Source organism: Aphis gossypii, chromosome X (assembly GCF_020184175.1).
Source record: "Aphis gossypii isolate Hap1 chromosome X, ASM2018417v2, whole genome shotgun sequence".
NCBI classification, from domain to species: domain Eukaryota; kingdom Metazoa; phylum Arthropoda; class Insecta; order Hemiptera; family Aphididae; genus Aphis; species Aphis gossypii.
The window spans coordinates 36510103-36618192 of record NC_065533.1 but is presented as its reverse complement, the minus strand read 5'-3'; the positions used below and the strand labels follow the sequence as shown (position 1 = coordinate 36618192).

Sequence of the window (108090 nt, the reverse complement as noted above, 5' to 3'; positions counted from 1 at the left end):
AAATTTTTAAAAAAAAAAATTTCAGTTATTATAAACCACTGAAATTTTCCATTTTTATGAGAATTTGTAAGTGTCGATAAAAAAGTTTTAGATGACCAAAAAATTTTAAAAGTTTATACAAGGTTCCTTATGAAATGTGCTTATTGTAGTTAAAAAAAAAATAAAAATCACAATTTTTTTTTATAAGCGTTTATAGTTCAAATTTTTACGAAATTTTTCGAAAATGAAAAAATTTGGAAGTAATTTTGAAGTTGAAAAATCATGAAATTTGATGTGTTTATAACTAAGAATTAAAAATACAACACTAAGTTTTCCATAAGTTTTCCTTCAAATATCTATAGAGAAAACTTGAAGTATCATTATAGTTTGTTATTATTCAAAAAGTATAAATCGTAGATACTTGAACATTTTACCAGTTATTTGGATTGGCATTTTCTTTACATGGTTTAATTTCCAATTTTTCGAAAACTTTTTTTAGTGTCGATAAATTTTTTTTGGCCCAATCAAAATGAAAATTTAATACAAAATTCCTCATAAGTTATTCTTAAAGTGATTAAAATATTATAACAATACATAGGAACAATTTTTTTTTATTAGCATTTGAAGATCAAATACTGACAAAAATTCGTCAAAATCTTGAATATTTGTAAATTATTTTGTAAGTATAATTCATAAAATTTTTTGTATAAGTAGCATAGAGTTGAAAATTCAATACGAGATTTTCCATAAGTTTAGCTTATAATAATTATAAAAAAAACTTAAATTCTGGTGTACCTATTCAGGCATTAAAACATAAACCACCATTTTCACTAACCATTCGAAATGATATCCTAAGCTGACAAATCATCTTAGTTCAGAATCGTTTTTCGTATACAATGATAATTATCATTGGATTCAAATTTAACAGCCCTATAATATATAATAGTGATCCATACAGTACCTAGTGTACAGCAAAGGGGTACCCATTTACCGGCTTTTTTTATTTGTAGATAAAAATTGTAACTTCCATTTTGTTGGTATGTTAAGATTATTTATAAGTATGGTCATGGCAACTGATTTTGAAAATATAAAAAAAATATTACAATATTTAAACAGTAATTATTTGATCAGAATAATGTTTAATTTAAATAAGGTACAACTTAACTCTGTATCAGTGATAGATTAATGCCTAACAGAAGAATATATAAAGGTTTAAATGTTAATAATTAGAAATTAGATGAGACAACAAGTTATCAATTTATAGATATACAATTCTTCTAGTTAAATGACTTAATTCCTTGGTATAAAAAGGCTAGGTTAGTGTCTCTAGTATTCAAAATAAGTTGGTTCATAAATACTAATTTCGTTTCATCTCTCTTTAGTTTCTAAAAAATGAAAAACCTATTAGTTCTCATAGGTACATTGTTTTAATAATTTTTATCACTAAAATTTTAAATTTCTAATAACTTTATACTAATAATAGCATTTTTCACCATACGTTATGTTATTATTAGCTTTAGTATTATATATATATAGTATATACACATATACTTATTTTTATTCTCTTACTAGAGATTGGTTGAAATAATATAATTAAAAATACACTTTGTGAAAACTAAATAATTAAAAATCATTTTTTATTTTTTTATTATTTTAGTATTTTCATTTTATTCAATGAGTTATATAATATTTTATCTAAATTAAATATTGAATCTTATTGGCATAATTTCATGTGTTAGTCATGAAATCTTAAGGCTTAAATTAGCATATTATTATTAAAATAGGCATATTTACACATATATTAATGATTAAAAATAATTTTTTATATTTTTATTAATTTAGTATTTTCATTATCTTCAATGAATTGTATTATATTTTTTTCTAAATTTAATATTGAATCTTGTCGGCATATTTACACATATATTAATAATCAAAAATCATTTGTTTTTTTTTTATTAATTAAATATTTTCATTTTATTCAATGAGATATATTATATTTTCAATAAATTTATAAAGAAAAGTAATAGTCATAGTATCATGTGTTAGGAATGAAATCTAATATCTCAAAATATCATATTATTAATGAAATAGGATATTTTTACGTATATATAAATAATTAAAAATAATTTTTTATTTTTTTAATAATTTAGTATTTTCATTTTATTCAATGAGTTATATTATATTTTATCTAAATTAAATATTGAATCTTATTGACATAAATCCATGTGTTAGTCATGAAATCTTAAGTCTTAAATTAGCATATTATTAATAAAATAGGCATATTCACACATCTATTAATATATTAATAATTAAAAATCATTTTTTTTTTTTTATTAATTAAATATTTTCATTTTATTCAATGAGTTATACCATATTTTTTCATAATTTAAAAATGTATGTTATGGTTATGCTTTCGTGTGTTAGAAATGAAATCTTATGTCTTAAATTAGCAAATTATTAACAAAATAGTCATATTTAAATACGTATTAAAAATTAAGAATGTTGAAAGCTTACCGTTTTCAAGGGGTTGGATATAGGCAATATTGAATAATTCTAGTGATTAGCTGGATGAGTGGGTGCATAGTGTATGTGTGTTCCTTGAACACATATTAATAATTATAAACTAAAAATTAGTTATTATTTTATAAATTAAATATTATCATTTAATTCAATGAGTTATATTATATTTTTTCTAAATTTTAAATTGAATCTAACGGTTATACTTTCATGTGTTAGAAATGAAATCTTATGCCTTAAATAAGCAAATATTTAATAAAATAGTCATACTTACACACATGTAAATAATTTAAAATTAATAAATTAGTTTTTATTTTTTTATTAATTAAATATTATCATTATATTCAATAAGTTATATTATATTTTATCAAAATTAAATATTGAATCTAATTGGCATAATTTCATGTGTTAGTCATGAAATCTTAAGGCTTAAATTAGCATATTATTAATAAAATAGGCATATTTAAAAATACATTAATAATTAAAAATCATTTTTTATTTTTTTATTAAATTAATTTAGTATTTTCATTTTCTTCAATGAGTTGTATTATATTTTTACTAATCTTTAAAATGAATCTAATGGGTATAATTTTATGTATTAGAAATGATATCTTATGTCTTAAATTAGCAAATTATAAATAAAATAGTCATATTTACCCACATGTAAATAATTAAATATTAAAAATAAAAATTATTTTTTTTTTTTGATTAAATTAAAAATTATAATTTTTTTTACTGAGTTATATCATATTTTTTCTAAATTTTAAAATAATTCTAATGGGAAAAATTTTATGTGTAAAGAATGAAATCTTTTATCTTAAATTAGCAAATTATTAATAAAATAATCATATTTACACACTTACTAAAAATTAATAATCAGATTTTATTTTTTTATAAATTAAATATTTTCATTTTATTCAATGAGTTATACCATATTTTTTTTCATAATTTAAAAATGTATGTTATGGTTATGCTTTTGTGTGTTAGAAATGAAATCTTATGTCTTAAATTAGCAAATATTTAATAAAATAGTCATATTTACACACGTTATAAAAAATTAAAAATTAGTTTTAAAAAAAACATTGTGTTTTATACGATTATGCAACTCATAAGTTTGATGTCTATGTTATTACTAGGTCTGGAATTTTGATGCAAAGGCATCTTTTTTTCTGGTGTTTCGAAACGTTGCTTTATAAAATGCATAAAATGCGTTTTGGGTGATACTGATATAGGTAGGTACCTATTTGAAAGTTATTTATTTTTTTTATTTTTTGTTGCATTTTTAACGCATTTTTTGAGATTTTTTAGGGCATCAAGCCCTAGTTATTACCGAATAATACTGCAAATCAAAGCAGTTGTCCACGCAGTAGTGTGTTGTACCTCATAGTGCGATATAGCCATACAGGACTACAATATACGGTGCTAATAATTCCATACTGCAATGAAGTACAATATATTTGGTATAATATTGAACTACAATAATTTTGAAAAAAAAACGACCACGATCCCTGCTAACCTCCAACCATTATTACGTTAATGATACGGTCGTGAATCGTGATCGTTCGGCCTTTTTTCTATTTTTTTTTCTCTTTTACTCGGCTGGAAAACGGCGAGGTTATAACTCCGCAAGAATGCGGTTCAAATTTCAATCACGGTCGTCGTGTATTGTACACGGAATGCAATAACATTAGCAACAACAATAAGTACAACAACAATTAATACTATTATTGTTGCCACGATCTGTTATTGTTGGTGTTGCTGTTGCGGTTGTGTCGTCGCGTAAGTTGTCGTTCTGAAATGAGACTCAAAATTTACTAGGAACCTATGCGGCCGAATACGTCATCATCGCGGCCCGAAGAGCCCGGTGTTCGGCGGCGGTGCACTCGCCGTCCAAAAATTACGGCGGCGCTCGTCGTTCCGGCTAGACTCCTGGTCGTAAATCCATCGGTTACCCCATGAAATGTTGATCGACTTCGACAATATCAGTAAGTATTGAAATATATTTTATAATGTTATTGAAATATTGTTACTGTGATATCACGCCAATTGCTGTTTAGTTCTTAGGGGTCGATCGACCGATTTCATGTACTAGGAGCGGCTAGTCGGAGGCGATGAGTGCCACTGCGATTTTCATGCGGCGAGCGGCAGCGCCGCCAAACACCGGACTGTTCGGATACCGAAGATGACATATTTGGCCGCATAGGTTCCTAGTAAATATTTGAACTCATTTCAGAACGACAACTTACGCGATGACACAACTGAAACAGCAACAGTAATATCTACAACAAATAGTTTTAAGTCTAAGGCCGAGATTTTAACGCCCTAAAAATCTCTATAAAAATACAGTATAAAATATATGAAAATATTATGGTTTATTAGCAAATTTAAATTGAAGTAGGTATGTTTACACACATACTAAAAATTTAAAAGATAATTGTTTTTTATTTTTAAATTGCACATTGCCAGTATATTCAATAACTTATATTATCAAATTATAAACATAATAGTCATATTTACACACATATTAATAACTAAGAATGTTGAAAGCATACTGTTTTCAAGGGGTTGGATATAGGCATTATTGAATAAATCTAGTGATTAGCTGTGTGAGTGTGTGCATAGTGTCTGACCATTAGTGTCTATGTGTTCCCCGAACACAAATTATATATTATAAATTAGTTTTTATTCCTTTATAAATTTAATATTAACATTTTATTCAATGAGTTATATCATATTTTTTCTGAATTTTAAAATGATTCTAATGGGCATAATTTTATGTGTTAGAAATGAAATCTTATATCTTCAATTAGCAAATTATTAATAAAATAATCATATTTACACACTTACTAAAAATAAATAATCAGATTTTATTTTTTTATAAATTCTTATGGTTATACTTTCATGTGATAGAAATGAAATCTTATGTCCTAAATTAGCAAATTATTAACAAAATAGTCATATATACACACATGTAAATAAATATTAATAAATTAGTTTTTATTTTTTTAAAAATTATATATTATCATTTTTTCAATGAGTTATATTATATTTTTTCTGAATTTTAAAATGAATCTAATGGCATAATTTTTTGTGAATAATTAAAAATCATTTTTTATTTTTTTATTAATTTAGTATTTTTATTTTATTCAATGAGATGTATTATATTTTCTATAAATTTATAAATAAGTGTAATAGTCATAGTATCATGTGTTAGGAATGAAATCTTATGTCTCAATTACCATATTCTTAATGATATAGGCATATTTACACGTATATTAATAATTAAAAAAAAATTTTTTATTTTATTATTTAGTATTTTCATATTTTTCAATGTGTTTTATTATATTTTCTATAATTTATAATTAAGTGTAATAGTCATAGTATCATGTGTTAGGAATGAAATCTAATGTCTCAAATCAGCACATTATAATGATATAGCCATATTTACACATGTATTAATAATTAAAAATCATTTTTTATTTTTTTATTAATTTCGTATTTTCATTTTATTCAATGGGTTATATTATATTTTATCTAAATTAAATATTGAATCTTATTAGCATAGTGTCATGTGTTATGAATGAAATCTATGTCTCAAATTAGCATATTATTAATGAAATAGGCATATTAACATATATTAATAATTAAAAATATTTTTTATTTTTTTATTAATTTAGTATTTCATTTTATATTAGACAACTGTTCAGACCAGAATTCAAGATATGTGTTATCGAAATCGAATACCACAGTCCTCAATGTTGACAAAACAAACCATTACATTTTTTAGGTAATAATGTGACCATAATATAAAAAGATGGGACTTATTGGTGGCGCTTCTGACAAACAGTTTTGAGAGCGCTCTCCTAAAAAAAATTTCGAACTTGGTAGGGGGGAGGGGGGCGTGTTACTAATCTTAGTAAGTGGAATACACGGACCAAGATATACAAATTATCTATAGATATATAAATTAGTGTTTTTAATATGAATTCCTAAATAAAAAATGTTTAATTTAAGATTTTGTAGAAACATATTAATCATTAATTAAGCAATTAGAAATATATGTAGGTACCAGAAAAATTGATGACACTTGGACCACCTTGACAAATTTGTTTCTGTTCAAACAATTTAATAGTTTCATTAATTTTCATAAAATCTAATGGGTACGTCAATTGTGATAGACCTAATACTTTAGGATCTCTACATTTTTGATTTACATAATAGCTTATTTTTAAAATATTAGATTGAAAAACAATTTGTTTCTGAATGACCACTTTCATTTCACTACCACATTCAGATTTAATTGGTTTGTACAATGACACTATACATTCATCACAGTACAACATCCAACCAACTGGCATTAATAATTCCTCATAACTGGTAAATGTTTCCTAAATAAATAACAATAGTTAATTATTGCTTATGAGTATTAAAATTCATACAGTAGTCTATAGTTCTAGACAGACTATTTTTGGGTGAAATAATTATAAGTCATTAACAAACTTGTATTGGGATCTGTAACTAAGACATATTCGTTTAGCAATAGGTTCATTAAACAACTGTTTTCTAAATGGTTCAGTAGTTAATGTACTTTTTGTGGATGGGTCTGGTAAATCAGGAGTTACAGTATTATAGTTTTCAGTGATATCAATTGATGTATCAAATATTGATGGAATAGCTCCCTTTCTTAACCCAACCAAATTTCTTTTAATCTATAAGTAGTTAATAATGTTACAGAAATACAAAATATTACAATTTAAACATATTCAAATATTATGTAAAATTCTTAATTTTACTTTTTCCAAATCATTAGGTCCATTATAATGAGTTATCAAATCATCATTAGAAAAGTGCTCAGCGCAGACATAAACCACTTTACGATTTGAATTACCATTTACTTTTCGAATATTTCGTTCCAAGCATAAAAATCTGAGTCTCGAACTTTAAACAACTGAACAGCTTGTTTGCTTTTAATACTCGAGCACGAAATCACCGAACATTGACGAGGCATTTTAAAATCAGATCAACCACAAACCAACGTTACGACAGTCACTTAAGTCTGATGATACATCTACACTCTACAGAATATAATAGCCAGTAACCACTAAGATTAGGTTTCATAAATACAATTTCAATAATTATATTAATATAAATAACAATCCATCAAACACATGGTGGAGGAATGTGCCCAAACTAGATATAAGGGAGGAATTGAGGGACTTCACAAGTGCGATGACGGAGCAATGGATTGGTTGTCTAAGACCAATGTTCGCCTTTAACTATATTATGAGCTCTTATTATTAACTTAACTATTGCTAAATTTATTAGATTATTGTAAATCTATCTACTCTAGTCCTCGTTACTTTGCTAATTTAATGTTTATTTAGTTTTGTTTTATGTTTATTTAATTTTGTTTTCACCAATAAACCTACGCCATATGCAAGAAAAAAAAAATTATTTCAAAAATAATTATTTTATTACTTTGCATATATACGCTACTAGAATGCGCTAGTAACCACACCTGTATACCATTAGAAACATTTGAGGACCGGCCTTCTACTACCCCCCGGCCATGTCGATTCCAGTCCTGTATATCTTAGTCCGTGGTGGAATACTATGCAGTCGTCTTTTTTTTTTAAAAATTGGCGGACTAGTCTGGCAACCCGTTTCGATGATAAAAGTGTTCGTAACATAATGCCATACCGCCAAGCTTACAACATCATACTTGTCGCGCCGAAATGAAGAAAATAACGTAACGTGTTTTCAGCATTTAGGAAATTCTGATTTCCAGTTTCCACGATCATTTTATTCCGATTGCTAATAACGAATTTGTGTACCCGAATCAATTTTATTATTCTATTGTATTTAATCAGTTTGAACAATGGTGCCTTTGTGTATTGCTAAAAGCTGTGTTAACTCCTAAAGGAAGACAAAACAAAGTGACTGTCATTTGCATAGGTACCCAAATGATATATAACGGTAAGTGTACATAATATTTTTGATGTAATTAAAATGTAAGTCAAAGGTAATTATAATTTACGATTTCAGTAGTAATCAATGGTTAACAAATTGCAAATTATTTGATCTTCGAGGCAAGTTAGAAGATTTTATTTACAAAAATTATCGAATATGTAGTAAACATTTTAATGCTAATTCATTAAGTAATAATGAAAAGACAAGATTATTACCAACAGCAACACTTACAGAGTTTGGTAAGTTAATTTATAATGTTAGATTGCATTTATCGTATTTCATCAATTTATTAAATTGTTTTATTATATTATATTTTACTGAAGCAGAGATTGAGTTGCCTATGGTTGATACTGTTTAAGTGTCCATTCAAAATGATACTTTTCTTGTCGAACCAAGATATTCGTGTACACCTTCAAAATCAGATGTTTCAGAAAGTTCAAAATCTACTCAAAATACCCAGCTGCTATCTGTCAACGCGCCTAGAAAATGTCTATTAATTATAAGAATTTAAATCCTTTAACAAAATTTAACTGTTATAATATATATCCTAGGTATATTTACAAAGATGTAAATAATTAAAAATTGATAATAAATTTTCTTTTTTTAAAAAATTTAGTATTATCATTTTATTCAATGAGTTATATTATATTTTCTATAATTTAATATTTAATGTTATGGGTATAGTTTCATGTGTTATAAATGAAATCTAATGTCTTAAATTATTTATTTATAAATAACCAAGGTACATTTACATACATGTTAATAATTAAAAATTACAATAAGAATCCATTTTTTTTTTTTTGATTGTGTATTATCACTTTATTCAATTTGCTATATTATATGATTTCTAAATTCAAAAATGGAGCATATAGGTATAATTTCATGTGTGAAAATGAAATCTTATGTCTTAAATTAGGAAATTTAAGATAAAAAAGGCATCATTACACATATTTTAGGAATTAAAAAACAGTTTCATTGTTATATAAATTAGTTAGTATCATTTTTTCAATGAGTTGTATTCTATTTTCTATCATTTTAAAAACGAATCTAATGAGTTTAGTTTCATGTGTTAGTCTTGAAATCTTATGGCTCAAATAAACATATTATTAATAAAATAGGCATATTTACACATATATTAATAATTAAAAATCATTTTTATTTTTTTATTAATTTAGTATTTTCATATTATTCAATGTTGTTTTTATTATATTTTCTATACATTTATAAATAAGTGTTATAGTCATAGTAACATGAGTTAGTAATGAAATCTAATATCTCAAATTAGCATATTATTAATGATATAGGTAGGCATATTTACACATAGGTATATTAAAAATTAAATACCATTTTTTATTTTTTTTGTAATTTAGTATTTTCATTTTATTCAATGAGTTGTATTATATTTTATCTAAATTAAATATTGAAACTTATTAGCATATTTTAATGTGTTAGTTATGAAATCTAATGTCTCAAATTACCATATTATTTATGATATAGGAATATTTACACATTTATTAATAATTAAAAATCATTTCTTATTTTTTTAATAATTTAGGATTATCATTAACTTCAGTGAGTTGTATTATATTTTTTCTAAATTTAATATTGAATCTTAAGGTCAGAGTTTCATGTGTTAGTCTTGAAAACTTATGACTCAAATTACCATATTATTATAAAATAGGCATATTTACACATTTATTAATGATTAAAAATCATTTTTTATTTTTTTATTAATTAAATATTTTCATTTTATTCAATGTGTTATATTATATTTTCAATAAATTTATAAAGAAGTGTAATAGTTATAGTTTCATGTGTTATTAATAAAATCTAATGTCTCAAATTTGCATATTCTTAATGATATAGGCATATTTACACATTTATTAATAATTAAAAATCATTTTTTAAATTTTTTTTAATTTAGTATTTTCATTTTATTCAATGAGTTGTATTATATTTTATCTAAATTAAATATTGAAACTTATTAGCATATTTTAATGTGTTAGTTATGAAATCTAATGTCTCAAATTACCATATTACTTATAATATAAGCATATTTACACATATAATAATAATTTAAAATCATTTTTTATTTTTTTATTAATTTAGTATTTTTATTTTATTCAATGAGTTGTATTATATTTTATCTAAATTAAATATTGAAACTTATTAGCATATTTTAATGTGTTAGTTATGAAATCTAATGTCTCAAATTACCATATTACTTATAATATAGGCATATTTACACATATAATAATAATTTAAAATCATTTTTTATTTTTTTATTAATTTAGTATTTTTATTTTATTCAATGAGATGTATAATACTTTCAATAAATTTATAAAGAAGTGTAATAGTTATAGTTTCATGTGTTAGGAATAAAATCTAATGTCTCAAATTAGCATATAATTAATGAAATAGGCATATTTTCACTTATATTAATAATTAAAAATCATTTTTTATTTTTTTATTAATTTAGTTTTTTTATTTTATTCAATGAAATGTATTATACTTTCAATAAATTTATAACAAAGTGTAATAGTTATAGTTTCAGGGGTTAGTCTTGAAATCTTATTGCTCAAATTACCATATTATTAATGAAATAGGCATATTTTCACATTTATTAAAAATTAAAAATCATTTTTTATTTTTTTACTAATTTATTTTTTATTTTATTCAATGAGTTATATTATATTTTATCTAAATTAAATATTGAATCTTAATAGCATATTTTAATGTGTTAGTTATGAAATCTAATGTCTCAAATTACCATATTATTTATGATATAGGCATATTTACACATATATTAATGATTGAAAATCATTTTTTATTTTTTTAATAATTTAGATTTTCCATTAACTTCAAGGAGTTGTATTATATTTTCTATAAATTTATAACAAAGTGTAATAGTTATAGTTTCAGGGGTTAGTCTTGAAATCTTATAGCTCAAATTACCATATCATTAATGAAATAGGCATATTTACATATTGATTAATAATTAAAAATCATTATTTTTTTTTTAATAATTTAGGATTTTCATTAACTTCAAGGAGTTTTATTATATTTTTTATAAATTTATAACAAAGTGTAATAATTATAGTTTCAGGGGTTACTCTTGAAATCTTATATCTCAAATTAGCATATAATTAATGAAATAAGTATATTTACACATATAATAATAATTAAAAATCATTTCTTATTTTTTTAATAATTTAGGATTTTCATTAACTTCAGTGAGTTGTATTATATTTTCTATAAATTTATAACAAAGTGTAATAGTTATAGTTTCAGGGGTTAGTCTTGAAATCTTATAGCTCAAATTACTATATCATTAATGAAATAGGCATATTTACACATTTATTAATAATTAAAAATCATTTTTTATTTTTTTATTAATTTAGTATTTTTATTTTATACAATGAGATGTATTATACTTTCAATAAATTTATAAAGAAGTGTAATAGTTATAGTTTCATGTGTTAGGAATAAAATCTAATGTCTCAAATTAGCATATAATTAATGAAATAGGCATATTTTCACATTTATTAAAAATTAAAAATCATTTTTTATTTTTTTATTAATTTAGTATTTTTATTTTATTCAATGAGATGTATTATACTTTCAATAAATTTATAAAGAAGTGTAATAGTTATAGTTTCATGTGTTAAGAATAAAATCTAATGTCTCAAATTAGCATATAATTAATGAAATAGGCATATTTTCAATTATATTAATAATTAAAAATCATTTTTTATTTTTTTATTAATTTAGTATTTTTATTTTATTCAATGAGTTGTATTATATTTTTTCTAAATTTAATATTGAATCTTAAGATCAGAGTTTCATGTGTTAGTCTTGAAATCTTATGACTCAAGGTAGCATATTATTAATGATATAGGCATATTTACACATATATTAATGATTACAAAACATTTTTTAATTTTCTTTTAATTTAGAATTTTCATTAAATTCAATGAGTTGAATTATATTTTTTCTAAATTTAATATAGATTCTTAAGGTCATAGTTTTATATGTTAGTCTTGAAATCTTAAGGCTCAAATTACCATATTATTAATGAAATATTCATATTTACACATTTATTAATAATTAAAAATCATTATTTTTATTTTAATAATTTAGGATTTTCATTAACTTCAAGGAGTTGTATTATATTTTCTATAAATTTATAAAGAAGTGTAATAGTTATTGTTTCATGTGTTAGGAATAAAATCTAATGTCTCAAATTAGCATATAATTAATGAAATAGGCATATTTTCACATTTATTAAAATTAAAAATCATTTTTTATTTTTTATTAATTTAGTATTTTATTTATTAAATGAGTTGTATTATATTTTTCTAAATTTAATATTGAATCTTAATAGCATATTTTAATGTGTTAGTTATGAAATCTAATGTCTCAAATTCATATTATTTATGATATAGGCATATTTACACATATATTAATGATTGAAAATCATTTTTTATTTTTTTAATAATTTAGATTTTCCATTAACTTCAAGGAGTTGTATTATATTTTCTATAAATTTATAACAAAGTGTAATAGTTATAGTTTCAGGGGTTAGTCTTGAAATCTTATAGCTCAAATTACCATATCCTTAATGAAATAGGCATATTTACACATTTATTAAAAATTAAAAATCATTTTTTTATTTTTTATTAATTTAGTATTTTTATTTTATTCAATGAGATGTATTATACTTCAATAAATATAAAGAAGAGAGTGTAATAGTTATAGTTTCATGTGTTAGGAATAAAATCTAATGTCTCAAATTAGCATATAATTAATGAAATAGGCATATTTTCACTTATATTAATGATTACAAAACATTTTTTAATTTTTTTATAATTTAGAATTTTCATAAAATTCAATGAGTTGAATTATACTTTCAATAAATTTATAAAGAAGTGTAATAGTTATAGTTTCATGTGTTAGGAATAAAATCAAATGTCTCAAATTAGCATATAATTAATGAAATAGGCATATTTTCACATTTATTAAAAATTAAAAATCATTTTTTATTTTTTTATTAATTTAGTATTTTTATTTTATTCAATGAGATGTATTATACTTTCAATAAATTTATAAAGAAGTGTAATAGTTATAGTTTCATGTGTTAGGAATAAAATCTAATGTCTCAAATTTGCATATTCTTAATGATATAGGCATATTTACACATAGGTATATTAAAAATTAAATACCACTTTTTATTTTTTTTATTAATTGAATATTTTTATTTTATTCAATGAGTTGTATTATATTTTTTCTAAAATTAATATTGAATCTTAAGGTCAGAGTTTCATGTGTTAGACTTGAAATCCTATGGCTCAAATTACCATATTATTCTAAAATAGGCATATTTACACATTTATTAATAATTAAAAATCATTTTTTAAATTTTTTTTAATTTAGTATTTTCATTTTATTCAATGAGTTGTATTATATTTTATCTAAATTAAATATTGAAACTTATTAGCATATTTTAATGTGTTAGTTATGAAATCTAATGTCTCAAATTACCATATTACTTATAATATAGCATATTTTGACATATAATTAATATTAAAATCATTTTTTATTTTTTTATTAATTTAGTATTTTTTTTTATTCAATGAGTTGTATTATATTTTATCTAAATTAATATTGAACTTATTAGCATATTTTAATGTGTTAGTTATGAAATCTAATGTCTCAAATTAGCATATAATTAATGAAATAGGCATATTTTCACTTATATTAATAATTAAAAATCTTTTTTATTTTTTTATTAATTTAGTTTTTTATTTTATTCAATGAAATGTATTATACTTTCAATAAATTTATAACAAAGTGTAATAGTTATAGTTTCAGGGGTTAGTCTTGAAATCTTATAGCTCAAATTACCATATATTAATGAAATAGGCATATTTTCACATTTATTAAAATTAAAAATCATTTTTTATTTTTTTACTAATTTAGTATTTTTATTTTATTCAATGAGTTATATTATATTTTATCTAAATTAAATATTGAATCTTAATAGCATATTTTAATGTGTTAGTTATGAAATCTAATGTCTCAATTACCATATTATTTATGATATAGGCATATTTACACATATATTAATGATTGAAAATCATTTTTTATTTTTTTAATAATTGATTTTCCATTAACTTCAAGGAGTTGTATTATATATTTTCTATAAATTTATAACAAAGTGTAATAGTTATAGTTTCAGGGGTTATCTTGAAATCTTATAGCTCAAATTACCATATCATTAATGAAATAGGCATATTTACATATTGATTAATAATTAAAAATCATTATTTTTTTTTAATAATTTAGGATTTTCATTAACTTCAAGGAGTTTTATTATATTTTTTATAAATTTATAACAAAGTGTAATAATTATAGTTTCAGGGGTTACTCTTGAAATCTTATATCTCAAATTAGCATATAATTAATGAAATAAGTATATTTACACATATAATAATATTAAAAATCATTTCTTATTTTTTTAATAATTTAGGATTTTCATTAACTTCAGTGAGTTGTATTATATTTTCTATAATTTATAACAAGTGTAATAGTTATAGTTTCAGGGGTTAGTCTTAAATCTTATAGCTCAAATTACCATATCTTAATGAAATAGGCATATTTACACATTTATTAAAAATTAAAAATCATTTTTTATTTTTTTATTAATTTAGTATTTTTATTTTATTCAATGAGATGTATTATACTTTCAATAAATTTATAAAGAAGTGTAATAGTTATAGTTTCATGTGTTAGGAATAAAATCTAATGTCTCAAATTAGCATATAATAATGAAATAGGCATTTTCACTTATATTAATGATTACAAAACATTTTTTAATTTTTTTATAATTTAGAATTTTCATAAAATTCAATGAGTTGAATGACTTTCATAAATTTATAAAGAAGTGTATAGTTATAGTTTCATGTGTTAGGAATAAAATCAAATGTCTCAAATTAGCATATAATTAATGAAATAGGCATATTTTCACATTTATTAAAAATTAAAAATCATTTTTTATTTTTTTATTAATTTAGTATTTTCATTTTATTCAATGAGTTGTATTATATTTTATCTAAATTAAATATTGAAACTTATTAGCATATTTTAATGTGTTAGTTATGAAATCTAATGTCTCAAATTACCATATTACTTATAATATAAGCATATTTTGACATATAATAATAATTTAAAATCATTTTTTATTTTTTATTAATTTAGTATTTTTTATTTTTATCATGAGTTGTATTATATTTTTTCTAAAATTAATATTGAAACTTATTAGCATATTTTAATGTGTTAGTTATGAAATCTAATGTCTCAAATTAGCATATAATTAATGAAATAGGCATATTTTCACTTATATTAATAATTAAAAATCTTTTTTATTTTTTTATTAATTTAGTTTTTTTATTTTATTCAATGAAATGTATTATACTTTCAATAAATTTATAACAAAGTGTAATAGTTATAGTTTCAGGGGTTAGTCTTGAAATCTTATAGCTCAAATTACCATATTATTAATGAAATAGGCATATTTTCACATTTATTAAAAATTAAAAATCATTTTTTATTTTTTTACTAATTTAGTATTTTTATTTTATTCAATGAGTTATATTATATTTTATCTAAATTAAATATTGAATCTTAATAGCATATTTTAATGTGTTAGTTATGAAATCTAATGTCTCAAATTACCATATTATTTATGATATAGGCATATTTACACATATATTAATGATTGAAAATCATTTTTTATTTTTTTAATAATTTAGATTTTCCATTAACTTCAAGGAGTTGTATTATATTTTCTATAAATTTATAACAAAGTGTAATAGTTATAGTTTCAGGGGTTAGTCTTGAAATCTTATAGCTCAAATTACTATATCATTAATGAAATAGGCATATTTACACATTTATTAAAAATTAAAAATCATTTTTTATTTTTTTATTAATTTAGTATTTTTATTTTATTCAATGAGATGTATTATACTTTCAATAAATTTATAAAGAAGTGTAATAGTTATAGTTTCATGTGTTAGGAATAAAATCTAATGTCTCAAATTTGCATATTCTTAATGATATAGGCATATTTACACATAGGTTATTAAAAATTAAATACCACTTTTTATTTTTTTATTAATTGAATATTTTTATTTTATTCAATGAGTTATTATATTTTTTCTAAAATAATATTGAATCTTAAGGTCAGAGTTTCATGTGTTAGACTTGAAATCTATGGCTCAAATTACCATATTATTCTAAAATAGGCATATTTACACATTTATTAATAATTAAAAATCATTTTTTAAATTTTTTTTAATTTAGTATTTTCATTTTATTCAATGAGTTGTATTATATTTTATCTAAATTAAATATTGAAACTTATTAGCATATTTTAATGTGTTAGTTATGAAATCTAATGTCTCAAATTACCATATTACTTATAATATAAGCATATTTTGACATATAATAATAATTTAAAATCATTTTTTATTTTTTTATTAATTTAGTATTTTTATTTTATTCAATGAGTTGTATTATATTTTATCTAAATTAAATATTGAAACTTATTAGCATATTTTAATGTGTTAGTTATGAAATCTAATGTCTCAAATTAGCATATAATTAATGAAATAGGCATATTTTCACTTATATTAATAATTAAAAATCTTTTTTATTTTTTTATTAATTTAGTTTTTTTATTTTATTCAATGAAATGTATTATACTTTCAATAAATTTATAACAAAGTGTAATAGTATAGTTTCAGGGGTTAGTCTTGAAATCTTATAGCTCAAATTACCATATTATTAATGAAATAGGCATATTTTCACATTTATTAAAAATTAAAAATCATTTTTTATTTTTTTACTAATTTAGTATTTTTATTTTATTCAATGAGTTATATTTATTTTATCTAAATTAAATATTGAATCTTAATAGCATATTTTAATGTGTTAGGTATAAATTAATGTCTCAAATTACCATATTATTTATGATATAGGCATATTTACACATATATTAATGATTGAAAATCATTTTTTATTTTTTTAATAATTTAGATTTTCCATTAACTTCAAGGAGTTGTATTATATTTTCTATAAATTTATAACAAAGTGTAATAGTTATAGTTTCAGGGGTTAGTCTTGAAATCTTATAGCTCAAATTACATATCATTAATGAAATAGGCATATTTACATATTGATTAATAATTAAAAATCATTTTTTTTTTTTAATAATTTAGGATTTTCATTTTATTCAAGGAGTTTTATTATATTTTTTATAAATTTAAACAAAGTGTAATAATTATAGTTTCAGGGGTTACTCTTGAAATCTTATATCTCAAATTAGCATATAATTAATGAAATAAGTATATTTACACATATAATAATAATTTAAAATCATTTTTTATTTTTTTATAATTTAGGATTTTCATTAATTAAGTGAGTTGTATTATATTTTCTATAAATTTATAACAAGTGTAATAGTTATTATAGTTTCAGGGTGTTAGTCTTGAAATCTAATAGCTCAAATTACCATATCCTATTGAAATAGGCATATTTACATTTATAAAAATTAAAAATCATTTTTTATTTTTTTATTAATTAGTATTTTTATTTTATTCAATGAGATGTATTATACTTTCAATAAATTTATAAAGAAGTGTAATAGTTATAGTTTCATGTGTTAGGAATAAAATCTAATGTCTCAAATTAGCATATATTAATGAAATAGGCATATTTTCACTTATATTAATAATTAAAAATCATTTTTTATTTTTTTATTAATTTAGTTTTTTTATTTTATTCAATGAAATGTATTATACTTTCAATAAATTTATAACAAAGTGTAATAGTTATAGTTTCAGGGGTTAGTCTTGAAATCTTATTGCTCAAATTACCATATTATTAATGAAATAGGCATATTTTCACATTTATTAAAAATTAAAAATCATTTTTTATTTTTTTACTAATTTAGTATTTTTATTTTATTCAATGAGTTATATTATATTTTATCTAAATTAAATATTGAATCTTAATAGCATATTTTAATGTGTTAGTTATGAAATCTAATGTCTCAAATTACCATATTATTTATGATATAGGCATATTTACACATATATTAATGATTGAAAATCATTTTTTATTTTTTTAATAATTTAGATTTTCCATTAACTTCAAGGAGTTGTATTATATTTTCTATAAATTTATAACAAAGTGTAATAGTTATAGTTTCAGGGGTTAGTCTTGAAATCTTATAGCTCAAATTACCATATCATTAATGAAATAGGCATATTTACATATTGATTAATAATTAAAAATCATTATTTTTTTTTTAATAATTTAGGATTTTCATTAACTTCAAGGAGTTTTATTATATTTTTTATAAATTTATAACAAAGTGTAATAATTATAGTTTCAGGGGTTAGTCTTGAAATCTTATAGCTCAAATTACCATATCCTTAATGAAATAGTCATATTTACACATTTATTAAAAATTAAAAATCATTTTTTATTTTTTTATTAATTAAGTATTTTTATTTTATTCAATGAGATGTATTATACTTTCAATAAATTTATAAAGAAGTGTAATAGTTATAGTTTCATGTGTTAGGAATAAAATCTAATGTCTCAAATTAGCATATAATTAATGAAATAGGCATATTTTCACTTATATTAATGATTAAAAAACATTTTTTAATTTTTTTATAATTTAGAATTTTCATTAAATTCAATGAGTTGAATTATACTTTCAATAAATTTATAAAGAAGTGTAATAGTTATAGTTTCATGTGTTAGGAATAAAATCTAATGTCTCAAATTAGCATATAATTAATGAAATAGGCATATTTTCACATTTATTAAAAATTAAAAATCATTTTTTATTTTTTTATTAATTTAGTATTTTTATTTTATTCAATGAGATGTATTATACTTTCAATAAATTTATAAAGAAGTGTAATAGTTATAGTTTCATGTGTTAGGAATAAAATGTAATGTCTCAAATTATCATATAATTAATGAAATAGGCATATTTTCACTTATATTAATAATTAAAAATCATTTTTTATTTTTTTATTAATTTAGTATTTTTATTTTATTCAATGAGATGTATTATACTTTCAGTAAATTTATAAAGAAGTGTAATAGTTATTGTTTCATGTGTTAGGAATAAAATCTAATGTCTCAAATTAGCATATAATTAATGAAATAGGCATATTTTCACATTTATTAAAAATTAAAAATCATTTTTTATTTTTTTATTAATTTAGTATTTTTATTTTATTCAATGAGATGTATTATACTTTCAATAAATTTATAAAGAAGTGTAATAGTTATAGTTTCATGTGTTAGGAATAAAATCTAATGTCTCAAATTAGCATATAATTAATGAAATAGGCATATTTTCACTTATATTAATAATTAAAAATCATTTTTTATTTTTTATTAATTTAGTATTTTTATTTTATTCAATGAGATGTATTATACTTTCAATAAATTTATAAAGAAGTGTAATAGTTATAGTTTCATGTGTTAGGAATAAAATCTAATGTCTCAAATTAGCATATAATTAATGAAATAGGCATATTTTCACTTATATTAATAATTAAAAATCATTTTTTATTTTTTTATTAATTTAGTATTTTTATTTTATTCAATGAGTTGTATTATATTTTTTCTAAATTTAATATTGAATCTTAAGGTCAGAGTTTCATGTGTTAGTCTTGAAATCTTATGACTCAAGGTAGCATATTATTAATGATATAGGCATATTTACACTTATATGAATAATTAAAAATCATTTTTTATTTTTTTATTAATTTAGATTTTCCATTAACTTCAAGGAGTTGTATTATATTTTTTCTAAATTTAATATTGAATCTTATTAGAATATTTTAATGTGTTAGTCTTGAAATCTTATAGCTCAAATTACCATATAATTAATGAAATAGGCATATTTACACATTTATTAAAAATTAAAAATCATTTTTTATTTCTTTACTAATTTAGTATTTTTATTTTATTCAATGAGTTATATTATATTTTATCTAAATTAAATATTGAATCTTAATAGCATATTTTAATGTGTTAGTTATGAAATCTAATGTCTCAAATTACCATATTATTTATGATATAGGCATATTTACACATATATTAATGATTGAAATATTTTTTATTTTTTAATAATTTAGATTTTCCATTAACTTCAAGGAGTTGTATTATATTTTCTATAAATTTATAACAAAGTGTAATAGTTATAGTTTCAGGGGTTAGTCTTGAAATCTTACAGCTCAAATTACCATATCCTTAATGAAATAGGCATATTTACACATTTATTAAAAATTAAAAATCATTTTTTATTTTTTTATTAATTAAGTATTTTTATTTTATTCAATGAGATGTATTATACTTTCAATAAATTTATAAAGAAGTGTAATAGTTATAGTTTCATGTGTTAGGAATAAAATCTAATGTCTCAAATTATCATATAATTAATGAAATAGGCATATTTTCACATTTATTAAAAATTAAAAATCATTTTTTATTTTTTTATTAATTTAGTATTTTTATTTATTAAATGAGTTGTATTATATTTTTTCTAAATTTAATATTGAATCTTAAGGTCATAGTTTTAAATGTTAGTCTTGAAATCTTATGGCTCAAATTACCATATTATTAATGAAATAGGCATATTTACACATTTATTAATAATTAAAAATCATTTTTTATTTTTTTATTAATTTAGTATATTTATTTTATTCAATGAGATGTATTATACTTTTAATAAATTTATAAAGAAGTGTAATAGTTATAATTTCATGTGTTAGGAATAAAAGCTAATGTCTCAAATTAGCATATAATTAATGAAATAGGCATATTTACACTTATATTAATAATTAAAAATCATTTTTTATTTTTTTAATAATTTAGGATTTTCATTAACTTCAATGAGTTGTATTATATTTTCTATAAATTTATAACAAATTGTAATAGTTATAGTTTCATGTGTTAGGAATAAAATCTAATGTCTCAAATTAGCATATAATTAATGAAATAGGCATATTTACACATATAATAATGATTAAAAATCATTTTTTATTTTTTTATTAATTTAGTATTTTTATTTTATTCAATGAGTTGTATTATATTTTTTCTAAATTTAATATTGATTCTTAAGGTCATAGTTTTATATGTTAGTCTTGAAATCTTATGGCTCAAATTACCATATTATTAATGAAATAGGCATATTTACACATTTATTAATAATTAAAAATCATTTTTTTTATTTTTACTAATTTAGTATTTTTATTTTATTCAATGAGTTATATTATATTTTATCTAAATTAAATATTGAATCTTAATAGCATATTTTAATGTGTTAGTCTTGAAATCTTATGGCTCAAATTACCATATTATAAATGAAATACGCATATTTACACATTTATTAATAATTAAAAATCATTTCTTATTTTTTTAATAATTTAGAATTTTCATTTTATTCAGTGAGTTTTATTATATTTTTTATAAATTTATAACAAAGTGTAATAATTATAGTTTCAGGGGTTACTCTTGAAATCTTATACTCAAATTAGCATATATTAATGAAATAAGTATATTTACACATATAATAATGATTAAAAATCATTTTTTATTTTTTTAATAATTTAGATTTTACATTAACTTCAAAGAGTTGTATTATATTTTCTATAAATTTATAACAAAGTGTAATAGTTATTGTTTCAGGGGTTAGTCTTGAAATCTTATAGCTCAAATTACCATATCATTAATGAAATAGGCATATTTACACATTTATTAATAATTAAAAATCATTTTTTATTTTTTTATTAATTTAGATTTTCCATTAACTTCAAGGAGTTGTATTATATTTTCTATAAATTTATAACAAAGTGTAATAGTTATAGTTTCAGGGGTTAGTCTTGAAATCTTATAGCTCAAATTACCATATTATTAATGAAATAGGCATATTTACACATTTATTAATAATTAAAAATCATTTTTAATTTTTTTATTATTTAAATATTTTCATTTATGCAGTGTGTTATATTATATTTTCAATAAATTTATAAAAAAGTGTTGTAGTTATAGTTTCATGAATAAGGAATAAAATCTAATGTATCAAATTACCATATTATATATGAAATAGGCATATTACACATATAATAATGATTAAAAATCATTTTTTATTTTTTTATTAATTTAGTATTTTTATTTTATTCAATGAGTTGTATTATATTTTTTCTAAATTTAATATTGAATCTTAAGGCCAGAGTTTCATGTGTTAGTCTTGAAATTTTATGACTAAAGGTAGCATATTATTAATGATATAGGCATATTTACTCATATATTAATGATTACAAAAAATTTTTAATTTTTTAATAATTTAGAATTTTCATTAACTTCAATGAGTTATATTATATTTTATCTAAATTAATATTGAATCTTATTAGAATATTTTAATGTGTTAGTCTTGAAATCTTATGGCTCAAATTACCATATTATAAATGAAATACGCATATTTACACATTTATTAATAATTAAAAATCATTTCTTATTTTTTTAATAATTTAGATTTTCCATTAACTTCAAGGAGTTGTATTATATTTTCTATAAATTTATAACAAAGTGTAATAGTTATAGTTTCAGGGGTTAGTCTTGAAATCTTATAGCTCAAATTACCATATTATTAATGAAATAGGCATATTTACACATTTATTAATAATTAAAAATCATTTTTTATTTTTTTATTAATTTAGTATTTTTATTTTATTCAATGAGTTGTATTATATTTTTTCTAAATTTAATATTGAATCTTAAGGCCAGAGTTTCATGTGTTAGTCTTGAAATTTTATGACTAAAGGTAGCATATTATTAATGATATAGGCATATTTACTCATATATTAATGATTACAAAAAATTTTTAATTTTTTAATAATTTAGAATTTTCATTAACTTCAATGAGTTATATTATATTTTATCTAAATTAAATATTGAATCTTATTAGAATATTTTAATGTGTTAGTCTTGAAATCTTATGGCTCAAATTACCATATTATAAATGAAATACGCATATTTACACATTTATTAATAATTAAAAATCATTTCTTATTTTTTTAATAATTTAGATTTTCCATTAACTTCAAGGAGTTGTATTATATTTTCTATAAATTTATAACAAAGTGTAATAGTTATAGTTTCAGGGGTTAGTCTTGAAATCTTATAGCTCAAATTACCATATTATTAATGAAATAGGCATATTTACACATTTATTAATAATTAAAAATCATTTTTTATTTTTTTATTAATTTAGTATTTTTATTTTTTACAATGAGATGTATTATACTTTCAATAAATTTATAAAGAAGTGTAATAGTTATAGTTTCATGTGTTAGGAATAAAATCTAATGTCTCAAATTAGCATATAATTAATGAAATAGGCATATTTTCACTTATATTAATAATTAAATATCATTTTTTATTTTTTTATTAATTTAGTATTTTTATTTTATACAATGAGATGTATTATACTTTCAATAAATTTATAAAGAAGTGTAATAGTTATAGTTTCATGTGTTAGGAATAAAATCTAATGTCTCAAATTAGCATATAATTAATGAAATAGGCATATTTTCACTTATATTAATAATTAAATATCATTTTTTATTTTTTTACTAATTTAGTATTTTTATTTTATTCAATGAGTTATATTATATTTTATCTAAATTAAATATTGAATCTTAATAGCATATTTTAATGTGTTAGTTATGAAATCTAATGTCTCAAATTACCATATTATTTATGATATAGGCATATTTACACATATATTAATGATTAAAAATCATTTTTTATTTTTTTATTAACTAAATATTTTTATTTTATTCAATGTGTTATTATATATTTTCAATAAATTTATAAAGATGTGTAATAGTTATTGTTTCATGTGTTAGGAATAAAATCTTATGGCTCAAATTACCATATTATAAATGAAATAGCCAATAGGCATATTTACACGTTTATCAATAATTAAAAATCATTTTTTATTTTTTTATTAATTAAATATTTTCATTTATGCAGTGTGTTATATTATATTTTCAATAAATTTATAAAAAAGTGTTGTAGTTATAGTTTCATGAATAAGGAATAAAATCTAATGTCTCAAATTACCATATTATATATGAAATAGGCATATTTACACATAGGTATATTAATAATTAAATATCATTTTTTATTTTTTTATTAATTTAGTATTTTCATTTTCTTCAATGAGTTGTTTTATATTTTTTTTAATTTTTAAATTGAATCTTAAGTGCATATTGTCATGTGTTAGAAATGAAATTGAATGCTTAAATTAGTAAATCATTAATAAAATAACTATATTTACACAGTAATTAATAATTAAAAATTGAAAATAAGAATTCATTTTTTTTTTTTTTTATTTAGTATTATCATTTTATTCAATATGTTATATTATATTTCCTCTGAATAAAATGAATCTACTGATTCTAAATCTTATGGTAATTTTATAAAATGGTTAGGGCTTGTGTTATGGGTTTCATCAAAAGAATAAAATAATATTTTGCTGGTTGTCTTGATCCTGTTTTCTACATTTGATTTCCTTGTTTTTTGGTTCCTGTACTCGTGAATTATTGCTGCCAGAAGTGTTGTTTCTTTTGTGTCTGCATCGCTGCTATTGATGCTGTGCTGGAATCATCTAGTTGTTTATTTTGACTACCTATCTAAAATAGAATACGATTAATGTTTTTCCTTAAGTCCCAATTAGTTATTAAAAACAGTCTGGTCCCATATTGTTCATTCATTTATACGGTCACTTTTTTCTTCAGATTGAGACCTGCGTAAAAGATTTAGTTCATGTTTGATAGTATATGCGTGGTTATCAATCATTAGTTTTTACTGAGTTAGTCCTTGAGCCTCTCTATAAGTGGTGTTGGTATTTATTGGGATTCCTGTGTTTGAATACCATGATATTTTTATTCTATTATTAATATAATACAATGAGCTTTTAAAAATGTTTGCCAAAAATATGTAATTATAATAAGATAGAAATTATACTCAGAGAGATGGGAAAGTAATGGTGTGATGCACAATTTTTACCAAAATCTATAAGGACATGTTTGTATAGACTAATAATACCAAATATTGTTCACTAATCTAACGGGTTATGTATAAAAAAATTGAATATTATTCTGTTCATCACTTCAATTTCTTTTTCCATTGTGATGGGTTTTCTTGTTATATGACGAGTGTACTTGTTGATGGAAGCTGCTCGATGGTCTTTTTCCTTGTTTACTGCTTTGCTGTCATGGATTGTACTGGAATCACCCAGCTGTTCCTCTTTTCTATCTGAAATTAAATATAATTAATTTGTTTTCACTTATGTAACATCAGTTAATTTAATAGCTGGTCATATTATATACTTTAATAGTAGAGTTGTTAAATTAAAAACTGTCTAGTCTTTAATTTCTGTATAATATTATCCACGTCAGCGTATGTTAATATCATAAGAGCAATGTACTATAGCTTGAGTTGTAATTAACGACGGCAATAGAATATCATTAATCGGAAATTAACAAAATAATAAAAATATATTGAAATTTTCTTACCATTTATTTATTTTACCTCTACTTCACAAAAACTATTCACGGTTGCTCATACGGTGTTCATAATTTTGACTGGTGAATTGTGTTGATATAACGTTTTAAAATATATATTGTAGGCGATCAGGTACTGTCTCATGAATCTTAGAATATAATTTTTTTTATTTCATTTGATTTTAGTGTTGCCATGTCGGTATTTTATTTAAAATATTAATATAATATATCCGTTGTTATCATTATCAGTTATCAGTTTATCACTATTTTCTATCGTATTACCACTGAGATAGATAAGATCATGGCTAAGTATATTATAGATTATAATAAATGTAAATGGTATATAAATGGTGTATTTACACAGTATAAACTTAATAATAATTATGAAAAAATGATTTTATATTTTATACATTTCATTCAAACATTTTATTCATAAAGTTATATTATAGTTACTCTACATTTAAAAATGATTTTTATGGTTAAAGCTGCAACTGTGTGAAATGAAAACTTATATTATTATTGGCAAAATTATAATGAAAATTGTATGTTTACATACATTTTAATTATTAAAAATAAGATTTTACTTTTTTTTTAAATTTAATACCATCATTTTGTTCATAAAATTATATAATAAATACTCTACACTTAAAAATGATTCTAATGATTCTAGTTTCGACTGTGTGAAATGAAATTTCATATTGTTTATTAACAAAATAATAAAGGAAATGGTATGTTTACAGTCTACAAACTTTATTTTTAATTAGCAAATTTAAAATGAACTAGATATGTTGACATAAATATTAATTATAAGATTATACTTTTTTTTTTAAATTTAATATTATCATATTGTACAAAAGTAATATAATAATTTTTCTACATTTAATAATGATTAATGATTCCTATAATTCTATAGTTATAATTACAACTGTTTGATATGAAAGTTCATAATGTTTATTAATAATATAATTATGGAAATGGTGTGTTTACACTGTACAAACAGTACAAACATAAAATTGACTAATAAAAATATTTTTTTTTTTTATATTTCATAAAAACATTTTATTCAAAAAGTTATATTGTAGTTACTCTACATTTAAAAATGATTTTAATTGTTATAGTTTTAACTCTCTGAAATGAAAACTTTATTTTTATTTAGCAAATTTAAAATGAACAAGGTAATTTTACTTACAAATTTGATATTAATAATAAGATTTTACTTTTTTTTTTAAATTTAATATTATCATTTTGTTCATAAATAGTTGTGTAATAGTACTATAAATATTTAATTCATAATTAGTCTAAATATATATTTTAAAGATTTAATTGAATGTATCTGAAATAAAAAGATTCAAGTCCCCATATTTATTAAATTACAACAAAATAAGTAACTAAAATTGTTATTACAATAAATGAGTAAATATGTTTATTATTTTTTCCTTAAATTTAAAATTGTAAAACAATGATATTAATTTAGTACACGATTTATTATATATATTTTTTACAACGTTCTCAAAATATCAAAAATAGTATAATTTTTTTCACAGTCATTTCAAGTTTAAATTTTGTCAAAATCGAATATTCGAACAACAAATCACTATTTTACAATAATTATTCAAAGATATATTTATACAATATAAATAATTATAATATATTATTCACAGGGACACGCTTTTTTATTATATATACTATTATTTTTTCTCAGTGGCATAACATCAAAATTTGAGCCTGGAAGTGAAAGTTTTAACGGTCTCTTCTTAGCATGCAGACATAATATAGTAAGGTATGAGGAGAGGTGCATTCATCCTACTAAAATTATTTTATACGTTTTTTAAAAATATTGCATCATATTTTACTAATTCAAAATTGTATTATAATTTTGAAATATTAAAAAAAAAAATTAACGGATTAATAGTTTATTATAAATATTATTAAAAGAAAATCAATATACTTAATATTACTTCAAGTCTCTTAAGCAAACGAAGTCCGAGCGGGGTGCACTTGTACTCTCTGATTATTCTTAGTAATTAAGAAAAATAATGTAGGTACCTATTACGTAGGCAAACGGGCTAGGATGCACATGTACTTTCTGATCATTTTTAGTTAGGTACACCACTGATTTTTCTATAATACATGATAACATTTACAAAATAATTAGATTATAAGCTTTTGACATTTTTTGTAACTGTACTCTATTGCATGTACTACATATACTATAAGTCAGTTTTGGCTAAAAAGCTAATAGCAATGATACCTATGTACGATTTAAATACACACTTACATTATTTCTATAATATATATTAAATATAAATACAATAAATGCAATGTTTTTGACAAAAATGAATTTAATCACACCGTATTACTATAATAGCAAATAAATTACTATTTTTTTTTTCGTGTCAGACGCATTATAGTACCTATAACAGTAATAATAATAATGGTATAAGTTATATAGTATAAAATAAACAAATAAATAAATAAAATAACTTTAAAATAAATTTTAAAATAAACATTACCTACATAATATTAATAAATAAGGTTATTGGTGGATTTATATTATTTCTGCCCAGATGCGGGCTACGTTAATTCCTTGGATTGTGCCTTTGTGAATGTCTTCTAGGGTGCAGGTTTGTGAGCAATCTGTGCATGAGATAATGTGTTGCATTGTCTGTACTTCTCCACATAAGCACAAGGTGTCTGTACTATCTAGCAGTCCCCATTTTATTAGATTGTCTTTCGTTCGTCCAATTCCTGTCCTGAGTCTGTTTAGTGTTCGCCAAACCGGCCATGTTTCATTATGACCAGATGGGAGCGACTCGTTTATAAATTACTATAACAGCAATATAAATAATGTATTACATACTATTTAATATTTTGTTATTAGCTACCTAATAATTAATATCGTACATAAGAGTGGTCACCATATAGGTAGTTGAATTATCATGTCTGGTCTCTTTTCATATGTGTATTATATAGTACTATAGTAGCCAGTAGGTACCTCATAATAATCATTATTAATAATAATGATATTATAATTATAATATATATTATTATATATACATACATACATACATACATAGACACATAGTCAAATATACATATATTTTTCGCAAATTTTTCATTTTTTTTTCATAGTAGGTCCTAGTGACCTAGTAGCTACTTTTGAAAATTTCGTGAATTTTGTTTTGATTTAAAATTTCAAGTTGAATGTATAAACAAAAACACATCGTTGATGATGTGTACAAACAAATAAATAATGTAATAAATAATAATGATAATATACTTATTAAGCCCAGGTATGACTACCCCGTTCCTAAGCACGGCCATAAGCAATGAGCATATTGTATTAATTACTCATGTAACTATGTAAGTACTGAATAAAGTACCATGTCTGTCTTATGAACTCGCGAAAAACAGGAATTACAAAATATCACAACCCAATTTAAACGAAGAATATAATCCGTTCTTGGCACGACAACCGTTAAGATTTGAAAAAAAAACATTGGTCCGGATAATCAGTATACTAATATTATAATAATATAGTTTTCGTATCAGTGTTTCTTAAACTTTTTTTTCAGTCGCCGAGTGCCAAGATTGCCAAATTGGACTGGTTGTACGTATTTAATTATATAATATTAAATAGTTATACCGATCGAATGACTAATCAGTACCTAATTTGTAATCACAAATTATTCAAATTTTCGAATTACAACAATAACAACAATGGCATTAAATAATAATGTTTTAATTGAATGTAGAACACTGATGATAATAAACTTGGCGGGAATTTAAAATCGACCTACTGGAGAAAAAAAACATACAGACATGGAAAATAATAAAATAATATAAAATATTATCGACCAGACGCGGTCGATGACGATTTGCGCTGACTAAACGTAGTCTGTAGTACCAGGGCTGCGTGTGATAGTCGCTACTCGCTACTTGATTTTTAGTTTTTATCGTCCTGTGCGCGTACACCGACGGCGGCGGCGGCAGCGGCTTGTAGCAGATCGGTCAAAATCCATCACGCCCACAACATATGCCCCTGTTACACGTATTCCAATATTTCACGTTATAGCCGGGTAAAACGCGTTTCTACAATTTCGTTTATAACGCGTTTCTATACTACTTCGTTAATCGTGTATAACGCGTTATACACAAATGCGCAAACTACATATAATATATATATAATCCAATATACTAGGTATTAAAACTACTCACATATATTTATCATCCTATGTTATGTGAAAGTATTAAAATTAAAAAAGCCATGGGAAATTCTATTCACTTGAACGTCTAAATTTTAACTTAATGCTTGTGTTTAAACTTTTAAAGTATATCGTATATTATATTATATCATGTAAAATTGGAAAAAATTAATTTAATATTTTTTCCTTGTTAGGTATCTATATAATTAGTAATTGCATTATTCTGTTGAATATTTGTATTTCATCACCAAGTTATTTAATATTGTAAAATATATTATGCAGTTTTATGATAACACAATTTACATAGTACTATAAAATATAATAATGAAAAAAATAAAGTTTTATAGAAATTAAAAATATATTTTATTAGGTATCTAGGTAGTTCTAGGTACTACTGGTACTAGTATCTAATTTAAATAAACATTAGGTAAATAAATTTAATTTAATCTAATTTAATTTATAATTGTATATTATATAAGTGCTTATAATTTTTATTTTCATACATTTTAAAATGCATATTTTTCAAATAAATTGGTATAAAATATTGGAATTGGTACAATTATTGTTTTATTAATTATTACCTGCTATAACTCTAACACCCATTCTTCCCTGCATTCTTTCGCAATTTCGTTACAGCCTTTGTTATATTTTCATTAACGAGACGTTGGAGACACGACCTCGGTGCTAACGGTATCTTTATTATTGATCAGGTATGAACCTGAACCAAAACTTAAATAAAAAATTGCTTCTCAGCTGTTGTGACTACGATTAGACTTGTACTCAAATTGCGAATAATAATATAAAATTGTATAAAAATAATAAAATAATTAAATGAAAAAATAGTGTAAAACCGTATTCATCGTAATGAAGACCAATAGCCAATAGGTAATTATTGTTTTATTAGTTGTAAATAAACCATTTATAGACTGATGGGTTAGTCGATTATATTGGGAAAAAAATTGGATTTAATTTTGTAAGACGGATTTTTCACGAGTTAAATTACTAATATATTAGTATATATACAGTATACTGTCAGTAAAGGTATTTATGACGCGTGCTCGCAGTGTATTAATTGTACATAACAATTTTTATATTTTGTGCATTACATTTTTACAAACAATTTTAAATACTTCAAGTTTAAATTTTGTCAAAATTGGATATTCAAACAAAAATTCACTATTTTATAATAATTATTAAAATATATATTTATCCAATATAAATAATTAAAATATATTATTCACGGGGACATGATGTTTTATTATGTTTACTGTTATTTTTTTCTCAGTGGAGTAACTTTAAAATTTGGGCTCTGAAGCGAAAGCTTTAACGGCTTCTTCTCAACATGCAGACATTATAAATTGAGGTGTGAAGAGAGGTGTATTCATCTTCCTAAAATTATTTTATACGTTTTTTTAAAAATATTGCAGCATATTTTACTAATTCAAAATTTTATTATAATTTTGAAGTATCTATTAAAAAAAATTAATATTTTAATAGTTTATTATAAGTATTATTAAAAGAAAATTAATGTACCTACCTTTTAATTCTGGTCTCCAAAACAAACGGGCTCGGGTGCACCTGTACCTACTTTCTGATCATTCTTATGATTACGCTACTGATTTTCTATAATACATAATAAAAATTACAAAACGATTATATTATTTCACTCTCTTTAAGCTTTTGCCAATTTTTGTAACTGTACTATATGGCATGTACTGCTTAAGTCAGTTTTGACTAAAAAGCTAATAGCAATGATACCTATGTACGATTTAAATACATTTTTTAAATTATTGCAATAATATATATATTAAATATAAATACAATAAATGCGATTTTTTTTGGCAAAAATGAATTCAATCAAATCGTATTACTACAATAGCCAATAAATTACTATAACAGCAATATGAATAATGTATTACATACTGTCTAATATTTTGTTATTTGCTATCGTACATAAGAGTGGTTACCATATCTGTCATGTATCATGTCTGGTCTTTTTAAAATGTAAATTATATCGTATTTTATCAATTTTCATTCAGAATAATATTTTATGTGTTTCTTTTTTTACCCGATTTTTAACCATGTATTAATAATTTTTAATTATTATTAATGGCCCATACAACTCGTCGGTGAGCGGCGACCCGCTATGCCGCCGTCGTCACTAACCGTCATCCAATATGGGGTCCTGGTACATCGGAGGCACTATAGCGGCACTACGTAAAGAAAAAAATCAAATAAAGAAAAATAACTCTAAATAAGTAGGTATGCAATAATATATCTCAATAATATGCATTCTTTCAAAAATCAAAATATTATTTATCTACATGGTTTTGTTTATGGGTTGTCAATTTCAAATTATGATTTAATAGTTATAATTTGTAAGTTATAACTAATGATAAATTACTACAGAAATCGAGAAGCTAATCCGAGGAAAGATTGATACATATATAATAACTCTCACGTTTACTTTGAGACAAACCAATTTTAAAGTACCTATTAAAAAAAAATGAATGGTTTAATAGTTTGTTATAAATATTATTAAAAGAAAATCAATATACTTAATATTACTTCAAGTCTCTTAAGCAAACGAAGTCCGAGCGGGGTGCACTTGCACTCTCTGATTATTCTTAGTAACTAAGAAAAACCTATTACCTATTACGTAGGCAAACGGGCTAGGTCGCTAGGATGCACATTGCACATGTACTTTCTAATAATTTTTAATTACGCCACTGATTTTTCTATAATACATGATAACATTTACAAAATGATTAGATTATTTCATTATTTTTAAGCTTTTGCCAATTTTTGTAACTATACTATATGGAATGTACTGCATAAGTCAGTTTTGACTAAAAAGCTAAAAGAAATTATATACCTATGTATGATTTAAATACACACTAAGCATTATTATAATAATATATTAAATATAAATACAATAAATGCAATGTTTTTGGCAAAAATGAATTCAATCAAACCGTATTACTATAATAGCAAATAAATTACTATAAAAGCAATATAAATAATGTATTATATATTATCTAATATTTTATCGGTTTATCTTTTTTTTCCGATTTTTAACCACGGTCCACACAACTATCGTCGTAGAGTGGCGACCCGTTAATCTGCCCGGCCCATACTAGTTGCCTCCCTGCTCCCATATAGGATTAAGTAGTGGTTCATAAACTTCACTAAACAGATCTACATAAATAGATAATGTTTATTCATTATTAAGAATATCAGACTTGGTTAAAAACAATAATAATATTATTTGCTGTCTGGGATACGATATTTATAAAAAAAATTACTCAACTATAAAAATAATAAATCAATAAGTCAAAAAAATAGGAAGTAGTTGGTACCTATTATTAGTCAATAAAAAAAATGTATGCTAATAATAATATAATATGCATACCTAAAAAAAATTATTTATAACATTGCTTAGGCTTGTATTTTTTAGCCAATATTTGCAGGTACTCAAAATTTGATATTTTTTTTCACTTAGCTTTTTTATTTGGGTGTCAATGAAAATTATTTTGTTTCTAATTTGTAATTGTCAATGTAGTTTAAGATTATTAGAACTTTGTATTAAAATTACAGTCTCAGTCTGAATTAATTTTAAAACTTCGATAAATTTGTATATATTAGGATGCGGAGACTCAAAATAGCTATTTAATTTATTATGGAAGGATTCGCATTTCGCATGCATTGGTTGTGCGATGATTGCTGGAACTTTTTTCTGCTCATATATGGGGTGGAAAAATTGAATCTCCTGATATATATGTATTTACTAAATATTATATAATCGTATTATATATAACAAAAATCATAAATTACGACATTGAAATTACAAACTTAATTTGAAACATAATGTTTGAAAATGTTTGAAACCACTTATATATTTATTACCTAACTAATGGGAGGCAACTAGTACTAGACCCTTTTCGTTTATGATAAAATTTAGGGTACGCCGGGAGGCAACTCGTACATAGTCGGGAGGCAATTCGTATAAAAATTATGGACTTCGGGAGGCAACTAGTGTGCGCCGTCGGCACGAACCGTTATTCAATATGGGGTCCTGGTACCATCGGAGGCACAATATTATTCGTCTACATGGTTTTTGTTCTACATGGTTAATGGGTTGTCATTTTTTTTTTGTCAATTTGTTTACATTTCGACATGAAATTTTTCAAAAAAAAAGAAAGGAAGACTGACGAATTATTTTCATCAAATCCCCTGTAAACGCGTTACGCATTATTTTTAAGGCGCGTGGACAGTTCTTTTCTTCTATTCGGACACAGCTTGTTTTCGTACGAGTAACTGATACTAAACACATGATAGCTAATCATCATTAGCTTATGAAGACATCTAACAACTCATAATATTCATAGTATTATTTTATTTTAGCGGTAGACGCACGATGTAGAAAAGATATCTTCTCTATATCGTAGGTAGACGAAAGATACTATTCATTATCCAACATAAAATACGCTAAATACGCTTAAAAAAAATTTAAAAGCGTCTAAAAGGTATTATTACCTAATTAGGTATATAGGTATATACGAGTAGGTATAAATACCTAACCTAACCTTTTGGCGATTTAAAATATGAAAACATGTTTAATTTCATAAATTAATTTACACTTTGTATAGCAAATTCGGTCTTCAGATATTAGTTTTTATGTACATTAAATTTAGTTATTATATGAAATGATAAAATTTTAAACAAAATTTTTCAAAATGAGAAATACTATTTTGATCGCTATGCAAAATGGTTTTTCATAAATTCAAAAATTTGAAAAATCTGGCATTGGTAAAGCATGTGAATGTGTGATCTACATGGTCCGCCGTGATCTACATTAATTCCATTCACACAAAGAGAAGTTTTGCCGGGGACTACCATAGTGTCTGATGAATGGAAATCATACTCCAGTTAGGTTACTATCAATCATTCAAAAAAAAGTTTTTGTTTCATAAAAAGTAATATTGTAACAACAATCATATTTTGAACATAATTTATATATTTTGATTAATACTTATTAAATCATTTGTTTTATAGACATAAACAACTCAAATGTATTAAAAATAGTTATTTTTTTAGTTGAGTTACATTTTTTATTACATAATATTACATATTTATTTAACTAGTTATCTATTGTTTTCTCGGTTACTAGATTATTGTTATGATGTTCATGTTCACCATGCTTCATGACATCTTCATGCAATAACTTTTTTTTAAATATGAATGAATACTAATAAGTAGGTAATAATAATTAATATTATTATTTTTTATTTTGAATTTAAGAGGACGTCGTCAGTCGTTGCCAGATAAATTGAGATGGCGGAGGCGGCGCTTTTCAGTAGGTCGTAATTAGAGAGCCTATATTATATAGGCTCTCTACTCGTATGAGTATCCCAAACTAGTCGCGATGTGTAAATCTATGTATAAATTATAATAATTTATCTATGTATATTAATATATTTTCGGTAGTAACATTGAAATACAAAGAACCCCTGATTTTTCGTTATTGCGCCGTCGCCGCCGCCGTCTCAATTTATCTGCCAACGACTGTATCCGCATGTGTCCCTCATGTGTTGTCTCTGTCTTACACACGTACGACATAGACAAAACGTGTTTACGCAAACTGAATAGAACTATAAAAATTAAATATATTTATATATTATATTTAACCTATTTTAGAACTCGCTCAATTTTGGTTTTAGAGTAAATATACTTATTATAAAATTGAATTGTGGTAATATTTCTAAAAGCGTTTTTTTTTTAAAAAAAAATTTTAATTTTGAAAAGTTAAAGGTCATTTACAAATGTTGACATTTTCGCTATTTCTAAACGATACAATGAACGTTAGGTATATTGGGAATAATGGAAAAAACGCAGCGTCTCGCCCTAAGAAATATTGTCATAATTCGATTTTATATTAGGTATAAATATATCTAGAACCAAAATTGAGTGAGTTCTACTCAGTATGCGTAAACGCGTTTTGTCTATGTCGTACGTGTATGAGATGGCGACAACACATGCGGATATAACGTCTTAATTTGTTGAAATTGGTTTTGCAAATTTATTATGCAAAAACTGAATTTAATAATAAAGATCGTTAACTTAGGCGCCACCGATGTACCAGGATTCCATGAAGACAACGACGTCTGCGGACCGGTGGGGCAATAGAAACTGCCGGCAACATGTCATGTAGTACAACACAATATTATAATATAAACTATAGAACATTATAATAAGTGATCTAACATTTGTACGTACGTAGTGATCGTACAAATTTGGAGGTATTTCCTACATATATTGATTATGAATACTATATTTTATTATAATGTTGTTCGTAATTAATAATTTCACATTTTATTTTAATTTAAAAAAACTGTCAAACAAATACTACTATAAAATAAAAATATTATTAAACTAATAATACAGTAACTACTCAGTACGCTGTTTGACATTATAATACCTTAATACCTTATTATTATATCTACACTAAAAAATTTGTTAAGAAGCATACTTTGTATAAACATATTATTATTGTTGCAATGTTACTGTAATTACGTGATAAATGAATTTGTGAAAGGTTTTTTAACCAAATTTTAGTTTTTTAGATTTTTAAATCACTACAATAAGATTTTCACACCTCCAAAAAAAATGTTTGTCTAAGTATGCCAAGGTAAGATTGAATTGAATAATAAATTTATAGGTATAAGAATATTATCTATAGTGCATCTATATCTGTGTACGATTCATCGATAAGAGCAAATCGAATGGCTTATCGTATTTTTAAAGTTAGTGTACTGTTGTATCACGACCGCGATATAATGCATTTATTACAAAATTAATGGCTTTATGACTTAATACTTAATTAAATAAATTAAACTCAACATTTATTTCAAAATATTATCAAAAAATAGTGTGAAAAATGTTTGGTAGGTACCTACCAATGTGAAAATAAATTCAAATCAAAAATAAACTAAATAAACCGAGCTTGTATAAATCATTTTTTTTTAATTTATTGTTAAATACGTATGAAAAAGAAACTATACTCAGTTTCCCGTTAAACTAAATAACATAATCCTTCGAAATGAATAACTGTGTGAAAAATACAGTGTATTTTGCTAAAATCTAGACGCCCATTTTTTTTTATTATTATGTGCTTGTTTTTTTTTTTATGTTAGTAAATTTTTACGTATTGTGGGTATCAACCTTGTTATAAAGGCACACGTGGCAGCTGACCAACGGTGCTCCGAAAAATTCGTGAGTTTTTTCTTGTTTTATTTTATACATTACCTATTATTAGTTGTGCACTTGTGCCGAACTGGCAAGTTAGGTAGAATTATTATCTGTTGAGCCAAAATAAAGGTCGTAATTATTATACATTTATTTATGCTATATGGTCTATATTTAATATTTATTATACCATATCTAACATTACACGAGTCGAGTTACCAATTTGTACATCACACACAAATACACAATAGCAATCACAGAATTTGCTCGACTATACTGTTCACCTGTTGAGTGTTATTTATGTGTACACAATACGTGCATACAAATACACCGGTCGGACTGTTCATGGTAAGTTGCGCAACGATGTTTACTAGTTGCGGACAAAGTAATAAAAACCACGTGAGTCGAGGACGAAATAAAAGTTATCATACGAATTGCAGACGAATTTACAATCATTATTTTTATTACGATTGCTGACGTTGGACAATCAATAATGTTTAATATCGACGATTATTGGATTGATTATTAATCAGCATTAAGATTGTGCCAGTGCTTTTGAAACGGCCGCCTAAAACTATTTATTTATATTACCTAGTTATATTGTAATATTTAATGCAGTCATTAGATTTAGCCAAAGTATATAGCATTGATTATAGAATAGTCTGTACTATAATAAAGGAATAATACTAGCGGGATTAAAAAGAACAATTTTTTAAAACATTTACGGGCTACTATTATAGTCATCTAACGAAGTGGATGAAACGATTTTTGCCACAAAATCTATAATGTTTAAAAAACAAAAAACATTCACAATCTATGGCAAAAATAAATATTTTAAGAGTAACAATTACACTTTTGCAAGACAGAAATATTTTTAACCCTTATAGGGTTTCAAAGTTCAAAGGTGTCGGCACCGAAACGGTCGGCACATTTTTCGTGCTGTTTGCGGTCAGATTATTTCTATCTACCTGATAGTAAAATTTATGGTATATATTATATTATGTACTAAATTTATTCTATACAGTATATAATATATTAACTGTAAAAATATATTTAAAAGCGTATTGCTATTGGATATACCGATTTTTTGGTACTCGTTTGTTTATATAGATTTCATTACAGATAAAATGTTGAAAAAATGTATTATGTCAATTAGGTATATAGTTAGACAGTATCGATATCCGTCGATAACATTTACCTACTTAGTCTTTAGTATAATACACAGTATAATACACTCCTTTGTAGAGTTCCGTGGTAAATGGCGTTTTAAAATGGATGACTCTTTGGAAATTTTGGAAACTACAAAAAGCAATCTTTTAGCAGTACATAGCGGTTACTAATATACCTACTACATAATAAATTCTAAATCGTTTAACATTAGACTTTGAAATTTCGGCCAAACTCCGATTTGTTATATCGTTATATGTTTATGAACGCAGTTATTTAAACATGGAACTATGGAAAGTAAAAGGAGGAAAAAGACTTTTATACAATTAGACCAAAGAATTAAAAAACATTAGCTGCGTATTAATTGGACAAAAATTTGAAAAAATGCTTGAACATCATTGCCGAAATACAAAAGCTAGAATAAGTAATATAAAATTAATAAAAATAATAATAATAATAATCTTTTAAACACGTCAGTAAAAATTACTGCCTGCAGTCCTAAGTTTGGAAAATTAAATGTGGAGTTTAAATACAACATGTATCTATAATAGTATATAGAATTAATTTAGTATATTATACATATACCTTAAATTTGATATTTATCTAACAGGTAGATAGAAATAAACTGACCGCAAACAGCACGAAAAAGGAGCCGACCCCAAATGTTATGACCGCAAATGTCCCGGAACTAAGTTCAAACTACCCTCAATTGACTTTAAATTTGTTAACCAAATTTTTCTTTTATAAAATAAAAACGTGTATTACACAACATTACACATTTACAGTGAAATATAATCACACCAAAAACACTTCGTTATAACCGAGTGTAAAAAAAAAGCTAAGTTGAAAAAAAATATTTAGTAATGATTAAATCTTTAAAAGACGTGATAAAATATGGAAATTAAGTAAAATGCCATTTTATAATATTACAAATACCTATGATGACAAATAATATCAATTGTAATGTTAAATACTTAGTCAACATATTATGTTTAACTATTTGGCAGGACGTAAAACTGTAGAAAAGTAGAAGTATCAAGTATACTTAAATTCAATTAAGTAACCACTACATGCAGTATTTACAGTAATTAATGATGTATCAACAATATGTTGACTATGTATTTAACATTACAATTGATCTTATTAATTTTCATCATAGGTATTTTTAATATTATAAAATGGCATTTTACTTAATTTTCATATTATATCACGTCTTTTAAAGATTTAATCATTACTAATTTTTTTTTTTTAACTTAGCTTTTTTTTTACACCGAGTTATAACGAAGTGTTTTTGATGTGATATCAACTATTTTTAATGTTGATGTGTTAATTATCTGGTATTCTATAATAATAATAATAATAATAATAATAATCTTTAATAACCTCTGGCCTCCTGACTAATTTTTTTTTTCCATAATTATAATGTAGACATCTTTTCCACCTCGAGGCCAGCGTTCAATACTTGTTGACATATCGTTGCATCTAATCCATTTCTTATTGTAGTTAATAATTGATGTATAATGGGCTTGAGACATAGATGGACCATAATATTAATTATAGAAGGAATTAATAATAATACAATATTAACACGTCGCGAACAATCGAGTGCTAGTCACGAAATGGTTTGTTTTTGCAATTGTCAGTTGTCACCATAGAGTAATAATATCATCCGTGCGTCGTCGTAGTACATCGTCGCTGCTGCCGCCGCCGCCGCGATGAGAGCACAGACTTCTTTATAGAAATCTGTGGATGAGAGTAGTGGGAATGGATATGCGGCGGGTCGGGGGATATTTACGATATTTTCGTTCCCTGACCCACCGCTCATCCATCCCAACTGTTCCGTACGCAAAATCGATCTTAAAAGTACTTGAACATTTTTGCTTATAACTTACAAACTATCTCACCAATTTGCTAGCGGATTCCTCTGTTCCCACCTGCACAATATTTCTGATCGATTGATACCTCATACTACTTTATATGTTCAGCCGTTTGCCCTATAGAGCTTGGCAAAGAATTGACATAAATTAGGACGGTTTTTCAATGTTAAAACTCGGTGTCCTGTTATTATACGTTAGTGGCTACTCCGCTATTTTTTTTTAATTAGCTTCGCGCCACTACCGTCGCGCTGGATTTTGTTCATCAATATTTGATAAAAAAAAAAAATACCATCTGATTGTAAATTTTGTACTACCTATAACGTTAAAATATTAAAACTGTTGTATGATAACAACATGATTTGTGTTATCATCCATTATTATATAATACATCTTTTTATGTGTCAATCATTGTAATGAACCGGAAAAAATATAATTGGTTGGCTTAATTAAAACAAAAAATAAATTATTAATTAAAATACTAGTCCTAAAATGTAGTTCCATTTATGGCGATGGCGTTGCCCAATATTTAATTGCAATTACCAAATGGTTATAGTTGCAAGATTAATAGTTAATTTGACTACAATATTATGTAGATGACAATTTCTCAAACTAAATATTTAGTTAATCCAACTATTATTATTTTTGAAATTTATAGTAAATAGAACTAAATGTTCCATAGTCTTTACTATAATTTTAGTCAAATTGACTAATCATTAGTTTTTGGAATAGCTAAAAAAATATAGTAGATTTTTCTAATAGTTTAATTTAAACTACTAATATTTTTAGAGGTGACCATGTTCGTAAGAAAAAGAAAGTACAATAATTTATTTTCATTAATCTTACAAACAAAAAATGGTATACTATTGGTTTGAATGAATATAGATTAGTTAGTAGTTAGTAAGTATATTTTAGTTAGAGCTTTCAAATTTATTTTATAATTCAGATTCTCATAAATTCCTTAATATTAGCTACATGTATTTGTATCATAAGCAAGGATAGGGACTTAATGCATTTAAAAACATAAAAATAAACACATACATATGCATAATAAAGTATCGAAATATTTTTGTACATTTTATACATATTGACATATTGTTATATTAATACTCACAAGAAAAATTTCTCCCAATACATTTTATAACAGAATTTGAAGATATGTTGGAAAATGATACAACTGTCTTACAACCCTTATTGTGTAATATATTCAAAGCTTTATAAATATCCTTAGAAGTTGTAATAGTTATACCGGTTAATAACCTATTAGAAATGAGATATACAAATATTAAGTTCATTATAAATAATAATTATAACTTTACTAATTCATATTCATTCGGTGTAAGGACATCAGTTAAATGAATGATTTCATTCTTATAGATGTCTAATATTTCTTTTTGAACATACATTGTTTTATTATCGCCCATAAAGGATCACAAACTTTAAAGTACAAAATATGTTTTAAAATAGTATTAACTAATCAATATAATCCATATTTAGTCTTAAACAAAACTGGAAACCATAAAGTGAAACTATGTGTATTGATAAAATTTTTTAGATATTTAGAGAGATTTTAAATAAATTAAATTAAATTTTATTTTGGGAGTCAACAATTTCACAGTGTTTATTTTGTTTTATTTGTTTTAATTTAAAAACTTGATTTTTTAACAAATATTTATATTAGTATTTCCCAGGTATAAGAAATGTAAATTTTAAATTATTTTGGCTCTTTTTAAGCTATTAAAAACAAGTTCTTAAATATTTGTTTACAAATAAAAATACTTGAAAATTGATTACAAGTTCTTTTTATAAAAAATAAAATAAAACAAAGTATAGTCACAATGTTTCGTTTAAGTGTTTAAATTTCAAATTTTAGTGAGATTCATTAAAATCAAAAAAAAATTTTCAAACTATTTTGTAGGTAGGTAGTTAAAAATTAATTTAATTATTATATCCTTGATTATACTTATAGTTTATAAATAAGGTTAAATTTTAATATAAGATATCTTATAAGTTTTTTTAGAAGAATTTAAATTAATAACTTAGGGTAAAGTCACATTAACTTTTTATGAATTATTTTGTCAGACATGTAGGCTGACGATTGTCTCAGTTCAGAATTGTTTTTTATTGAAAGATCAATATTAAAGATCCATTTGTGGTTTAAACTATAAATGGAACATGTAAGAATAAAGGAAGCAAACTTCTAAAAAAATCACTTTTTAAATTTGAATTCTTATCCAGGAAATAGGAAATCAATTTTACTATATTTTACTTTATTCACAAGAAGTGTATCTATTGACATTAAGAAAGTATTTTGTCTGCGTACTTAACCATACAAGTAGCTTAGCTGAATGATGATAGATAATAACTAAGAGATTAATTGTTGTTTAGGGAGCAATGGAAGTTATTTGTCGAGACGTCGAGTCTACATCTTAGATCATATACTGTGATGGAGCCATTGCGTATTATTTTGTTGCCACTATTATCGACGAGTCTCCAAATCAGGTGACGATGTGCAACTCCTCGCTTAATTATCCATAGATTACAATAGATACTGTGAATAAATATACGAGGAGCTGCACTGCGCGTGCGCTTATCGAACACCTAATTTGTCGACTCGTCGCTGATATCGACAACGTTTTTTTGTATTGATAATACAATACGCTGTGTAGTATATAATATTATGTAGTATATAGTATAGTATAGAATATGATCTAAGGCAGGGGTGGCCAAACTTTTTTTGGTCACGATCTACTAAAAATATACTTCATCTTTGAGGATCGACTTCCATAAAAAATTATACAGATAAAACTCAAACCTCGATTAATTTTCGTGCGAATGTCCTTAAAAATAAATTCTAACTTTGAAATAGTCCGCGATCGACCTTTTGGTCACCCCTGATCTGAGGTCTACATGCACGAGAAGTTTACACTTATCCTGTAAAAAGTATTGATAATAGACTATGCATTATCATGAAATAATAATATGATATACGGTTAAATTCAGCTAGTTTCAATGCAAATAGGCAATAAGTATGTAATCATGAAAAAAAGAAATTTTGTACATTTGAATATTATAAGACCTTATATTGAAGCATCAATATTTACCGCAATTATAGAAATTGTATAAAAGTGTTGTATTCAAAATTATAGTATAGTCTTCACTAAAATTTCAAGTTTGAATTTTAGAAAATTGCTACCTGTGATAAAAGAATAATCATTATTTCTTATGTTATAATGTTAATTGAAATCGTTCAATTACCTGTAATGGAAACACGGCACATTTATTACCTACGTATCCACTAACAACATGGCTCTGTATGGAGAGCACTCTTTTATTAGATTTCATAATAGTTCAAAATTGATCGTCTAAATAAAAGAAATCGAATTTAAGTATAAACAATTTATCTGTGCAGATATGGCAGATGTCACACAGTCATTCTAGTAGATAATAAATTAATAAATCAAACTACATGGATATTGGAAAAAAAAACAAAAATTAAACTAATGGGTAGGTTTATTTCGTAGCGTCACAGAATGTCACGCTATTTGTCCAAACAAGTCATGTTTTCTTCATATTAATTAGACGTATGGGTACCTACACGAAATTAGCTCCACTACTCGATTCAAAAAAAAATTCAAAATAATCAAAAACATTGATTGTAAACACAATTTTTGAAATCAATCGTATCGATATCGTATTAATCTCGGATCATAATATACAACGGATGGAGCCACAGCAGCTCGCAATATTCCGATGTAAATGTTAGCAACAAGTCGCGAGCCATTTAGCCCGTGTACTGCGCATGCGCAAGCGGCCGGTCGCACGTTTTTCCCGACGACGATAAATACGTACACAATATTATTACGTAACTGATAATTTGTTTTTAATGCTTTACGTCGAACATAATATTATTATCGTAGGCATCGATGGGCCGAGATAAATTAGCGACTAGTAGCTGGCGCGCGCGCAGTATTGGGCCACATGACTGGCGACTCGTCGCTAACGTGTGCACCGTCGACATTATCACGACGGACACGTACCTATGTCAACAGCTCATCGACACGCATCGTGTCCTCCGACCACTCCGCACCCCGTCCACGAGCTAGTTCGCCTCGTGACAAAACGGACAGTACGCCAGCCTGCAGCTGCCGTGACCGTGGCTGGGTAGGGTGGGATGCCGGTAACCGTTCCAAAACTCGTATTTTGCCGACACGCCCACCTATTTCGGTCACGGACATTGTGACGTGTGTAATCTATGGCTCTATCCGTTGTCGAATATTATGGTCTAAGGCGTTATCGTTGTGTTTGGCCGCGTAGATAAAAAATCGTCGGTAGTCGTGTAGGTAAGACGATCGGTGGTCACGTTGTTTTTCGGCAGGTCAACGCGTCGCGGTCATACGTCCTGTCTGTTGATTTTTCCGCGCGCGCGTTTGAGAGAGAAGAGAACGTCAGAGGTCGAATTTCTAGACGAAAGACTCGAGACGGACGTCGTCGAACGTTAAAGCTCAGTGTCTCTCCCGGACGAGCAAAGAGGAAAAATTCAAAACGACGTCGGCGTCGCCGGGTGGACCGCATCGTCGTTGAAAATCGGGGAACACGATAATATTGATTGTAAATCACAGTTGTCGCATAACACGTCGAAATAATTCAGAGACGAATCCGACTTTAAATAATAAATACGAATACACTACAAAGTGGCATGATTCGTGTTGCGAAAACGATAACTTCGGTCGAAGTATGAGAAATAAGTAGCGATAACGAGTTGTATCGTCCACTTGACGTATATAATGTAATACATTATATTACATATTATATATATTATGTATCTGTGGTATCGTCTCGGTCGGTTATCAAAACGGATATATATACTTTTATCCGTAGTTATCGTTTATCATATGCAACAGTGATATGCGTTTGTTTTTCGCCGGCTCCTTCAAACGGCACACTAATTTTATTGTGATTGTTCACCGTTCGTTTACAACACCCATAATTCGATGCGGTTTGCTGTTTACCGCCGTCGTAGAACAATACAGAAATGGCGATCGATCAGAATTTGGTTTCCCGTGAATATGAGTCTCTACCAACGGAAACAGGCTCGTCCTTCAATCACGAGTTAATCGTTTTTTAACTCGGGTCACAGAAACTTTTACTGCCGCGGTGTTCAAAGCACAATCGACCTATTTGGTCAAATCACGATACAGTGTATAGGCATCGATCTAAGTGCGGTGCAACACGATTACGCACCTAACGCTTATTTCAATTTACAATATTGTATGCATGGGTTTGACAAAAATTATAATTTTGTTTAAAATGATGTACCTACATTGTTTATTCATCAACTCAGATGTAAAGCATTGATTTTTACCATAGTTTTGATTATTTTTTATTTTTATCTGAACGTCGACTCGGTGTAAAGCAATAAATTATAGCACCTAATAAAGATAATATTTTCTTAATAAGCGAATAGGTATACTTCATTCACAATTCATATTGCGTATACAGTGAACGCATCATGAGGGATAGGTGTAATGTATAGTGTAAGGTAAATTAAATATTAAAATACACTAGAAATTTCAAACTGAAAAAGAGTATTATTATATAATATTTTTTATACTTACCAATAAAAATCGTTCTGCTAGTTTGCTCATTAATAATGATGTTACAAGAGTTATTATTTATTAATATACATAAAGATCATAATCATTTTTCATTGTAATGTAACAATTATCAAATTTATCTAACTTTAAGGATAACAATTTATTAAAAATAACACAATAAAGAAGAATATTGAGTTAAATTATTCTCATTTTGTCCTTAGCACCATTAAACAGTCATAGAATTCATGGACATTTTTGGTGCATTTGTTTACTTACCATTTGTCAGCCCTTGCTTCTTGAACACCCACTAGTCTAGTATCACCTGACATTTACCCCACTCTGTTTCAATTGTGAGTATAATAAGTACTAACTGATTGATTTATCGATAAATTCTCGGTATGATACACCTGCTTGGTGGGATAATAAAGTGTTTAAAACTGCCAGGCTGTTAACAAGGTAACAAGTGTCAATAGACCAAATACTATTTATTAATTTGGTGATAGTAAGTGACTAAAAAGATTTGTAAAATCTAGTAGTGTACACAATAATAGGTATCTACTTAATAGTTTTTAACAGTTTTTGTCAATAGTACCTATACCAATAAATAAGTTGGTTTGGTTTATTTAAAATAAACAAGATATTATTAATGATAATTACAACTAATCGTTATATTTTATATAATAAACTTAAAAGAAATCTCACATAAAGTAAGGTCATTTCTGTAATAATAGGACCCAGTATATTGTGTTCCTAATAATTATCAATACAAATAAACTTAATTAATACATAGTAAACTAAATTAACAAATAAACTTAATTAATAGTAAACTAAATTAATAAAATTGAATGTAATACATAGCTAAATGATTATCTATATACCATACTACAAAATAGCAGATTTGTAATTAAAAATATTATTACTTAATATTATTTCTCTAATTATAAACAAATACTTAAATTTAAACTTAATGTACCATTTTAAAACTTTAAAAATTAATATGAATATACTTAAGATATTTTGTACTTGTTAATAGTTTCATATTAATTAACATGGTTTATGAAAAGCGCCTTTTATGAGCCTCACAATCTTTTGTATTAGTGCAATACATTATTTGATATGTTAAACCATCTAAATACTTCGACATATTTAATTTTGGAATTGTAGGCATGAAACTAATACTAGTAGTTTCACCATAATCTGGTAATGTCCATTGCTTACACTTAGAACAACGACCAACATAATTAAAATATTCCCATAGCGGACGAGATATATCTTGTCTCTTTAATTGTGGAAAGTTATCCATCAACTTAAAAAAGCAATATGCTTTAATGATTTAAAATCTGTTGGCTCTTTAATACTTTCTTTATAAGTTACAAGGTGATCACGGGGCTCTTTGCAATAAAAACGGTTATGTATTACATCCATTTCTGTCAGGTGTATGAGAGATGAGCAAAGAGGAATGTATGGTAACATATTGTCAGCTGCAAATAAGTTTTTGATATTCTTAAGTTCTCCAATGAAATGAGGTAAATATGCCTGTAAAAATATAATATAATATAATGTTTTTCAAATGATAAAAGTTGTTAGATTAAAAGAAAAAACAACTATTAAAATTTATTGAGGTAACAAAATAATTTAATAATAATAAAAAATAATAAAAAGTTTAATTCATTGTTTAGGACTTATATTTGTGGCTCTTTTAGAATTTTATATAGGTAATTGGTATGAAATGCAAGTGGTTTGAAATATTGATTTTAACATCAAATTTATTTATCAAATCATATTTTGTACACGTGGAAAATTATTGTATATTAGTTCATAATTGCATTATTAATTAACAAGATAAATGAGCAAATGTTCACTGTCTGTATTACACATAAAATAACAATATTATATTTAGCAGTTTTAGTTTTGTGTTATTAGCTTAAATACACATTAGACAGAATTGACCTACTATAAAACTTAAAAGTAAGAACATTAGTTTGTTTACTTTTTACTATGTTTTCATTTTTATGCGAATCATTTATATGTAAAATATTAAAATTTAATAATGCTTTGTTTGATAATAGATATATTCACTCTAATAGTTGAGATAACAACGCAAAACAGGAACTGCTGAACTTAAATATTGATATGTTAAACTACTAAGACCACAAATTCGGGTGTAATATACTCTTAATCTTTTAAATTGGATATTTGTGTAATATTTGTTTACTTTCTCTGACCTACACATAATGTACTAATTATGCATTTAGCAAAACCAATTTTGTGTTTTTAAATGATAAAATGTTTGAAACTGTTTTTAGTATAAAAGTAATATACATTTTTTTTTTTTTGAGTTCATGAGTAAAAATATATTATACATAACTGCATATTTAGGTAGTTGCTTTTTCTATGCATCATGTAATTTAATTTTCAAATACCTACATATTATAATTCTAGATTCTAGATTAATAATAAAAAAAAATAATGAACTTTTAGGTTTTTACCTATATTCTCAAAATGAATATCTAATATTTTTTAAGTGTTATTAGTTCAATATACAAAACATTTGTATCATCAAGTACAGTTATGTAAAAATACTTATTGGATAATCAAATAAGTAGATGTAACAGTAAAACACCTATACATTAAAAACACAATACATGCAGAAAATAGTATAAAACAAAATTTTGATTATACTCGGCTATCAAGGCACTGGTGAATAAAATAAGAAAACAACATAATAGCTTATAAAAATAAATACCTAGTAAAAAAGACAGTAGTTATAGTAAATAGTGATAATTCATTTACTTACCAGTGCATTATTGTTTAAAGATAAAGTCTGTAGATTTTTCAGATACAATATTTCAAATGGCAATTTCATTAGCCTTATGGTATCCATCTTTAAGGTTGTTAATGTACCACTAATCGTAGGTTTAGATGTCCAATTCCAGTAGATATCCTGTGCATGTTGCGAAGTAGGCATTTCGCTACCCGATATGTTAAGACTTTTAATGGGTAAATGGCCAATTTCTTCAGGAAGTACTAGTGAATTGCAGTCTTCTAACACAAGTGTACTCAAACACTTCATGTTCAATATACGGTTGTCAAAACTATCAACACCTTTAAACTCATTAGCATTTAAATCAAAATTATCTATAACAGCATTATTAGCATGTAACGCATCAGGGTTTTGATTTTTATCGATGATAACGTTTTTCCCATCAGTTATGTCCTGCATTGTACGGTAGAGCAAATAAGCCATCCTTTTACTTTTGAATTCTAAAGATAATAGATCTCTGGGCTTTCTAAATTCAAATGCAATTCTTCCCGATTTAAGTAAACTGAAAAATATGGGATCCATTTTCACAAGGGAAATACTGTAGGTCTTACCGTTCGGGTAGATTGAGTTCTTCAAACACAGATAGTAGTTGTTTTCTTTCTTAATCCACACTGTTGACGGGATAAACTCTTCTGATCCGATCATTCGCTGTCTACGTACTTCTCGCACGTTAACATCGCATTGGAATAACATCGTTATTATTATTGACACAACACACACGTTCACAATATTAATTAAAAACGAAAGTTATCAATACTAGTATAATATCAAACACTATTTGACATTAACTACGTATTAATGTTCATGTACAATAAGGTACAGCTAATTGAACTGAAGAAATGCGAGATTCGCGATCAAAGCAGTCGGCGATGAAAGAAACAATACTAGGTTTTACTTAAAAAATTTTAAGACATGTGACGGGCGTCCTATGCTCAACGCGACAGCGAAATTTAACGTGACTAAGCTGAATAAATCGATTGCATCGCCGTCACTGACCTAACCTAAGTCATGACACGTATAAATTTGCGTTTAAAGGAAAACGACGATAACAGAAGTCACCGTAACTGGAAAGTAAACGTACAAGGAATAATCATATGTGAACGTCATTGTAAACACGGTATAAACCGTGTTGCATTATCAAGCGCGTCGGCTTTAAATGGCCGCGCAATTATTTAAACAAAAAGTGAAGGCGGCATTGTCTATATAGCATAATATTATTACTTGTTTTTTTTTATTTATTAAATAATAAAATAAAATAGGTACTTATATTATTTTATTGTTTTATATATATATATATATATATATATATAAACTACCTATGATATTTTTATTTAAACGACCAGAGATCTTTATAAATACAATTCATTATGGGTGTGTAAAATATGATAATTTATAATTTATAAGTAATAATATAATAATAATAATAATAATTGCTTAAATATATGTTATACATGAACATGTTTGGAGTTATATTTCCACAAGAGTCACTTAAACTAAGTTGTATGGCTTTAAAGTTCAAGACACTTAATGTTTTGTGAGTTGTCTAAAATTTGTTTACCAGTTGCATTGGAATACAGCACAAGTATTTTCGCATGTTTTTGCATGCTTGCAAACTTTTTGATTTCGTCCTGAATAGATGATATATTCAAACCTCGATGAATGATTTAATTCCTGTCGAACCAGTATGCCACAAAAATGGTACGAAGGGCAATCTTTTATTTTAAATTTTTCTGGCTGACACGGTGTTTCCAATTAAGGCGAGAATCAAGGCACATACACAAGTATTTAGCTAAATCTTTTTGTGGAATTGCCGTGTGATCCAACAACACTTAGAGATTTTTAGTTTTACGTAGCGTATAATTTACGTACACCGACTTGTCTTTATATTCCATCTTCTTGTCCAATAATCTCCTTCTTTGGTAGCTCTTTAAGTATGCGTGAGTTGATCTTGTCGAAACCAGATGCCTGTTTTGTGTTAATGTAGTTGTCAATTTCATGGGCGACTTCTAGAAATGTGAATACCCGTATTTTTCTTTTGTTTCATTGAGTGCTTGATATTATATGTTATCAAGTTCGAAAGCAATATTATTTGGTTGAAAAACACTCTCAAGGTGCTGGGCATATATTTCAGCAGTACTGCAGTTAGTAAGTACTAGTATGTACTGTTAACTAGTTCAACAAGAGTAGGTTATGTTATTACTATTAATTTATTATTTCTAGTTGATGAATGTTTCAAGTGTGCTAGTTTTAGATTCTGAACGGAGTGATGATTGTATTGATTTTATAATGATGTGTATTTTTTTTATTATTATTTTTTGTCTGTGTACACAATAACTTGTTGAAATTATGTTTCAAATTAAAATTTCAGCGGTGGTTTCCTGCAATTCCGACCCTCGCGGCCGAACGAAAATTTCCGTCTGACTTCGTGACCGCCCGATATTCATAGACACTAAAATCGTATGTAAATCCGAATGTAGCCCGTAAGTATGGCATACAAATGGTGGATAATCACACTGCGATAATTAGTGACACCTCTGCCACTTTTCAAAGCTAGAATAAGGGCATTCGAAATAAAATTTGAAGCATCTATTCTAGACTATTTGTACTACGATGCGTAACTAGGACGACTTATTTGTCGACAATGAGATCTCCTGGTATTACGACATGTGTACAATTCACGCGGGTAGGCAATTCCGAATGTCAACATTCAGATAAGGCTGGCCTATCTCAAGCCCGAACAAGAGATAGGGCAAACCAAAAGCTGCACCCTACGAGATGGTGACACCAGCACAAACGTAACAAGTGTTGCGGTTTAGAGGGGGAATATGACACAAAACGCAACTGTCGCCAGTACAAAGTACATGCATTGCAGCGACCGGTCGGAATTTTATCAACCGCAACCACGGGCACAGTCGACTCTTCTGCCAACGTCCCAAAGGCTAGGCGGGACAGGAAGACAAGTCGCGCCGGACAAGTAGGTACCGGCCGACGGCGATCGTCGCTCTGCGACACGTCACACCAACGAGACAACACGAATACTACGATCACTCGTGAAATATCATACTAACTATCATGCTAACTATTGTACGAATTAACCACTGGACCACCAGTTTTTGTTGTTTTTTATATTGTTGAATTAAAAAATACATTTTTTTTATGTCGTATAAACGTATAATTGTATTCTTATTTTTTTATTAAAATAATATTAAATTTTAGTTGTAATAAAATATGGAAAAAAATGATGCACAAATAAGGAGAAATAAAAAAAAAATTATAATTATAATTATTATTACTGCTTTGAGCAATTTTTTTTATGTAATGCACACGTGTCATTTCATTCGATGAAAATTTTTCAATGATGTTCCTAATGAACTTTTGTTTTTTTTTTTAAATTTAGGTGTACCGATGACTGAAATTTATTTAAATTTTTTTTTCTAAGGGAGCCATTTAGGAATTTACCTGTTTGTTGGACCTTTTTTATTAACATACATATTGTCAGCCTAATGATTGAAGTTTCAAATTGATTAAACTTAAATATAATATTTTATAAGGATATCAAATGTTTTATTCTCTATATAAACTGTAATATAGTTATGAATTAAAGGTTTATTAATATTATTTAATGTGAAAAATATTTAAATTATCATTCATATTATGTTAATTTAAAAACACTGATTAATCTATAGCAAACCTAATTGTTTAGGTTTCAAATTGATTAACAAAAATGAATACTTTAAATGCAATAATAATTTTTCATTCTCTATATAAATAGTGATATAGGTATGGAATAAAGATTTTTAACTTATTTTTTATATATTATATTTATTTGATGTGAGTTGTTTGAATTAATAAAAATGTATTAAACTATTGCCAACCTAATGGCTTAACTTTTAATTTTTGCAGAATACCTAATTTTAGAGATAAACTATCTATTATAAAAGCTATAGCAAAAAATGTTTTTGAAAGTTTGAAATATTAGTTAAATATTTTATTATTACTTTAGTTTAAAATAGTTATTAAAAATAAAAATAAAATAAAATAAATATAGATACTAAATCATTTGAAGACAATTTTTTAGACAAATCAATATCTTATCTTCAAAACTATTTTTTTGTAATTTTTGTTATTGATGAATTTTCTTTAAGATTATTAGTAAACATGAAAAAATAAAATTATGATTTAACGTGAATGCATTTTGCCACGTTGCACATTAGCTAAAAATATAAAACAAACAGTACGAAGATATCCTAGCTGTATTATTTAAAAAATCACATTGAATCATTCACCTGCAAAAACTAAGTCACAAAATGATGCACCACCCATACATGAGTGTCTGGGTCCTAGGCCAGTTACTATTAAACAATTGAATATAATTAGTACAATAAAATAGATGGAATATTTAATATAATACAGCCTAGTAGTGGTGGTGATATTTAATTGGGTAAGTTGTAAGCGCTAAAATTAAGAACCTTGAAGAATCCTATTAAGAAGAATTATTATGAACCTATTGTTCTTAATTTAGAAAAATTTGGGATATTAACTTAGTCCCATTTATTAAAAGACTAAAAATTAGGAAATACTATGTCTCATATCATCAGGAGAATCTTTAACCAATCCTATGTTTTTTGTGACATATTTGAGCGTATGATCCCCCTTTGTAATCTTAATGATTTTTGCATTTTATGTAGATCAGATAGTATTGTTTCTAAGCACTTCTAACTTGTTTTACTCTAAAAGTATAAAGTAGATATATATATTTAAATTATGTCTTAGTATCTTACCTAGTCTGTATAAGTAAGTTAAATCACTAAGAAATTATAATCTAATTATCTCCAGTTAATATATTTAATATTTTAAGAGTATTTAATAAGTATGAGTTAATAAATTATTATTCGTTATGAACAAATTAATCAGTTACCATTTTAATTAAATATATTTTTAAATGAAAATGAAATTTATTTTATAAATTAAGCACTTGGATTACTTTATTACTTATTTAATTAGCATATCTAGACAAGTCTTATGGTAATAATAATAAAACACATTTTAAAGTTATATAAAAATACAATTTTTATAATTATAAGAAATATTGAAATATATATGACATGTTAAATTTAACACAAGCACATTCTGAAATGTACATATTGGCTAAATCATATTTAAGATTTGAGCTACTGATATTGATCGTATAATAAAAAAATACCTTTTTTGAATTTGAATTTTTTTCTTCTATAAGCCAGAAAGAAATATTTTAAAATAATTCTTTTAGGATATCACAATTTTTGGCCCTTGAAAATATAAAATCCACTTTTTAATATATTTTAAGTAATCTTAAACAATAAAAATTATGCCGATTGTTTACATTAAAATGATGTTAGGAGAAACTTTTAAGTTACATTTAAGTATATATTATATAAAACCAAGTGAATAGTGATAGTATTGATACATTTTATTTAATCTTAATATAATATAAATCATTACATTATAATATTAATATGTGCTAAAACAAAATATATATTTTTGACATTTCCTTTTATTAAATAATAAATTAAACATATTTATTATTCTATATTTGCATTAGGGATTTTAAATTAATAGTTATAGCTTATATACATAACAAAATCTTTTTACTCTGGAGTGAAAAGAGTGGCAAAATTAAATTTCTTATTAAAAAGCCAAAATGAACTTTGCATAACATAAATAATTTGTGTTCTGCATAAAAAAATTAGTGTTTTGTATTGTTAGCTATTATTATTGTGAATTTATCTAGTATTATAGAATTTAAAGTTAAAGATATTATTTCTATCAGCTTGTAGTAATGATTGATATATTTTTTAAGTGAGTTTTAATTTATAACAATGTAAATTATTACAATTTTAAAATGCTCATAATTTGCTTAAAATAAAATAAATAGTCTTACCTTTAAATTTGATAATTAGGTAATTCGATTTACTCTAATATTAGCTAACACTATAAAAATTGTTTCTACTAAACACATATTGTCTGTTGTACAGATATAAACAACACAGGTGTTTTCATAAATAAGTTTAGTCGTTTTAGATATATCTGAGTTACTCCCAATATATTATATTTTATACTGCTGAAATCAGCGGCATCAAGTTTATGGGTGATGGTAATGGTTGAAAATAGCCCTTCCCTACCAATAAAAATAATTATGTTTATGTAAGCCGTTACATTATATGTAATATTTATACAATATGCATATAATTATAATAATACTTATAAATGTTATACTTATTATTTTAGTAATAATAATTACTTCATTATTGTGGTTTCAGTGATGATAGCGGTGGCCGTACCAACAATATTGGTCCATTCATTGGGCTTATTGGTGCCTTCTGTTTCTCGCTGCTCGGCATCGTTATGCCTGTGGTTATAGAGTTTGCCACTTACTGGGACAATGTTGACCATTTGGATGACTGTACGAAACGCAGTGCTAGTTACCATTGGTATAATCGCACTGATCTTTGGCACCATAAGCAGTGTCACTGATATCATTATGGCATATAAGCCTACCATCAACTCCATGCTAACAAATTTAACAGCTCAATGACTATAAATCTGATTACACCATCAACCACTCAATTCACAGAGCATTTAGAACTTACATTTATTTCTTTTTCTTGGCAAGAATTATGTATGCCATATTATTTTTTAGTTTGCTTTTTATTTGAATGATTTATAACAAAAAAAATCACAATTACTGAATATAAATTTTTTGTAAATTATAATAATAGAAAAATTAGTTGAATCAGACCTAGAATTGTTGAATATATTAATCACATATTTTTACACTTTAATTAAAAATGTATTCTAATATAATTATGTTTAAAAATGGATAACACCTGTTTCAGTAAGAAAAAAAATTATTTTATTTAACTATTTTTATCAATAAAGTTTAATAAAAAAAAAAAAAGAAATTGTGTAAATAAGTTTACAAAAAAGTGTTTTTACATAAATCAAATAATATTAAAATTATAAATACTTAAGATTGGCACTTGCAAAGGGAATTTCGAACTACAATTATTATGTAGCTAGGTATTTAAAATAATTATTTAAGATGAAATATGTATTAATTCTGGTCAAGTAGGTCAGATGGTTGAGACTGACATCAACAAAATGGCAGCCATAATTAAGAAGCCTTCGAATACTACGAAGTACATGCCTATGGTTTGGTAATACATTACGTAATAGTTGACAGATAAACAAAATAATATTATTTTTAAGGGTATACTAGCACATAATAAATACATGTTTAATTACCCATATCATGTTAATTTTATTATGGTACAATCATTTTTTTTTTTATTTGATCCATACAAATTTAAATTATTAAAAAGAATTTCATTTTTTCTGTATATTTATACTAAATTAAAATCAAAATTGTTCGATGAGAGAGTATCCCTTATAATTTTAAGAAAAGATTAACATAATACAACTTAGTCCATTCATACCCATTATAAATAATTAATATTTATTATTCCAACAAATTTAATGATTTGGTATATTTTTAAATTTATTAGTGTTAATGTTATCATTTTAATATTCCAATATTTTATTTGATTATAAATAATCATAAAATGTATATTATTGAAAAAAAAAATACTGTAACCAATTATTGAAAATGGTGATTGCTGTTTATATGGCTGGTTTACTTCATCTTTTGTTCATAGTGTATGTGATGGCATTGAGTATGAAACTACATCTAATGGCTCAAACTCTCCATTCTCCATCCTACAAAAACCATGTAACATGAATAATCAACAAATATCTCAATATTTAACTATTATTACTTCAATGATAAACCAATTATCATTGGATCTAGGAGATCATGGCTCAAATCATAGTACGACCAAGGTTTTGTCACATCCATAATCTGTTCTTCGTGGTAAAGTTGTAGATTCTCCGGTGATTCTTTAATAATACCTAAAATAATAAATCATACTGTAGCATTTTTTCAAAAAAATAAACTCAATAATTTTATTTATTGACATGTACATTATGTCTTATGGCTGGGGTTATTCTGTTAATTTGTGTGACACTAAGAATGTTACCAATTGAGACGGTGATTAATTTTCTCTTTGTCTTTTATTGTAATTTATTTGTATAGTTTAAGTAGAAAAATTGATGTGTTCTATTTCCAACGTACTAATTTAATACTACAATACAAATTCTGATAACAGATTTGAATTTTTCATGGAATCTACAATAAATTAATATTCTCAATATTTTCATAAAATAATTAATAAATTATATCAGGTATATTAAATTTTAAGCGTAGAAAAATGGTTTGATCATTCACTTTGAAGAAGGTTTCTGACAGAAAATTCAATCTTATTTGTAAATTGGTGAATCAAAAGTAAAAATTATTTATTAGTACCTACCAGTACTTATTAAAACAATTGGTGATGATATAAACAATTATTTGGTATTTGGTTACTCTGGTTACTGGAAAGTTTTGTTCGGACTCAGTTTTTATATACGATGAAAAGTTAGTAGATTATTTAATACAAATTTAACACATCAATTAATGTGATCAAATTAATGCTTCAAATCAATAGCAACTTTTTAACAAGTACCTATACCAAGAGTAGAAACAAAGCATTACTCTGTATATTGATACAAAAAGAACTCATGTTTCTGTCGCTATCTAGTTGTAACTTAATATCATCAATTTAATATTTTTTAATAGCTTTTATTGTTTTAGAGATTACAAAATACTAACAATTAACTTACGTACAATTATTTTTATGTAAGCTAATTATAAACGATTAATCATAAATATATAAACATTTTTATCGGTTAAACTACTATTATTGTATTTTTTTTTTTAATTAAAAAAATGGATTAGATATCTTCTTAAATAATTTCAACTACATAAGCACTAGGTACATTTAGTTTTAAATAAAATAATATAATTTTTACATACCTCCAATAATATATTTTAATTCATTAACCGGTTTGTTGTCTTTAACAGTTAAATACATGGTTTGCTTTTTTCGCCGTACCATTATATAAGTTTCTTGGATATCTAACTCCTGTAATTATATTAAAATTTACCGAGGCTAGATTAATACAATTAAAAATACAATTATAATATTATTGTACTGACCATTTTAAATTGTAGCTTTAAATAATTTTATCGTAAATGATTTTGATATTTTGACAGTCTTTTTTAGTCTTTTCGCTACCTTTACAAGCTGCGATTTTCAAATACAAGTCAATAATCTAAATTTTGAATTACACCAAATAAATGAAAACAAGTTATAGATAATACATTAATAACATTTTATAGTTTAATAAATTGAAAAATACAATTAATAATAAGACTTAAACTTACTATTTAGGTAGGTACCTATACTACTCATTGCCAATTGCCACCAACGTCTGCTATTCTGCTAGCCGAATAGACATATGAAAACCTCGTGACATTATTGATATTTATCTTTTAACAGTGTAGTTCTCTATCTGCACAGAACAATATATCTGCTATCTGTTAAAATAAATTTCCCGCTTATTTTAAACATTTTAAAATACATTATCATCTCGATGTAATTTAACTGTGATAACCGTAATCAATATATTTTATGGAGTTAAAAAAAAAATCATTTTTGACGTGTTACAATAAGGTTTACATCATGGTATTGTTTTATTTCCAGAAAAATCATGTCGTGTTTACGTTTTAGTTCTTATAAAGTTTAAAAACTAATATCTACCAAAGAAAATGTTTTTAATAATTAAATGAGAGTACATATCACTTATCAGATGTTACGATGTTATAAGAGAACTCAAATCTAAAGAAAATGCCAATACCATTTTAAAAATAAATATTTAAGTTCACAGAAAGCAAATGAGTAGGTATCTAAACAAGGGATCAACATGTATACAGTCATTATTTTATTGTATTAAATTGATCATAGACATTATTTTTGTTCCAATTTTCTTATAAAAAGTGAAGTATTCCAAAAAAAAAAATGTTCATAGGTTGGTATATTAGAATTTTCAAAAGTGTCTGATGTTTCACATAGACATAGTTTTGATTAAGTTTGATTTACTTGAGATTATACGTGTAAAATCTGTACTAACAATAAGAATTATTTAGTATAAAATATAATAATTTAATTTTTATTGTGTAAGAGCTATTTAAAAGTCATGAATGAAATGTGACACCCAAGGCCGGTGCAAGCAAATTTGTATACCTATATAGGCAAAGATCAAAATTATTGCCTCTTGTTTTATTATTTTTTCTTATATGCCGCCTCTACATAAATATATTCCGCCCTGGTGACACCAAAAGATAAACATCATCAAAATTATCTAACACAGAATAATATTTATTTTCTTATACATAATATGTTATAATGTAATATACTAACACTGTACATAAAATTATTCAGTAAAATAATACAATGTATAAAACCACCAAAATTATAAATAATTACCTTAATCATCATTAATTTATTTTTCATTACAAGAAATGCAAAAATGTTTTAAATTTGTTGTATGATTATATTTTGTTTTTGTTCAGTGTATATTTATTTATTTATTTATTTATAACGATTAATGCCAATCGGCTTTTATACAAAGTACTTACATACAAAATAATAGAAATTTAAATAACAATATTAAAATAGTAAGACATAATAACAGTATTAAAAATAGTAAGATAGCAAAAACCAATAATATAGTGAAACAAAAATAAAGTGCCCGGCATGAAATTGTCACAAATTATATAAATTGTATACACTCATCAGTCAAGGGAAGGGTGCATTGGCAGCAAAGTTGGACAGATCAGTTTGTAGGTAGAACGTGCCCTGGTAAGTTTCTCTAATAATCGAGGTGCATCAATATATATTTTCTAAATACAATTTATATATTTTATTAGTTATTGATCTTTTTATAAAATATAAAAAAATATTGTATCTACATAATAAATAATCAATTAACACATTAAATATAATTTTAAATACTTATTAAGTTATAATGTAAATACCTACTGTGACTTATGATATGAATAAAAATATCCAATTAAGAATACTTCTTAAAATTATAATAATTACTATAATCATATCGAATTAAGATTGGTACCTATAACATTTTACTTGTATATTTGACTATACAATATGTATGTTGAATGTATATATTATATACAAAATATTTATACTTCAATTACAATTTAAAATGTAATTAATTTATTAAATATCCCTTAAATTAGTATAAGAGTTTTAAATAGTTTTTAGAGCCAATAAAAGGATTACTTATCTTTAAAATAATTTAAATTGTAACAAAGAGAAAAATATAAAAAAAATTGGAGAATGTTTAGAAAATAATAGTACAACAAAATACCAGTTGAATTTGATCAATGAAATATAAAAACAATGAAAAAAAAGAAAAATAAACAATAAAAATATTAAAAACTGTAGGCTTCTTTGTATCTATGCATCTACTTAATACATGCTATAATCAGTTTTAATTTAAGATTCTGAGTGGAGTGATGAATGTATTGATTTAACAATGATATGTGTGATATGAATTTTTTTTTTTTGTACCTGTCAGACTTTTTTGCATTTTACCTGTTTTTGAATCAAAATCAGTCTTATTGTATAAAATTATATTTTAGCTATTATATTTTATACTGAGTGATACTTTTATCGATCTACACTCATTATTTAAAAATCTATTAACGGTTTTGAAGATTTTTATATAGTACACACTTATCAATAAAAATCATAACCATTTTTGTTTTTAATATATATTTATTTAAGTTTATTTATTTTACTTTTTTGAATAACAAAATGTATTTTTAATTTTATATTCTAAAACATAATATTTTTCTGAGTAGGTATTTTAACAATTGGTTAATGAATTATAACTTAATAAGTATTTAAAGTATTGGTAAGCGGAGACTAACATAATGTAAGATATTATTGTCATATTATGACCATACCACACCTTTTCACTCACATAACACTGATTCATTAACCACTTATCCAAATTTCGATTTTTTTTTTTTTAAATTTATATGATAAAGTTATTTCAAATTTACACTAAAATATATTTTCTTTGTGAAATAATGATCAAATTCTTTAAATGAGATTGATGATTAAGTACCTATTTAAATGAGATTATTTTTTTGAGGGAAGTGTATAAAATATTAATTATAACAGGAAATAGGTACATTTTTGTCATACCACTAAATTGTTTAAATTTCATTAGTCATTCTATAGAATAAGGAACATTTAAATATCTAGCTAGGTACTTATGGACTATAGCAGATAAATCACATTCTACACTAATAGCTAATAGTGTGTCATTTTGGGTTACTTATTGTTGAATATAAATTGTTGTTCTTTATATATATGTACCTTTTAATGCTTTTAATGTTTATTTATAATAGGTAAATTAACAATAGGTACCTACATACATTCTATACTAGTAGGTATAAAATAGGTAGGTACTTTCCGCGACGAGTATACTGTCCGTTGGGCATAGGTACAATTAAGTTAATTAAGAAAATACGATTTGTAGGTAGGTATACAAAACCAATAACTACTCAGAAAATCGATTTTGTATTGTTAGTGTAACTGAATACAGAATAATTGTAGGTACTTTAAATGGTCATAAAATGTTTTCATTAGCAGTATTATAGGTACACAGAAAAATGCTCACTTTTTCTATGCATTTTATTATATATTATTTCGTCAAATAGTTTGATAATTTCATAAGTTGTTCATTTACCAAATTAAATATAGATACGGGCCGAGAGCGTAATGCAATTTTACGCGAGCTTGGATACCAAAATAAATGCTTATTTTACCATCACTATCTAACCTGGGTGAGTAGTGGTTTCAAACAGCAGTAATTGAGGTTGTCGAGGAAATACTGGAAAACCATGTGACGTCTGTTATGCAAAAGTGTAAGAGTGTAAGAATGTGTATGTGTGTGTGTACCAAGAACTAAGAACAAATAGGTAAAATGGCAATTCGGTGATAAATATAGGAATAAATGTACTCTGTACTGTAATAAAATAATAAATAAACTACGGCCCTGTTGGCTCAACAAGTAAAAATGTAAATTGTATAATAATAATAAAGACTAAAGACTAAATAATACCTAAAGAAACTACAATTTATGTATAAATTAATAATAGGTAATAAATTGTAATATAAATATAAATATTTTATTCATGTGAATTATATTATCTTGGTACTTTGTACTTACATATGTAAATATGTTATTTACCTACTCTGTGATAATATTTCTAATATCATAATTTATTATCTTATAAGATTGTTTGCTTAACATTTCAAATATAACAATCTATATAATTATAATATAAAATCCAAATACCACTGACTGACTGATCGCTGTATCTAAAAAACTACGCGACGTACGGACTTGAAATTTGGAGTATAGGTTCTTCTCATATTTTCACCGTGCAATAAGGAGGGATTTTCAAAAATGTTGCGTTTTAGTGGAGTAATTAACAATTATAATTATTCACCGCCAATACGTATTGTGAGGCACGGCGGCCCACGGGTCTCCAGCTACCTGCAATCTATCCTTTTTGTTCGTCGTCGTGTAGATTAGAATACCTAATGATTCCGTGAAGTTTATCGATAAAGATAATCTCGTGCATCGCGCGTACACCAATACTCCTATCTATACTACTAAATAAAATTAAGTCGTTTTTTTTTCGGGATAACATTGTATACTACATTGATGTATAACATTTCATCAATTGAGAACGGCTGGACAGATTTCGCTCTTTCTTTTTTTGTTTGGGTCGTAATTGCCAAGAGAAGGTTCTCATGTAAGAAAAAGTTATGAAAGTTGCACGGAAAATTAAAAAAAAATACAATGAAAAATAAAAAATACCGACAACTACTATTCCTATAATTATTATTATTATTATTATTACTATTTTAATTTCGGTAGGTAACCATGGTAACAATTTTTTTGTTATTATTATTTATTTTCCCCGTTTTTGTAACATTTTTCACTGATGATTTGCTCCTATTGGTCGCAGGAGAAGGTGCTTATGTAATACAATTTTAAGAAAATCCACCAGAAAAGTTCGGAATCTGGGTGTAAAAAACAACAACAACTGTCACTGCAGTTGTTCAGCAAGAAAATAAACTTTATTAAGGTCGCTATTGATTATGAATGAATATAATAGTTATAGACCTGTTGTTATATTTTGTTAAAACCATAACAACAAAAAAAAGAATTAGCGAAATAAGTCAATGTCCACAGTAAATTTCAAATTCACTGCAATAGACTAACATAACAAGTTATACCAAGTTTTATTGTTTTACCAACAGGCAAAAATATAAAAACCACGAGATGGCACATTATTATATTTTAACCACCGTAGTAAAAAAAAAAAAATGATATAACTTTGAAACTTAGAAAAAAAAACTTAACTTTCTAACTTAGTGTTAGAAATTATAAACTTACGTACACATCTCGCGGGGTCATATATATATATTATCTATATGATAATATACTGCTCGCATAATCATAAGAGAGTCCCACGGCAATGATGACTAAAATATTATTATGACTTGAGTAACTCATTGACTAATAAACGCAGAGCTTGAACAATGATAGATCGATGCTTGCAATTTACACGGTACATTCGTAAAATCGTAGGTACCACAAATTTAGTGTGCATTAAGAGAGCATTTTACAAAATTCGCATATTAAAGTGGTGCTTTCACAAGATTTTTGAGAATCAAAACGGTCAATGAAAATATCTAAGTTTTGAACACCGTTAAACCGAATATTAAATAACAAATTAATCAAAATTCGAATCATATTATATAGAAAAGGCATTTTTAACGGGCAACGAAGTGCAAAACGAAGTAATACGAAGTCTGCCGGGTCAGCTATTATTATTATTAATATAATATAAAAAAAATCTCGGTTTTCACCTGAGGTGACTTTTGCCCAATAATAATAATCCCTATGGTGATTATTGATTGGTACCCACTGCCCACCACTACTACGAATATTATAACATTTATAACTAATTTATAATAATACAAATAATAATAATAATACTCGTAATTTTTAAAGAAGCGAACATAACACAGTACAGATATTGAACATCTAAAAGTTACGAAGTCTGTGATAAATAAAGGCCCGGATTTTTATGTAAGAATTATTGCATAAATGTATGCACTTAAAAATTAAAAAATATACAAATAGAAATCTTTAAAAGAGACTAAACATAAAAAAAAAACTATACAATATATTATAGTATGTGAAAAAAATACAATTTACATATCACTATATCAGTATACTTCTGCTTACTAATGTGTACAAACTAATATAAATATTAGCAGGTTTATCTACCTACTGTTTAATTAAATAAATGCAAAATTAATAAAGGAAAGTTTAAAATTAATTTTAGAAACAATATCAATATGAAGTTACAAAATGTGATTTTATATTTTCAAATTGGGAATTTGAAAATAATTAAAATATATAATATATATATATAAATATTTATGTATATATTTAATTTTTTTTTTTAATTCCCTAGGTTGTTACGTTACAGCCGTACGTATCATAGATTTATATTCTAAAAAACTTTTCTCCGCTTAATATTCTCCAAATTTTTATAATTTTAAAATACTCAGAATTCTTCAATAAAATACATGCATTAGTTTAGCAAATTCAAGCGAATCAGATCAAAAAATAAAAATAAATCATCTACTGTTCATAAATAATTCAACTTAAATGCAATTACAATATAGAAATATGCTATGTATAGACATTTTTACTCAAATACCTATGCAAAAATATGTAAAAAAATATATATAATTGAAAAATATAATACATTATTTAAATTTAAAATAAAGCTAGGTAAATTATACAAGAATATGCATTTTCATATAAATCTAGACTTTAGTGATACGTTGGTCTTAGCTCGTTGTGCATAATATACTATTAGACAATCTTCATAGTATCCAGCGCTACGGTAGTGGTGCGAAGCTAAGTAAAAAAAAAAAAATAGCGGAGTAGTCATTAACAACATATAATAACAGGACACCGAGTTTTAACATTGAAAAATCGTCCTAATTTATGTCAATTCTTTGCCAAGCTCTATAGGGCAAACGGCTGAACATATAAAGTAGTATGAGGTATCAATCGATCAGAAATATTGTGCAGGTGGGAACAGAGGAATTCGCTAGCAAATTGGTTAGATAGTTTGTAAGTTATAAGCAAAAATGTTCAAGCACTTTAAGACCGATTTTGCGTACGGAACAGTTGGGATCGATAAGCGGTGGGTCGGGGAACGAAAATATCGTAAATATCCCCCGACCCGCCGCTTATCCATTCCCACTACTCTCATCGCGGCGGCGGCGGCGGCAGCAGGACGGACGATATTATTACTCTATGGTGACAACTGACAATTCCGAATGGTACAAAACTACAAACATAGTGACATTAAATTCTATGTTTAATGATATATTACAAGAAATATTAATAGAAAATGTTAATTGTAGTGCTTGCAATAGAGTGGCGAATCATGTGTAGAACATACAAATAATTAATACCCACTAATATTTATTTTTTCAAATTCAGCTTTGGAATAATTTTAAAAATAAAATACAAAATCTTGTGATTAATTCATTACCTGTTGCAACTATTAGGGTCGATGGCCAATCATATACTCTAAATTCTGTGATTTGCCATCATGGTCCGCTATGTACCATTATACATCAATTATTAAACACAGTGGAAAAGAATAAAAGATGTCTACATTATAATTATGGAAAAAAAAAATTAGTCAGAAGGCAGCGGTTATTAAAGATTATTATTATAGAATATCAGATAATTAACACATCAACATTAAAAATAGTTGATATCACACCAAAAACACTTCGTTATAACTCCGTGTAAAAAAAGCTAAGTTAAAAAAAAAAAATTAGTAATGATTAAATCTTTAAAAGACGTGATATAATATGGAAATTAAGTAAAATGCCATTTTATAATATTAAAAATAACCTATGATGACAATTAATAAGATCAATTGTAGTGTTAAATACTTAGTCAGCATATTGTTGATACATTATTAATTACTGTAAATACTGTAGTGGTTACTTAATTGTATTTGTTTAAGTATACTACGTCCTGTCAAATAGTTAAACATAATAATATGTTGACTAAGTATATAACATAACAATTGATCTTATTAATTGTCATCAGAGGAATTTGTAATATTATAAAATGCCATTTTACTAAATTTCCATATTATATCACGTCTTTTAAAGATTTAATCATTACTTATTTTTTTTTTTTAACTTAGCTTTTTTTTACACGGAGTTATAACGAAGTGTTTTTAGTGTGATATAATTATCACGTATGTAACTCGCGAGAGTACGAGACCTTACCGTGCCTTTCAAATTATTACTATTATTACTTTTATTTTTTTTTTTTTTGGAGTGATCTCATGGGTATTTTTTTTAAGCTGTATTATGTATAAATACACAATAATAACATTGAAAAATCAAAGGGGATTCAAACATTCAAATCACCTGTTACGATTGAACAACTAAAAATTAAAGCTATATTACACACACACTAATAAATATTTAATATGTATATTTATTTATTTATAAATAAGTTACGACGAATGGGAGAAATTTGAATAATTTTATATTACACTTATAATACTCTACACATTTAATTTTGGGCGATATAGAAAAATTATAAATAATAACATTAAATGTTCTCTATTTTATAGTTCATGATAATAATACTATGTATATTATGTCTATGTCCCATGAAAACATTATAATTTTCAGAACATTATAAAGTAATTTACCAGCCCTAAAAAACTAAGCCCACTGATGATTGATTTTTAAATTAAAATTTAACATTTTTTAACTGTAAGACGAAACCACAAAACACATAAATTTCTTCAAGTATTAAACCTGTAAACGTTTTACCGTTTTATAAATAAACTGATAAATAGCGCTACAGAATCATAGATAAAATCAGTTACGGTAAAATATTGTCATTGTAAATGTAATACACAAATAGGTACCAGTATGGGTATATGTACGAAACGTCTGAAACTATACAGCTGTTTTAAACCCAATTTCCTTGATAATTCTAATAAAAACACAAGAATAGTTATTAATGTAAGCGAAAATCAGAAACAAGATATAATTATCACCATTTCCAAACTGTCTTATTAGTTATTATACACCCTGTATACTAGCTATTATCTATTTTACTTTAACTTATAATGCTACATATTATTATAAAATATAATAATTTAGTTTTTTTTTTTTAAATTCCTAAGATATTTTATGTATAAAATTATTATTAGTCATTAGCCATTAGTAATTAAAACACATTTAATTACTTTATCGGTTTGATATTTAATCTGTTTTTAATACTTTAAATGGTTCTTGAATTTGTTTCATAATATTCATGGCAAAATGTGTCTATAATATATTTAAATATTTATATTTTTTTAGTGTAGAATTCATTATTGTATAAAAACAAATCGATTTTAGTTTGTAGGTGAAAATTCGAATCAGCGGTTTTTCAGGTTTTTGCTTGTACCTAGGGTTAGGTACCTACCTATGCAAACAAGTACCTACTACTATTTTTAAATTTATCAATTTTTATTTTTATTTTTTGTAGCTTTTATATCCCATTTTACAGTCTTTTCTAGCTCAATTTCTTAGTGTAACCTTTACTAAATCTGTTGTCCATCCATCTTTTACCCTAAAGATAGCGATATATCGGCATATTTGTGATAATTAGTTATTACACCTTTTTAATATTCATATTATTATGAAAATAAAATTTCATATTATTATTATTATTTTCTTTTAAATACATATAAAATAGTATTTTCTTTGTTTAAATTTCAATGTTATTACATTATTTAGGTTTAGTTTTAGTTTAAGTAATTGATAAATTTGCGCTGTGTATTGTGAGTTATGATTGAATTTTATTTATTACTACTTTATTAAGCTGTCCCTTTCGACCTAGACCGTGCTAATAGAAAAATTATGCTAGATTTTACAATTAGGTTGCTTTTAGTGCAAAAATAATTTTAATAAAAAAAAATATCTATTATACTATCGGATAAATAATTATATACCTTGAACTGATTTGTATTTAACTAAAAAATCCTTACTATAAATAATAATTTATGCATTCAATATTAATTTAAAAATTATAATATTTTCTAACGCGTCTTCGCTCACGTATTACGCCCCATTTTTTAAATTTTAGGTATACAAAAAAACTTTAATATTTAAATTGATTGCTTCTAATAATTCTGTATAAATAAAACTATTAGATTTTTGGTTAAATGTATAAACATTAAACATATAATTTTTTTTTGAGCTTATCGAGAGCAAGCAACATAAAACACGTACATCAATAGTTAGCTTCCCAACTTTATCCTAACAAATCTGACCCAGTGCCAATATTAAGTAAATTTTTAGAAACTAATCGCAACCGACATCAAAAAATTTGCAACCTATTATACCTACATCATAGCAAAAATTGTTATTTAGATTTGGGGGCTAGCTTCACCCTAGGGGGCAGCTATTTTAATAGCATTTTCTTACGTTTGTTTATTATTATTGTTTAAAAAATTGTAAGATTTCTAAATTTTAGTTGTTTAACTTTGACATATTTTAAATAAGGTTCAAAGTTGGATTAGATCAGGTTAACTTCTAGTCAATATATGAGGTCAACATAATCAAATTTTTCGAAAGTATACTACAATATTAATCAATTATCACTAATATTATTATTTTATAAACATTTACCAATTTGATAACTTACAATAGTATATAATATAAATAATATAAGCCTGTCTCGTTATCAAAACCGGTTTTAACTTAATCCGTAATACTGTTGTTGTGTTGGAGACTTGAAGTAATGGTATATGATTAATACTGAGTATCGCAGGAAATCACAAGTGATGGGCGCAGTATGGGTCAAACGTGATTTATGTATAACGCTTACCTATATATTTATTTTTCTAAAAGCATTTTCCAATAATACAGATTTCTAAATGGTTTTTAGTTTTTTACAGAGAAAATATCTATTATATGTAAGATTCATTCGGTTAAGGTTAGGATACCAATACGTCATCTACTATACTTATCTAGTCTCTAATTATCTAAAACGTTCAGTAATATATTTTTAATGATTTACTAACTATAACAATTTTTAAATTTTTGTTTTACAAACTAATTTATAACAAGTATAATTATTATGACGATACAAGGTATAGTACACAAGGAATAAATTGAATATTTTATTAGACAAAACAATAATTGTTTAGTACCTAGACAACAAAATATGATGAATTATGAACAATTTCAATTTCAATTTTCATTGTTCTTAAGTTATAGATCTTATTAATTATTATCATTTCAACTTGAATTGGTTTGGTTGCGGTCATAAAATATATAATTGTTATTTTAATACGTCATGATAGATTATTGATAATATATAAACAATAAATTGTGTTTAAATAATTTAAAAGTTTAGATATTAAGAAGTATGAATTTTTATTATAAAAATAAATAGATAATATATACATTTTCTAAAAGGGAAAAGACCGACGCCCCTTAGTTTCCCTAACTTTGATCAACATCCATTTATAGAACTGTCTGTATCCATATAATTATGTCAATTTTATAGGAATATTGTGCATATTGTCAAATAAAGTAATTATTATTGTATAAAATTTAGCGCTACCATACACCGAGGGCTCTCCCATGGAAGGGTGTGGTGATGGGGGTGTAAGCGTGGTATGGGAAAGAGAGTGGTCGACGGGGTGGGAGGTCCGTCTGGTCTGTCCGATATCTTGGTGCCATCCAACCGACGACGCGTAGTACGATACGACCAGTCGAACGCGCGCGAGACACACCGAACGACGTGACTAAATAGTTTGCTCTTCTATTCGCCAATCGTCTTTGACTCCGTCGTCTATGGTACGCTAATCGCGTAGGACTTATATAATAATAATATTATTTTTATTATAAATATAAATATAAATTTAAACGGTTTTGAGCCAAATAAATGGCGATCATCTTGCAGTGGCCTCGGGTGTTCTTAGTGATGGCGCTGTTCCTGTGGCTGCAGTCCATGGTGGAAGCCGCTAATTACCGACTGTTGGTGTTACACACCAACGACATGCACTCGCGGTTCGATCAGATTGACGAGACGGGTGGCGCGGAATGCACATCGACCGGCCGACCGTGTTACGGCGGTTTCGCGCGGCTCAAGACGGCCGTCGACCAGGAGCGCCGAAACGCCGATGCCGACGGCGCGCTGTTCCTCAACGCCGGCGACACATTTCAGGGCACGGCGTACTACACGCTCCTCAAGTGGCACGCCGTCGAGCGCATGATCGGGACGCTTGGCATCGACGTCATGGTGAGTGCGCGACCGACCGGATCGTCGTCTTAGATTTTATTTGTCTATATGATACACTATAATAAAAGAACTTTACCTGCAGTATAATAGACTATAATGTAATCTGTTACAGTGTTTAGGAAATCACGAATTCGACGACGGCGTGGAAGATGTTGCATCGTACATACGAAACATAACTATCCCAGTAGTGGCTAGTAATGTAGATCTAACCGACGAACCATCATTAGCCAGTCAGCCGAATTTGATGAAATCTAAAGTTTTGACTGTAAATGGTCGTAAAATTGGAGTTATCGGATACTTGACACCAGAGACATCGGTGAGTATTACACATAATTACCAATATATGTATACATATTTATATAATAATATTTAGTAGTATTTATTTTGTATTTATTTATTTCAACTTACAATATATTACTACATGCATGTTATATAATATTTACATATTTCTATATTAAGTTGATACCTACTCCCGATAAGCAAAGCTTGTGGTGGGAGTAGGGAGTCTTTTACATAATTATTTACATTTAAATACAATTAATAAGTATAGGTATAGCCTTAATTAATTTTTTTTACATAATAAAACATAATAACTTATTGATAATATCTATAACAAAACAAATCAAAATAAAATCTATAATAATAATGAGACAATATAGTCAAACGATCGCATGTACATATTTTTAATTGCTAATTTAAATATATTTATATTGTATATGTGTGTAATGTCTGTAGGGAGTTCATGACGTTTCTTATATGAACGATGTTCGATAAACATTAAAATTATTATAAAATTATACGGGCTAATTCTTTTAGCTTAATTCTTTTTTGGTTAATTAATATAATTTAGTCTTGAAAACATTGAAAAAATAATAGTTTGAAGTCATAATAATTATTACCGTCTATAAGGGTAGGCGAAAAAACAAACCCGACAATGAATAATGGATAAGAGATTGAAAGGAATAAGTTTTTAAAAGCACGCATCGTTTCCGTATGAACAAAGATTTTCGTTTACCCCTACTTTTATTTTAGCCAAAACGTAAAAATGTCTGTTTCTCATTAAAGTACATTAAATCAATTACCTATCTAATACTTTTATTAGCCAAGTATAAAAATTGTAAAATACATTACACATCGCAATACTTTAAATAGTTAAACTGTGTACTCACATTTACCCATACATATAGTTTGTGACAGTGGCGTAGACATGATTTCTGAAAGGGTGGACATAGCTTAATAGGAGGGGAAATTGGAAAATCCCCCACCCTCTCAAAACTTTTTACTTAAGTAGTAAAATATTTATCAATTAGAAACAATAAATATAATTTTAATTGATTCAAAATTCACATCAAACACAAGATAAGCTATAAATTATAATAAAGTATAAATAATCATAGTCGTCATCGACCATTTCAAGCAAATAAACATAACATTGCTATAAATAAATCCAAATAAAATTATAATGGAATTCAGTTTTGACAAAATTGTTAAAGTTCAATAGCTCGATTGATCATAATTTATAAAATAATAAAGTATTACATTATTGTGCAGAGTGCAAACTAAACATTCCAAGCAAAAACAAAAAATAATAATACCAATGGGGAGATCTGACCCCCCACGCCCTCCTTGTATACATCACTGGTTTGTGATGATTTCGGATGACCCATACACCATGTAAATTAATCTTATTGTGAAATGTGAATTATATCAAATATATATTTTTAATAAAATTTGTAATTAGTGAACGTAAAAACCAAGTATTTTAATGATGGGATTTAAATTTAATTTTGCATACAAATTAGTAGATACAAATAAATATTTTAAGATTCCTTTGATTATTTCTGTTCAATAAAACCATTTACTGTAGGTAGGTACCTAACTATTCACGTTGATGGCAATAATAATTTTATTAGTAAAACGGGTGTAATATAATGCACTTATTCAATTTTGTAGTCTTTATCTATTTTATTTTAACACCATACATTTTATAAATGTATTAGGTACTTTAGAATACAATTTTAATGGGCTCTGTATACTATAATATTAATTGACAAAAAGTAGCAGCTGCTAGCAAAAGAATAGCACTTTAATATCTATTGATGATAGGTACTGTGGATACTAAATGGTTTTTCAACAATTAGAATTTAGAAAGAATCAGATTTGGCGGAAATGATTATAACTTCCGTTCTTAATGAGTGTATTAAATACATGAATACAAGAGCGAAAACGAAAGTATAATAAGGAATAATAAACACAATTACACACAACTTTAATATTAACAATAAGACGTGTGCTAAAAGGATATTAAGATAACAATAATAATCCTTCCACTCTTAGTACAGTGTATCGGGTAGATATTTTCATTGTTTAATATGTGTTTAGGTAGGTAGGTACCTACTATTATTTTTCTCCTCTTTTGATATTGTCCTATACATAGTTATACACCTATAGAAATACAGATACTAGTAAGATACTTATCTTTATTATTGTTACTTTTATAACTTATTCTCAACTTCAATAATAATATAAATATAAGGATGAACATTTTAATCTTATACTCAAGAAATTTTAGAATTCAATGCGATTTAAAATAATATAAAAAGGACATATAAGATGGAATCAAATAGTGCGCAGTATTTTTTCACGTTATAAGTGAATTATTTTGTTCAAAATAAAGGAATGTCAAGAGAATATTGACTGACCGTTTTTAGGGCTTGGTTTGTTTATTTTTGTATTGTGTGCCAAAAACCTTGGATAAGATATGTAGGAGTATATTATATTCGTATTTCGCATCCAGTCATACCTATATATCTTATACGAGTTTCTAACCGTTTGTGTTTCGTCGATGGTGGTAATTTTGTTATTAAAATTTTGTTATAGTTGGTATTTGATCTGTAAATTTCTGTTTTTAGTATAGTTCGAGTTTTTCTGTTTTACTTGATTGTAATGACGTTGTACAATAATCTACGTTCAAGTAATATTAAATGACATATATATTACATATTTACATACCTGTATAGTGTATACCTAATATTTATTCATAAACTGGGTACCTACCAGAACAGTTGCATAGGTACTTATTGTATGTAATGAATCTCGCTGTGTACCTATCTACATCTACATCTACATTATTTTATAAATACTTACCGTAACAGTAAGTTATGTTTAGAATTTTTGTAGGTAGGTACCTTAGACGTAATGAAAATTGAAAATTGTAATGTATTTTATGCTACTATAATGCCGTGTTATTTACCATTTTAGATTCTGAACGAAGTGATGAATGTATTGATTTTACAATGATGTGTGTTTTTTTTTTTGTTTTTTTTTTTGTGTCTGTGTACAGCATAACTAGTCGAAATAATGCTCGAATTTCAAACTATGGGGGTGGTTTCCGATGTAAAAGTGAATATCCTTGCTGCATTATACGGGTAAAAAGTTAACATTTTCCAACAGTTTTCAAAAAAATCGAGAAAAACAAAAAAAAAATGACGGAAAAACGGCAATTTTTACGCAAAACCAGTTTTCGACCAAATCGATTTTTTTTTATGGTTGTAATTCAAAAACTAATCACTGAAAATACTTAAAATTTTCACCAAATGTTAATGTCAGTGGTATCTGTATAAAGTTAAATTTTCAAAAAATTTTGACTTTTTTTGAGTTATTTATAGACCACTGAAATTTTCGATTTTTTTAAGAAATTTTTTTTAAAGTGTCGATAAAAAATTTTTGGATGACCAAAAAGTTTTGAAAATTTAATACAAGATTCCTTATGAGTTGTTTTTATTGTAGCTAAAAAAAATTAAAAATTGTTAGTCACAATTTCTTTTTATAAGCGTTTATAGTTCAAATTTTTACGAAATCTGTTGAAAACGCGAAAATTTGAAAGTAATTTTGAAGTTGAAAAATCATAAAATATTTTGTGTTCATAACTAAGGATTAAAATTTTAACACTAAGTTTTCCTTCAAGTAGCTATAGAGAAAACTCATAACATCATTATAGGAAAAATTTTATGTGCGTTTGACTTTTAAATTTTTACGAAATAGCGTAACGACAACGATTTATCCCAAACGATTTTAAATATTTGTTATTATTCAAAAAGTATAAGTCGTAGATACTTGAAAATTTTACCAGTTATTTAGATTGACATTTTCTTTACATGATTTAATTTTCAAAATATTTTGAGTTTTTTTGAGCTATTTATAGACAACTGAAATTTTCAATTTTTCCGAAAAATTTTTTTGAAGTGTCGATAAAATTTTTTTGGCCATATCAAAATACTTGAAAATTTTATACAAAGTTCCTCATATGTTATTCTTATAGTGATTAAAAAATTATAAGAATACATAGGCACAATTTTTTTTTTTATTAGCATTTGAAGTTCAAATTTTGACGAAAATTCGTCAAAATTATGAATATTTGCAAATTATTTTGTAGGTATAATTCATAAAAATATTTGTATAGGTAGCTAAGAGTTGAAAATTTAATACAAGATTTTTCATAAGATTAGTTTACAATAATTGTAAAAGAACTTAAATTTTGGTGTATTCAGGCCATTAAAACATAAACTACCTTTTTCACCAACCACTGGAAATTATATCCTAGGCTGACAAATCATCTTCGTTCAGAATCGTTTTTCGTATACAATGATACCTATCATTGCATTCAAATTTAACCTACCCTAGTCCGAGGTCCACCCCACCCCCTAATGTACAGCAGAACGGTACCCACTTGCCCGCTTTTTTTTAATATTATTCTGTAGATTAATTATCTTCATTTAACTAGGTCTATTTTATCTCTTTGAAGTATGGTTTCAAATCGTCTGATGTAGGTAAATGTAATTTTCTTGGTTAATTTATTGTATAAGATGAATTCAATTAAATTATTTAGATTATTTAGTTTCAATACTATTTTATATAGAACTCTATAATCTTATTATCTCTGTAGAAAATCATTATATTTATAAAATAATAAATAGTAATAATTAGGTAGTAAAAAAATTTTAAGATTTTTCAGTGTTCTTGATATTTTCATTTATCTATGGAAATGTGTAAGTATTTGTTCATTAATATAATTTTTATATTTTTATTGCAAGTTATTCTTGTTATTATTATTATATACGTCAGACGAATAACTTTGTTAAAAATAAATATGGTTGTTAAAAGAGAACCGAATAGACATCTTTGATGCTTGTATTAATCTACTTGTTAACTCGTAGATGATAATTACTTACTCTTAGGACTTAGTATTTTGATTGAGACGTTTAAAATTTAGAGTGTAAGAGGTAAGAGATTTGTTATTATATTATTATGGTTGATTTTTAAAATATTTTTGAAGGTATTTTTATGCTGCGTATTATTGTTTTGTGTCATGATTTCGTTTGGTGGTAAAGTATAGCTATATCTGTTAAGCCGTTGGAATGTGCAGACTCTACCTGAACCACTATTCGAGGCCAATGTTAGGGTGGATAATTTATATTATTGTTCGGTCGTATTGGTTTTATCTGATCCATATATTTTATTGACGTGTACAATACAATACAATACACAAGCAGGTCTTTATGTCGCCAGTAGTTAAACATTAGAATATATATATTATAAATATATATTGCATTAGGAATAATTATGATAAAATGTTATTCACTAGTCTTCGAGAAATAAAAATAAAAGATTTGTATCAGGTTACATTATTATATAATTCTTAAGGCGATTGTAAACATTTGTAAACTCTCCCGGGTCTTCATTATTACAAATTAAATTCAATACAAATCATAAAATAAATCTAATATACATTTAAGTTTCATTTAAAAATAGTCAATCATATAATAATTATAGTAATATAAATTAATGTCTTTAGTTGCTATGATCTATAATATTATAGTCAAAATACAATAAAAAATAAAAATTCATAAAATAAATCTAATATACCTATAAGTATATAGCCTATATATATACCTATATACCTATTGTCGTATACGCCGATTACTCGGACGTATACCAAAATAAAGTTAAACACAAAATAACGCAAAAGAAGAACTTTATTTAAACACGACGTCCGGTGGTGATCGAGTCACACGATCACCACCACTGACTACCTTTGCTGTCTTAGCCATCTCACTTATATATTACACTTACAATCGAATTACTATCGATTGTTCTACATTTTCCTATTACTACGTTAAATTTACAATTATAGATACTATGATTATTGTGTAATTGTTATTTTAACCCGATTAGTAAATTATTAAACAAATTTATTTACATTTCTTATTATTATATCTTGCTTACTATGCTAACTGTAATATAAAGTTTACTGGCACCGAATTGCACAATTGTTATTTTAACCTATTTCTGTGAATAATTAACTATTGCTTAACTTATTGAATTTTACTGTTTTACTTATTATCTATAGTTTTTCTTAACTTATTTCTTACGTACTAACATCTCTTATAAAATATTCATACATATAATACAACACTATAGGTACCTACTTATAATATAATAAAATAAAACATTTTAAATTACATTTTTTCGATAATATAAACACATAGATTTTAAAAAACGTATTGTACCTATCTATTTTTTGTCTTTATAATCTAGTATTCTTCAGGTATAGTTTCTTCTTTATTTTTGTGTGACTGTTTTGACTTGTTATGTTTAGTTTAGCGGTTCCCAATCTATGAGCCGCAGTCTACTTGTGAGCCGCGAACTTGGCGCTATGCCGCTAAGGTAGTATGGTACTTGGCCGTGAACCATATAAAAATATAATATATATAATACAAAAATATTATAAATGTATATTTAAAATAATATTATTATATATTTTTGTTATATACCTAATCATATTTCTGGTTATAATACCTAATATTTAATCAATATTAATTACAGTGTACAATAAATGTACAATAATTAACGGTATCGAACTTTTGAATAGGTATAGTTTTATCTCATATTATATATTATATGCATATGAATACCCGGGAGAGTTTACACATTTACTTCAGTTAAACATAATATTGACCCTGAAGAGTTTATCATCAGGAGAGTTTATTATTTTTAAAAATCGGTAGAGTTTATCACCACCCAATCGTTACGTTTAAATTCGTTAATCTACAGTGTTTATGAGATTTATTAAATCCGTAAATAGTAAATCATCAGACATTTGACATTAATGAACATGAAAATTCTTAACCGGGGTTTTGATTAAAATCTATATTTTTAAGGTTATAACACGAGTGGGTAACGTGAAAATTTTGCCGGAAATTCCATCGATTGTAGCTGAGGCAAAACGTCTGAAAAACGATGGTGTGGACATTCTCATAGCGCTTGGACATTCCGGTTTAGAAATTGATACACAGATAGCCAGAGACGTCGAAAACATCGATTTGGTGATTGGTGGACATTCACATTCATTTTTGTACACAGGTAAATTATAAACATATTTAATATTTGTCATTGTGTTGTATGGGTTATACATATATTTGTAATACAGTATTTATATACAAAATATATAAAAAATATTATGCTAATTAATTAAAAATTCAGTACTCAATAGTCCCATATTTATTGCGGTTAAACAAAATATAACCATTATTTACTAAAGGGTGTGAAAAATTGTAAAATTATATAATATGTTGTATTTTTGAAATTTGTAGGAGTATTCCTATGTATATATTATATTATATTATTATCCTAATTATTATTATAATAACAATAATTAATTTTATAAACTGACAATTATCAAATTTTGAAAAATTTCTTTTTTTGTAAATCATAGCATACGGTAAAGCTATTTGTCTTATATTATATTAAAACTTGCACTAAAATATTCTCATAACATTTTTGATTAAAAATACTGATTTTCTAATTAATTGACAGTAATTTAAAGGTTAGGACAAGGTTAGATTAGGTATTTAATTAACTCAAAATATCTGGAAATATGGTAAATGTCAATAATTATAGAAGACGCTGAAAAATAAATTTTGCCACAACAGATTGATTTACAATAAGAATGTATTAATAACATACCAAAAAATATTTATCCGACACACACCTAGCCCTTCTTATAAAGAATTAAGATAAAAAAAAAGTCGGCAAGTGGGTACCGCTCTGCTGTACATTAGGGGGTGGGGTGGACCTCGGACTAGGGTAGGTTAAATTTGAATGCAATGATAGGTATCATTGTATACGAAAAACGATTCTGAACGGAGATGATTTGTCAGTCTAGAATATTAACGTTAGATATAAATATAAACAATTTTATGAATTTTGAATTACAAAATAATTTGCAAATATTCATGATTTTGACGAGTTTTTGTCAAAATTTGAACTTCAAATGCTAATAAAAAAAAAATTGTGCCTATGTATTCTTATAATTTTTTTATCGCTATAAGAATAACTTATGAGGAACTACGAGTATGTATTAATTTTTCAAATATTTTGACTCTGCCAAAAAAATTTTATCGACACTTCAAAAAAAATTCTTAGGAAAATTGAAAATTTCATTTGTCTATAAATAGCTCAAAAAAAGTCAAAATATTTTGAAAATCAAATCACGTAAAGCAAATGAAAATCTAAATAACTGGTAAAATTTTCAAGTATCTACGACTTATACTATTTGAATAACAACAAATATCAAAAATCGTTTGAGGCTAAACCGTTATTTAACGCGGTTTTGTAAAAATTTAAATTTCAAACACTCATAAAAATATTTTGTCTGAATCCGGTAGAGTTTTTTTTACAGATATTTGAAGAAAAATTTATGGAGAACCTTGTACCAAATTTTAAAAACTTAGTTATAAAAGAAAAAATTTTTACGATTTTCCAACCACAAAATTACTTGCAAATTTTCGCAATTTTGACATATTTCGTATAAATTCGAAGTTTAAGCACTTATAAAAAAAATTGTAACTAACGATTTCGGATTTATTTTTATCAATTTAAGAACAACTTATAAGAAACCTTGTATTAAATTTCCAAGATTTTCTGGTCAGCCAAAAATTTTTTATCGTTATTTAAAAAAAAAATATTTAGAAAAATTGAAAATTTCAACTGTCTATAAATAGTTAAAGCAAAATAAAAAATTCGATTTTGACGAAAACTGGTTTTGCGTAAAAAATTCCGTTTTCTCTCATTTTTAAGGGTTTTTCCCGATTCATTTAAAAAATATTTAAAATTTTTTACTTTTGACCCCCTAAAGTGCCAACTAGATTCAATTTCCTTTTCAAAGAGGGGCTGAAGTTAAAAATCTAATCATTTTTACTGCTCCAAATGTTGTCGATAGACACAAAAAAGAAAACACACATCATTGTAAAATCATTACATTCATCACTCCGTTCAGAATCTAAAATATTTAAGATTTACCTAATAATATAATATATTTTTACGATAATTATAATAATGCAATGATATATAATATAATATAATATATACTTATTTTTATTTGAATTAATATATTTTATTGTGAGGTTATTTTACTCATTTATTTTATTTATTTTAATTATTATTAAAATAATAACACATTTGTTTAAATTTTAAATAACAGCGTATAATATTATTTAATATAATATGTTTGCTATTTTGTATCTTTTTTATAAGGTATCCTGAAACAAGTTTTAATATTATAACTATAAAAATAATATGATTATCTAAAGAAGTTTATAATTTTTTTATAAATGTACTTTGGTAACTTATACCTTAAATCAACTTTTCTCTATAGTTATTTTAATCACATAAAAAAAATACCACGTATGTATTTTAGATAAAACCCGTCAGAAGGTATGTTATAATATGACATCACGCGTAAAACATGACTTATATATATATATTATACATTTTAAACATCGAAGTGATTGTTTGCCAACAATTTTTAAATCACTAAAATTATTCTTTTTAAGCATTATATTGTTACATAATAAAAAAATAGGTTTTCTTATTTGTATAATCCTTTAAATGCGGTTATTTTCTTTCAAAGGAAATCCACCAGACATTGATAAACCAGTTGGTCCTTATCCTATTTGGGTGGAACAACCAAACACCAACAGGAAGGTACCCGTCGTCCATGCATATTATGCCACAAAATATTTGGGTAAATTGTGGATGGAGTTTGATGAAGCCGGTGAAGTTGTCAGAAGTTATGGGAATCCGATCTTATTGGATTCCAAAATCGAACAAGGTATAATCACTACTATATTTAATATAGTATCATAAAATACATTTTAATTCTTATACCTACGGATTTACGATTTGAAAATGAGTCAGGCATTACAATGTTGCAAAATCTTTCAAAAAGCATCTCAATGTACCCTAGAAGTACATTATGCAGTAGGCGCCCCTTTATTGTAAAATATATACACCACTTAGCAAATTTCGTTCATATTATTTAAATGGATTTTTTAAATTTCAACACTAGTTTATTCAATTTCCGGAAGCTTGTAAAACAGATTTTGCAAATTCTAATACATTATATATAAAATAAAAATGGAAAATTTGTAGCTATATATTTTGATACCTACCCATTTTTAAGTGTTAAATCTTAAATGTGTGTAGCGAGGCTACTTTAAAATAGCACTGTCAGGTAACATATTATTCTGTAAATGGAGTAGCAAAATAGGTAGTATATTCTTTCTTAAACTATGTATTAAGATTGTAATAAGAGTTCTGTTGTGAACTTAACGGACGTAACTTTGTTAAAATTGATGAGCATTATTATTATTTTTAACCATTATATAGTAAAACAGAACTATGACGAGGCAATAATTTACATTGTGTTGTTGTAGATCCCAAAGTATCGAATGAAGTAAAAGTCATGAGAAAAGTGATTGAGGAGAAAACCAATCAAGTGATTGGTTCGACAAGTGTATTCTTAGAAGGTAGCAATGAATACTGTAGGTTCAGAGAATGTAACCTGGGAAATTTCATAACGGACTCTTTTGTAGATTACGTGAGTAACCTAATAATAATAATAAAAAAAATCTATTGATAAAATATGGTAAAAATAATAATAAAAAATTATTGATGGATCATGTACAGAATATTCGAAATAATATCAAATCGTTTGATTTGAACAATTACTGGACCGACGCCCCTATAGCATTGTTACAAGCTGGAGGTATACGGACAAATATGAACAGCATGAACAAAAGAGGTAAGCCACATATAGATACAAAATAGAAATATATTAATTAAAACGTATTCGGCTTAAAATCAGTATATAACTTAATAATAATAATAACTTCTCTTACTTAAATCTATTTAAACACTTTATATTAAGTATAATTTAATTAATTAAAGTATATTTGTAATTATTTCTTATAGTTTATTTATTTATATATCATGTTCACCACTGTAAAGATGTTAGATGTCATACCACTATTTATCACTAAACATTTATTATTATGTATAGATTTTATCACCTGCAGTAGCGTCCATAGAATACGTTTAGGGGGGAGGGTGTTACCATTCATATATGTATAAAAAATGTTATTAATATAATATTCCACAAAAGAAATTATTATATGTGGGGGGTTTAACCCCCCTCCCCCGTAGGTACACCACTGATCACCTGGATTATTATATATTGTATTAATATGTGTATATTGTATATTTTTATTTATATACCTATATATATTATGTGTGGGTGTTTGTGTTGTCCTTATTATGTTATATTTATAAAATCTATATAATTGTTGGTTTATTTACAAATATATTATTGTTATTTTATGTGAACGTTGTATATATTTAAGGTAACATCACTTTCGGCGATTTGCTGTCGTCGCTGCCATTTCAAGATGATATAGGTAAAATTACGACTAAGGGTTCAGATATTTGGACAGCTTTTGAGTATTCCGTTCGACGGTACAGTACAATGGTGGCTAACGGTGAATTTCTTCAAGTGTCAGGTAGATGAACAAAATCGGTGCAAACAAAAAATTTTTTGTATCTTTTTATTTTTTATCTTCTATTTTAAAATGCGCACATGACAATACGATCTATTTATGATTAATGATAATTTAACTATACGCTGTGATAAATGTTGCAATTAAATAAAAATGTATTATATATTTGCAATAAAATACAAGTTATTATTCAGTAATCTGACCACTCTAATACTCATTTTATAAATCATCCAACAGGATTAAAGGTCGTAATAGACTTTGGTCAGCCCAGTGGCAAGCGTGTGCAATCCATTTACGCGAGGTGTGGGAATTGCGCCGTGCCGGTATATGAGAAATTGAATTTAACCACAAATTACACTATAATCATAAGTAATTATCTGGCAGAAGGTGGAGATGGCTTCTCGTTCCAAAAAGTGGTTAAATACGAGAGTTTTAGTGAGTGTGAAACAAATTCAAAATTAAAGAAAAAAACATTTTTATTATTATTATTATAAATTTTATGCACGACGTTTGTTTATAAAATCAGGAAAAACAGATTTGAGCATTGTGGAAGAAGAGTTTCATGCAAAGTCACCAATACGGCCGGAAGTAGGTCAACGGATAGTGCTGCTCGGAATGGATGAGTTGATCAAGAAGCAAACAACCAACAAAGATAGCCAAACTGCTTTGGCATGCTTGTCAGATTTGACAATATTACTGTTAGCGTTTGTCGTGTTTGGTGTATTCGACTATTGGCTCGCTTACGAAAGATAATGATCGAGCCATATTATTCTTAACCTTTTCATTAGTTTTTTTTCTATTAATTTCTCATCTATACAGAAAAAAACTGTTACTATTATTATTAAAATGAAAATTCATGGTTTTGATATTTTTTTAAGTATTAATTTAAATATTTTATACAATTTGCTCGACAATAATAAATATTATGTACTTAAATATAATGAAAAATAAACATATTAAAGATATAAATATAAGTACATAAAACATTTATTGCCACTATAGTGTGATTAATGATTAATACCATGATTTGACCAATATGTCACTTACTTGTAAGTATATTTTTAGAGTTCGTAGGTCATAAATGCATATTTTAATAATTTTTTAGAATAAATGTCCGAGACTACCCTAATAACATACATAAAAATTTCACTTTATTTCCACTTATTACAAGTACCTATTGTGTATTATTTTTCTAAAACTAGTGGCAAATAAAATCAGCCTTTACAAAAATTAATATTTGAAACATTTAATGCTTGGAATTATGGAAGAATGTTTTTGAGATGGTCATGCATAAAATTACTTTAGGTAACTATCTAAACTATATCAATTAAAATAATTTATCAATTAATATTTAGATATTCCACAAATACTCTACTTTTGATTGTCATGTAACTTTTTTAATGTTGTGAAGTATTTAAAAAAAAAAAATTCAAATAATTTTAAGTAAGTTCTTACTCGAATACTTGCCTACTTTAAAAATTGTATAACATTTATCTTTATTATTGAACTAGACAAGTACGAGGTACATAATAAAGTATAATAATATACAATATGTATACCAGTCATCTATAATAATTGCAATATTAAAATTAAATAAAAAAAAAACAAAATAAGTAGGTACCTAAATAATTATAATAGAATTACATTCCTTAATCAGTTAGGTTTATACACCTACTCGTATACATATATAAACATAAAAAACCTATTTAAATAGTTACCTACTTATTTATATATGGTATAAGGTCCATCTGGATTTATGTTTTGAATATTTAACTTTTTTCTTGTCCGTCAATGGGTATCATGTTATGTAAATATTTTAAATTTTAATCTTCAATTCTAAGGAAGTTCTAATAGAGAATTGAATCTTGTTGACACTACGAAGTTAAAAGTAAAAATACCAAGTATTTTCAAACCAACTATAAAATATTTTTAAAAAAAATGGGGCTTTACATAAGTTCTTTTATAAAAAAATATACCTTTACATTTAGGTACCTTTAATATTTTTATATAACTATCATAACAACTTAACAACATGTTTAAGTAACCTGCTCGTTATATATTTTCAAGCTTAGTAACCAAGCAAAAAAATTATTATCGACTATAATTGGAAAAAAACTAGTAAATTAAGATTAAATGGAAAACCGACTTAAATTCAAATTTATTGTCACTAAATATTATAAACAATATAAACTACAGTGGTTCTGAATACCAAACTTTTTAGCTACTTTAAATTTTACCTAAATAACACGTTTAAACAATTATTGGAGTCATTTAGGCTTAAAAAGGTCATATTTGTTATAAAGTATTATTACCATTAATAAAAATCAAATTTTTATTTTAATAGCAATAGTTACAAATGTGTGTGATAAAAATAAAGTGTTTTATAAGCTTAACACTGAAAAGGTATAAAAGGTTGAATGGGACGCAATCAAATGACACCCGGTCCACCAACCCTCCTTTTTGGTTTAGGGGTCCATTATGTTTTGTGTGTGGGTTGGTGACATCCGTCACCGGGTCAAAAACGCCTGCAATGCATCGTTGCTCGCTAAACGTTAATTGTCGGCGCAGAGCCGTGCCGTTAAGATTTAGCGCCCGGGGCAAAATAAAAAATATTAGCCCCCTAATATTATAAAAAAAATTTTTGGCGCCCCCTTTTAAAAGTTTAAATCATGCGCCCGGGGCACATGCCCCCTAGGCCTCCCACGGCACGGTTCTGTGTCGGCGTAATTGGATAGGTATGCGTACGGAACACGACGATAATACCATTCAATTTCGACTAGGATAGTCCAGTATTTACGCAGCATTAATTCCGTAAGCGACAGTGTGGACGTTTATCGTTTCGATACAATGTCGGCGAGCAATTTGGATTGAACTTCCTAGTTGTTAAAATTATCTAAACATTCTACCCGAAATTCTTCCCTAGATGGGTTGAGTATTTTGATACTTAAGCCGAATATAAAATCAAATATCAATAAAATATAAAACTAATGTGTCACATAGGTATTCTCAAAAACATCCTCTATAATTGAAATACGCGATTTTACACTAAGATTACTCAAAAAAAAAAAAAAAACGATTTTAGGTAAAAGCGTTTTATGTATGTTGTGCTTGGTCTGAGAGAGATAATAAAATATATTGCGTTGTCATCTTCCTTAATAACGAATAAAATATTTTTAAGTACCTATGGTAATTTTCAGTGGCGTATTTTTAACATTTTTCTGGGAGGGGGTCCACAGTTTACACATAATTAAATAATTTATATAAACCATGAGAACCATATACCTAATGCCTTTATCACACATTATATTTAGCCGTAACTTGGAAACCGTCGAATACACAATACCAATTTCTATACTTATTACTTTACTATACTGCAGGGATATGTACAGCCGTATATGTATAGGTTTTTTATCTGAGGGTGGTTCAGTACCCCTGGACCACTCCCGTAAATACGCCACTAGTCATTTTTGTAGCAAAAAATTACACATACGAAATTTAATTAAGCTTATCATCAGGTTAATAGCGTGTATTGAACACGATTTTAGGTATTATATTATTTTATGTACTAGAATTTATCAAATCGTTCAGGTCTAAAATATCTAATTATTCATACTTTATGAACATATTCGTATTAAAAAGCGCGATAATATCGAAAAATGTATTGTACAAAATAATTCCGCTGTAGCGCTAGTGATTAGTGGAAACAACTGATTTTTTCGGAATGTTTATGAATTGTTAGTATGAGTCAGGTTAGGTTAAATCTTCTTACATTAGTGTACCTACTTTATGCTATAGATTTGTTGTGTATTGAGCTAATAACTTTTAAATCATATTAGGTAGTAATTTTGAGAATATAGGTAAACATCTAAAAATGCATTATTATTTTTTTATTATTAATCTAGAAATTGGAATTATATGTATTTAAAAATTATTGAAAATTAATGATACATAAAAAAAAAACTACTTAAATAGGTATGCAGTTGTGGACCTATAACATATTTTTATTCAATGAACTCAATAAAAAAAATTATACTACTTTTATACTAGAAACCAGTTTCAAACATTTTATCATTTACAAACACAAGATTGGTTTTGCTAATTGCATATTTAGTACATTATGTTTAGATCAGAGAAAGTAAACAAATATTACACAAATATCCAATTTAAAAGATTAAGAGGATGTTATATTCTAATGTGTTGTCTTCGTACCTTAATATACCAGTAATTAAGTTCAGCAGTTCCAGTTTTGTGTTATTATTGGGGTTATTATCTTAACTATTAGAGTGAATTGATCTATTATCAAACAAAGCATTATTAAATTTTTTACATACTAATGATTCACATAAAAATTAAAACATTGTAAAAAGTGAACAAGAGAGCACAACTAATCTTCTTATTTTTTAGTTTTATAGTAGGTCAATTTTCTCTAATATGTATTAAAGCTAACAGTACAAAACTAAAACTGCTAAATGTAATTTATACTGCTATTTTATGTGTTACCAAGATAGTGAAAATTTGTTTATTTATCTTGTTAATTAATAATGCAATTATGAACTAATATACAATAATCTTCCGAGTATGCAACAGAAGATGCATTATTTTGTTAGCTCAATAAATTTAAATAGTTGTTTTCTTTTATATCTAACAACTTAAATAATTTAAAAAATATGATATTTTTACAGGCATATTTACCTCATTTCATTGGAGAACTTAAGAATCTCAAAAACTTACTTGCAGCTGACAATATGTTAGTAAACGTTCCTCGTTGCAGACCTTTAGCAATGTTAACAAGATTCGAATTGACACATAAATTTTTTGATCACCCAAATTATAAAAATCTTGATCACCTATTGTCATATAATAAACGTACTACTGAGCCATCAGATTTCAAATCATTAAGGCATATTGCGCTTTTTAAGTTGATGGAAAACTTTCCTCTATTAAAGAGACAAGATATACCTCGTCCGCTATGGGAATATTTTAATTATGTTGGTCGTTGTTCTAAGTGTAGGCAATGGACACTTCCAAATTATTGTAATATAATTTGTATTCGATTCATACCTCCAGCTAATTCTAATATTAGTTTTAGGCTAGATTTAGGAAAAAATAATGGTATACCATGGCAATCAATGCATTGTATTAATGAAGTTGATTGTGAGGCACGTTTACGGCTTGTATTATAAACCATGTTTATTAATATGAAACTATTAATTAAGCACAAAATATCTATTGATCAAAAAGTATATTCATATTAATTTTGTAAGTAATTTTAAAACACATTAAGTTTGAATCTAAGTATTTGTTTATGATTAAAAAAATAATATTAAGTAATATTTATTTATTAATAATATTTTTAGTTACTATTTTTTAAAACCTTTAGATAATCACTTAATTATGTATCATATACTATTTTTTTAATTTAATATATTATTATGTATTAATTAAGAAAATTTTTATTAATAATAATTATCAAGAACACAATATACTTTACTTATATTATTGTTAATATACTTGGCCCTATTGTTATAGTAGTGACCTTACTATAGATAAGATTTCTTTTAAGTTTAAAAATATAAAATAATAATGATTAGTTGTAATTACCATTAATATTATCTTGTGCATTTAAAATAAACCAAACCAACTTATTTTTTGGTATAGGTACTATAGACAAAAGTCAAAAACTGTTATAAACTATTAAGTAGGAACCTATTATTGTGTACACTACTAGATTTTACAAATCTTTTTAGTCACTTACTATTACCAAATTAATAAATAGTATTTGGTCTTATGACACTTATTGTCTTGCTAACAGCCTGGCAGTTTTAAACACTTTATTATCCCACCAAGCGAGAATTGTATCATACCGAGATGTTATTGATAAATCAATCCATTAGTTTACTTATTATACTCTCAATTAAGACATGGGTGTTTAAGAAGCAAGGGCTAACAATTGCTAAGTAAACAAATGCACAAAAAGTATTCTTGAATTTAATGACTGTTTAATGACATTGGAAATAATTCAACATTATTAATTATATTGTTCATTGTTCATTGTGTTATCTATAATATATCCTTAAAGTTACTTAAATTTGATAATTGTTATTTTATTTATCACAATAATTAATATGTATTTTCTTTTTATAACTATTTATAATATACTGAATTATTAACTGTTTTACTGGCAACTTAAGTGGGGAGCAGTCTGTTTTACGTTTTTATTTATAAAATTGTTTTTAAAAACTGAAAATTTCAGACAGTCTGAAAATAAAATATTATATATCATACAATAAAATATAATATCCTTATAAAAAAATTTTTGTGAACATAAACTTCTATACTGGGTAATTTATTTATTTTATAAAAACTATTTTACATTTTATTTATGTTTTTGAAAATATTTTTACTCTTTTGAACGACAAAATACTTATTTGTAAATTTGTATGATTGTATTTTTAATATTTTTACACAGGTATGAATAAGAGAAAATTAACCTATTGATATTATAATATTAATAAATATATTATTGTGGTTGATGCTGAAACCTCCTATTTTGTATAAAACAATTTATCAGCACAGAAGATTACACAAAAATATTTAAAAATATATATATATTTATTATTTAAAGAAACAAATTTTAAAGCTATATTTATTTTGAATTAAATTACAGGTAACATTCAATATTTGAGATTTTATTAGTTTATGTTTTTTGTCAAGTGTAAATATGAGTTATTTTTAATGTCAGGATGGTTTTTGAATAATAATTGGTGACTGGTATCATAATTTAGAATTTTTTTCACATAGAAAGTTATTTCATAAATAATTTATTGAGGATGACACATAAGAGATTTTATTTATTATTTTTTAATTAAATGAAAGAGATAGGTATATGATATTAGCAGAAAATAATAGCTTATTTTTTCAGAGTACAAGAAAATCATAAAATTTGTCACAAAAGAGATTTGTTTTATATGAACAATGATGTGGAAGTATTATACTGCAAAATATTGAGACTAACTATTCTTAATCAAAGTCTTTCTTATTCAATTTGATACATTTCCTTTTTGTAAGTGTACTAAACATAATATACAGGTAACCTAAATAAAATGGTTTTTGTTATACAAAATAAAAATTTTAATTTCTGCTCAGATGTATAGTTTAAATAATAATATGTAGTTTATTATAATTTATATTCTATAATACACAATATAAATAATACGAGCATCAATAAATAATTAAATAAATTTAAAAAAAAATGTAGTGACATGTCAATGACCAATTTTATCATTCAGTAGATGTACTTTTATGTATTAAATAATTGTTTTTGTATTGTTATTTCTATTCTCATAATATATGAATGTAAAATGCACGCATTTGTAATCTGCATATTATTGCAGTACTAAAATTTTTTTATTTGGTAGCTACTAAGCATAATATTAATCTTTTTCAACTCTGGTAACTTTTAACTGATTTTTATAAGTAGATATTTGGTATATGGTTAAAGAGAAATTATGGAAGTGTACATTTATATTTATATTGCAACTTTTGTAACCTGATAATTAAAATAAAATAATAATATACGTCCCAATATCTATCCAAAAGAATTATTAAAATAAATAAGTTGTTAAATTTAACTACTAGCAATTGCTAGTACTATATCACTTCTGTGAATTAGTAATCAACATAACTCAAATTTTTTTTTGAAAACAATTAAAATTAAAATTAAATAAATATCTAATATAATAAGTATTAACATACAATTTATACATAATATTCATTAATATAGGATATTTTGATTCCAACACTTATATTAATCAGCTATTCAGCTGTTAATAATACAAAAATATACTCTTCGCTACAATGCGTATTATAAAAATGACAACAATTTAGAGTATGGTCTTAGTGCTAGTCAATATCATGGGTGAAATAGACTTTCCCCCTTCACATAACAGTCATAACACCATGCATTAGCTATACATAGCTGATATTTTTTCTTCATGAAGCTCATTTGTAACAAATTTATGAATCTTATAAAATAAACAATAAGATAAAAAAATTTTAACATTTAATTTTTGATAGATAGCTGTCAATAACACTTTTAGTTATTATTTTTACTATGAGCGATATCAATAGCATGAATGCATAATCCACATAAAAAATTATTTTATTATTTATTTTAAATTGAAGCAATTGTAACAATAAATTACTCTCTTCTTTTCTGAATATAGTACATTAAAGAAAAATATCTATACAATTGTTTCCAATTTGAAAAATATATTAAATTGTATAGATTCATTGATCTCTATTGAAGGTTTAGTTTTTAAATAATTTTCTTTTGTTTCAGATTGATGAACTTTCATCACTAATGTTTAAGTTATTACTAATACATAAACTTATGCTAATAAATTTAACAGTGGATTGATACAAAAGCTCTACAACATTTAAACAGATCAACAATTAGTTTTAATTTTATATAAATTGAAAATTTTTTTGAAATATTTTAAAACATGAGATTTTCTAACTATAGGCCACAGTTATGTCTACAAATTATGTTTAAAACTCACAAAGTTAGAATAATAAAATATTATATTCAATAATATTAAAATAATATAAAATGTAACCTATATAAAGAAACAAACAAATATTAGAAACCAGCAATAAGTATATAAAAATAAAATCTATTTTAATAAAAAAAAAGTATAAACACGTCATATTTTGAAATCATTTACAATGGCAATAGACAAAACTGAGAAATGAACCGATAACTTTAGTTTCAAATAAATTTAACACAGCCCACAAATATGTTAATTATTAAGTAGTTGACCAAACTGTTTTTACTATTCACTCAACTTATTGAATGACAGCCTTATACCATCCTTTGCTTTAAGCAACATTGAATGTTTGCTATATTCATAAGGCACAGTCATTTGGCTACTCAGATTAATTGAAAAGTCTTTTAAGAGATGCACCATTCCTCTCTTTGTACTCATTAAGGCAAATCGTAGACCTAATAAAAGAACATCATGTTACTATAGTTTTAATAGGTATGTTGATAAAGACATTTTAATTCATATACCAATGCAATTTCTTGGTCCAGTTCCGAAGGGTAAAAATACATAATGTGAACGTTTAGCTTTTTCATCTGGAGAAAATCGATTTGGTTCGAATTTATAAGGATCTGGATAATATTCCGGATCATAGTGTAATCCAATGACAGGTATTTGAACAGTCATACCTTTTTTTAATAATAAGTTGGAATCAGGCAGCGTATAGTCTTGAGTACTGACACGTTCTAATTGTGCTACGGGTGGATGCATTCTTAAAGTTTCTACATAAATATAAAAGGGTAATTATTATTTTTTTCACAAAATATGACTGAATTTTTTTCTGATTAAAATTTTATCAATGCTGCTTGCATGATACATACCCATCAATACCATGTCTAATAAAGGCATTTCTTGCATGGCTTCATAAGAGCATTTTCCATTGTATCGTTTTAAAACTGAACATATTTCTTCTCTTAACTTAACTTGTATGGTTTGATTTATAGCCAATTCATAACATGTAAAAGTTAACAATGTACTTGATGTCTCAAATCCAGCAATTAAGAACAATACAGATTGAGCAACCACTTGAGCTTCAGTCAATGCATCTGAAATCAACCAAAATTATCATCTTTTTAATAGTTAATTTATACATATTATAATAATTATAAGGAGACATTTTTAAGATATATTTTTTTTAAATCAAGCAGCAGTCATTAATACAAAATTTAAAAATCGATTTACCATCCTTTGATTTGTTTTTGTCATTTTTATCTAAATCAGTTTCACTATCCAGTAATAACTGCAAGAAATCATTCCGCCTAAAAAATAAGTAATAGAAAATAATAAAACAATAATTCTATTTTAGTTGATATTTCTATTATTACACCATTATTGTTTATTATTTTTAAATGATTCTAGATAAAAATTTAACGAATAATACAAGAGGATACTACTCCATGTTATCATGTTGTCTCTATCTTACATTTACAAGCATAACAAAGTTGTATTCAGTAGAAACAATGATTAAATATGCTGTATAATATTAATAAATGATAGAGCCAATTTTGTGGTTAACTTTTTTAGAAAAGCAAATTTACATATTATTATTCAACTCAAAGGTAAGAATATAATATAGATTACATCATACACTTTTATAAATATTATCATTTTGAAGTAAATTATAACTATGTAAAATATTTATTATTATTATTTATTCTTATTCTTATGAGATATTCTAGATTATATTTTTACTTTAAAATTCTATTATAGGTAAATTGATTTGTATATTAAAACTTGTAATATAAAATGGATTCTGCTGAATGTAAATTTACTTTGTTGTAACTTGTAAGACAAAACCAAAACATGTATATGGGTAAGTGTAACATCCTCTTAATACATTTTAAATAGTTGAATTAATAATATCAGTTAATATTAGGTACATTAATTAATAAGAAAAATACTTATACAGTGTCCTGTGAAGATTTACCCATTAAGATATCTCCCGATATAACGGGTATCAAAACTGTATTTTTAAAAAATCAAAAATTTTTTAGTTTATTTTTCTAAAAATGTTGATGTTTTAACATTTTATTTTCATTACCATTGTGATTTTTAATACATTTTTTTTAGTTTTGAGAATAGTATTGCAGATCACACTGAAAGCATTCACCAGCTGAACAAAAAGCCCACAGGTCACATGTTTGATATCAGTGTGTCAGTGAAATGGTATAAAGTAATTCACAATTTTTCTCAAACTAATAAAATTATTAAAAACCACAAAATAAACAATAATAAAAAGTTGAAACGTCAAAATTATCAGAAAAATAAACTATAAAATATTTAACTTTGATTTTTTAGCAAAACATTATAATAAATTAAAATATTTGCAGTCCTTGCTTCTGTGAGTCTTAAAAAACAGAATTATAATATCTCAATTATTTCAAGAGATATCAGTATGGGTACTCACGGGTCACATATATAATTAAAAATGCATTATTTTTAATTGTAATAAAATTATAATATTGTATACAAATAAAAATGATTTATCATTAGTTATAAATGCTATAATTATATTTTAGATTTAAAAAATATAAATGACAATGTACATACTTTTGTCCAGTGGATTGTCTGAATTTTTTTGCTTCTTTGATCACATTAGCTAAGAAATGTATCACTTCCATGTTAAAAAAAGATAATGGTACAAATCGAGCAATACCAGGCATAAAGAGTAGTACTATGTATAGGGATAGACGTTTCATAATACTTAAGCTAGCAAATTTAGATACACGACTGGCAAAACCACCATTTTCATCTTTCAATGAATTAGATTCTACTCCAAATGCACAAGTTGCAATAACATCCAAGGTGAATTTGCCAAAAAAATCTTTCATTTCCAATTCATAACCTTGTTCTGCAAACAAAATTTATATTAAATTAATTGTATTGTTAAAATATATGTTAAATTATAGGTTAAGCTATATGATTTTTTTTTTTTTTTAATTAGTATCTATATAAATAAATACAATAATTGAATAATCTATTATGATTACATATGTTAATAACAATTAAATAGGTCATATAAACACACGACAACTTGAAATATAATTCTTAAGTCATTATTAAAAGACTGAAAAAATATATAGGTGATGAAAATATATACTTAATATATGTGATAAAATAAATATTCAGATATTATAAATTACCAAGCCACTTTTATTTTCACATTAAACCACCATATACTTTGAATACACATTTCCATACAAAACTATATGTATAACTTGTCCAGTTGATCTTGGCCATTTGCAACTGTTACGATTACTATCTTATAATGTAAAGTAACACCAACTGTGTTGGTAGTTTGTGACGTCAGTAGATGGCCCAAGATGAAATGGACGGGTTATATTAAATTAAAACTGTGTTTAAAATTACCATTTTTGATATTTTCATTTAAAAAATCACTCATATTGTTACAACAAATATCCACAAGATGCTCCATAGTTCTAAGTTTTCCTGAAGTAAATGCTGGTGTTAATTGACCTCTCATTCGTTTCCATTTGGAACCTTTAAGATTAATCAACATTTCAGAAATATATTCAGATGTTCGAAATTTCATTGTTTGGCGGTCCGTAAAATGATTAAAATCTTTAATCATAATACATTTGATAATGTCTGGGTCAAGGATAACCAATGATGCTCGGCGACCAAGATAATATCCTAAAAAATAACAAATTATTTTATACAGAAATTTATTAAACATGTAATATTTGTATAACAAATTATTTTTTATAGGATTTTGAAATTTCAAATATTTAATGTATACAGTAAGGTTTCAATAATTCTGAACACAAGCTAATCTTAACGAAATTAAAAACTGTTGTATCGCTATATTAATATAAACACGCTTAGATGTTTACGGGACAAAGCATTTTATCAGCATATAAGAACTAGTGTTCAAAAAAAAAAAAAAAATAATAATAAATCAATATTTTAAATGAATAGGTACATAATATATAACGTAAATATTAATTAGCTAAATATATATAATTATAATTTTGAAATAAATTAAAACAGAATGTATAGATAAAAATAAATATAAATTACAAGAAAATGTATTGTTTTTTTTTAAGTCATAAGTAATCTGATTGACCTCTTTCCCCAATCTTGTTCAGATTAACGAGACCCTACTGTAATTGTAATGTTAACATAAAGTAGTGAGTTCAGTTTAATGTGATCATATTGGTATAGGTCATTTAGATTCTATTAACCCAGAAATTCTAAAAAACCATTCTTTTTTTTAATATAATGTTTTATTAATATGTACTGTACTTAAAATAATTAAAAAAAAAACAAATTTTAAAATAAATAAGTGTAACAATCAATATTGTATTGTACATGTGTGTTTTGAATTTCAGAGTTAATGCAATTTTCATACACTTCAAAACAAATGAACAAATTTCTTTTTTCTTTCTTGATAAATCTTTTTGTTTGATTAAGATGTTAAAAACATTTTTGATCATATTCAAAGACACACTGTACAACAATAATTGGGTAAGCTCAAAAATATGATTTTATTTTATAACTGTCATATCAGTTTGCAAAGTATTAAATCAATAAATTGTCCATAAAAGTAACTAAATTATAATTTAATCTAAATACATGTACAAAATTATTCTAATAAAAGGTTAATTGAAATATACGATCCGATTAGATTCATTCTTTTATGATTCTATTAAATAGTTTATTTTATTTACCAGTGATCCTATTAAGCAGAACTCACTGTAGGTAGGTACATAATAATTAAAGTGTTTATAATAAGAAATTAAACAAAGAGAAGTAATTCACAGTTAAACGCAGTACTAACCAGCATATCTATGTCCTTTGAACTTGAAGTACAAGTCTCTGTGAAATTCATGGAATGATTTTTTGAAAAGAACACGGTCCTTAGCATTACCAAAAAAAAAAGTTGGTTCCAAATGATACACTCCCAATTTTTTCCAGTAGCTGTATATATTTTTATAATATAAATACACGACAGTAAATAGAACAACTATTGCAGAAGCCGTGTACATGAATATTGTTTCCTTTGAAATCATTTTGAGTGAAATTCTAAAACATATGTTAAAGTAAAATTGAAAATTAATACATTTTATTATAATAAAAAGATAAAATATCAATACAATGAGTTGATCATAACAGAAAGAACAAAGTTCTTCAGTCCCATACTCCCATGTATTATATAATATAATAATACACAAACAATAAGTATAGGTATAGTTCACAGACTAACACAGCCACATAGGTATATAAATACATATATATATATATATATATTTATGTAGTATAGATAGTACAATCACTGTTTCACTAAAGACTGAATGTTTTTATTAGTCTAATACCATCAATAAATAAATAATTGCACGTCTAGGTACCTGTTATAAGCTTACAATTAAATGTGATATTATAGTCATAGTATAATAATAGATTATTAATATGAATTATGAGCATTGATAGTATTGGCATTCAATATCATGTATATTAGAAAGGAAAAAAAACAAAAAAACAAGGAAGTAAACTGCCACTACTAGTCGACTAGGCCAAAGGCACGAACGAATAGGTGGGATTTTTCAATCGATAGACAGGCAAGTACAATGAAAACAATAACGTCGTGATCGCGTTGTAATAATAAAATCTGGACGGCGAGCAACCTACCTACCAATCGGCGGTCCACGGTACGATTTTGTCCACGACTCTCCCGGGGATACGAATTTCAACGAAACGACGACTGACTTCAGACGAACTGCGTGTTGTGTCGAAAACGTTCTTGGACATTTTAGTAGTCCGACGACATTATCTTAATCGCGTAGTGCAGTAGAGCGCCCGCTGACGAATCGTTTAATCCACAGACCGACGTCGATACGTAATAATAGCGGTGCGGCAGACGCATCTCGTCAGTACGTGCGTACCGACTGCCGACAATGACTGGTTGTAAAAAAGTAATAGTGGCAACAACAAAACAATTATTATTATTACTATTATGACGATTATTCAAAGTACGTACAATAATAATAATAATGATTATTATTAAATATTAATATAAATAATATTACAGACACTGATAGTACGAGACCGTGTGTGGTCACGAGTCGCAATCGCTTGATAAAAAAAAAAAAAAAATGATAATGACGACGATAACAACAATAATAATAATAATAATAATAATTATGCTACAACGTAAAGACGCGCGCGCGAGAACGGCGGGAGGCCAAACGTTATAATAATAATATTATATTATGTTATCCGCATGTATCGGTTTCGTTTTTCCGATTCCAAGTCTTTAAGAATTTTAGATTAAAAAAATACCTATTACAAATTATTATTGCTTACCTGTATTTATGATGATTGTTTTTATAGAACGTATTATTTTGTAATTTATCGACTTTATTGACAATCTTAACATTGCACAGGACTACTATATATTATATTATACATTTATATAATATGTATTTAAAAATTAGGTATCATATATTATTGCTAGAGTATGTATTTATAAAATGCTCTAAAAAAACTATGAAATATTGAAATGTACTCTTAAAAATATGCTTAGATACCTACCTATATTATGCTACAATAATGTCAAAATAAACTCAAAAGAATATTGTGATTTGTGTTACGCATTTGTTATACAAATAATAATAATAATTAAAATATTAATTTACAAGAAAAAAAAATAGACATATACGACATAAAAAGTGCTATCTGCAAACATAAAACAAAATCAAACATTTTCGTGGACAAAAAAAAACTAATAACGATTAATGAAAAAAAAATTTAAATGTATGTATTCAGAAATTTTAACAATATAATGAAAAAATTTCAAAGTATTTTTAAATATGTAATCATCTTCAAAATCTACAAAATAAAAATACTATACTCTTATATCTAACCGAAACTGATTGTTATATTTTGGACTTGCTAGTGAGCGTATATCGAAACCGCGAAAATTATCTTTTTACCTGTACAAGAAACTTATCGATTGCGTCGGCTATCGACTTCGGAGAACTTTTTTATGGCTTGTTGATATAGCCAGCTCATAATATATTACTTACTATAAACTTTAACTGAAATTTGAAGTTAATTCAAAACAAAATAAATTAATAATAACACTTTTGAACACGTAACTGTATAACATTGGTATATAGCCATATAGGTATATTAGTGGACTGAACAAAAATAAAATCAACACAAAAAATTTAAAAATTTTTTGATGTTATTTAATTAAAAAAATAGAAAGGTTTAAGCACTTATATTAAATTTATAAAAAAACCACTGTTTTAATAAATTATAATCTGATTTAATAAGGTATATAAATCTTATAAATAATAATCACTATCAGTATTTGAGTTGTATTTGAATTATATTATAGTATTTTGTTTATAGTTTATACTTTATACGTCATTATATTGTTTTTATTATTTAATATTCTATTGTTTTTTTCTGTTTTACCTTTAGGCACAAATTTGTCATAATTTTAAAAGGAGTTTTATTGTAGGTATATCAAAGTAATTTTTTGCGTTTTCAAAACTATCTCACCGTGAAAAACCTTCGAGTGATTTATTTTTCTAAATCATATACATATATGAATATATAATAATTTTATGTTTATGTGTATATTATAATAGCATCATTTGTAAATTGTAATCTATAATTAATTTAAAGATATAAGAAAAATAGGTAGATGAAAGCTTTATTAATCATCGATTCTTTTAGTGAGATATTGTACTTATTATTATTTACGCTCCAATAATATTTTAATTAAAAATTATATATTATATTGTTAAATTATTTATTATTATTATTAACTATAACTTAGTGTTATAACTCGAGGGGAGCTAATTTTTTCGTCTATGCTTTTTGAGTGTGCATATAATCTCCTCAAACTTTTCCCCAATTTCCGTCTATGTTCCATTGTCCTATACTATGTTTCTATGTTTAAGGCCGTAGCCAGACTACCTTACTAGGGCGAGGTGGGGGGAAATTATAAAATTGAAAAAAAAACAAGAACTTTTTTGTTATTAAGAATCTAGTATTTTGATAAATTAAGTAATAATATTTTACATTTTTTTTACATTGTACGTAGATCAGTAGTTTTCTTATTTAATGGTGAGTTCAGTTTCAATAGGTACTCTGGAGACAAATAGAAAAATCACCTAATTAAAAGACCAAATTAATACATATTGTCCAATAAAAATACGTGGCATACATTATTTTCAATATTATGGAAAACAAATTGACGTCGACCGTCTTGTACAACTCCCAAATAATATTATACATTTATATGAGAGTAATGTATTAATATTTAAATTATTATTTATTATATTAGATTTATAAGGCTAACCTAACCTTTTTAGGTATAATCGGTATAGATTATTGTTTATACTAGAAAAAACACACGAAAATAATGTATAATGTAGGTATTAGGTAATATTAATGTAACGACACGATTTTCTGGAAAATAATTTGAATCGTCGTGTTTGAAAAAATTCGGAAATTGACAAATCGTTGAATGGAATGTAAATAAAGAATTATAAGTTAATTATCTACACGGTGTGATTACTCTTTATAAAGCTCTTGTAATTAATTTATTCAATCAAAAATATTGTGACGAGATAAACCGAATACCGGAAACCTTTGAAGTTTAAAATAGGAAATTATTAAATTGGTACCTTAATAATTTCGTATTTCAAACTTCAAAGGTTAGGTAGCTATTTATTTATCAACAAATTACGATTTTACGAGTTAATAGCTTCATTATACAATATACGCTTTTCAAACTGTACGGAATAGTATATTATGCTACAATTGCTATGTATAACTCATAGGAAATTCGGAAACGACCGGTGTACAAATGACACTAAAACTTATAATTAAAAAATGTATTAACAATAGTAGTATAATTAAACATAAAAATATTCTAATGATCATTAGCATTTTGTTCTAATATATGTTATCTAATACTAGGGTAAGTGAAACAAACGATTTGTACATAATATTATACTGACCTTATTATGTTTACAACGTGACGGCGCCACGGAAGTATTTCTAGGGGCCAATTCTCGAATTCACGATAATATATTTTATCGCACGCGATATAATTTTTTAACTTATCGAATGCAACCAAGTTTGTACGAATGTGACAAATAATTCGTATTTTCGAATGAAATACGATGTGTTGTATAGTTTTATAATTTGTTTACAGCGATAAAATTTATCACTTGAATCGCATATTGTGGACTGTGGTAGATTTCTGGTCAATCGTCGGAATAATATAGTCATAAAAGTAATTTTTAATCAGGTTTTTTTTTTTTAATCTGTTTCTATTAGAATTCACATTATTCATTATTGCAGTACCTCTCCGTCATCAGATTAAGCGATGATAGACAAGTTATACTCAAGGTTACTTAATAGTTTATGTTAATAATATATATGATATTATATTATTCTGTAACATATTATACTGAAATAATGTAATACTTATACATAGCTAGCCAGGTAGTTAGGTACATAAGTATTTATAATGAGTTTGGTCTACCTACGAGTTTTTTTTTTTTATGAATATTTGAATTGTTTGTTGCGATACAAATATTGCAGTAGTATTAGTAGTAAATATGTAGTAAACTTGGAGAAGTTTTTCGAATGTTGAAATATTCACTCTAAAAACTATGAATATTATATAACGCATATGTACCTGCCGTTGTATCTACCTGCGCGGCCCGTAAATAATGTGGTCTATTAATCACTACGGAAGAAAATTAATATCCGCTTGTAGTCTTGTGAATTAAGTTTCTAAACAGGAAATATTTAAAACAATTTAATGTAAACTATAGTTTGTATCTTTTTTTTTTTTTTTTTTTTGTATACAGGCATTTTATTCTTTATGCTTGGCTTTTTCACTAGCAATTATAGAAACTCAAAAAATTACTATCATCAAACTCATAAGTTTGGGTCAAAAATAGATTTTGTTTTTCTTGGTTTGCGTGCTATCTCGTTTAATTGTAATCATCAAAGTACATTCAAAATTCAAATATTTATTCAAAAACACGTTTAAATAAAACAAAACCAGTGACTATATTGCTATAATAATATAGTATAATATTTTGTAGGTATCAAGATATCATCAAATGTCCGAGTAAACTTTAACACCCGTGTTTTATTCAGGTGTTTACACTAAAAACTGTAAGTTTTGATTCATGATAGGCGAGAACATTTTTTTTTTTTTTAAATAAACGTGTGATTTACCCACATTATACATCTTATAATATTATAGGCCATACAAATAACAATTGGGTCAGTCACAAAAGCGACTAAATAAATATTGTACCTTTATATATTTTAATACTGATGTATTATTATTCGTATACAACTAATTATTAAGACCGGGTTTTTTTTTGGAACTCGGTATTATGATTTAACTATAATATACTGATACCGAAATTTCAATTAAATTTTAAAACAGTCGCTACTAACCCCGTTTGACATGTAATAGGTTGGCTCTATATTAAAACTAATTGGTGAATAGATAATAGTTATAATAATAGTTAATATTATGTAGGTATATAATGGCGTACGTGTATATAAATAGCTGCATGCAATATTATATGGTATGTTACATTAATTGCGGACGTTACCTACCTACTCAAGTAGCTAGTATAAATTATGTGTAGGTGCATCGTTGGGCTTTATACAAAATCGTATAATAATACTTCAGCTACGGCAAATAACATAAATTATTATTTATTATGACTCGTCAACATATTTTATATATGGTCGGTAAAGTACCTATCTATTTACGCACTCGGTACTCACCATTATACAGGCATTCCTCGTCTAACGCGCTTGTATAATATTGTACTTATTATATCTATATATAAACAAACTACTTATATAACTGTGTGTTAACACCAATAACTAATAAGTAACGACAATCTATTTGTAGTATTATACTTAGGCGGATACTCGCAGTTATCTATTCACAGCATAGCTTAAATATAATTACTTATAGGCTGTCTAGGTAATACGAATTGCACATTATAATAATAATATTACCACCCATGACTTTATACAGTGTCTCGCACGTGATGAGTTCTATAAAATAATGGATAGAAGGTCTTTGACGTAAAACGATTTAAAATCTATAATTTAGCCAAGCTTGCAGGCGAAAGAAAACTCTAAGGAGAATAATATAATGAAATATATTATTATCATTTATCAGTATACGCCGCACGACCGCGTTTGTACCTACCTACTTCTAGGAATTACATAACGTGACATGATTGTTATAGGAAACTTATATTATATGATTTGAACACCGTGTAATAATATGTAGGTTACGATAATTATTATTAAAATAATATGTTGTGACGCTGACGTACCTAGATATAAGTATGAGTACTTATATAAACTATAAAAATTTGACTCAGAAAATCAGGAAATCTAGTCATTATTATTGATTTAACTTTATAAAAATAAATAATATTATGTTTTTATTGTTAAATGGCTTACGATGTATCTTAGTACTTAATAATATAGTACAAAATTATTTCCAGTGTAAAATAAATTATAGTTAATGTTATTAGAACAGTGGCGTGACTAAGGTCAAATAGTCGTTGGCCGGTAGTGTAAACAATTACTATTTAAAAAAAATAATACTGTTCCACTAGGGTGTCAGTCCAACACATTAACCTAGGCTAGGTGCAATAAAAGTAATTGTTCCAAGTGGCAAAATGTAAATAAAAAACCTACCTAACCGAAAAAAAATGTAATAATAATTATTCTCATTTATTTAAAACTCAATTGATTACAATTTTCTCATAATTATTTATAATAAAACTACTATAAAACAGTTTTTAAACTAAAATAGTTAAATACTTTTATAGATTCACAAAATATTTTTTAAAAATAAAATTTTAGTGGTTTTTGACATATTTTATTGTTGTTGTAAATCATAATAAAATAATGGCCATTAGTCACACATAGCATATGCACATATAATATATTTAAAAAAAACTGCATTAAATTTTAAATTAGAATAAACATTCTATAGCAGAATGTTATATACTTGGTAGTTTACCAATTGCGCTCCAAACATTTTACAATAGGTACCTAAGGAAAAATTATTAGTTATAATTGTATAATAAATGAATACACTCACCGAGTTTATTGTTAGTATTAAATATTAATATATAATATAAATAAATATTTTTTTCTCTACATTTAATTAGTTACTTTTTGATCGTTAACTATTCAAAATTAAAGTTGCATTATAATAATTCACATTTAAACTTTTTTACAACAATAATAATAATAGTTAATAACGCATTTTGTTTTTTTTTGCTTGTATAATAATATTATTTTATAATATATTATAACCATAAACCAGTCACTAACCAGTAATCAATTAATCAATAAATAAGTTTATATTGCGTTTTAGTGTGTAAATGTTTATGTTGATAGAATTAGATCGAACAACAATACATACTTCCACATTTGAAGGTAGGAAAATTTGAATACAAGCGCAATCGGTACACTGACCTTAAACAAAAATTTTTATTTCTTCCAATTTGATATTTGTGTTTCTGTTTATCGACAGTATTACAATTTCCTATAATAATTGATAACTGAGTTTGTCTTTGCAAATAAAAGTAGGTACAATTATAATTTAAATTATTGGCGATATTAATTTAAAAAAAAAAGTCAGTTGTATATAATATGATTACGACACCTAGGTATTTAGATTACCTATTATATATATATATAAAAACATTAAAATAATGAACATATTTTGTTGAAATAGAAATACTTAAGGAAAATATGCATTGTTGCTTGTAGTAAACTATCGTTAATTAATGGATAATTGACTAAGTAGTAACTAATATTTAATAATATAAAACAAATTGTAACTGCATGTAATTCTTTCCTCAAAATCATTAGAAAAACATGTGAATATTACAGTCCTTAATATTAATATCGTATGATGGACAAATTACTATATTATGGTCCATGGTCATCACATTTAGGGCGTGGTAAAATAAGATAATAACTTTTTTTCAAATAGGATTTCTTCTTATAGGTACCTACCTATGTTATCACTTAACACTAATCATGAAATTTAAATTATTTATTACTGAAAGTATTTTAATAAAGTATACAAAATTAATATATCTATTTAATTTGAACATTAAGTAGCTAGTAAAAATGAATGATATATAAGGAATATAATATACAATATACCTACATTATAGTTTTTTAATTTATAATTTAATATTTATCATGAACTTTCATAATTATTTTGTTTTTAAACTTTTTATTTTTATGACATTTATTAGCTATATAGTTTAGTTTAAAAGTTGCATAGTTTAATGGTTTATTAAGTATTATTGAATCTAAAATTATTACGGAATATGCAATAATATGAATTGAACTAAGTTCATATTATATTATTATTATACCTAGTTCATTTTTTTGACAAAAAAAAAAAAAATAATAATAATAATAAATAAAAAAAATAGGTAACCTTTTATCAATAATGGCAAAACCAATATATTTATCGTATTGTTTATTGTTTATAATTGTACCTAATATATTAATTTATTATTATATAGGAAGCTATACTAGACAGGTATATTTTATAATGTGTAATAATGTACATTGTGTATCCTTCATCGTAATTCATGAACGACTATACTTGTTGCAATATATTTGTATCACTCAGACATGTTGTAACAGTACTATTCTCTATAGGTTATACCCATTAAATATTATATTATTATAGTTATGTATAAAGTACAAAATCTCTACAAACACCGATTGCTCTGAGAATTTCGACGAAGCTGTTAATGGTTTATGTCACTCATTGTAGTTCTGATAATATTTTGATGGCTAATATTCACAGTAACAAGATATAATTCGCCGTAAACTATCATTTTAATGTCATACAATTTTTTTTCAAGTTTTAGCGATTTATAAAATATGATAAGATATAAGTTTGTATTTGGGTTTTATTCTTATGAACTATGATGGATATTAAAGTTTAAATTTTCATGCATGTAGGTTAATAGGTCACGGACATTATTAGAGAACTCCATCATATTATTTAGAATTGGTATATCATATTTAAATATTATACGATAAACCTTTTTATAAAAATGTACCTATTATTTTGACTTATTTTTTTTCGCGTCTTAGTATTTGTGTCCTATAATTATACAGAATTTATTACGATACATAATTTCAAAGGGTTATTGATTTAAAATTAATTTATTCAATGATTATAGCCAATTATACCTAAAATTACATTGAATTAGATTAAACATTGGAAAATTGACAAATATTATGTCGTTGTGGTTCTATTAAAAAATGACTATAGGTACACAACATTTTTCAAAATATTTAATTTAAAATGACATAATTTTTGTAACTTTATATTGATTATGAAAATGTAATGTGTTTATAAGAAGACCTGTATGTGCTTATTTTTTTATTGCGTTACATATCCTGTTAAGTTAAGTGTCTGTTTTAATAAGACACCTGCGCTATATTCATTTAAATTGAAACACAAGAGATAATTTTTGTTACATTTATATTGCCGATATATGTTATTTCGTAATAATTAAAAGAAAATATTATTAATACATTTTTATTAATTAGTAAATAAATATTAATAATACTGGAATTTTAGATTTGAATATTTATTTTGATCATTTATAATATGTATCTATATAAATTATAATGTGAAACAATCGCGATGACAATGTATTTGTATGTACGAGGCAAAAACTTCGTTGCAATACGATTACGCCCCTTTTACCTTTTTATCTGTAAAAAACGCAACACGATTGCACCTTCTAGATGGTTGGTCCTTTGAATAATTTTCCTTCTCGATTTTACAGTTTTCTTTTTTTAAAAACATACATTTTTGGATTTGTTTCATATTATGATATTAGTATATTCGATGCATTATTAAAAATATCTATTTATAAAAACTATATACGCTTACATACATGTATTTTAATACAATATATTATATTAAATGGTAAATACTTGAGTATTACATTACATAGCTTAGGTGTATAATATTATGATATCAGTTTTGAAAACTGAATATATATATTTTATACATATTGCCATGTTGGAAAAATACAAATGTTTATTTTTAAACAGTCTATTGAAAAATCATTAAAAGGCAACACTTTTATTACATCGTGCGTAATCGTATTGCGTTTTTTGCTGGTAAAAAGATAAAAGTGGCGTAATCGTGTTACGGCTAAAAACCTATCCCACTAGTTTTTCAACAATCAAATGTTTTAAAAAAAATGAACCTTTTCTGGGAAATATGAACCAAGATTATCATCTGTAGTTATAGATATGTATGGTAGGTTATAATACATAAATGTAACCATCGAAGTTGACAAATTTCGGTTTTCTATTAACTTTCAAAACTTATCATCATCACTATAGATCTATAGATTTGTACACTTCAGGGGAACTTTAACAACGAAATTAGAAACTGAAATATGATACTCAACAGGAGATTTCAATACTATTGTATAACTAATATAATATACAAACATCTTTTGACGTTAGATCAAATTTCTAACGACTTCATCGTTAAGTAAACGTAGCCAAATCCATATTTGAAAATGTATATGTGGCTATGCCCGATGGGCAACACAATTATTTCTAGTAGAAAAATGAATATATACAAGCATAATGGTAATATAAATGGACACTTCAATATATATATCTATTGAGTATAGATTCCAAATACTCTAGTTTATTTATATAATTGACAACCTAAACCTAATTATTAGGAAATGTTTTTTTTTAAAGTTTACATATTTTATTTCAAAAGCGTTCCTGCTATACAAGTCAAATGTTTCTTTTGGTATTATTTGATTTGCAATTCAATTCGATAGTTATTGATTGTTACTCGTTGGACTTCGTCTACATAATATATACTTAAACTGTTTTAAATAGTGTTTTTAGAATATTTTTGTTTTATTTATTAATACCTACGTAACAAGTTTTCACAACAATCTGAAGATACCTACAGCAGGCGTGTTATATATAATATTATATATATATATTATATTATATTATAAAGTTCTCCTGAAAAAAAATACCTTTTGTTATAAAGCTATTTACTGTCCAGTCTCATGTGAAAAGAGTATGTATTGTATACTGATCGTAAAGCTACGTCGGAATATTAAAAAAAAAGAAGAATAAAGTACATAGATATCTCGTTCACTTTGGGTTTGTCTTGATTGTAATGAGCGGAGAAAACAATCGTGGATATTATGCCAATGAGAATTCAGTTGTGGGAATTATCGTGTGTGTAGCTCGTGCAATTTTACCCTAAGCACGTGATCTGTTTGACAACGTCCGTAAACGTGGACAAAGAGCAGTTTGGAATTTAAAAACATAAAAAAAAAATCATGGAGTCACAATGGATTGGTCGTGTACATTTTTCTATAAAAGATGTATTCGCTTGAAATAGATTTTTGATACTTTGAAAAAGGTTAAAATGTGCACGTAATAATAATACCTGCATATTATGTATTTTAATTCTTTATTATTTATAGACAGGCTTCAAACCGATTTCCGTTTTTAAATTATTAAATTATACTGGTGTAGCTATTAATTTGCATTTTATCTTAGTTATTTATAGTAGGAAGGTGTAGTAAATTACGACAGGTTATAATCGGTTATTATTGTTTTACCATTTAGTCAATTATTTATCATCATATGGATTTAAAATATAAGTTTACAAATATTTTTTTGTTTTTGTACGCAATAGGCAAGTATTTACAAGTTTAAATAAAAAATTTCAATGTTAGATTAAGGTTTAATATAATCATAATTTTATATTATTATCGATTAAATATTTAAGTAAAATAATTGAATTCAACGCATAAATAACAAGTTCAGCAATGGGTGTATTTCATTCATCAGATAATGTTTCATGAAAACATGATTGTCTTAATATAAGTTTTAAGAATAATGAATGACGTTTAATGGTATGGAATAAATATACTATGTATATATAAATTATATTGCGTATCTATATACATATAAATTGTACGTAATAATAATACTAC

At 25.3% G+C, this 108090-nt stretch overlaps 4 protein-coding genes and 1 long non-coding RNA gene across 11 annotated transcripts; 1 reads left to right on the top strand and 4 right to left on the bottom strand.

The window, feature by feature from the left end:
• Positions 1-28431: 28431 nt before the first annotated feature.
• LOC126551896 (uncharacterized) lies at positions 28432-40376 on the bottom strand. Of its 3 annotated transcripts, none has more exons than XR_007605778.1 (3): positions 40133-40376; positions 28650-28959; positions 28432-28546 (listed from the first exon to the last, which is right to left on the bottom strand). It is a non-coding gene; the product is annotated as an uncharacterized LOC126551896 (long non-coding RNA). The 3 variants fall into 3 exon arrangements; XR_007605779.1 differs by lacking the exon at positions 40133-40376 and adding an exon at positions 29037-29113; XR_007605777.1 differs by lacking the exon at positions 40133-40376 and adding an exon at positions 29018-29090.
• Positions 40377-47091: 6715 nt separating this feature from the next.
• Positions 47092-50073, bottom strand: LOC114128620 (leucine-rich repeat protein 1-like). The gene is made up of 2 exons (XM_027993178.2): positions 49018-50073; positions 47092-47756 (listed from the first exon to the last, which is right to left on the bottom strand). Exons 1-2 carry the CDS (start codon positions 49735-49737, stop codon positions 47523-47525), a joined length of 954 nt encoding a protein of 317 aa, XP_027848979.2. The 5' UTR covers positions 49738-50073; the 3' UTR covers positions 47092-47522.
• Positions 50074-56064: 5991 nt separating this feature from the next.
• On the bottom strand, positions 56065-58523 carry LOC114128510 (uncharacterized). Of its 3 annotated transcripts, XM_050206355.1 has the most exons (5): positions 58406-58523; positions 58178-58293; positions 57995-58103; positions 56859-56991; positions 56437-56799 (listed from the first exon to the last, which is right to left on the bottom strand). In XM_050206355.1, exons 2-5 carry the CDS (start codon positions 58178-58180, stop codon positions 56733-56735), a joined length of 312 nt encoding a protein of 103 aa, XP_050062312.1. In that variant the 5' UTR covers positions 58181-58293; positions 58406-58523; the 3' UTR covers positions 56437-56732. The 3 variants fall into 3 exon arrangements, 1 of the variants encoding a protein (XP_050062312.1); XR_007605813.1 differs by lacking the exons at positions 57995-58103; positions 58178-58293; positions 58406-58523 and adding exons at positions 57064-57268; positions 57368-57463 and having other exon boundaries at positions 56065-56799; XR_007605812.1 differs by lacking the exons at positions 57995-58103; positions 58178-58293; positions 58406-58523 and adding an exon at positions 57064-57455 and having other exon boundaries at positions 56436-56799.
• Positions 58524-69998: 11475 nt separating this feature from the next.
• LOC114128613 (protein 5NUC-like) lies at positions 69999-83321 on the top strand. The gene is made up of 9 exons (XM_027993166.2): positions 69999-70500; positions 70613-70816; positions 77721-77922; positions 80471-80671; positions 81276-81439; positions 81529-81643; positions 82242-82397; positions 82632-82829; positions 82921-83321. Exons 1-9 carry the CDS (start codon positions 70144-70146, stop codon positions 83145-83147), a joined length of 1824 nt encoding a protein of 607 aa, XP_027848967.2. The 5' UTR covers positions 69999-70143; the 3' UTR covers positions 83148-83321.
• Positions 83322-90959: 7638 nt separating this feature from the next.
• Positions 90960-100151, bottom strand: LOC114128428 (cytochrome P450 6k1). 3 transcript variants are annotated; one of them, XM_050206427.1, is made up of 8 exons: positions 99997-100151; positions 95799-96043; positions 94367-94651; positions 93548-93848; positions 92180-92256; positions 91819-92043; positions 91468-91719; positions 90960-91398 (listed from the first exon to the last, which is right to left on the bottom strand). In XM_050206427.1, the coding sequence occupies exons 2-8, from the start codon at positions 96028-96030 to the stop codon at positions 91229-91231; spliced, it is 1542 nt and encodes a 513-aa protein (XP_050062384.1). In that variant the 5' UTR covers positions 96031-96043; positions 99997-100151; the 3' UTR covers positions 90960-91228. The 3 variants fall into 3 exon arrangements, with proteins under 3 accessions (XP_050062384.1, XP_027848757.1, XP_027848748.1); XM_027992956.2 differs by lacking the exon at positions 99997-100151 and adding an exon at positions 96651-97055; XM_027992947.2 differs by lacking the exon at positions 99997-100151 and adding an exon at positions 96647-97054.
• Positions 100152-108090: the final 7939 nt, after the last annotated feature.

Bases quoted from the DNA above. Each gene is read 5' to 3' on its own strand.
- LOC114128620 (XM_027993178.2), bottom strand. From the start codon at position 49,737: ATGTTATTCCAATGCGATGTTAACGTGCGAGAAGTACGTAGACAGCGA. The intron at 47,757-49,017 runs GTAAGTAAATGA...ATATTTTTACAG, and splicing joins CTTTAAACAATAATGCACTG to GCATATTTACCTCATTTCAT.
- LOC114128510 (XM_050206355.1), bottom strand. The intron at 56,992-57,994 runs GTATGTAAAAAT...TTATTATTTTAG, and splicing joins ATTAAAATATATTATTGGAG to GTATTATTAAAGAATCACCG. The intron at 56,800-56,858 runs GTAATAATAGTT...TGGTTTTTGTAG, and splicing joins ATAATTGGTTTATCATTGAA to GATGGAGAATGGAGAGTTTG.
- LOC114128613 (XM_027993166.2), top strand. From the start codon at position 70,144: ATGGCGATCATCTTGCAGTGGCCTCGGGTGTTCTTAGTGATGGCGCTG. The intron at 81,440-81,528 runs GTGAGTAACCTA...GATCATGTACAG, and splicing joins CGGACTCTTTTGTAGATTAC to AATATTCGAAATAATATCAA. The intron at 82,398-82,631 runs GTAGATGAACAA...ATCATCCAACAG, and splicing joins TGAATTTCTTCAAGTGTCAG to GATTAAAGGTCGTAATAGAC.
- LOC114128428 (XM_050206427.1), bottom strand. From the start codon at position 96,030: ATGATTTCAAAGGAAACAATATTCATGTACACGGCTTCTGCAATAGTT. The intron at 91,720-91,818 runs GTATGTATCATG...ATATTTATGTAG, and splicing joins ATTAGACATGGTATTGATGG to AAACTTTAAGAATGCATCCA. The intron at 91,399-91,467 runs GTATATGAATTA...TTCTTTTATTAG, and splicing joins TGGACCAAGAAATTGCATTG to GTCTACGATTTGCCTTAATG.